General features: G+C 34.4%; 16 protein-coding genes and 1 long non-coding RNA gene across 29 annotated transcripts; 8 read left to right on the top strand and 9 right to left on the bottom strand.

Annotated features, from left to right (window-relative positions):
• Positions 30,270-34,344, top strand: LOC109721587. 2 transcript variants are annotated; one of them, XM_020249273.1, is made up of 3 exons: positions 30,270-30,766; positions 32,114-32,283; positions 34,037-34,344. In XM_020249273.1, exons 1-3 carry the CDS (start codon positions 30,499-30,501, stop codon positions 34,196-34,198), a joined length of 600 nt encoding a protein of 199 aa, XP_020104862.1. In that variant the 5' UTR covers positions 30,270-30,498; the 3' UTR covers positions 34,199-34,344. The 2 variants fall into 2 exon arrangements, with proteins under 2 accessions (XP_020104862.1, XP_020104861.1); XM_020249272.1 differs by having other exon boundaries at positions 30,271-30,766; positions 32,114-32,301.
• LOC109721588 (NADH dehydrogenase [ubiquinone] iron-sulfur protein 4, mitochondrial) lies at positions 39,055-43,456 on the bottom strand. The gene is made up of 5 exons (XM_020249274.1): positions 43,238-43,456; positions 42,253-42,341; positions 41,598-41,727; positions 39,924-39,953; positions 39,055-39,435 (listed from the first exon to the last, which is right to left on the bottom strand). The coding sequence occupies exons 1-5, from the start codon at positions 43,391-43,393 to the stop codon at positions 39,376-39,378; spliced, it is 465 nt and encodes a 154-aa protein (XP_020104863.1). The 5' UTR covers positions 43,394-43,456; the 3' UTR covers positions 39,055-39,375.
• On the top strand, positions 47,856-48,720 carry LOC109721657. The gene has a single exon (XM_020249375.1). It carries the CDS (start codon positions 47,903-47,905, stop codon positions 48,509-48,511), a length of 609 nt encoding a protein of 202 aa, XP_020104964.1. The 5' UTR covers positions 47,856-47,902; the 3' UTR covers positions 48,512-48,720.
• LOC109721762 lies at positions 49,310-52,832 on the bottom strand. Of its 3 annotated transcripts, XR_002219288.1 has the most exons (6): positions 52,190-52,832; positions 51,949-52,093; positions 51,573-51,732; positions 50,493-50,702; positions 50,201-50,286; positions 49,310-49,722 (listed from the first exon to the last, which is right to left on the bottom strand). XR_002219288.1 is itself a non-coding variant. In XM_020249536.1 (5 exons), the coding sequence occupies exons 1-5, from the start codon at positions 52,719-52,721 to the stop codon at positions 49,717-49,719; spliced, it is 1,053 nt and encodes a 350-aa protein (XP_020105125.1). In that variant the 5' UTR covers positions 52,722-52,832; the 3' UTR covers positions 49,310-49,716. The 3 variants fall into 3 exon arrangements, 2 of the variants coding, with proteins under 2 accessions (XP_020105125.1, XP_020105124.1); XM_020249536.1 differs by lacking the exon at positions 50,201-50,286; XM_020249535.1 differs by lacking the exon at positions 49,310-49,722 and having other exon boundaries at positions 50,211-50,330.
• On the top strand, positions 54,079-56,982 carry LOC109720979. The gene is made up of 4 exons (XM_020248360.1): positions 54,079-54,316; positions 55,174-55,279; positions 55,404-55,453; positions 56,664-56,982. Exons 1-3 carry the CDS (start codon positions 54,207-54,209, stop codon positions 55,416-55,418), a joined length of 231 nt encoding a protein of 76 aa, XP_020103949.1. The 5' UTR covers positions 54,079-54,206; the 3' UTR covers positions 55,419-55,453; positions 56,664-56,982.
• Positions 58,437-64,431, bottom strand: LOC109721585 (pentatricopeptide repeat-containing protein At5g67570, chloroplastic). Its single transcript, XM_020249270.1, has 9 exons — positions 63,780-64,431; positions 63,099-63,290; positions 62,866-62,947; positions 62,542-62,730; positions 62,335-62,448; positions 61,208-61,301; positions 60,977-61,134; positions 59,901-60,335; positions 58,437-59,509 (listed from the first exon to the last, which is right to left on the bottom strand). The coding sequence occupies exons 1-9, from the start codon at positions 64,382-64,384 to the stop codon at positions 58,862-58,864; spliced, it is 2,517 nt and encodes an 838-aa protein (XP_020104859.1). The 5' UTR covers positions 64,385-64,431; the 3' UTR covers positions 58,437-58,861.
• LOC109721733 (40S ribosomal protein S3a-like) lies at positions 65,642-69,727 on the top strand. Its single transcript, XM_020249496.1, has 7 exons — positions 65,642-65,789; positions 65,899-65,946; positions 66,042-66,147; positions 67,916-68,053; positions 68,145-68,330; positions 69,033-69,233; positions 69,380-69,727. Exons 1-7 carry the CDS (start codon positions 65,779-65,781, stop codon positions 69,473-69,475), a joined length of 786 nt encoding a protein of 261 aa, XP_020105085.1. The 5' UTR covers positions 65,642-65,778; the 3' UTR covers positions 69,476-69,727.
• LOC109721842 lies at positions 70,141-74,197 on the bottom strand. The gene is given in 6 exon segments (XM_020249649.1): positions 70,141-70,742; positions 70,900-71,103; positions 71,562-71,632; positions 71,725-71,872; positions 73,860-73,938; positions 73,940-74,197. Coding segments are annotated over 6 exon segments (666 nt in total). The 5' UTR covers positions 74,074-74,197; the 3' UTR covers positions 70,141-70,712.
• LOC109721447 (peptidyl-prolyl cis-trans isomerase CYP65) lies at positions 75,584-80,391 on the top strand. The gene is made up of 11 exons (XM_020249092.1): positions 75,584-75,711; positions 75,824-75,886; positions 75,988-76,091; positions 76,743-76,834; positions 76,925-77,014; positions 77,104-77,179; positions 77,274-77,650; positions 78,946-79,202; positions 79,294-79,582; positions 79,984-80,091; positions 80,185-80,391. The coding sequence occupies exons 1-11, from the start codon at positions 75,584-75,586 to the stop codon at positions 80,389-80,391; spliced, it is 1,791 nt and encodes a 596-aa protein (XP_020104681.1).
• Positions 81,527-82,088, bottom strand: LOC109721448. The gene is made up of 3 exons (XR_002219226.1): positions 82,058-82,088; positions 81,856-81,927; positions 81,527-81,613 (listed from the first exon to the last, which is right to left on the bottom strand). It is a non-coding gene; the product is annotated as an uncharacterized LOC109721448 (long non-coding RNA).
• LOC109721841 lies at positions 82,518-84,052 on the bottom strand. Its single transcript, XM_020249648.1, has 4 exons — positions 83,717-84,052; positions 83,382-83,575; positions 82,844-83,119; positions 82,518-82,711 (listed from the first exon to the last, which is right to left on the bottom strand). The coding sequence occupies exons 1-4, from the start codon at positions 83,906-83,908 to the stop codon at positions 82,645-82,647; spliced, it is 729 nt and encodes a 242-aa protein (XP_020105237.1). The 5' UTR covers positions 83,909-84,052; the 3' UTR covers positions 82,518-82,644.
• Positions 86,248-92,338, top strand: LOC109721698 (surfeit locus protein 1). 2 transcript variants are annotated; one of them, XR_002219268.1, is made up of 7 exons: positions 86,306-86,325; positions 86,430-86,527; positions 86,616-86,854; positions 88,226-88,400; positions 89,461-89,744; positions 91,505-91,636; positions 92,114-92,338. XR_002219268.1 is itself a non-coding variant. In XM_020249439.1 (6 exons), the coding sequence occupies exons 3-6, from the start codon at positions 86,616-86,618 to the stop codon at positions 91,572-91,574; spliced, it is 768 nt and encodes a 255-aa protein (XP_020105028.1). In that variant the 5' UTR covers positions 86,248-86,325; positions 86,430-86,527; the 3' UTR covers positions 91,575-91,965. The 2 variants fall into 2 exon arrangements, 1 of the variants encoding a protein (XP_020105028.1); XM_020249439.1 differs by lacking the exon at positions 92,114-92,338 and having other exon boundaries at positions 86,248-86,325; positions 91,505-91,965.
• On the top strand, positions 101,365-108,353 carry LOC109721728 (protein NPGR1). 4 transcript variants are annotated; one of them, XM_020249488.1, is made up of 6 exons: positions 101,365-101,468; positions 102,041-102,394; positions 102,478-102,733; positions 103,403-104,619; positions 104,714-104,861; positions 107,755-108,353. In XM_020249488.1, the coding sequence occupies exons 2-6, from the start codon at positions 102,197-102,199 to the stop codon at positions 108,063-108,065; spliced, it is 2,130 nt and encodes a 709-aa protein (XP_020105077.1). In that variant the 5' UTR covers positions 101,365-101,468; positions 102,041-102,196; the 3' UTR covers positions 108,066-108,353. The 4 variants fall into 4 exon arrangements, with proteins under 4 accessions (XP_020105077.1, XP_020105078.1, XP_020105079.1 ...); XM_020249489.1 differs by lacking the exon at positions 101,365-101,468 and adding an exon at positions 101,484-101,557; XM_020249490.1 differs by lacking the exon at positions 101,365-101,468 and adding an exon at positions 101,546-101,665 and having other exon boundaries at positions 102,100-102,394.
• On the top strand, positions 108,888-116,695 carry LOC109721727 (pentatricopeptide repeat-containing protein At2g16880-like). Of its 6 annotated transcripts, none has more exons than XM_020249485.1 (5): positions 108,888-111,631; positions 112,194-112,555; positions 113,682-114,068; positions 114,999-116,180; positions 116,268-116,695. In XM_020249485.1, the coding sequence occupies exon 1, from the start codon at positions 109,107-109,109 to the stop codon at positions 111,489-111,491; it is 2,385 nt and encodes a 794-aa protein (XP_020105074.1). In that variant the 5' UTR covers positions 108,888-109,106; the 3' UTR covers positions 111,492-111,631; positions 112,194-112,555; positions 113,682-114,068; positions 114,999-116,180; positions 116,268-116,695. The 6 variants fall into 6 exon arrangements, with proteins under 6 accessions (XP_020105074.1, XP_020105073.1, XP_020105072.1 ...); XM_020249484.1 differs by having other exon boundaries at positions 114,421-116,180; XM_020249483.1 differs by having other exon boundaries at positions 114,180-116,180.
• LOC109721525 (anti-sigma-I factor RsgI6-like) lies at positions 113,760-116,634 on the bottom strand. Its single transcript, XM_020249174.1, has 6 exons — positions 116,622-116,634; positions 116,237-116,512; positions 115,979-116,145; positions 115,434-115,532; positions 114,385-115,167; positions 113,760-114,110 (listed from the first exon to the last, which is right to left on the bottom strand). Exons 1-6 carry the CDS (start codon positions 116,632-116,634, stop codon positions 113,760-113,762), a joined length of 1,689 nt encoding a protein of 562 aa, XP_020104763.1.
• On the bottom strand, positions 123,295-127,865 carry LOC109721523 (anti-sigma-I factor RsgI6-like). The gene is made up of 6 exons (XM_020249173.1): positions 127,824-127,865; positions 126,342-126,549; positions 126,079-126,245; positions 125,558-125,656; positions 124,531-125,313; positions 123,295-123,645 (listed from the first exon to the last, which is right to left on the bottom strand). The coding sequence occupies exons 1-6, from the start codon at positions 127,863-127,865 to the stop codon at positions 123,295-123,297; spliced, it is 1,650 nt and encodes a 549-aa protein (XP_020104762.1).
• On the bottom strand, positions 132,557-137,589 carry LOC109720987 (adenylyl-sulfate kinase 3-like). The gene is made up of 7 exons (XM_020248366.1): positions 137,128-137,589; positions 135,058-135,192; positions 134,762-134,911; positions 134,314-134,432; positions 134,148-134,232; positions 133,964-134,010; positions 132,557-133,094 (listed from the first exon to the last, which is right to left on the bottom strand). Exons 1-7 carry the CDS (start codon positions 137,351-137,353, stop codon positions 132,996-132,998), a joined length of 861 nt encoding a protein of 286 aa, XP_020103955.1. The 5' UTR covers positions 137,354-137,589; the 3' UTR covers positions 132,557-132,995.

Genomic DNA, 140,749 nt, shown 5'->3' with positions numbered 1-140,749 from the left:
CTATGCGACGGATAAAAAACGTCGGAAAAAAAAGAAGAAAACAACGGTGAAAAAAGTGATGTTAATGGGTGTGATTTATTTTACCGATGATGAACGAAGGTAATAGCCGAAAAAAGAAGAGTAACGAATTGAGTAGGTTTGTGATAGAGTTCACATTCAACAATTAATGAAGAAGTTGTCATAATTTTAGTAGGAGAAATAATGTTATAAGTATAAATGTGTGGTGGTGGGTTGTTGATCTATATTTTTTGTAATGCGCTTGTTTTGCAATAGCCTACAAGAAGCTGTTTGGTTGCATGTTATTTAAAATACAGTATAAGTTAAAATTGCATGTATCTGCATTAGTTAAATTGAACCGCACAAAATCAAACATGCAACTACAGTGCATAAAAAAAAAAGTTAATTGCATACAGTTTTTTGCAAACACAATAAATTATAAATATATTATTACAAAATTTAACTTTCTATATTATTCTTATAAAAATATTAATATTTTTAAACATGCTGTCATTGCTGTTAGAATCCGATAGGTAAATGTATTAAATTAAAGACGTTTGTATTTGAGTTTAGGTATGGAATGATAAGCTATAGTACAGTGATAATATTTATATAGTGATTGAACGGTCGTGATTAATGGAGTGTTGTGTGAGGGGTATAATGGGAATTTCGCGGCTGCAAATCTTTTTGGTTCCCTAATTCTCGATCGTGTTTCCAAGGACGTCGCTAGCTAATGAAAACACGACACGTGGTCCCCCGACAGAGGTGTACTGCGGGCCCCACCGGGAGCGGATATCGTTACTCCGTATTTTTTAGATTATTATACGACTACTAAAGTGGGATACTCTACGTAGGATTAAGCGCGATGTTAGGATAAACAGGGCGGCGTGAGAATATCAGCCCTTACGATCTTTGGGGTTCGCCATGGTCGATGTGGGGGGACAACGCGCCTCGTCCGTCCTTTTACCCTCGCCTCGAGATCTCGTCCGTCCATTCTCCCCTCCGGAGGCCGATCAAGACTCTGACGTCGCGACTGCTGCCGTCATCGTGACGTGGCCGTCCCGCCGTTCGAAACACCCGGAGCCCACGTGGCCATCCTGCTGTCCAGCTAATCCCTCCCGATCGCGACCGTCCACGTGTCCTCTCCTCTCCTCCTTCGGACGGCCGGATCTGCGCCCGCGAGCGCTTTTTTCAATTTTTCTTTTGGGGCTTTTTTGGGGGCGTCCGTACGGTTCCGGCGCGCGAAACAGGACGGGGAAAAAAGACGCGTTTCGTGGTGCCACGTGGCGCGCGGCGATCTCTTCCCGCCACAAATCCGACCGTAACGGCGGAGGCGCGCTCCCGTTCGCGGGGAGTGGGACCCGCCTCTTCCTTTCTTTTTCCCCTTTTTTTTAAAAGACTTGCGAAATGACGAAATTGCCCCTCCAAGTCCCATCACATCGGTCCAAAAAGTGTAGGAATTATTATTAGCGTCGTAGTCAAAGAGATTCTGTAGTATGCGTATCGCCGTATCCCCTCCATGCATACTTTGTCAATAATAATAATAATAATTCTTTCAATATTTTTTTAAAAAATAAAATTTAAATATGGTTAAAATGCATAACACTATTATGAAAATACACGGTTTTTATACCTTTTTTTTTTAATTTCAATAATCTGCATTTCTTATAATTTATCCTCTTAAAATTTTAAATTAATAAATTTAGTATTTCTCCGTTAGAATTCTATCATTATTTTATTAATTTCATAATACACTAAAATTATATTGAAAAATAAGAAAAATATATTAAAATTATTTTTATCTTGTAAAACAAATATGGAGAATTTGGTCACTGCATTCTCTTCATTAATATTGTATTCTACTGAAAATACTCATGTAATTTGAATGAGTCAAACTATAGATTTTTGAACTTTAAGAGGAAACAATTAAAAAAAGACATTTACAGAAAAATTTTATATATTTTAGCCTTTAAATATTAAGAATTTTTGTTAGTGAAATACCTGATTAATAGGCTAAAATGTTTGAAAGTTGGTTATAAGGTCGAAAATTTTAAAGACAACAGATGAAAAAAATATATAGAATTTACATGGACAATAGATCATTTTGATTCGACTGTCCAAACTTTTAAAATTTTGATTTTAGTGTCTAACATGTGAATTTATTTAATTTAAATAATTTGATGGCTCTTTGAATACAAAATTTATACAAATTATTTTAATAAATTTATAATTGCGCAAATGGCATAAAATATATTAACTAAACCCCATAGAGATAAACAATATTGTATTCAAATTTTTAAGTTAAAAAGTCACTAATTGACTCAAATTAAGTAAATTAAAAGATTAGATAGTAAAAAAAAAAAGTTATAAAGATTAGATAGTCAAATCAAAAGATAGCAGGTGATAGTTTTGGTAAATTTATATATTTCAGCGTACGTATTTGAGGTAATAATACTGTTATATATTTTGATTTTTCTATTTTTTTATACAATTATAATATTTGCGTGTTATTCACGGGAGAACTATTTGATATTCAGTAAATAGATTTTCTTTTCTCAAAACTTATTAAAATGTAATCCAATGCGAGAAATCCCTAGATCATATTTATTTAATTAAATTTTAATATTTAAATATTAAAATATATAATAATTAATATTCAAATGAAATCACCGGCGTGGATAATAACTTAATATATATATATCTATTAAAATAAAACTGATTAAAATTGGTATATGTGCAGCAAACGTAAATTTGTATTACAGCTTATTAGTAATTAAATTGTTTCATAAAGATTTATGTAAAAAAGATTTGAGAAAAATCTATTAAAATAATTTAAATACATCAATAAATAAAAGAGAAATAAAATAGTGGAAGAAATTGCTTAATAAAATTAATTAATTATATATATACAGAAACAAACTATATTTCTAATATTTTATTCTAGAAATTTAAATTCTGCAATTTTGTTTTATACATTGACATTTTACGTGATTTAGGTATCCATTGGATTAGATTTCATAATGTAATTTATTAAATATACTATTAATAAAATTAATTAATTATTTTATATATACAGTTAATTAATTTTTTTATAGGGTTCAGGGTTTAAGGTTTTGGGGTTTAGAGATTTAAAAATTTAAAATTGAAGTTTAAAATTTGAAAATAATATTAGAAAATTTTACGAATTTGGAATTTGAAACATGAAATTTGGAATTTGAAACTTTCAAATTTGAAATTAAAAATTAAAAATTAAAAATTTTGATATCCAAAATTTAAAATTTAAAAATTTATATATTATATATTGTTATATTTATAGAGGAAGAGAGAAAAAGGGAGGGCCGCGGGGACATGTGTCATTCTACGGTCCCCGCAAACCCTCCTTTACTATAGTAGAAAACAGTAGCTATATGTACAATAATATTATAAGAATTGACAATTAAATAAGTTGGAGAACCCGCATTTAATACATTTCTACATTTCGGAGAGATGTAACATGTGAACTTAAATAAAATAGAAGAATATGATAAAATTAAATTAAACTGAGAGTCTATCATAAGAATTCGAGCTCAGCATTTCATTTCATGCTCTATCGTGTAAAAAATTAGTTATTTTTTAAAAAGCTTTTACACATTTTAGAAGATATTTTTAATATTACCAAATACAACAGTTATCCTAAAAATTGATAATAATTATGACTTAGTATGCGCTATTTGATTATAGGAACAAGTTATTTGATGTATTCCTGCGATATACTTTTCACAGGAAATATTTAAAATATTTGGTAAATGAGACGTGTGATTAAATGTTTAAATGATTATACAATATATCACCATCACTCTTTTTTTGAGGATAAGATAAAACGCTCTTAGAAAAAATATGCTTTCTAACAAAATTATAAAAGTTAAAATATTTTGAGGATCAAAATATGAACTCTTAATGTCTAACTTTATACAAAATTTAATAAAAAAGTATAGAATTTATCCGAATAATGGACCATTTTCAATTGGCTACTTAATTTTCAAAATTTTAGTTTTACTATCCAGTATTTCAATTTTTGATTTAATTCATTCAATGGCATTTTGACTTCAAAATTCAAATATAACGTATATCTTTATAGGTTTAGTTAGTATACTTCATACAATTTTTGCAACTTTAAATTTACTAAACTAAGTAATTTACTTAAAATTTGAAGCCAAAGTATTATTGAGTACCGACTTAACTCAAATAAATTAAAAGATTAGATAATAAAAGTAAAATTTTAAAAGTCAATTCAAAATAGTCCATTATTAAATTTGAAGTCAGAGTGCTATCGACTGATTCAAATCAAACAAATTAAAAAATTAGATAGTAAAATAAAAATTTTAAAAATTTAGATGACTAATAGTTTGAGGAGACTGTGCGGATGGACGCCATGTGACTCATCGGGTGGTTGTCTTTTCACTTCCTCTACTACTTTCTCTCTATAAACACTGTTTATAGCGCTAATTTTTTATTTTTTTTTTCTTTCCTGGGTGGCCGTTGGACAGGCCACATGGCGCCCATCCGCACTGTCAGTTTGGGGACGGTGCCCACAAAATTTTTGTCCCCTAAACCATACACCTTAATCTTTCAATAGATTGGGATGGGATTAAGTTAATCCACCCTAATTTAATTTTTAAATATAAATATAAATTTCTATTTTTTAAATTTTAAAAATTTATAAATTTTAATCTAAAAATTTATATTATTATTTTTAAATTTTAAATTTTAAATTTTATTTTTACTTATTTAAATTTTAAATTTGACATTTTACATTTAAAATTTTAAAAATGTATAATTTGCAATCTTAAAATTAATATTTATTTTTTAAAATGTTAAATTTTAAATTGTTATTTTTAATTATTTAAATTTTAAATTTAATATTTTATATTTGAAATTTTAAAAATTTATAATTTATAATCTTAAAAATTTTAATATTTTATATTTAAAATTTTAAATTTGAGATTTAAAAATATAGGGTTTAATTTTGAATTTTTAATTTTAAAAATTATCTATTTAAATTTAAAATTTTAAATATAAAATAAAAAATTTAAATTCAAATATAATAATTTGGGCAAAATTATTATTTTATATTTATAACTACCCACTAACCTTTTTATTCCACCTATTCCAACCAAACACTATTTTGTTTATATCTGAACTAAACCCAATTCTCAACCAAATAAAAAAATTTTCTAACCTTATCTTAACCCTGAACTTAACCCTATTCCTGAAATAATTAGTTTCTACTTAACTCCGAATCAAACGAAGCCTAAAACTTATTAAAATTTTCGTGAATATATTACTGAGAGGTCGCGTAAAATGTACATCCCTAATAAAAAAATATATATATAAATAAAATTTTAAGATAATTTGTTATTATTATTAAATAAGTAAACCTACGTTCCATGTTGACTATTGAGGATCTTCGAGGGACAAAGTGACAATGTCCTTTGCTTTTCTCACGCAAGAAAAAGAAGAACTTGTCTTATGCGGTTGACAAGTCAAACTGATATCCAAAAAAAATAAAAATAAAAATAAAAAATATTTATATTCGGATGACAGCTGGCTTGTCGATGTAGAGCAAATCGGCATCCTCGTGCTGTCTGTCCGCACTTATAGAACACATTTGGCCAGGCCCTCGAATAGATTCTCAAAAAAATAAATTTTTGTAAAATTAATTTCAATTTTGAGAATTAGTTTTTGTTAAAAGTTGTACAGTACTTGGTTGGGTTTATATGTAAAGTAACTTTTCACAGAAACTGTTCTGGCAAAAATTTTTTACTATTTGTAAACAATAATTTTTTTATGAATTTTATTTTAAAATACTTTACAATTTCAATTTAAATTAAAATTTTGAACCGAAATTTTAAATTTTAAGTTTGCAAAAATATCTGAATTTCGATATTTTAATTTAAAATATAATAAAATATAAAAAATAAATTATTTTAAAATTATTTTTTTAAATTTAAACTTAATTTTTCAATTTAGGATTTAAAATTTATATTTGAAACTTGAAATTAAAATTTAAAATTTGAATATTTAACATTTAAAATTAAAATTTATATTTTATAATTTAAAATTACAAATTTAAAATTTAAATTTGTAATTTTAGAAATTTGAAATTTCAATTTTGAAAATCAAAATTTATAATTTTATATTACACATTTTAAATTCTAATTTTTTTTAAAAAAATTAAATTTTATCTTAATTTTTAATTTGAAATTTAAAATTTGATTTGAACTTTAATATCTAAAATTTAAACTTTACAATTCAAAATTTAAAAGTTAAAATTTTAAATTAAAAGAATTTAAATATAAAATATAAAATATAAATTTAACCTTGTGTTTGAAATCAAAATCAGATTTCAAAATCAAAGTGTTAGTTGTTTCTAATTTTGGGGCTTGAAAACTAGAAAACTGAGTGAAGTTGTTAAACGCTCTATTAAGCCGAAAATTACTTTTGGACCTAAAATTATTTTTCAAAAGTTAGACCAAACACCTATTTAGACTAAAAATATATTTTATATTTTATATATTCTAAAGAGTTATTTAAAAAATTATTATTTATACATTTTAGAAAAAAGAAGTTATATCAATGACACTTGTATATAGATATACAAGTAGTATTTTTCTTTGTTAAATAGGATAAAATTATTTTTTTATATCTGAATTTTAGCAAATTATATTTTTGAAAGCTTAAACTTCTAGAAAATAATATTTCTATCTTTCATATTCAAAATAACTATACTATAGGTCTCGAATTTAAAATTTGATATTTGATATTCTAAATTTCTAAAAAAAAGTTATATGAACTCGTGTTCTTATTTATTTATATTAGAAAAATATTTGCTTAAACAGGGGGTGGCTATATACTTATATTTGTTGACTACAAACACTTTCTCATCTCATATTTCAATCTTATTACATAGCGAATTATGGTTCTTTTAATATTGGAAAGCAAACGACGAACAAAAATGAGATAAATGAAATGCCCATAAATTCACGGAGAACGAATGTACAGATGAATCAAATGTTTCACAAAAGTAGAAAATAAAGTAAAATAATTCAGAAATTTTGAGATCTGTAATGTTGGATTTATCAAAACTAAGCTTCGCGAACAAGTAGTGCAAATAATTTATTCATAAATCATGTGTGAAGTTTATAAATCTCCNATATATATTTATGAACTCAGCTAAAAATATAAAATAACTAAATTTCGAATTTATAACTTTAGATAGGGGCTATCAGACCCTCGATCAACTGCACTAGCTAGGTACGATCAGCGCGAGTAATTATCTTTTGGATCTACTATCTCTTCTTGTTTCGTTCATCTCCTTTTGAATAGTTACAGTTTTGTATCTACTTTTAGTGAGAGACAAAATTAATTAAATGAATTGTCATAGTACATAGCACAATCTAGAGGGACAGAGTTGACATTTAAAACACCAATACGGTTCTAAAGACAACTAATATTTCATTTATATAAATGGAGAAAATTTTTCCAGTTTGGAAAAGAAAGAAACATTTTCGTACGTGACCCACCAAAGGAAGAAGCCAAGAGAAATAAACACGAATTTTGGTACCAAACTAAATTTTAGTGATGGTTTTTGAAATATGAAAATTTAATTTGTTATTGGTCCCATCATATATATAATGAATGAAATTATTGGTGCCTCAAGTTTGATAGGTACCTCATTTTCTTCTTGATTTTTCAGTTTATTTTAATAATAGATAAAAACGTATGAATCTTAGTTAAACTATAGATTATTTGGATCTAGCTATCCAACTTTTTAAAATTTTAATTATATTATCTAATCTTTCGATTTATTTGATTTGAGTCAGTCAACAATACTTTGATTTTAAAACTTGAATGCGTGTTTTTTATCTTTACAAATTTAGTTACTATATTTTATATAATTTTTATAATTATAAGTTTATAAAAATAAGTAATTAATTTAAATTTTAGAGCCAAAGTCCTATTGACCGACTCAACTAAAATAAATTGAAAAATTAGATAATAAAATCTAAATTTTGAAAGATTCAGTAATCAAATTCAAATGATCCGTAATTTAGGTAAGACCCGGATGTTTTTATCTTAATAACATATAGATTGCCTTTTTCTCTGCATCTGAACCTTACCTTACTGCAGGAACTAGAACTCAAGTATCTCCTACAGTGGCTCAATTTTGTCATAGCAATTTAGGGATGGGCGTGACTCGAACTCAGTTATTCTCACACTGGAATTCTCTGTTGTTCATTCTAATTTATGGTATTATTTGTAGGGCAACTTGCGAAAGTCTTAGTAGTTGATATCCCAGCTCCAGAGTACGCAACTATAAAAAAAAAGTCACATATTTAAGCATTCAAATGTTTGTTAAAAGCACGACTCGATGAATCCGATGATACTTTTCAACCAGACCACCGGTTCGTAAAATGCAAATGAATAATTGTCTACAAAATAATATACATGTAAATTACAAACATGCACCTATGTTCCAAATTTAGGTTTTTATGTATAAACAACACTCCAAATTGACCATATCATCACCCTAATGTATTGGATCCAGCTTAACCTGTTGACAACAACATGATTCGGTCAAGACCATGCACTCCCCCTCAAAACATTGCGTGCGAAGGAAAGGACAAAGTTCTGAGTTGCATAGAGACAAAAAAGGAATTTTATTTATAAATAATCCTATCGATTTTTATAATTATAAAAATAATTTTTGTTAAAAAATAATTATAAAAATAGAATTCTAAATGCGGTGAATGATTCGCCGTATTCATTACTTCTCATTAGGAGTGAAAAAAGAATAAAAGCGGTGAACCATTCACCGCTTTTATAAGACCATATTTATAAATAAAAATTTAACATTTCTATTTGTAGAATAAAATTTTAGGAAAAAATTATTGTACTAAAAAACCTGACAAAAAAGTGTGTCTAAGCACACAAAATACTTTTTTTTATTTTTTGTATTTTATTTTACATGTCCACTCTTCTTTTGTATTGAAATTTTGCATGCTCATTATCTCCCCCCTGCACCCTTTTGATGCCTCTCTCTGCAAAAGAAAAAGGGTTTTGCTTTACGTCCCTCTCAACTTTGTACACAGAGCCTTCTAAGGAACCTACTACTACTACACAGAGAATTTCTAAAGTACTCAACACACTCTCACTCTTTTTATTATGGGTAAACTTCAAATACCTGCACTTGGTTTCACACTTTCTCACTTTAGTACTTTGTGGTTTAAAATGTATCAATTTAACCCCTGTGGCTTCGCACTTTCTCACTTGAATATCCTATAGTTTAAAGTGTATCAAGTTAGTACCCTGTGGTTTTATTTTTTTCTTTTTATTATCTATTTCACTATTTTTTTTTTCATTAAATCAGTGATAGAGTTAAAACTAAAGGGTACTAATGTAAATATTCGATAAACCTATGTAGGGTATCTGAAGTTTTTCGTATATAATTTAATGAAATATTAATGGAGGAAAAAAAAATCAGTGACAAAGTTAAAACAAAAGGGTACTAAAGTAAATATTAAATAAACTTATGCAGGGTATCTAAAGTTTTTTGTATATAATTTAAAGAAATATTAACAGAGGAGCTGAGACGAAAAGAAAAAAATGAAACCACAGAGTACTAAATTGATATACTTTAAACCACAGGGAACTAAAGTGAGAAAATGCAAAACCACAGGATACTAAATTGATACATTTTAAACCACAGGGTACTAAAGCGAAAAGTGCCAAACCATAAGGGTGGTATTTGAAGTTTTTTCTTTTATTATATAGAACACCTATTTGGTCCATTTGTATTGAGAATATGCAATGAGAGCTCTAATTTCCCTTTTAGAAGGGAAATGCTGTAGTAGGAGAAATTTTTGCTTGCACTTGATGTACCACCATATGTGCACCTATACTTCAAAAATAAAAGCTTATTTGTTAGATAAATATGCGTGTTACAATATTTTGATCTGTTAGAAAACAGTACTTTTATATTTTTGTATTCAACACTCTTTTTCACCTCTAAAATTGAAACTTTTTATAGGGATATGAATTAAACGAAATCCCAATTCGGAACCTCATACACTGATACTATGTTAAATTGCATGAAGCAAACATTATTTTCATGTAATTTAAGCTATCAGGCCCCGTTTGGTTCGGGGATAAAACAGGGATAACGAAAGTTATCCCACTATCCGACCAAACGGAGTGTATTTGGGCTGAAATATTTTATCCTGCTCAAACATTGCTATTCCCGACTATTTCGGAATAGTTTGTAATTTACTGTTCTACCATTTTGGTAGAATAATGCTATTCCAAAGTTTTATTAAATTATAAATTGAATTAAAATTAAATTATATAGACATAATATGTTATATATTATAATATATTATTTTTATTATAAAATCATTAATTGTAGTACTTAATTTATTACTCTAATAAATATTTAATTAGCTATTTGAGTTATTAAATTTATTATTTTAATTAATTTGCTAATTAAATAATTATTAATTAATTAATTAATTATTTGACATAACCAATATTCATATTGATTAATTAATTAATATTTTGACTAATTTAATTATCTAATTGTTATTAACTAAAGTTGTACCTATACCAGGGATAGCCTAAAATAGCTTATTTCCCGAACTAAACGATAGCTTAAAGAACAGTTTTTTAATATTTTTATATTCAACACCTACGAGTCGAATTATATATACTACTCTCTGCACGTTTGCCTTGGGATTACGTTAATGCGAAGACTTCTTTATTGCAAAACAGTGGAAGTATCAAATTGAAGTTTCTGAATATGGGTATATATGGGTATTAGAATCTCAATTCTTATTTTTTTGCAGCATATAGAAGCGCTAGAAAAGCTCTACAATGGAAGAGATCAAACTACTTCTGATCTTTAAGATCTTTAAGATGCATATGCATCATGCATGTATACAAAAAATGTAACTAAGGATGTGTGTCACAGGTAATGTGGTGCAGTTGGTGCGGGCAGCAATTTCTCTTTGTAGGAGCAGGGGCCCAGGCTGGGAATGGGGCCTGGAGAGGCATGTGAAGACTGGCGGAATGGGCAGTGTAAAAAGGACCCTCCATGCGCTGCTGCTGCTGCTTCCTGCTGCTGCTGCAGTAGATAGTAAAAGCAATTGGTTTTATAGAAAGAGGACCAAAGAAGAGACAAACCCTAATTAACAAACCCCTCTCTCTCTCTCTCTCTCTCTCTCTCTCTCTCTCTCTCCTCTACCAAATTCCTAAGCTTGATGTCTTGAATGTTACAAAAGATCAATTTAGTATGAAACAATTTAAGATTAGTTCGTCATTACGAATCTGATCGCATGCATGGTGAATATAAGATGAACCGTGGATATTAGATAAACCATGCTCATGAACCTCGTGATGTCCAAAGAAGGAGGTTAATTGCTAAGACGAATTCTAGATTATTTATTACTGGATTGATCCTTTGCGTAATATGGTATAAGAGCCTGTCCTACGTTTCTTCCATCTTAAGAGATTCTGAGTTCGATTTTCCCATCCGCAATTTTATGCTAATGCTCCAGTTTAATTCTAGTCAAGCCTCGTTTCAATTTAGTTTTGCTTAGATTGGGTTTCATTCGATTCCTATCTAGCTTAGTCCATTTTGAAATACAAATCAAAATCCTAGTCGATTCACATTTCCAACCAAGTTTATTTCTAAATGAAATAAACGAAACGAACAGCGTGCTATCTATCTCTCAAAAAAAAAAAAAAAAAAAAATACAAATCAAAATTCCGGCCTTTTAAGCCAACTTTTGATTGGGGATATTGTCAAAAGATTTAGAATTAATTTCATACAGGTCCCTACAAATATAATGAATAATAAATATATCCCTACAAAGTTCAACTTTTATATGTTATTCATATAAAAGCCCTGATATATCCTTCTAGTTTATTACCGTTATAAAACTGTTTATATTTTCAATTTTATTGTCACAAATGTATCCCTCCAAAAGGCATAACAATATAATATAAAAAGAGGAAAAATGTCAAAAACTAACCAGTGTTAAGTATTTAATCTATGGTTAATTAATTTTTTCTAACGGATTCTAACGGTAAGGATATATTTGAAAATATCGAGACTTTTGTATGGACAATATATAAAAGTTGAACTTTGTAGAAATATATTTGTCATTTACTATGCTAGTAGAGACCTGTATGAAATTAATTCAAAACTCTTTTTACTTTCTAACTCATATTAGAGTTTTGAATTAATTTTTTCTAACGGATTCTAACGGTAAGGATATATTTGAAAATATCGAGACTTTTGTATGGACAATATATAAAAGTTGAACTTTGTAGAAATATATTTGTCATTTACTATGCTAGTAGAGACCTGTATGAAATTAATTCAAAACTCTAATATGAGTTAGAAAGTAAAAAGAGTATAACTTTTAGGATAGAAGCTTTTGTGTTGTACCTTTTATCTAATTGTATACATTTAACTTTAAAATTCTGTAAATTTGAGTTTCTGGAAACTTCGTACTACATATATGTAGATCATAGTCCAAGCAATAATTTCTCCACACTCTCTCTCTCTCTCTCTCTCTCTCTCTCTCTCTCTCTCTCTCTAGATCTCTAGATCTGTGATGCTACATAATATGTTGTGGAAGAGACTTTTTGTTGTGTTATGAATTTTGAACATATGTATATGTGTTGGATCTCGATGTAGAATCATGATGCATGTGTGCTGGGTACCACACACAAACTTGTCTTGGGATCTCCATTCTCCAATATTCTTTCTTTGATCCAAGTCTGAGTTTAGATCTGCAGCATTGGCCCGAGCTCGACACCACTTTGTCCACACCTATCCTGTGATTCTTCTTAACATGGGAATTAAATAAAGAAAAAACCTTCAATTTCCCCTACTCTGTGTGATTTAGCGTATTCTTATTTTGTTATTCCGTGGTTCAAAAATATTACACTTAATTATCATGTAATTTTATTTTAGGTTAATTGCGTACAGCTTTCTGTACATATATCGAATAGCAGATATTTATGCAAATTTCAATTTTTTATTTTCATCTTTTATCCCTCCAAAAGTCCTCTCGTTTTCAAATATACCCCTACTATTAGGATCCATTAGAAAAATATAGTTAACTATTAGTAAAATACTTAATCTTAGTTAGTAAATGAGTTAAATTGATTTTTTTTATCCCTTTTATATTATTAGGTAAAATATTTTTGAGGATGACATTTCTATATAATTCTAACAGTTGGAATTTCTTGAGAGATAAATTTATAAGGATAAAAATGTCATTTCACTTAACCACTGTAAAAAAATAAACTGTGCTCTAACGGTAACAAAATCAATATCATCAGACTTTTAAAGGAATAAAGATAAAAAATTGAACTTTGTAAGAATTTATTTATCATTCGATATATTTACAGAAAACTGTATACAATTAATCCTTTTATTTTTATTTTACTATGAGGACAACTAGTTTTCGAATTCGACAACTCAGATAATAATCATTAAATTATGAGTCCGGCTACTATACTCTTATTGGTATAGTGCCCTTTATACTCTTGAATTTTTTATCGTTAGGTCTATTTTTTTGATCATTTCCACCCGTTAGATCATACTATTCAACCAACTACCTACTCAATTTTAAGGGACCGCTATCATCTTAACCGCACATCTCTTTATCCAATAATTAAAAATTTATGAATACAAAATGAGCTATACTCATAAGAGTATAGTAGCCCTAGTTTTAAATTCTTAACCAACTACGTTAGGTGCGAACGAACTACGAACGAACGGTAGTGACCGGACACTGGCGCGAACGAACTACGAACGAACGGTGGTCACCGGACACTGGCGTTGTTTTCGTAAAAACTGCTGCCACCAGGTCAAGCGTCAAGGACTTGGGGACGGTACAGCAGGCAGTCGGTACTGCTCTCGGCAAGCTTGCCTCATATAACATTTTATGAGTGGGGAAGCTAATCAAACCCCACTTTCTCCCTAAAAATTATTCGCTACACATTGCCTATTGATATATCTTATACATCGCACATCTAAAATTCTACGAGAGATCATTTGAAGTTTAGAATCTAATTATTAGATGTGTTCTATGACAATCAGAAGATCTAGGTGTTCAAAATCATGGTCTTTTAAATAACAATTTCTTATAAAACGAGACTAGCAACATAGCAGGATTCAGACTTGAAAACCTTTGTAATAATATAATTGAAAAATGTTGACGAGACAAGAATGCAATAATTAAGGGCCTTTTTGATGGTCGGGTGTAAATTTATATCCTTTTTTGGAATGTACATGCATTGTTATTTTGATATAAAAAACTTAATAAGACTAGCAGGTAAATATATAGAAGAGATAAATTTTATACCTTGTCTATAGGTTTTTAGGTGATCCTTGGACAAATGTACTACATATATAGCAGCATTGCCTTTGCAGATAACAACCGTATATCCCACACTCTATTCATCTTTAACCCCACTCCTTAATATTTAATAAAGAGTAATACGACAGAGACAGAGTGTTTAGGGGAGGTACTCTCTCTCTCTCTCTAGGTAGTGGTAGAATATATATATAGTATATATATATTATATATATATATATATATATATATATATATATAAATATATATATATATAATATCTATATATTATAATATAGAACTTTTCGACATCGTCGAATTGGCTCCGTTAAACTAATCTTGGAAGTTACTCGAAAAGTACCTAGAAAATAAATTGTATGATTTTTCAATATTCAATTTGCCTATGTGAACTAAGGCGGATTCAAATCACAGCTGAAAATAAATCTTACAAAACGTGATATATGACATTAAAATTTCTAGATCAAAAATCTTGATCTTGTTTTATTATAGCTTAAAGAATTTTCTATTCAAATTTGCACGTGATTGATATATTTGTCTTACCGTTTAAACTTGCAAACGCCTCACCACGCGCCTTTAAAATTATTGATTTGCAGTTCCTTCGATTCACTAGGGCAAAATTTTGATATCAAAAAATCATTTAAAGTTTATTTTCTAGGTATTGTCAAATACTCTAAATCAAGTTTAACGGAGCCATCCGACATTCGAAATCGCGAACTATCGAAAACGATACTGGCAAACACAAAAAGGCTCCATTGCCTTTCGAAAGCATATTGTTAGCCTCACGGCTATATATTATAATATATATTAATATATAGGAGAGAGCAGAGAGATGAGATTATCCTGGGTGAGAGACACAAGTAGCTGTCGAGAGAGAGAGAGAGTCTGCGCTACTATACTTGTATGAGTATTGGTTCCTATATACTATAAGTCTTTCGCGTCCTTAGCATTTATTTTATTGATCATTTTTATCCGTTAGATTCATACTGATTCCAACCAAACTACCACTCAACCCCTGGGTACCATATCATTCTTAAGTGCGGTTGTGTGTACTACCATCATCCTACCATAACCCATTAATCAATGGTTAAAATTTATAAGTACAAGGGTCTATACTATCAAGGAGTATAGTAGCCCGGCATATACTCTATATATATAGTATATTATTATATAGAGTCGGCTACTATTGCTATTAATAGCACGCAAGGCACTTGGATACTACAGTTTTCCGCCGTTAGATCTACCTTTGTGATCTTTCACCGTTAGTCCATACTATCAACCAACCCCCACTCAGCCTAGTGGACCCACATCATCCTAACCACACATACTGCTAGATCTCAATGGCCAAAAATCATTAGTGCACCAATGACTTAAGTGCTATTAAAATAGCATAGTAGCGTATTCTATATATGATAATATATAATATATATATATATATACTATATATATAGTATACTAGACTGGAATACTATCGAATAGCACCAAGTCTTTTGGTGCCTATTAGTTTTTTAAGCCAATTGGATTGAAAAAATGTAACGTTAGACTGATGTGGGCCCTTAGGTTGAGGTGGGTGAGTTGGTGAATAGTATAATCTAACGGTTAAAATAATCAAAGGGGTTAACTCTAACGGCGCCAGAAAACTTGATTAGCACAAGTGGTTGGTGCCCCCTATCAATAGATAGCAGCCGGCGGACTCTATAAATATATATATAATAGAGAAGAGAGAGAGAGGATGACTGGAGGGAACGCGAGAGAGAGAGAGAAGGCGAGAGAGAGAGAGAGAGAGAAGAGAGTTCAGCTGCTATACTATCGGTAGGCACGGAGGCTTACCTGCTACCAAGTTTGTTTTCGATGAATGCGGCTTCCAAATCGACGATCGGCCATTAGAGTTAATCTACACTATTAAACAGTATTTGGAAACTCTTAAATTTCAGAATTTTCGACATCTTTGGCTAGTATCAAAGGGTCTCAAAATTGATAATTTTAATGTAGATATGTATGTATTTGTAAATTAACCGGATTGTAAAAATTCAAATCAGCTTATAAATTTTTATAGAAAATTCTTTTTACTATTTAGAGTAAGCGTTCAGTACCTCTGACCTTAAATTCAAGTCTTCTATCATTATTTTTTATGAGATTTTATTTTCAGCCGTTTTATTTTTAGACTATTCAGTTGAATAGGTAAATTGATACCGAAAATTATGGAAATTAGTTTCAAATACTTTTAATAGTGTAAATCAAGTCTCCTTTGCCAATCTCTCGATTTGGAAGCGGCATCATTGAAAACAACTTTGATTAGCACGGAGAGCGTCACATGACTACCGATAGTATATAGCGAGCCTAGCTTGTATTACGTATATATATAGGCTGATAATACTTCAATAGCACAAACTATTTAGCTGCTAGTGATTTTGCCCTGCGATGTGAGAAATGGAGTGGTCTAGGATGATGTGGGGCCTAGGGCTTCTGAGTAGCGGTGTTGAATAGGTATTAATCTAAAACGGGCAAAAATAATCAAAGAATTAAATCTAAACGACGACAAAACTCGATAGCCACCAAATCCTGTAGCTATCGATAGTACCCCAGCCAGACTATAGTATAATATATTATTATATTGATATATATATATATATATAATTATATATATATATATATAGATATAGTATATATACTATATATGTCTGGCTGCCTATACTGTCGATAGCACGGGGAGGCTCCGCTGCTACCAATGTTGTTTTTTCGATGATGCGATTTTCAAATCGCAACGATCGGCTGCCGTTAGACTTGATCTACCACTATTAAAAGTATTTAGACACTTAATTTCATAATTTCGATCACTATTACCTATCACAACAAAAGTATATCTAAATTGAACGGCTAAAAAGTTAAAATTCATAAAAATGATGATAAATTATTAATCAAGATCAGATATACTGATCTTACTACTAAATAATGGAAATAGAATTTTCAATAAAATTTCATCGATTTGATTGTTTTACCCGTTAAACTTCAAGAACACCCACATCGACAATAATTGTCAATTTGAGATCGTTTGATCACTGAGTTCATAATATGTTGAAATAATTTGAAATTTGTTTCCCAAATACTTTTCAATAGTAGTAGATCAAAGTTATACGAGCGATCATCGAGTGGCAGCCGCCATCAAAATAATTGGTAGCACGGAGCCTTCCGTGCACGATAGTATAGTAGTCGGACTATATATATAATATATATATATATGATATTATATATAGAGAATAGAGCACCTGCTGTGCGCGAACTGATGTACGCGTCGCTTTATTGGCCAGAATGTGAGGGATACCGATTATGTGTTCTATTTTCTACTTTCATGATTTTATATGGATAGGGGGTCTAGTGTTATAGTTTACCATTTGATGAAGTTAGATTGCTGCGAACGCGGGTTGCGATTGGCGGGAGCAGTCAAATGAGACGGGTGTTGTACGTCGCCAGTGACGTGGATCGAACCGTGAATCGGTGCGATCGGGCGGAGTTCAGTCAGCGGGCGGTGTACTACATATTGTTGCTTTGGCTAATCAGTTCAAAGTTTTTTGTGAGAATGCGAAGATGGAGATTGTCGACAGTAACCTATTCGGGTCTACTCGAACAATGGATGTTGCGACGACAGGACGTATTTATTAGTAATGTTTGCAGATACCTGCACCTTAAAGTGGCATTCTATAAATTTTGGAGAGACTGTTTATGATGCAAGTGATACAATCTAATCGTTTCCGATGCACAAGTGCAGATCTATGCACAATGACGGATCGGTGGGATAGAGAAAGTTTATAATTACACCTTTGGTTCAGTTATATGTCAGGCCAATAAATATCTGGGAACCGCCAAAGCGAGCGCAGTGTTTCAATACCTGGATTCGAGTAGTGATGTATGGGAACAGCTGTGGTTATGACCGGATTGGTCAGTGATGTGAATTCTAGAAAGGATTTTTCAAGCATTGTAAATGGAGAACGTCGGATGATGAGTAAGGCCGTAACCCCTATCTTACGTTAGAGGGATTGTCTTCGAATCCGAAGTGAAGAGCTGCCGGTATTCTTCCTTCGGCTAGTTGATGCTGTTGAATGAGTACTGAGTCGAGTTCCGGACCTCCATTGGTAGAAGTGAAAGTGGAATATTCTGCCCGGACTTTTTGAGCGGAAGGGGGAATATTTATGGTATGGCCGTGAGACTCTTCTTATAAAGAAGCTTGCAGACATCATAGAGTGCACGGAGCTGCAGTGTGGTTGCTTATGAAGATAGAGATGAGTGACTTCATGGCAGACAATGATGGGAATGGAGCTTGACCTCTCAGTTATTGAAAAATAAATGTGTTTAAATTAAGGCAAGGGGATTGATCAATCGATAATACAGGGTCGTGGTAGCTACGCTTAGGAGGAGGGTAGATACACGAGGTTGCGTCCCGTTGGAGAGATTTGCGATTCTTCGTTTGATATCTATTAGGATAGATTTGGAATCAATTGGATCTAACAGCTTTCTCACGGGGAATTAGCGAGGGAATTGCTAGGTCAACCTGAGGTTTTGGTATCAACAAAAACCAGTTTAGTGATTTAAAATCCATTTATTGTCCTCAGCAGTAGTCGGCTATGTATTTCAGGTTTATGTAAGCATACCTACTATCGTATCATGTAAGGGCACTGTTTTATATTAAGAAAGAGATGGGATTTGTTTATCCTTACGTCGCGATATTATTGGCTGACATCATGAGTAATCAACACTAAGTGTTGTCTCTCACTTTGAATAGACATGTTGAGGAGCTATGTGCTCGGTAGTGATGTGATGTTGAACTTCTTGTTTGGTCTAAGAACTTATAAAATTCTGACTTTTAGATGGATCAGTTGTTAAATGATTGATACCATAGAGAAGAATCACATCGGTCTTAAGGCACTAAAGGTAAGAGAGATGAGTAGGTCAGTACGTGCTTCAGTTTGGACTATGTGGTATCGGGGGATCTGCTTTGTTTTGACTTGACTAAAGTTGAGCTTTGCAGAGCAACAACTTATTCATTGGCAGCAGTCTCAATGGATCGCTTCGAATTTAAGGAACGTGATTCGTTTTGTTTCAAGGGACTTAGGATTATAAGGAAATTGTGATGCTGATATGTAAGGCGTGATGATAGAGCATGGTCCGTCTCAGTATGGTTTATCTTGGAGTGATGGATTCCTTGGTGCAGTAAGAGCAAGGCTGTTGCCTTGGCTCTACTAGGAAACGCGAATCATATTGTTGAATCACATCGTTAGGAAGTTTGCTAGGAATTTTCCTAGGATGATTTGTGATTGGTCAAACTGTTATGTCTGACGATGGCTGCCTGCTATTTGAATACAATTATCATGATGGACCAATATCTGGCTATCCGATTCAATATTCCAATATATTACGCTGTGGGAGTGTTGCCGTATAAATTCAGGTGATGGGTGACCTGAAAGCGATAGCTAGGGATTTCGAACTTGGGGTTTTGTATGACGGGTTAGAGGGTTTTGATTATGGATATTTAGATGATTCGTCATAATAATGGGTGTCTTTGTAAATGTGAATTGGTAATGGATATGGACTGAAGGGGAAAATGGAGGCGAAGCAATAACTCGGATCCTAGTGAACGATCTGAGAAGATGAGAGAGAGAGTCCGAAGGGATATATTTATATAGGTTATTTGGTTCTTCTTATACTCATAAGTTTTTGGCCCTGTTGATAAGCCATAGTATATATATTAGAGTCGGCCGGCTACTAGGTCTGGATTCCAATAATCAACGAAGATTATGTTTTATGAGCTACCAAGTTTTTTCCGCGTCGTAGATGTAGCCCTTTTGATCATTTTCATCGATTAGATTATCATACTATATCAATCCAACAACTCACTCAACCCGGTTAGGAGCCACATATCCTAACCATGTAATATCTCTTTAATTCAAATGGCCAAACAACTTTGGTAGCACATGACTTTGTGCTCATAATAGCATAGTAGGCCTAATTCTATATATATATAATAATATAATATCTATATATATTATATGTTTTATTATATAAATGTCTATTTTAATATCAGTTATGTCTGATGAGTTTAGCTACTTATACTTTTTAGAGTTAAATTTGTCTTTCTTCATACTCATAATTTCGGCCCTTAGATTATTCCAGTTGATCATTTTACCCGTTAATTTTTTTTTTATAGTATTACAAACCAACATATCCACTCAACCCTAAGGGACATTATGATTACATAAAGTTGGGAAGCCAATCAGACCACCATCCTAACCCAGGCTACAATATTACTCGTATCATATCAACGGTTAAAAATTTATGAGTTGAACGGATTGTGTTATATCATAAGAGCTATAGGTTGCCCCAGCGCTATATACAGTATATATATATTTAGGGTGAGGGCTGACGTATACTCATATGAGTATAGAGCCTTAATGTACTCATAAACTAATTCGCGGTCTTACCGGTTCAGAGACTGAAAAATGTGCGCTGGTAGGGCGATGAAGAGTGTTACGGTTAGGTGATAGGGGCCCATGTTTCCTAGGAGTTGACGTGTGTGGGTGGTTGAATAGTATAATACTACACGAGTGAAAATGATTAACAGAGTAGACACAACGAAGGTAAAAAATTATGCAGTAACAAAAGACGTTCGGTTGCTATAAGAGATATAGTAGCCGGCGGCTCTATATAATTATATATATATATATATATATATATATAACTAGGTTAATAATACTATTAATAGCACAAATCATTGGTGCTACCCAAGTTTTGGCCATTGGTTAAGATGTGCGGTTAGAATGATGTGGCCCCAAGGGTTTTAATAGGCACTAGAAATGGCAACAAAAACGGTCATTTATAGCGACACTTTTCAAGATAGGTACATGTCAAAAAACTGCTGCTTAGTAAATTACGACACTTTTAAAAAGTGTTGCTATTATGTGGGGCTCGTAGGGTAATATATATGACAGTTAAAGAGTTGTCGCTATAACCTAAAAGAGTGCTTGCTATTTACAAACACTTATTTAAGCATTTAGCACCGCCGAAACATCTATCTCTGTTGGCTCGTGGCGGGTGAGGAAAGGACGAACGAAGGAAAGCTCTTTCGTCTAGAATTTTCAGTTAGATTGAGTTGTGAGAGAGAAGAAAAGATGTAATGGAGTTTTTTTTCTTTGGTTCTTTTCTGAATTTAGTAATCAGGCCCCAAATAGAGCTGGGTTTGTAGGGTTGAGTTTAGAGTTAATCTTTTATTTGTTGGTTGGATGGGCTTTATCTTTAAGATTAGTAGTATATTTTCTTAAGTTTACGGTCATAAATGAACACTGTACTCAAAAAGTGTCCCAAACATGTGTCCCTATTAACCTAATTCTGTTGTGGTGAGGTGGCTTGGTTGAAATAGTATGATCTAACGAGTGAAATGATCAAAATGCGTAGACTACCGGCAGAACACTTGTAGCACCAACTGTCTTCCGTGCCTATTATATAGCATAGTAACACTGGACTCTCTCTCTCTCTCTCTCTCTCTCTCTCTCTCTCTCTCTATATTATATATATATATATATATATATATATATATATATGCTATTATATTATCGATAGTACCAAACATTTTGTGCTATCTGAGTTTTCGCCCGTTGGATGAAAGGATGTGCGGTTAGGATGATAGTGGTCCCCTAAGGTTGAGTTGGTAGTTGGTTGAATAGTATAATCTAACGGGTGAAAATAATCAAAGAATCTAATTGCAGAAAACTCAATAATACTAAGAGTTTGATACTATTGATAGTATAGTAGCTGGACTCACTCTCTCTCTCTCTCTCTCTCTATATATATATATATATCTCTCTCTCTCTATATATATAGAGAGAGAGAGAGAGAGAGAGAGAATCCAGCTACAATGCTATCGATAGTACCAAGCACTCGATGCTACCAAGTTTTTCGCTCCTTTTGGTCATTTTCACCCATTAAATCATATTATTCAATCAACTACCTACTCAACCCTAGGGAGCCACCATAATCTTAACCGCTTATCGTTTCATCCAAGGGCCGAAAACCTAATAACACTAATGACTTAGTACTATTAATAATATTCTAGCCTAGTTCTATATATATATATATATAGAGAGAGAGAGAGAGAGAGAGAGAGAGAGAACTAGCTAAAATACTGTTAGTTTTTCAGCTCTTGGATTAAGAAATGTGTGGTTAGGATGATGTGAACTCCTTAGGATTGAGTGAGTGGTTGGTTGAATAGTATAATCTAACGGGTAAAAATAATTAAAGAGTTAAATCTAACGGGAGAAAACTCGATAGCACCAAATTCTTTGTGCTATCGATAGTATCCTATCCGGACTCTCTCTCTCTCTCTCTCTCTCTCTCTCTCTCTCTCTCTCTCTCTCTCTCTCTCTCTCTCTATATATATATATATATATATATATATATATATATATATATATATATATATATATATATAAACCCCCACACCATATCACTATCTCGTGAACCCAATTCAATGGTCCTCTCTTCCACACTCCCCTGGTGAGATCTGTTGACGCTTGTCATTTATGGTTGTACTATCCTCTCCCAATTATTAGATGGGGTTAGTTTGGATCCTGGCTATTTATTCCTAATATTATGCGAATCTTAAATGGTTCTTAAGCACGATTAAGGTTAATTAAGCTATCACAGTAGTTATGTCCTGGTGATCATATGCCTGTTTAAGTGGTTCTTCTAAAATCGCAGTTCAATAACAAGTTAACAACAAGTGGAGTAAGCAACATATTGTGCTAACTCGTAGATATATCTATCCAATGATCAAAAATCTGCACAAGTGATCGTAATTATCGGTAGTTTGTTAGTAAAGATTGTGACAAATATAATTTTAAGGCCTAAAAGCGAAACTTTTGACTCAGCTGCCCAAGAGAAAACGTAAATAATGTAACTAAAAAATAGTGCTTCAATTAGCTAATAGTATCTTTTAAATAGCATTTCATTAAACAAGCCCTAACCCACCCATCTCACATGGTTGGAGTTGAAACTTGAGCCTTCAAAATGTGTGCACTACCACAAAGCACACAGGTCAAGGTGAGATAGGGAAAAACACAAGCCAGTTGTAGTCAAAGTGTGGACTCCTTCAAAAGCACTGTTGTGCCTTGTGGGGTTGCTAAAGGAGAAAAAAAAAGCAGAAGCAGTTGAGGACTCTCTATGAGCTGGCTCATAGACTTTTTTCTTTTCTTTTCTTTTCTTTTTTCTTTTTATTTTATTTTATTTTATATTTTATATTCTGGAGGGGGATTCATTCATGTCTACTAGGGTTGGTAAATTCCTGGCTCTTTTGGCCCCAGAAGAATAAATAGTTTGTCTCCGTTGGAAGAAGAAAAAAAAAAAGAAAAAGAAAAGTTACTAGAGATTTCTGTAGTAGCAGCTTGAAACAGTTATGAGTTTCACGAGGCACATAACTTCTACATCAAATCAAATAATTGTCGCGCAATTATTAGAATTGAGTTACCGACCGTCCCTAGAGCAAGTGGCAACACTACAACAGAATTAGATTACAGCGACACATGTTTGGGACACTTTTGAGTAAGTGTCCTATTTATGCTAAAACTTTAAAAAAATATCTACTAATGCCTAAATATAAAGCCCAATCCAACCAAAAATAAAAGATTACTCTACTCAACCCACCACACCCGGTCTATTTGGCACGATTACAAACAGAAAAGAAAAAAAAAAAAGAGAAAAATCAATTACCATCTTTTCTTCTCTCTTCACTCAATCCACTGAAATTTTAGACGAAGAGCCTTTCCTGTCGTTCTCCTCCGCCACCGCAGCCAACGATATAGAGTTTCGGCGGTTGCTAAATACTTAAATAAGTGTTTGTAAATTAGCAGCACTCTTTTAGGTTATAGCGACACTCTTTAACTGTCACTATATACCTAGCGACCCCACATATAGCAACACTTTTTAAAAGTGTCGGTAATTTTAGCTAGCAGCATTTTTTTGACATGTACCTACATTTAAAAGTGTCGCTATAGACCGTTTTTGTTGTAGTGATGATGGTTGGTACCTGAGACCCAGAGTTCGAATCCTACTTGATTCACATTTTCAGCTAAGTTTATTTCTACATGAAATAAACGAAGGGGAGCCGTGCTACCTTATTTATCAAAAAAAAAAAAAAAGAATTGAGTTAGAATACTTTTGGACGTCGATATTTTAGAATTTTAGTTGAACAACAATCGAAAAATATTACTGGATCATGAATTACTAGTTCAACCGAGACTAATAAGTTCAGCATGATGTTATAAATATTTAATTATTTTTTAAATTTTATTATATTAAAAATTGTATATATGATAATATATATGTTAGTATCGTACTTAATTATGGAATACTGATTTCTCAACTAAATTAAATAAATATAAGTTTTCAAGTTTCACTTTTCACAATAAAAAATATAATTAGCAAAAATGAACCATAAATGAAATTAAAATTAGTGAAGAAAAAAATGAAAAATAGAAAAAAAAAAGAAAGAAAAAAAAAACATAGCCGATTTGTTTAAAATTGGGCTGGTTCACCCGTTTGCTGATTTAACCGAACTGCTTATTAAGTGGTCACAGTCAAACCAGCCGAACCGACCAGTTCTATCTAGATTTTAGAACACTGCTATCCAAACTAACATTTTAGGTGATGGATAATATGAACCGATGATCGACACTTTTATACATGGTCAACCTCTTAGGAATTTTCTAAAACTACATTTCGTGATTTTTCATCATTATTACTCATCGTTTAACTGGTCTGATAATCTACAAATCTTAACGTCGCCTATAAAGTGTACTTAAAACCACTTGATTACTAGGTTAATAATGTAATACTTATAAAATTTAGACGCCCTTGTCAAAAAGGACATAGAAATTCCAAGAAGTTTAAAAGCATTCCCACTCAATTCCCAATTACCCAATTATTATGTATAATATAGCAAATGCTAACTTATAGAACATAAGGGTCAAATTACATGCGGTGTTGATTTGATCAATGTTAGATATGGATCTAATTTTTTATCCAACCAGCTCTGTGATGCAGTGGATTTAGTAGGTTGAAATTTTTTTCGTAATTTACTTAGTTATGGGTTCTTATGTGTATATCAATTAAATGAGGAGAGTAATAAATATATCTTGGACTAGATTTTTTTTAAAGAGATAGGCCTTTTTTATACTCTTAATTTTGATTATATTACGCAGCATATTTCTCCCCTAGATGCATTTCTCAATTGTACGTCTTTAACATTTCACGCATAACAAATTAGAAATTCTTTTAATTTTATCCAAACAGATCATTTTATAAAACATTAAATGAAACTACGAACTTTTCCGTTTCTAATAAATAGGACTTATCAATGATTGCACGAAAGTCGATATATATACCAATTATCTTTTATATTCCACATTCAATTAGAGGAAATAGCCACTATGAATGATTTAGGTTATATGACTTAATATTTTCTTTTTTTTCCTATTTTTTTTGGCATTTTTATAGCTAGTAGATTATTGCTGTGAAATAAATGAAACTAATTTTTTTTTCCATTTTACAAGAATGGGACCATGGATGTTAATGCAAAGATGGATATTGACTTTTGGATAGTGTGCTTTTTCATTAATTTGGAGTCAAACCAGTTTATTGAATACTCCACATGGTGGAGGACAACCTTGGACTGTACCTTTGGCACCAAACATAATTGCATCAGGGCATTTTGATAGGTGAATATTTGATGCTAATAAATTACAAAGGGAGACTTGCGGTAAACAGCGAAAACAAAATGGGCTTTGTTTGAAAATGCGGGGAAATTACATTACGTGTGGTAAAAAAATACTATGAGAAAATATTTTGTTTGTTTCCGTACGTATTATTGCGCTTCGTATATCGTGATTAGTCGGTTATGATATATTTTTTACGATCTCACCATATAATGCAGAAACATATCCTTATATGTTTTTACGCCAACTCTACTTTATCTAATAGCGTTAAATAGAGCTCAATACCAGACTAAGCCTTCTATTTTATCTAATAGCGTTAAATAGAGTTCAATACCAAATTAAGCCTAAGACTCTTAAAAAAGATGCTGCTTGAGAACTTGGCCCCAAGTTTAGATAAGTTTGCCGACTAAGTTAGGGGTTTGGCCCTGCTTGCTTATAAGCGGGCCGCGCTTACGGTCCATTTGTATTCGTTTGGGAGAAAAACAAAAGCATGCGTTGCGTTATGAGAACGCAGTTTGCGGGCTAAAAAGTTTCTAATATGCTGAAATACTGATATATCATCTACAATTTACACACTAACTTATACAGTATTGACTAATACATTGATCGATACAGATATTCAAACCGCGAGATAGTTAAGGAAACTATACATTATTGTAGTTGATGAAGATGCAGCTACATTGGACCAGGCCGGGAATTAAATGGACTCCCATAAACCTTGCGCAAATTTTAAAAAGGCGGGTTCGGACTTTCGGGCAACATATTCGATATTTGCGCACTATATGGGCTTCAAACGAGTCACGGCCCAAGGTCGGCCCATTAGCAAAATAAATATTTTATTAGAAAGTTGTTATAAGGCAAAGTTATAGCCCTAATTTTTATTTATTGCTTATTTTTATATAAATGGCTTACACTCTTGTTTAGTATAAATAAATATATGCTATCTCGTCTTTTCTCTGTTATTGCCATTATATATTAATTATATATTTGTAAATTTATATAGGAATCTCACATTTGGGACATTAACCAATCAATACAATAATTCATATAGTGAAAACCAACATATAAACAATACTAGATTTGAAAACTTTGAATACCCCTAAAAGGTAAAGTGTTCTGTTGGCTGGTACTTAAGAAGAAACCCCTTACGACAAACAACCTAGTGAAGGGAGGGAGGACTGGAGACACAGCCTGTGTGCTGTGTCGGATTGAAGAAAAAACTGTGGATCATTTATTCATACAGTGTGTATTCTCCAAATTTATTTTAGTAATGGGAGTGGAGGACATTCAGGACAAGAATATGGGAGAAGATGTTATCTCTGTCTGGGATAGATGAAAGGGTGGGGTAGGTGGACAAACTACGAGACACAGACTAACAGGTTTAGTAGTCTGCTGATGGATCATCTGGAAGGTTAGTAATGATATGATTTTTAGAAAGATCCAGTTGGACACATTGTTAGCTATCCACAAGGTTAAGCAGCTTGCGAAGTTTTGGGAGCAAATTAAGCAAAATTAAGCAGAATATTAAGCGGTTGGAGGCATTTTGTTTTTTCTTTTGTAACTTTAAGCCCTCGAGGCCCACGTTGTCTCACCCCTGTAGCATAGTTTATCTTTCTAATGGATAAAATGGATATCATACTATCTTTTTCTCACAAAAAAATATATATATATAAAGATAATACTATGAGAATTTATAATAGTACTCTTTTATAGCAGTGAATGAATGTTGCTGCATCAATTTTCTTATTACTGTTGTATCAGGAATACGAGCTTTAAGTAGAGCTTCCGCCCTCATATCTAAAAAGCTTACATAAATTTTTGCTCTAATTAAAATCTCTAATAGAGAACTGTTAATTACTTTGCCTAACCTAAAATGTATCGGAGAAAATCAAACAATGATTAGTAAACTTTGTAAAACTAAATCAAATTAAGTAATAGATAATTTGAATTCGATGGAGCAAAATCGTAAAAATCCTGATTCAAATATGAGAGGTTTTTTTTGGCTTCCACACAGATAGTTTTTCCATATAAGCCAAGAGGGATCAATAAAACCTCAATGTTTTTATTTATTTTTGAGATAAAAAGGACAAGAAAAATGCTCATGAGCAAAAACATATAAAAAATTACGTCTTTTAACCATAAAAAAGAAAAAACTATTCATTATATATATAATGAACAACTATCTTTAATTATGATGTGTGCTCTCTAATTACGTACCTTTATTTCAAAACTATCAACCACTACCACTGATTACAATAGCTTAATTCTTGTTCAAAATTTAATGAATCAGAAACTGAATCCCACTTTAAGTTTTATGAATTTTAATTAACAAATTAGTAAAAATGTCAAAATCAAACAAAATATTGTAATTTTTTTAAAAAAACTAATATTAAAAAATTATAAAATTTGCTATTTCAAAAAGTTTAGGATAAATTATATATGCTTTTGGTCCTCAAACTAGTTTTATTTATTGTAAATTTTTGCATGAACTTTCTGAACTAATTTAATCATATTTTGCAATTTTATTTAGCAAACCAAGTATTAATAAGTTATTAATATAAAAGTGATATAAAAATATGAATTAGGCTGCTATACTATCGATAGCACAGAGGCTGTCAGGCTGACCTCCGTGCTGTCAAATTGTTTTCAATAATGCAGCTTCCAAATCGACGAATAGCTTCGTTAGACTTGATTTACACTATTTAAAGTATTTGAAAACTAAATTTCATAATTTTTTAATATTATTTGGTCAGTAATCAAAAAGTCTCAAAATTGATAATTTTGATGATCAATGTGATGCGTTTGCGAATTTAACTATGTAAAACAATTCAAATCCAATAAAATTTTTATAATTTTTTTTTTACTATTTAGAGTAAAATCAGTACATCTGATTTTAAATTCAAGTCTTTTATCATTATTTTTTAAAAAGATTTATCATTAATTTTTAAAAAGATTTTTATTTTCAGCCGTTTATTCTTAGACTACTTTTTTGATAGGTAAATGATATCAAAAAATTATAAATAAAAATAACTTGGTAGCACGAAGGTATCCGTGTTATTGATAGTACAGCAGTCGGACTCTAAAAATATTATTTATAAATAATGACTCAATAATAAATAGGATTAATTTCTTACAGGTCCCTGTAAATATATTGAATTACAAATATGTCTCTTAAAAGTTCAATTTTCATATGCCTATAAAAATCCTAATATTTTTAAATATGTTCCTGTCGTTAGAATCCGTTAGAAAATTTTAGTTAATCATAATTAAATGCTTAACTCTGATTAATTTATAAGATAATTTGATATTTTTGTTTTACTGTTGTGGCTTTTAGAGGTACATATTTGTAATAACAAACTTGATATTTTACTTAAATCATAAATAATTTTATAATTATAACAAATCAAAAGAACATATTAGAAAATATTAGAATTTTTGCGCTAGTAATATATAAAAATTAAAGTTCGTAGAAACTTATTTGTAGTTTATTACGTTTGCAGGGATATTAATGCATTTCACCTAATAAATAAGGGTTTTTTTTACAAATAGCCCCCTGATAAATTTTATTTGCAAAAATAGCCCCGTCCAAAAATTATTTACAAAAATGGCCCTGCCCCTGCCACGCCAGCGCCACGTCAACGCCACGCGGGCAGGGCGGGCGCAGGTGTTTAAGTTGAACACGGTGAACCATTCACCGAGTTCAATACAAAATTTTTGTATTGGACACGGTGAATGATTCACCGTGTCCAATACAAATACCCCAACAATGAGTAAGTTGGAGGTATTTGTATTAGATACGGTGAACCATTCACCGTGTCCAATTATTTGTATTGGACACGGTAAATGATTCACCGTGTCCAATACAAATATTTCGATCTTAACCATTTTATATTGGACACGGTGAATGGTTCACTGTGTTCAACATAACCATCTGGCCCAGTCCCGCCCGCGTGGCGCTGACGTGGCGCTGACGTAGCGGGGGTAGGGCCATTTTCGCAAATAAATTTTTGACAGGGCCAATTTAAAAAAAACAAATTATAAGGGGGCTATTTGTAAAAAAAGCCCAATAAATAAATCCGCACCGCACTCTCACGCCCGTATTAAACGCACTTCACGCCACCTCACCCTCCTTTCTCTCTCCCCTTCATTCCCCCTCCGCTTGTTTTCGCTCCACCACACATCGCTTAATTTGGGTTTGGGATCGTCCCTCCTCTTAGATAGAGAGAGAGAGAGAGATACGTATACATTTACGTATACACACGTAACGTACGTACAAACTAAGGTACGTAGGAGTGTAGGAGGGATCTATATATCGATAGATGGGGAATTGCCAAGCGGCGGAGGCGGCGACGGTGGTGATCGAGCACCCGGGGGGGAGGGTCGAACGATTCTATTGGTCGCTCAGCGCCTGCCACGTCATGGCCGCTAACCCCGGCCACTACGTCGCCGCCGTTATCGTCACCGCCACCACACCCCCTGCTCCTGCTGCTCCTGCTGCTGCTGCTCACCCGGTGAAGCATCTTAAGCTGCTCCGCCCCGACGATACCCTCCTCATCGGCCGCGTCTACCGCCTCGTCACCTTCGAAGGTCGGCCCCCACCATTACGAAAAAAAATTAATATTTAAGAATATATATATATATATATATATATAATAGAGAGAGAGAGAGAGAGAGAGAGAGAGAGAGAGAAGAGGCTATTATATTCTGGAAGCATGGAGGGCTTTTCATGCTTTCAGGTTATTTTGATGTTGCGACTTTCGAATCGTCGATCGGCCCGTTAAAATTGATCTAGAGTATTTGAAGTACCTAGAAAATAAATTTTACAATTTTTCGATATCATTTGCCTAGTGAACTAAGGGGCTCAAAATAACGGCTGAAAATAAAAATCTTACAAAACGTGATAATATGATATTAAAATTTTAGATCAAAAATATTGATTTGTTTTATATAGTATAAAAAATTTTTTATCAAAATTTTACGTGATTTGAATATTTCTACACCGTTAAACTTGCAAACGGCTCCACACGGCTATTTAAAATTATTGATTTTGAGTACCTTCGATCACCAAGCAGATGTTATCGAAAATTAAAATTTATTTTCTAAGTACTTCAAATATTCTAGATCAAGTTTAACGGAGCCGATTGACGATTCGAAAATCACAACATCGAAAACGACCTAAAAGCACGGAAGCTCCGTACTTCCAGAAGTATAGTAGGCTTCACTCTATATATATATATATATATATATATAGTATATATATATATATTATATATCCTATATATATATATATATATATATATATATATATATGCTTAAAAGCATCTCAATACAGCATAGCGTCATATTTAAATGCATCGGTAAATAAAGAGTCGCGGCCGTTGTGTATATATAACGCCACTTATGCCGAGCGACAGTAAAATATATTTTGACGTGCGTCAGAATTTTTAAAAATCTAAAAATTACAAATAATAGTAAAATTTATTATTTAATAAGTTGATTTGATATAATTGAGGGTTCATGTGCGATATTTTTTGAAGTGTTATTATTTGCTATATTGTAAGAACGTGTTGGATCTTGAAAATTTTTCAAGCGTCATCTAAAATGCATTCTTGTACTGAGATTTTTTTCTTTTGTCGTGCACCATTTCATCGTCTTTTTATTTTGAATTTAAATATTAAAAATATCGTTTTTTAACGACTTAAAATCTTGAAAAATACCTATTATTTCATATAATTTCGTTTGGTATTACAACCCCGCCATCCCATTTAACATTAGTTTATGTTCGAGTCTATCAACAGGTCTTAAATTTCAACGTGAGAAAGAATGTTGAATGTGAATATTAAAAATACAGTTTTTAAGTAGCTTAAGCTTTCGAAAAATAACAGTAGTTTTACATCATTTGACTAGTATAGATGAGATGGTTTTTAATGTCAGAGGTACTGAGGGAGTTTGCGTCAAAGCAGCGTGTGAAGCTGAGCCGGCTGACCGTGAAGCAGAAAGGTAACGACGACACCGCTCGGCAAATGACGAGCTGCGGTGGTATTTATGGACGGTGCAAACGCCAAGCACGAAAGACGGAGCAAGGCACAGCCCCAGCGACCATGGTATCACAGAGACTTTGGGTAAATTGCACGTTTGGTTAAACTATAATGCGGGTATTATTTAATTGATTAAATATTAATGTATTATCGTACAAATAATGCGATTCTTAATTATTGGTGCATTACAAAATTAACACACTAGTACAATGTTTTTACATTTGTTATAAATTAATATATGTAATAATCTAAATTGGGTTATAAAATTTTATTACAATAAATTTCAAATTTTGAATTAAAAATTATAATAAATTAAAATTTGAGGGCCAAACATGCAATTTACTCTACAGATTATTTAACTGTGGCTGGGTTTAATTGGTACTGTTGTTGGGCTGAATTACACTTTTGGTCCTTTCAAACTTTGTTTTTTTCATTTTTCACAGTTTCGGTTCAAAATTTTCAATTATTATAATTAAATTTCACAATGTAATTTAGTTAGTTAAATATTAATATTGTATCACTAATATAAAAGGAATATTACCGGGATATAATTGGTGATGCAATAATTAATAATTAAATACTATATTATTTTGGTTTTTAATGACATGTAATTAATATTCAATCAACTAAATTACATGCGAGATTTAATTATAATAATTTTAAAAGTTCAAGTGAGGAATTTTGATAAATTAAAATTTGAATATTAAAGTGTCGCTCGCCTCATAGTTTGCATACCAAAAGTGTAAATTATTCTTATTATTTCTTTTATGCAAATATTTTATATATTAAAATATGCTAGATAATGAATTGTTTATGTGTTGTACATCTGCGGTATTTATATAAAAATAAACAAAATTTAATATTTTCGGGTGTTGACTAGAAATATTGAAAATTAGTTTATGATTTTAAAGAAAAACAATTATTTTACATTATTACTTTGGTGTTAGAATAGAAAATTTTGAGTTCGAGTCTTACTAAGCTGCTAACTTTATTTATTAATTTTTTCAAATTCGATCTTTATAAATTATTGTAAATAAGTCTGAGAGTCAAATTTAGTTGATTAAATATTAACGAATTGTTTATATGAAAATTTATGATCGAGGATGTGCTGCATCATGTTTATATTAATGATTTCTGAATATTTATCAAATTAAATTAAATTATAAGACTTAATTATAATAATTTATAAAATTTAAGCTAAAAGTTATAGCAAAGTAAATTTTAAGGATCAAAATGTCATGTGCATGATACTTTGAGGACCAAAAGTATAATTTGCCCGTACAAAAAACTAGCAAACGACGACACCAAACAGTAGCTAAAAGCACTGTAAATTTATACTTTTGGCTACTCTTTGGTTCGGGGTTAAAAAAAAATTAGTTATTTTAGGGATAGGGTTAAGTTCAGGATTAACGTGGGGTTAGAATATTTTTGTATTTGGTTGGGGGTTGGAGTTAGTTTAGGATAGTGAAAAATAGTGTTTGGTTGGAGTAGGTGGGATAAGAAGGATAGTGAGTTATTATGAATAAAAAATAGTGTTTGGTTGGGGTTTGATGGGGTTAGCTAACTCCACCCAAAATAGACTATTCCGGATTAGGCGGGATTAGCTAACCCCACTCATTTTTTGAGATATTTGGGGATAATACGAGGGTTAAGGAATTATTCCACTCCTTAACCCCCAACCAACCAAAGGGTTGGAGGGTGGAACATTAAAAAAATAAATTTTCGGCGGTTAAAATAAATTTAAGTTATAATTTTTAACCATCACATTACCAAACAAAGTCTAAGTATAAATGTTGGTCCGATTGTATATTTGTCATAGCATGCACAAGCAGCATCCGCAACCTCCCCGACAAGCGAGGAGCCCTCGGCAGAGACGGAAGCGGAGGCGGCGGCAGTTGCGAGCGGCAGCAGCGGGGGCAGACGGCAGGCTCATCAGTGGAGGCCGGCATTGGAGAGCATTGCTGAGAGTGCCGGCAGCTGATGGTAAATCTCATCCGCGCAGCCTGGCTTGCCGACTGGAGTGCACTTTTCTCTCTTTCTGTATCTTTCTGTCTATCTTTATCTGTAATTAAAGGGAAAGGAAAAGGACCGAAATGAATGAATGGACATCTGAATGTACGAGCCGTGTCATCTTTTGTTGTGTTCAAAGGTTTTTTTTTTTTTTTTAAAAAAAATCTTGAAATCTATAAATATAAATATATTTATTTTCATACTTGGTAATGGTGTGTTTGAAAATCTTGTACGAGTGGAATATTTGTTAAAATCAAGGTATTTTACAGCTGCTGTATTATTATTATTATTATTATTATTGAGAAAAATAAAACTTTTGGTTTCATTCTTTTTTGAGTAGTGTTATAGGGAGAAGATTTTCTATAATACTTTTGATAACATGACATTATCATTATTATATTTTAAATATTAATAACTAAACGCTAAATATTATTATTAAATTGTAAGCTTTATTATTATATCTTAAATTGTAAGGTCTGATCCCTCCACATATAAGCCAGCAATCAAATCCGAAGTATTTTTTTTTTAAAAAAAAAAATAAACTTAGTTGGAAATATGAATCGACTTAGACTTTGAATTTGGGATTTCGAATTAATTATCAAATTTTTTATCACACGCTGTATATTTTTTTTTTAGAAAAAAATATTTGAATGATTTTTATGGTATTACAAAACGCAATAAAATTACTTCATTCCTATATAATTTTATAGTAAAATAAAAAGCTCACAAATCTAAAGATTCTCCAAGTAAGTTGAGGATAAAACATCTTAGCTATTCATGCTCTCTCACTCAATCTAAAAATTAGGTACCTTTTTATAAAATTCAAGAGTAATTTGGAGTGACCCAAACACCTTAAATGACACATTTTTTCAAATAAGGTTAAATTTTTTGAGCAAGTGTTATGCTACTAGGGAAAAAATAAAACTCTGAATTAAATTATGATAGCGGGTGCTGTTACTGTAATCTTTGTACTCCGTATACATAGTTGGGATAGTTTTTTTTTTTTTTTTCGCATTGTTTTCTATGGCAGGGGCATTCAAATTGATGACGATACTGTTAAATATATTTTAAAATATTTGAATCTTTTAGGTTTAAATTTTATAAGTTTTTAACATTATTTATCTAGTCTTGACGTGGTTCAAAAATTAATATTTTTTAACTAATATAACATAAATTTGACAATACTTGAACACTAATTAAATAATATCGTAAAATTATAAATTTGGCTTTTTACTAAGTTCAAATAGTTAAAATTATATTTAACATAGCTGATCGTCATGCTGTATTTTCTAAAATATTTTTATATAAATATTTTAAGATATCAATAATATCAACATCACGAATTACCTAAGTTTGAGTCACGCAAGATATGGTATAATTGCGTTTTAGCGTGGGTTTATTAGATTGGTTTTGTCGTTTTCTGCGGAGGGATTGTCAATTTGGGAATGATAGTGTAAAAGCAAAATTCTATTTTTATGTTCTAAAAAGAGAATGCATCTTACACACTCTATTTTAAAATATATACAATTTTAAATAATTTTAGTAAAAAGATTAATACGACAAGTAAAAATTAATAATTTTTTTATGAATATATAAAATATATATTTCACTTTCAAAAATATTAGTAATATTGCTTATTATAAAAAATGTCTACTTTTTTATAATATTTTCGTGCTTATGAAAATCTTAATTGTCACATTAATCTTGTTGTATGAGTTAGCTAAATAAAAGGACTTCAAAATTAAAATATAATTTGATTGTTTTTTTTTTTCCTTTAATAATGAGGTAAATTTTTTGACTGGATTTGCAGGCTTTGTACTAAATTTTGATATTTATATTCGCATCATATCGACGAGTCTATCCGAACTACTCTCACCCCTGAGCTTCAATATTTTTTAAAATGAGACATTATTAGTGTCTGTAGATTTTCAGTCCATGGATTAAGAAGCGTGCGGTTAAGATGATGGCGATTTTCTATTAGGGTTGAGTGAATAGATGGTTAAACAATATAATCTAACGAATAAAAATAATCAAAAAAAATAAATTTAATTATAAAAAATTTATAAATATTAAATATTTAGTATTTTTAAAAGCACCGTAGCCGAACACGACGAGCAGATTCTAATATTTTATATAGGTGTACAGGTAGTAGTGATGTAGTATTGCTTTTAACTCATTCCTTGTGGGGAAGATGCCAAAAGCTGATGTTGTGGATTTGAATGGCGAAATAAGTAGGATGAGATTTGATTATGACTTGATAGATAGTGTTCAGGGAGAGAGAAAGAACTTTTTTCTCTTTTTGGTCGATGCCTCTGTTGCCTTGCGTAGTTGCGTGTAGCACAGGGAAATGTAGCATCTGCTATTATTCTTTTTTAACATAATTCTTAAATTTCTCTTAATTTGTCAAATAATATTTTTAAAATTTTATTTGATCAATTAATTTTTTTCCCACCAACTCAGTGTCATATTAGACAAATTGAGTTAGAAAGTGGGAAATTATTTCTTGCCTTCAGAGTGCATGTGTCGTTCGCAAATTTTCATGAAAATTTTAAAATTATATGTGAATTATTAAAATTTTTGTTTAATTATTAGAATTATATGAATGAATGTTAGGACTTTTGGATTGTTAATAATATTATATGTGATTTATTAAAATTTTTATATATTTTAATACAATTGTATACAGAAAATAGAAATAAATGAAATAAATAATTTACCATCCATTTTAAGAAAAAGATAATAAATAATTTGCCACCCGTTTTCTAATTGCTCGTTGAGTTCGACAAAATAAGATTATTTGATCAATAAAATTTTGATATTTTTATTTAACAAATTATTATATTTTTTTTAAAATTTATTTGAAAAAAACCTTTCTGCCATTCTTTTTATTCATTCTAAAAGAGAAGTTTTTTTTTCTTAAGAAAAAGATAGTATGCTATCCGTTTTATTTATTTTTTAGAATGAATAAGCTGAAAATATAAATCAACTAGAATTTTTGAATTTGGAATCTCGAATACCAACCATCAAGTCTTTTTGTCACTTGCGCTAGGGCCGGTCGCTATATTAAAAGAGAAGTTAAAAAAAAGAAGGAAAAACTTCAAATACCATCTCTATAGTTTCACACTTTTAAATTTTAGTATCCTATGATTTAAAGTATATCAATTTGGTATCCTTTCGTTTCATTTTTCTCTTTTTATTATCCTCTATATTAATTTTTTTTTGTTAAATCAATGACAAAGTTAAAACTAAAATGTACTGAAATGAATATTCCATAAATCTAAGTGGGGTATCTGAAGTTTTTTATATATAATTTAACGAAATGTCAACAGAGGAGCTGACGAAAAAAAATAAAATAAAATCACATATTACTAAATTAATATATTTTAAACTATAGGGTACTAAAAATAAGAAAGTGCGAAACCACAAATAAATTTGAAGTTTACCCAAAAAAACAAAAAAAAAAAAAAAAAAAAAAAAAAAAAAAAAAAAAAAAAAAAACTCAGTTCAGCTCAAACAAGAAAAAAAGTAAAAAAAGAAGTAGAAAATCTATTGAAGTTGAGATTCTTTCATTCCTAGGGTGGCAGAGTCCAAGGGAAAGCTAAAGCTTGATGCACAAGGGAAAAAGGACAAGAAAAAGGACACACCAACAGAAATATCAAATATCCACAACCTAAGAGGGGATTGGGGTAAAGCCCCATTGAATGCCCTCATGAACATTGCAATGGACTCTTCTCAATTCTCATTGGCCATGTTAAAAGAAACAATCAATGCATAGTTGAGTGATTGTTATTTAAAACGACCGCATAACAGGTCAGGCGTTCGAAATTCCGTATATGCATGAATAAATAAAACAAAAGAAGATTCGAGTTCGATTTCTTAGCTAATTCAGTGAAAAGAATATTTATAGGGTAAGAGACGTAGAGAAATCTTATGGAACAAAAAAAAGAACAAAAGAACAAAAAGAAGAAAAGGCTCCATAAGAAGATAATAATAACTATTGCTTATCTTTTAACTCGGCAGAGTAGTTAATACAGTCTTAAATTGCTTTGTTTCTATCAAAATTAAAGCCAGTGCAGAAGAACTCAATCCAAAGGCCTTGTGAGTCTGAAAACTTATTTCAAATAGCCTCTAACTTTTATTTTATTAATCTGCCAAATTTTGATTTTTGTAAAAATTCCTCAATCGGTTAAACTAAAAATTTTGTTAAATTTAATAACTTTAACGGTAATTTGTCCGCAAAACACAATCATGACTACAGTTTAAAGGAATTACTGTTATATTTGATTGAAAAGATCCTAACTTCATTGGTTTGAATAACTCTACTGAAAAGAATTAATAAAAAATCTCGCGGTTTAACTTATTTTCACTTTGCCATCACGTGGCTTAAAAGATTACACTTAACTGCCCTATGGTTTAACACTTTCATTTTATCATCCCATGGTTTTAAAAAAATACACTTTAATTAATTTGTGATTATCAAAAAATTTCACTTTACTATCCTATTTGATAGTAAATTTTTAATAAAAAATAGAGATAAAATCACAAGATAATTAAATATAATTTTTTAAACCACAAGATGATAAAGTGATAATGAACTAAACCATATAAGGGTAAATTGAAGTTTATCCTTCAAAAAAAATTAAAAAGGATGACAATCCAGGCATAAAACAAGAACATTTCCATCGGGGTCATTGGAAACTCCAGTTATAAGCACAAAAATGCATACTGTAGAGAGCAAGTGTGATCCTTTCCTTAATAGAGGCACCACCTAGGAAGGTAACAGGCCAATCAGATAATGATGTTAGAAAAAATCAAATAAAATCTTAGTAATTTGAAGATTGCAAAGACGCAATTATCGTAAAAGAAATTTTTACAGAGAAGATTTTCTCAGAAGACAAAAAAATCTGCCTCCATCTTATCAGCTGGAATATGTTCATATGGCTAAACAGGAAACAGCAGCGAGGAGATGCAAAACCCTCAAATGACTACGGCGCGGAGAAGGAGCATACAAAAGAAACACTTTAGTAATTTTTATTGATGGCAAATGGGAATTTGAATTGCCAGGGATATCAAAAGGGATCGTAATGCAGGAAAAACATAAAGCACAACGACATCGCTGTGCACCGAAACAACAGAAAGAGAGAGGATCTAATCTTCCTCTATCTTTGGGGGGCCCTTCCACTTGAAATTGTCTGCATAGGCTTTCACCTGCAGTATAAGAAAGATTCAGAAGAAGATACAAACAGATAGATAGCTAGGAAGGCTTTATCAAACTTAAAAGCTAGTGAAATTCTGATGCTTGCAGTGGTAAAAGTTAAGATAACAAAGATGTTATTCTCTTCATTCGCAATGTTGAATGAAGGAAAACAAACAAAAATTTTCAGGCTCTTTTCATTTACATGTGGACATTATTATGTATTTATATCGCTATCATGATCCTTGTAACAAGAATTTTTCTTAAGCCTCTCTACAGTTTCTTATTATAAAAATAAAAATTTAATGCCGAGAAATGAAATCAGAAGAACCAGCATTGGTTAAGAGATTGAGAACAGTTGACTTGACATAGAAGCAATGTGAACGAAAGTCCAACCCAGAGAATGAAGACTAATTTCAGTAGTTTTCAACAAATTTGATCTTCTAAATTGATGGCAAATAATAACTCACAAACACAATATTCTAGAGGAAGAACTACAAACCTTCAAAAGGGGAGTATGGCGCTTCCTGACCTGCGCAAATGTCGAGGCATAGATAAGGATGCTTTGGTACTAACTTTACAGTGAGAAGTATAAAAGATCTAAACTGCATAATAGTTCTAATAACAGCACAAAGCACAGGGTGACACTCTATACACTCTTGATTCTCTAAGGATCACAACCGCATTTATAGAGATAAATCATGTGACTGCTGCTAACATAATATAAGCCAAATGCCTCCCATAATATTCAAATCAAATATTAGAGGTAATAAGAGACATGGAAGCAAGTCAGCAACACAAGTAGAGAAAAGCAAGTTTCATCACCTAGAAAAGCTCATTTTAGGTTGCACATTGCAACTAAAACATAGCTTAAAAGGTCGCCGAGTTGAATCAAAACCCAGTTGACCTGACAGGTTTGCAATTCAAGACAGGTATCAACACAGATGCGCCTAAGACTTAAAAGTTGAGCTCAATCAGCTCGGAAAATTCCCTAAAATTCAATTCAAGTCAACGATATCTCTGAAGTTTAAAATCTAGAAGTCTGGAAACTATAGCCAGCAAGACCAAACTGCAGTTTGACTATGAATAGAGTCAAACAGTTTTGAATTACACACTTGGGATTTAGGTTGTGGGGGTTTAGGTGGTTGATCAAGTTTCCAAGTTTCCAACAAAATCTCTTTTTTCTACATATCGTATTAAATTCAATGTTTAGGTATGTAAATAAGTAATTAGCTGGACCAATCACCCCAAATTAACAGAATAACAGTTTTGCAAAGATTCAACAACATCTTCATAGAAAAGCTGCAAAATTTTCATGAAATTGTGCAAACAACATACATTACAAAAATTTTGAATCTCTATATGGCTCATTCTACTCCTCTGGTCCTGGAATACAAGCTAACAGTACATCAACCTTTCTGTGTCAAATAAGATGCTAAAACCACAGGAGTACCAACCTACTGTGAAGCAGTTTCATTTTTTGCAAGAAGTTTCTAATGCCAAGATAAGATGATGTCAAGTATTTGCTATAACAACTTCTGACAGAAGAAAATACACTTCCAGGGCATATTGTGCACCCCGGGATGAAAGCAAAAGACTGTCAAATACAGCATAAGTAGAATACATGAGAATACCTGAAGAGAGTACAACACTATGGTTCTTGTAACAAAAGGCTTGTTCAGTTCAAGATCAAAAGTAAGGATCTCAGAAGAAGAAACTATCATTTCATGTGCTGTGAATGCAATGAAAAGTACTGGTGCAAAAAGCTCATGGCAGCTTCAGAAAAGGGCCAATTTGTTCTAAGATAGGACTGTCAAATTTGAAGAAGCACTAACTGCTTTTTCTAATACATCCTCCCAGCAGCTTCCCCAAAAGCAGAAGCAACACACAAGAGCCTCTCTACTTTTCTAGGCCAGAAGCTCATTTCAGCTTCCACCACACAAAGCTCCATAGCATTTCTTTGCAAAACACCTAAATGCTTTTTGAAGTAGAAAATTGTCGCCAAAGCCAGGCCAAACAAATGCTAGGCCACCACTATACGACAATGCGCATTAAACTAGCATGCAGCACTAGAAAGTTTCCTAGTCCAATCAATTTTATTCTCAAATGCATAATTGCATAAATAAATCACCTAATCAAAAAAATTAAAATAAACAAAGAGGAAAGCTATACACACCACAAAATCCCATCCATGCTTTTCAGCAAACGATTTTGCAGCTTCTTCACTATCAAAACTCAGCCCTGCATCACCTACATTAGCATACGGATCCCCAGTGGATGTCCAACCCATCAATGGATTCTCCCACCTGCATTGCACTGAGGTGTTAATATGAAACACTAATTGTACAAAGTATGGTCATCATGACATTCTGAATGTACTTTCAAGAAAGAAAGACAAATCAGGAAAAACAAGCATCAAACAGATGAGAGAATTATCGATTATTTCTTTGTCAGATTCAATTTATACATTTGAAATGAGGAGAATATTTACAGTAGATTGCCGACACAATTCAACTCACATTATCCAACAGCTTGCCTTCTACATAACCGAACTTAACAAAAGGTATTTCATAGGTCCAATCTGACAGTGCAATGACATATGATCGCCCACAACTTGCAGAATTAGATCATTTGCAAAATTGACAACCAAGCACCTCCCAATGCAAGTTAACTAATGAGATTACTAATTAGCAAATCATTTGGAAAAATTATATTTAGTTTAGAAAGCATAATGTTTGCTAGCAGTTTCAATACATTGGTTTGATGAGAACATTCCACTAGTCCCTTAAAAGAGTGTTAAAAGCAATCAACATGAAGAACAGGGCACATACTTTAGCGTTGACATAAAATTGATTTTCCACCTTCCAACTTTCCCAGAACCTTGCTGAGTTGCTGTCCTAGCCGGTGAATAGATCATGACCTACAGCCACGTGCGAATGAGTACGACAAAAAGCATTCTAACAAAAAAAAAAACAAAGAAAAAAAAAATGACAGTAGAAGAGAGGATAAAGAACTAAATCAATTCGCCCTATGAAAAAGTAAAGGCATGAAAAAGTAGGCATGTTGCATCTTTGAAGCCAATTGTTACCAAATAAATGAATCTTAGAAATCATTTTGAATGTAGATACAAGATGCACTTAACATCTCCCTACATAGAAATGGCATTACCTAAACAAACCATTAAGTTTGGTTCCCTGGAAAAAAAATCCTGAAAAATAGTTTCTGGCTGGAAAATACTTTTCCGTTTATTTTATTCACAGGAAAAACAGATTTCCAAGAAAACTTTTTTCGGATTTCATGAAAAACTTACCTTTTCATTTTCCGGATTTTTTTTATCCGGAAAACAAAAACTCTGAAAAATGGTGTTTTCCATGGAAAACTTTTTTTTCTCCCAGGAAAACAATTTTCCAGAGTTTTCCGAGAAACCAAGCACCCTCTAAGGAAGTAGATGCCCCCACAAACTTCAAATCTACATCCCAAAAGAATAATGCAAGCTAGTTTCTTAACAAATGAGTTAAATTTACATTTGATAACATTTTCTTATTTACCATAGCACTAAATTCCTCCCAGTTTTTTACATTAGTATTGAATCAAATCATAAATAAGCTAAACAGAAGCCCAAACAACTCGCAGACCAAACCTCGTCGCCGCCGCAAATGGAAACCCGAGTCGATCTCTACACTACTAAACCACATCGTTTGCGTCCTCAGTGTACTCATATCGCAAATCTACTAAGATCAACGACAAACGGGTATCGAAACTCCCCAAATCGCAACATCAAAACCCTAAATGATTCGAGGGAGAAGGGGATCGCACCTTTCGGCGGAGGTGTTCGTGGGGGATCCCGGAGACGATCCCGACCTCGCCGGAGCTGGGATCGACGAGGGCGGCGCCCGAAGAGAGCGATCGCACAGGGGAGGAGAGGGCGCGGACGAGGAGAAGCGGCGCCCTCCGTTGCAGGGAAGCGGCCATTGTTGCCCTCGACCACCACCGCGACCACGGAGAGGTGCGACTTGTTGAACTCGAGCGACGGGCCTTTTTTCTATTTAGCACCCTCAAAAAAAAAAATTTACAAATTACCCTAGCAAATTGATATTTGGCTCCTTGTCAATGTCACAAGAGTGTTACGTTGGTAATTTTAAATTAAATATGGTGATTAAATCACCGTATTTATTTTCACATTTTAGTCCTTTTTTTAATTCGGGGATAATATTTTTTTTAACTTAGGAGCAACAAAAAATATTAAAAAAAATATAAAGATTCAATCACTGTGTTCAACTTAAAAACGCTACTTAGACACTCGAATGGTAAAAAAAAAGACTATTTATACAAATATAAATTTATTAAAACTATTTGTAAAGAAATATTTTAAGAACGCTAAATATAAAAAAAAATCTCTGGAGCGACCTTAGCTCAGCACAAGTTTGAAATTAATTTTGAGTCTAAAGTTAGACGAAGCTCAGCTTGAAATTAATTTTGAGGCTAAAATTAGACGAAGCTTGGCTTTAAAATTAGTTCGAGCATGAAATTAATTTTGAGTCTAAAATTAGGCGAAATTCGGCTTGAAATTAATTCGAACAAGACGCTAACTCTGAGTCGAGCAATCTCAAGTACTAAACAAGTTATTTGAAATCTTTAATATTATATAATTTATAGTTTAATTTTTGCTAAATATTGTTTAGAACTTGACAGAAACATATGTGATAGTTCAACATACAAAATAAATATATAAAATATGATAGTATAATATTAAGAAAAGTAATTTATAATTTATTATATATAATTTTGTAACGAATATTCACTGTTATTGGCGTATTCATTTTAGACTCTCATATCTTTCTTTTTGAGAGAGAGAGAGAGAGAGAAAATTGGAAGTTTAAATTTGCTTTATCTCCTTAGAAAATGTGGCGTGACAATATTTTGGTCTTGTAGGGCGGCCTAAATTGTGCGACGATAATGATCGAATGGTCTTAAAATATATAGACATACAATTCAAATACATATTATATGTAATTATATATATAATTTAAATATTTATTATATATATTTATATAAATATTTTTAGTATGTATATATATATTTTTTTCATCTTTTATAGTCTAATTCAAGCTCAGCTTAAAATTAATTTCGAGCTCGTTGTTAATATTCAAATTCAGCTCATTTAACTACGAGTCAAGCTCGAGCAAGCCGAATTCGAGCCGAACCATTTGCCGGCCTAGCAACAATGACGAAGAGTCTTTGTGATCAATTACCTTTGGGTAAATTGCATGCTTGGTTCTTAAAACTATGAGACTAGCATTTTGTTCTCAAATTTTAATTTATTATATTTTTTTATTTTAATTTTTAAAATTATTATAACTAAGTATTAATATATTATTAAAATATATTAATACTTAGTTTTAAAACCAAGTCGGAAATTATAATAATTAAAATTTGAGAACTAAAATTTCATGCGTTGCCTAGTTTTAAAACCAAAGACGCAATATATCCGTTTATCTTTAAAAATTTTGATTTTAGTGTACAGCTTTTGACCTTTTAGGTTTTAATTTTAGTTGTTTAATTAGTTATGAAATGGTTAAAACGTATACGCACGCTATAAACTTTTAACTTATTCTAAAATTGACCTCTTAATTTTTATTTTTATTTTTTACTTGATTTACATCTCCTGTACTCAATAATTGTTTGATTTAAATTCTTTCATTAGCAATTTTGGAGATTCTATTAAAAAAAGTGCATGAAAGATGCACGTGACCAAGAATTGCTTTAGTAAAAAGATGAGGTCACCATTTAATTTTAACAAAATCTTTAAAGTTGCTATCGGAAGGAGTTAGATCAAACTGCTAGAAAGTAGAGGGGTGCAAATCAAATAAAAACAAAATTCAAATGGATTAAAGTTTTGATAATGTTTGTGCATTTTACTGTTCTGAAAATAAAAAATTTATGCGTCCGCTCCATTGGTATACATTGGTATACTGCATCTTACAATCTCATTGATTTTCTTTTTTTTATTCAAAAGATAATTAAAAAATATTATTTAGAATACGAAAAAATTTCAGAAGGGAGCTCTCTAACAACACCTTATTATGGAGTCTTCAATCTGCTGTTACTAATTTTGTCTTATCAGAAGCTTCTCAATAAGATGTCGTTGAATAGCTCACAACTAAAGTTTTTTTTTTTTTTCATATAATACTATTAAATAAAAGATAATTAAGGCAATAAAAAAATTACTTATTTGTATTTTAATGATCTGATTAAACTCTTTTTTGTTTCATTTGTTACTCATATGTAGGTAGTATATATTGTACGTAGTGTATATATATATATATATATATATTGTAGTAAATCGATTATTTTAAATTTTCTAGGGCCTTAACAAATGAACATCAAATTTAGTATGCGGAATCAAATTGAAATTACAAATGAGTTGGTGCGTTATCTTTCATTAGCTTAAATTAAAGTTAGTAATTCAAATTAGAATCAAAAGGATAAAATTTAGCCGGCTTTTTAAAATTTTAATTCTTTTCTTTGTTTTGGTAACGTATCATGGACGGGAAAAACAACGGCGTTAGATAAATTGTACTTTATTTGTGTCATGCATATATATTTACGTGACACGTACGATATACGTTTTATTTATATAGAAAAGTTAAAACAAACATAGTAGTTGATGTCAAAATTTGCTTACTAAGTATTGAATTTAGATAATAAAGATAGCGACATTAACAAATCAATTTTGATAGGAACGAAACAAATTATGGACATGCTGATGTAATTTAGGGCTTTTTGGTTCATAGAAAAAGCATAAAACGACACTTCAATAAAAATGATGTATAGCGACATCTTTAAATATCGGTGCAGGTTAAAAAAAGAGCTGCTGGCTAAATTACGGACACTTTTAAAAAATATTGCTATATGTGGGGTCGCTAGGTATATAGTGACAGTAAAAAAGTATCGATATAATCTAAAAAGAGTGCTGCTAATTTACCAGCACCTATTTAAACATTTAGCAACCGTTGAAACTCTATCTCGTTGGCTGCGGTGACGGAGGAGGATGAGAGGGAAGGGCTTTTCGTCTAAAATTTCAGTGGATTGAGTGAGGAGAGAAGAGAGATAGTAATCGATTTTTCTTTGTTTTCACTTTTCTGTTTGTAATCGGGCCGAATGGGCTGGGTGGGGTGAATTGAGTAGAGTAACGTTGGATTGAATTTTATATTTAGACATTAGTAGATTTTTTAAAAAATTTTGATATAAATGGAACACTACACAAAAGTGTCCAAAACATGTGTCCCTACAATCTAATTATGTTGTAGTGCGAAAATTTCTAAAAAACCAGAGAATTTTTTTCAAAAAATTTTACTGTTTGATTTTTTAAAAAAAATATTATTTTTTAAAAAAATAGATTTTTTTTAAAAAAAGTATTTTTGTTATCCAAAAAAAAAAAAAGTAGAAAACAAAAGTAATAAAAGTAATAATGTGGGATTTTTTCATTTTGGGACTCCAGTTTAGAACCTGGCGAGGATCTGATGTGGGACTTTTTCGTTAAGTCTAAACTCAAGATGTGACATTTTAGAGGTGGTTTCTAGCTACTACGAGTTTGGTAGGATGTGAGATTTTAAACGTGACTCATGCACATCTGGTTTAAACCTGATTACAGGTGATGTAAGATTCTAGAAATAACTTCTGCGGGTCTAGTGAGATATGAGATTTTAGATATGACTCATGCAGGTTTAATGGGATGTGAGATTTTAAAAGCGGCTCCTGTAAGTTTCAGGAGTTGGTTCCCGCCAAATTTATGGTGTAGTATTTTATCCCGTATAGTATTTAGTTCTCACACTTTTAGTTGGTATTTGGTTTTAATACTAATTGTAACAATCCGATCAGATAAAAATAATAATTTGTTGGACTCAAACCACCGACCCAAAATATTTAAATCAAGTTATTATTATTAAGATGTGCAATCTCTTATATTTTCAATCACAATTTCTTTTCCGTTCGATGTGAGATTGTAGGCGTGTTACACTTTTTTTCAAACTTTTTCTAAAAGCCAAACAACCCCTTAGCTGAGAAAATGAAACAATAAGCTTTCCAATTTGGAATCTCAATTATTAACTATTAATCCTTTAATACTTACACAAGGGACAATTCAGGATGATAATACTAATGTTGAAAGATAAAATTTGATGGTGGACCAATTCAAAGCCTCAGAATAATTTCCAAAATAACAGCTCTTTCAAACGTGATTAATAAATTTATCTGCCCAAGGTGCTCCGTGTTGACCACATGAAGTATTTAATTAATAAACTAAAAGCAGAAGCTTCTCTGAACCGCAACAAAACATGTATCCCTTTGACCATTGATTTGTACACACACGCAGAGACCATCATGTATATAAAGTACAACACCTCCACAACTCATGATAAGAACTAAGGACAAAGTCAATTCCTCTCAAGCTCGCATAAACTTGTTCAGCTGCTTCGAACCATGTTTTGTGGAACTGGTAACCTCAAACACATTGATCATGAGGATACAAACACAAGTGCAGTTCCTGTGTCGTCGTCGCCGCTGCCGCCAGTAGTGAAGGGATCCAGGAAGAAGGCCAACAAGAACCCCTACTCGACGAGAGGGCTCGACAAGTTCTCGACGGTGTTATCGGAGCTAGAGTCCAAGAAGGAGAAGATCATGTCGAAGGCCGGGTCACGGGGCGTCGCAATGGTGCGGTTCGCCTACTCGAGCTCGCACGACAGCTGGGTTCCGATCGTCGTGAGGATAAGAGATTGCAAAGAGAGGGACAAGAAGAAGGTGTCGGAGACCGTCGGTGAGGCGTCGGCGGCGATCGGAGAGGAGAAAATGGTATTGGATAAGGAGGAGGAGGGGGAGAGGGTGGTGAAGAAGAGCTTCTCTTGGGGAAGATATTATTGGCCTATGGTGGTGGTGTTGATACTGGTTTGTTTAGTGTTGTATGGAAGAGTTTTTGCTATATGTTGCACTACTGTATTGTGGTATTTGGTGCCAGGTACTATGAAGAAAAAGGACTATGGAAAGAGAGTTGTTGAGGGCAAGAAGCTGATGATGGTGGATGCAGATAAGTGAATTGTAGTTCACACTTGAAAGCAATTGTAAATAGAATGAGAAGGAAGGGTCATGAGAATAAAGATGCCTCTTTCTTTTGTTTTCTTTTGATTTTCTTGCTCATTAATTTGCTACAAGAAGATTGTCAATATGTGTAAATTTAGCTGTGCATATGTATGTATGTATGTATGTCCAAGTTGAAATTGACTGGGAATCAGGCTTTAAGATCATTAGTTCTTATATTCTTTTCTTCTCAGTTTTATTGCTCCTTTTTATTTGCTTGTGGGGATTCAATTCTACACTGTTCTAGATTCCCCCTTCTCTGAGTTCAGTTCATTTCTTTCTTTCTTTTTCTCTTTTTAAGAGAAAAGTAGTAAGCTGCTCATTTCATTTAAGTATTTTAGAAATAAATATAGTTAAAAATATAAAACAACTAGATTTTGAATTTAGAATCCCAGACACCATTCATCGATCTCTCGACTATGTGCTAGGTATAAATATAGTTAAAAATATAAAACAACTAGATTGGCCATTTGTAGCTCCATGCTTTGAAGATTTGACTGATTTGACAAGTGTGAGTACCACCCCAATAGTTTTACATTGAATAACAAATTAGAATTAGACATAAGAATTAAGCACTTTACTGTTTAATAACTGAACTTAAGTATTCTGAATTGAACACGAAGTTATCAGTACTAGCGGCTTGAATCGTTGCAGTGTTTGCTCAGCAAGTAATTGGAGCTCAACCAATTTTCGAAACACTGCTTTGAGTTGAAATATGAAAAACACATAAACTACCTGCATAAAGGGAGATCAGTAGGCCGAAATCTCTGAAACTCAATTATAAAGGCGTTCAAACGAAAATATAAACCGTTAGATGTAATTTACAATACTAAAACATAAGAAACATTTCACGGGACCGGTTGTAAGCAAATTAGAGAACGAACTTGAACAAATCATCACCCAAACTTGCAAATTTTTTATCACCATTGAGCTATTAAGATTCTAGTAACTGAAAAATTCGCAGGTTGAATCTGATCCAACATGGCACGGTATCACAAAAACTTTTTATGTAATTTAAAGGCTTTTTATGTAATTTAAAGGCCACAAACTGGCTAGATGATACAACATCTTTCTGTCTTGAGATGGCGGAGTCTCTCATGTTTCCGTATTTGGTCTTTGCAAGCCGACTTGGGCACGTGCCTAACAATTTTGTGCAATGCCCCTCAGTCCTGTATGTTATTAACACCGAAAAGAGAAAAGAAATAGCGATGAAGAGTTAGTTCATAATAAAACGGAAGCAAAAATAACAAGGAAAATGAGATGAGACGCATAACGGAAAATAAAGAATCTGTGCAGTTACTTTAGGCAATTAGTACAAGATTGCATGGGCAACAGCTAATTATTTGACATGCATGTGATCTATCCGTGAATGTTATATAAACTCGTATAAAAAGGGCCTCTTTGGCTCGTTGGAGCTTCTGGCTTCTGGAAAAGAATGTTTAAGCAAACAAAAAATAGCAAATTCTCTATATATCAGAAGAGCCACCAGTTCACCGCCCTTGTTTTTAGTAGGGTATGAATGGACGTTGTGGTTTGGTGATCAGTCCGCATCACAGTGTTCTACCAATCATGATCCTATTGCCAGGATTCACGGTGTACAGAAGCAATCATGAATCAAAAAAGCAGTCACAACTATTTCATTAATACCTTCTCCAATAGCTCTCCTTGCAGCAGAAGCAAAAGTTTCAAATTGGAGCGTCCAATCTTGGGTTTCAAAAGCTTATTTCAGCCTCCTACCTCAGCAAAAGAGCCAAATTTTATGTTCGCAAACAACTAGCTGCTTTTCAGAGTGGAAAAGTCGTTTCAGAACCTAGGCCCACAGGCACTAATTCTTGACATTAAAAAATATCACTATAACCTTTTGCACAAATAAGAAGAGCGATATGGAAGTATGCATCTATTAATAGTTTAGGTGCATGACCTGATATAGAGAACTTACTCTGAATCTTTTCCTACGTGAACCATCCGAGTCAAAATGTGTAAGCTGTGACCGATGTTCAATAGCTTCATCTCTAATACGTCCTCTCACCAGCTGTACTGAGCCACCCCTTTCTTGTCCATGATTTATAGTGGGCTTTTGTGGAACAGTTCGGAAGAAATCATCTCGGTCCCATGTCACTTCATAGTCTACCTTTAATCGTGATCCTTGCTACAAAATTAGCACAGTTTAATTTCATACTCAACTGGGAACTATAGATGCTTCTATAAGCTATAACTTGAGAACCTTCTTTACAAGCTATATTAATGAGAATGAAACTAAGCTTCTAACGCTGTTTTTATTGGTAATAACACATGTATCTCCCTCAGTTGGCTAAATGACACATTTTTGAGAGGTGAGAGTAATTTGAAGATATTTTCGAAGAACAAGGCAATACCAATTCAATCCTCAACTAGAATGGCACTGTCTCCCTCTTTAGTCAATCCAAGATTCCAAACATAAAATTGATTTTATTGTCACTAGTCATTTGTTGTGGTATAGCAGGCATTTCAAGCATGAAAGAAAATTTTATCACACTAGATTATCTCTAAACTGAACTGTGTCCAAAAAAAAAATGACAATTCACAGATTGAGAATGTTTATAGAAAGGCAGTAAGGTACATACAGCGTGAAGTCAATATCCTGAAAACATAATTGAGGCATCAATACTCCACCCAAATTAATCTTAGGAATCAATGTTGAAAATCCACACTACCAGCTAAATATTCGAAATGCCTGCAATTCAAGCATCATGTATTTTGATGATTCTCGTTTTAGGTGCAAAAGGCAGTAAAATAATATATTTCACGTAAAGAAGGTTCAATATAATCTATAGTTGGAAGCATCCAGATAGAGTATAGCGGCTTGTATGAGTATGACCATTGGACAACAAATAGTTGCTAAATTTTACGCTAGCATAAGGAGCACTAACTCGCGACATGGCAGTAGTTCTGCATTCAAAGGACCAAAAACCTGACAATTGATAAATAACTTCCATAACAGATCAGAAGAATTCAAATGCGTAAAACTCATCATAGTTACCTTCTGCAGTGATCGTCCGCATAGCACCTTCATTGCATTATAGAACTCATCATAGTTCTCGAATTGTACCCAGACCTTGCAATTAAGTCCAGATAACATCTCCCCTGTTGTTTCATCTTGGTTCTTACCTAAATCATCTTCGCCGGCAACATTGAGATTCCTAGCACGGTTACGTTGATTAAAAACACATATTAACGAACTTTGACCATCAACAACAGCATTAACAAATAACAACTTATAATTATAAGAAATAGAAGCATGAAATAATGTATCCTGTCCAATCCTTTATACGGTTCAACAGTTTTCACCAACATGTTCTGTGATAAAAAAGCAAGCAAATTATAATTAGTAAATACAGTTACTACAAAATCAATACCTTATCTTCCCCAATACCGAAAAGATGGTATGTGTAACAAGCATCGAAGCCTTGGACGACACTCGCGGCTCCGCGAACCACCGCGAGGGCACGCCCTGCACAATTATCGTATCCGGCCGCCGAGGAACGCGCCTTACCGAGCTCCCTGAGAAGCAAACCCTAGTTAAACACATCTCAACTAAGCGCCACACTAGAAAGACAACAACTTGATCGAGCAAAACTAGGGTTAGGGCAAAATTACGGCCATCGAGCAGCTGCGAGGCGTAGCAATCCTCCCACGACCTCTTCATCCGCTCGAAATCGTCGGAGGGAGGGATCTCCACCTCCATCCGGAACCTCAAGCCCTCCAGGTTCAGCTCGATCCCGCCCAATCTCTCCACCACGGAGCTCCTCCACTCCAAGAACCTCTTCCGAATCGCCTCTTCGTCCTCCTCGTCACCGTCGACATCGCTGGATCGGCGGAGGAAGGCGAGGTCGCGGACGTAGAGGGTGCCGAAGGCGACGGGGTCGCCGCGGCGGAGCTTGTGGGGGTCGGGGGCGCGGCGGAGGAGGAGATCATCGTCGGAGAGGGTGGGGAGGGAGGGGGAGCGGAGGAGGGCGAGCTTGAGCTTCCACTCGTCGAGTGGGGCGACGGATAGGTCGGCGCGGAAGAAGGTGAGAAGGAGCCTCAGACGAGGGGAGAGGGAGAGGCCGCCGCCCAGGTCTAGGGTTTCGGTCGGCGGGAGCCACCGCAACGATCTCCGGCGGGGGGCGGCGCTGGCGGCGGAGCTCATCGCCGCCGCTGTAAAAAGGATTCCGAGATTTTCGAGTTCCGAGTTTTCAGTTTTCACTTCCCCGCCCGCGACGCTATCGCCTACCGGTGTAGAGATGAGAGAAACGTAATTTCGGAGGACTTTTTTACAAAATAACCATCTAAAATTTTATAATTTGAGAAACAACCCTATCAAATTTGTGTTCGGTAAATTAACTCTCAAAACGCGATGAATCATTCTGAAAGTCTCTCTTTTAAAGACGGTGAATGATTCACCATCTTTTTCATAATTTTTTAAAAAAAAGAAAATTATGAGATTGTTAAAATTATATGTAAATTATACGAGAAATAAAAAAAATGAGGTTGTTAAGATTGTATGGAGAATATTAGAATTTTTATTTGATTGTTAGAATTATATGGATAGATTATTAAAATTTTTTTAATTATTAGGATTATATAAATATATTATTAGGATTTTTAATTTGTTAAGATTATATGTGATTTGTTGAAATATTTATGTGGCTGTTAGGATAAACAAGTGAAAAGTGGTGAATGATTTACTGTTTTTTTGAGAAATTAGGCTCTTTATGAGAGCGGTGAATCATTCACCCTCTTTAAGAGATTAGTTTTTTAAATATAATTTTGATAAGGTTATTTCGCAAATAATAAAATTTTCAAAAATTATTTTATAAAAAACTCTAATTTCGGACGATAGCTTAAAAATTGCTCCGTGAACCTAGTTCACCACGTCAGACGTGGACTCTAATATTGAAGAATATATCAATATTAGATTGCCGATATATTTAACAACATGCATAATAATAATATTGTCTGGATTTAAAAATCTGTTTTTTTTTTTTTTTTGGGAAGACTCAAACTCGTACTTTTCTCGTGCAATATCCGCTAGGATGCGGCAAAAAAAATAAAAAAATACAATAATTATGTATAAAAATAATTTTATAAAACTATTTTATATATTTTTATAATAATAGAAAAATATTTAATTAGACGTTGCATTACCGTATACGAAATAATTATTTCACTTAGAGTGCTCATTCTCTCATATAAGAAAAAGTTTATGATATATTAGTATCACACTTATACCATACTATTAATAATAAGTTAATTATATATTTTTTTAAAAAAATATAATAATAATAATATTTTTTTATTAATGATGATGGGATAGATGAATCTAAACAAAATAATTTGATTGAGTAGAGACGTCACATCTTCCTCGTATAGCATGTGCATGCTTTTTCATTGGACGGGTCCACCACGTGGCACGCCACAGAATATCCCTGGCCCAAGTCATGTCAAACCGCGTCCAACAGCGTCCGACGATAAATAGCTGTGGCTTAAAAGCGAACGTCGACGAGGACGACGAGGGGGAAGAGAGAGAGAGAGAGAGGGATGTGGGGAGAGAACTAGGGTTTAGGAAGGATCGAGAGAGAGAGAGAGAGAGAGAGAGAGAGAGAGAGGGGATTAGGGTTTACGAGGGATCGAGATGGGGGGACTCTGCTCGTGCCTCGACTCGTCGAAGGCGCAGAGGCTCGAGGAGGATCGCCTCGAATCGCAGGAGGCGCGCGCCAAAGCGGCTGAGGCCGCTCAGAAGAGGTAAGCGATTTTCGCATCTTTTGATTTTAATTCTCTCTTTACCAATCGAAAAATGAAGATTTTTGACGTTCTTATATCGATTAGCACGGCTACAATCCACGCGCGTTGGGTTTAATTGGCTCTTTTTGATGCAAAGAGGGTGTGTTTTTATTTTTTTTTGTTTTTGGTGCATTTTTTGATTTGATTCTCTTCATATGTAAACCAAGATTTTGACGTTATAATGTTCATTAGAACAGCTAGGATTCAAGTGGGTTGGGTCAAATTGGCTTATTTGATGCAAAGGGCGATGAGTTTTATGTGTACCATCTTGTTTGGAATCCTCTGAATCATTGATTTGTATCATTAAATTCCATAGTTGGAAGCATTAGTGGATTTGCATTGATACCTGATGACTTGAAATGATTTTAATAAGCGTAAAATAAATCCGAATATCTGATGGTTTGCGGTTGAATTTGCCGTGATTTGCGTTTACATGCATAAGAAAACTCTTCTACTTCTAATTACTCTATGAGCCATGTGATATAGGATAATGCAGGAAAAGGTAATGGCTTTGCACTCAAACTCACTTATTCCAAACCAAAGTTCGGCTCAATTCTCTCTACATTTTGTGCAAAACATATATCCATCTTTTCATCAAATTCTCCCTTATGAATGGGAAAAGAAGGTTTTGGGCGGGTTGGCTTCAATTAGCTCTTTTGGTTCAAAGATTGATGGGGATCCAGTTCTCTCTTATTATGAATTGGAAAAGAAGAATTTTGATGCTATAATGTTGATTAGTATAGCTATATTTTAAGTAGGTTCGGTGTAATTGACTCTTTTGATGCAAAGATTGATTGCTTTTGTCGTGATTTTTGCAGGCAAGAGCAGTTTGAGAAGTCAGCGGCGGGAAGGGCAGCTCGAGCTCAGTTGGCGGCTGCCTCGAAGCAATCGAATGCAGCGAGCGCAGGAGAGCCAGTTCTTAAGGTAATATAGATATTGGAGTTCAGAGGTATTTAGATGATTCTTGTACTAGAGAACGGATCGTCTTTGCCTTGTGTTTATTTTTATTTTTATTTTTTTGTTGAAATGGAATTTGGGTTTTTTGCAGTGGCAGATGGGGTGATCACTAGCTCATGTTTGGGGAGCATTTGTATATTTGTAAGTATTTCGATGTTGTTTGGACCAAATACAACATGAAACTGTATTTTGGTTCATTTCTGTGCTGTGAATGATATCGTCATTTGTAGCATTGTTAGATTTTTGAATATATAGTAACCTGTTCTTCTAAGTCCATGTTGCGTTAGATATACATCTACTCTCTCCTTAGATTTTCTTATTTCTCAACTTCAATTTAGGAACTTTACATTTCGTAACTTTTTTTATTTAGGAACCAGCGTAATTAAATTAGTGTTTGAGATGGGTGATGATAATAGTTTGCCAATGGGAAAGGGTTTTATGGCCTTCCTTTTTGCAACAGGATGGATACACATTAAACAATTTTCATGTTTGAAGTTTCCATTTGTAAATAGCATTGTGTCGAATGCAGAGTTTGGCTTGAAGTTTCCGTTTGTAATAGCATTGTGTCGAAAGCAGAGTTTGGCCTATTTAAACTGAAGTGAAGATCCATGCTGGTAAAGTTAGCTGCATGTCCAAATTGCTTAGAAAACTTGAAATCTGGTAACTGAGAGTCGATTACCAAGACAATAGCTGGCCTCTAATCTATCATTAGTTTTTGAGAATGAGCAGTTTGGCATGCATCTAGAAGTTATTTGTCTGCACATAATTTGTGGCCATCTTCTCATTCTTCTTTCCGTTCTTCTGAATTTTCTGGTGGATTATATAATATTTAATTAAACTTACTTAAGTAGGAGTATGTTGGTATCATTTACAGTCTCCTTAAGAGGCATTTTAACTAGGATAAAGAATTGTCAGGTGAATGCTTAGTAAAAAATGGATAATCCTTAACAGGAGCTGAAGGGAGTAAATTTTAAAATAATAAAAAAGGTGAGAGATCTCATAGGAAAAGTATCCAGCATTTAGTTGCTCAGTAATGAACCAACTGCCCTCGTAATTTAGTTTACTAGTTATGTACAATCTTAATCTTAAAGGGCATCTTGATCTTGTTATAGTCGTAAGTCTGATTTTTCATTTTCTCCACATAGATATGATCCATCTACAGGGGAAAAAAAAAACATATGGAGTCTAGGGTGATGAGTTGACATGTGAATATTTCGACTAGATAAATCCAAGAAATATAACTGAAGCATAAAACCATCAATCTAATCTAATCCTAAATCATTAAATTGAGTATGTTTTATGGTTTGACTTCAGCAAGCTAATCCTTCATCTCTCTATGTTTTTATTTCAGGCTGAAGAAAACTTGAAGTTGCTTGGATGGGTACAATATTATCAATGCACATCCTCAGCGAAAAATATTGTTATCTGCCTCTCTAGTATTTGGATGTATGAATAATGTATAGTTTGTTTGCATGGCTGTTTTCTTGTTTCTTTCCTTTTTTAATGTGGGAGACACTCTTTGTTTTTGTTCGTCAGAGTGGTCAAAAGAATCGGAGCATGTGTTGTTGTTTTGTAAATATTAAGTTATTGTGATTGTAATCCTTGAACTGTAATAAAGCCAACTCTGTTTTTTGGCTTTTATATAAATATAGGCTAGTGTATTTCACATACTTCTGCATGGTGCATATTCTCAATTCTAAAAAAAAACGAAATTCGAGTGCACTGTTGGTAGAAAATATTGTCTCAGAAGAACTTTAGCAAGAAACATGGATTTTCTCAACTAGTGGAGAAATGCAAGACACTGTAAAATTTGGAACTCTGCAAGTATGAATTCCTTTCGTTGGAAGTGTTCTTAATTCAACATCTATGTATTGCAATTGTGAGCAGTTGACCGCGATACTTGGCAATTTGAAGTTATCTCTGCTTGTTTGCTTGTGTTTGAAATTTCAGATCCCATCTTTGTTTATATTTATGTCATGGAACAGAAGCAACAAACTAGGGTGTGTGTTACCTTCAGTTACAATGTCGTTAGGCGCTTTCAATTCCAGGAAGAGCGATTCATGCCTCGCCAGTGCCTTATCCGATAACTGTTTTATAGGCTTTGCAGCGAACATCAACACACCTTCCAGTGAGGAAGAAAATTCCTACGTTCTGTAAATGATAACAGTTATCAGCAAGACATTATAACAGTATCAGCAAGAATATTATTCCTGCCTCCACGAAACAAAATCACAATCACCTGCAATACCCTGGCTGATCTTATGACTAATCAAGCAATCTCGTAAGGTAAAATGAAGTGATAAACTCACAAAGTTTCGATACGAATAGCGATAATTGCACACAGAATTATTCAACATTTGGTGGTTGCGTACGGTGTTATACATAATCTCTAAGGGGCCGTTTGGTTGGATGTAGTTACAAAAACAGTGTAGTTGGAAGTACGTGCAGTTATAAATGTTGCAATCATAACTACACCTAGTCTGTTTAGTTTTATGCACTTGCAACTGCTGCAATTACATTTCTTCTGTTTGGTAGTCTGCAATTGAGATTTGTGCTTATAAATTCTGTCAATTTTTAAATAGAAAGGTAAGATTACCTCTTCTGAGCATAAGGTAATCATGTTTTAATTATTAAATAAGACTTTTATATCTATATATAATTTATATATTATAAAATTATGTATGAATTTAATAAATTTTAAATGTAAATATATTATAAATTTAGTCAAAATAAAAATTAAGATATTATTAAACTAGCAAACTAAAAAATAAGAAACGTATAAAAAAAATTTATTGACCCTAACAGACATTACTAAATCCTATCAGATTTCATGAATATGTATTTTTGAAAAAAAAAATTAAAAATAAAAGTGTATGAAAAAAGAAAAAATCACACTTTGTTTATTTTTTTAATGGGTGAGCCGACTCCTGCTCAACTGCTACAGTTGGTATACCAACTGTTGCAGTTGGACCTTCTCGTACAGATACAACTGCAGCAGTTGGACCTAACTACACCAATCCAAACAAAAAATTAATAGATACATGAGCATACAACCAAACAGCCCCTAACTGCAACTAACTGCAGCATCCAACCATTATGAATCCTTTTTTCGCTGTGTAGCAACTTAAATAGAAACCCATCCACATTAGAAACAACGGAATTTCACAACTAGCGCGACGCTAAATGTACAATAATTTACAAATTTTTTCACTAAGGCCCCTACAATGTCAGCTTCGCAAGCAAAATTTCATCTACCGTTCAGATAACACAACTGATCACACATGAATATTTGATGTACCAGCTACCAATTTTGAAGTATAGAAACTGTGATCTGTGCTTGCTGCCATAAATCCGATTCAAATCCAATATAATGACAAAAAAAAAAGGTATCAAATTGATTCTTCTTAAAAAGATCAGACTGCTGCTTCAAGAATGGGACCAAAGAGCTCAAATTGGAGATGATACCCTGAAATGTATAACCGCAATTGAAATATACAATATCAAACAACATATTCATCACGTGGAAAATTTGAAAAAGATGATACCCAATTATTTCCATTCTACTTTTCTACTCATTGTTGATAGAAAAGCATCATCTTTCATCCTGTCTTGCTTCCACGATTCAAGAATCTCCAAAGCTGACGGCAACTCTGCATAGGGATTGCCAACATTCATAGTCAGCATGTCAAGTGCTGTATCAGTTATAGAAGCCCGTGAGTCGCAGTTTAGTAAAGAGTGCATCTCTTTGCCCTCAGCTTCAAAAGCTAAACTGATCGATTCTGTAACCATTTCTTGCAATGTGGAATTTTCCTTGCTAGAATGTATATCACTGTCCTCATCATTTAGTTTATCAGCTACAATAGAAGCGTCCTTTAACAGTCTAGTTCGGCAGATGGAATGCAATGATTTGAGAAAACTAGGGACAGGTTCTTCAGTCACAAGATTACAGCTGTGGAAATAGTTCAATAGATCTTGCATTGTAGCACTGCTGAATCGATCCTTGTTATTTTGGAAGAGGTTCGCCCACTGTGATTCATTTATTCTTAGCGATGAATGAGCCATGCTGTTTACTAGAATCACAGTTCTTTCAAAGTTGTTGTGAGCAATTGTCTGGCAAATCATTTCAGTGAACATTGATTCATGCGGGATTTCTCCTGCCTCCAGAATAGCATCGAATGCATGCTCCAGCAAATGCATCTAAATAAAAACAAACAGAATCAAAATTCTGTCACCATTCTCCTGCATAAGATGTAATCTGGAAAATAGCAGTATCAAATAAGGCTTGATCTACAGGGACACAATGTGAAGACAGTCTTGTTAGTTAAGCTTTTGAACACTATATGACCAAATATCTAAATTCAAACCCCAAAAAGATTATCAGGAAAAACTAGGTCTACAGTAATGAAACGATTTTAAGTCGGCATAACTAAAGTAAAATCACAAAATGAGAAAGGAGAAACAAGCATTAATATACTGAATGCTAATACTGCACTTTAGATGAGAATAAAACCACCAAATGTTTTCACATGGATCTGCTAAAAATATTAATACACATGGATGATAAAATAGCACACTAAAGCTAGTTTACCTTGCCAGCTCGGGATGCTTCAACCAGCAACCCTGCAATTTTCTTCTGATCTGGTTGATAACCTGAGAGTGCCATCTCCTTGTACACATACTCAAAATATTCCCATTGGTGGGCAGAAGCAGACACATCAAGCATGGTACTGTACGTATATTCATCTGGCTTAAGTAATGAACCATCATCACTATAGATCCCAAAACCGGAGAACGTGGCCTTTGTGGATTCAAACAGTTCTTTTGCTTCTGCAAACATGTCGGAACGGCTGCAAACTTTCAGCATGGCATTTATGGTTCCAATATTAGGAGTACAGTAATCCTTCATTCGTTCAAATATCGAGATGCAGTCATTGAGATGTCCACCATCCAATGAAGCCAATATCATACCAGTAAATGCTACCTCCAGTGGCTTAGCGAAAGAAAGGTTTTTCAGTTTCTCAACCTGCAGTAGGCCTTTGTGAGCATCTGCTGTACGCTGTGAATAATAATATGTAGGTAATATAGATGCAGAGAGCAAGTAGGCAGATAATCCAACAAAACTCTAACATGCCAGCATATGTAGGGTCAAGAAAATAATTCAGATCACCCTTTTTATTGTGAGCATTGTTCCTTCCTTTTGTTAGCTATCAGACATTATAAGCTACTTTGCATGCAAAAATATAATTGTAAGTTGGGAAAGCACTAAACTACCATAGAGATATTACAGTTAATTATCAATAAAGACACATGGGCCCATCAGCACATGCAATATGCAGAAGATATAGAGAATATTAGGTAGTGAGAACTCCTGCCTTCATTCCTAGATTATGAAAGATTATGCTCTCCAAATAAACTTTCTCTGTTAGCAAACATTTTAAATTTAACTATAAATCATAAAGATAAAAATTTGAAGTAACAGCAAAGGGGAATGCATGACAAAGCACCAAGGATATTCCCTAAGCAACAACATGGAGTAATTTATTACTATGCTCAGGCCAGTAATCCTGCAGTGAAGCATACCCAAATATAGAACAAAAAAAACATATATGCCGGTGTTCAGTTCATATTCACTGTATCCAGAGCATTTTCATTTTGATGACATACCTCCAGCATGGCATCTTGCCACCTTCCATTGTTGCAAAGGCAACATGCCAATTCATAATATGTACTTGCTACTCCAACTACTCCTCTTTGTTCCATATCTCTGACTGCTTTAACTGCTTCATCCACTTTACCTTCTTGCCAAAAGGCTCTCACTAAAACTGTATATTTGTTCAAAATTAATTAGGAAGTCAGATTATAGTGTGTAATCACTAAAACGAATAGCAATAATACCTTTGTAAGTTAATGCTTTTGGCGTTAATCCACCTTTTTGCATTTTCTCAAAGAATCTATGAACAAATTCATATTTCCCAGCATTCAGCATCACCTTCAAAAACAGCTCCTCTAAGACTTGAAATAGAAAAATGTTTTAACGAATAGATAAAACTAAAGAATAGATAAAATTACCAAGTAATCAGGGACAATAATATGATGCAATATTTACTGAATGCAACCCTCTTAGATGACATTCTCTAAGTTTTTTTTCAAGATAATCCTAACAAGCAAAGAAAAAATTAGCAAACAGACAATGCTATAATATGAGAAAATCAAAGAACAAGAAAAATTTTGGAGGACCTGGTTAATCATGCATAAGAGCCTTTTCGTACAGAAGTCGATAGGTCGTATATTGTCTTTAATGAGCTTATATAGTCAGCCTTTTGTGGTTTGATGATTAATTTGGCACCAGCCACTTTGATACAAGCCAGCTGGTAGGGTAAGTAGAGGTTGCTATTTGCGAGTGAACTGATTATGTTCCAAGTTCCAACAAAGTACTATAATCCTTCATAGTGACACGGGTTAGGAGCATCACAGAACATCTTTCATTTGCGGTCAATGATTCATTTTAGATAAATAGAACAAAGAGGGGTATTATGTAAGAAACAGATATATGAGAAGAAAAGAAGGGAATAAACGCCCACAACCAGCACTCCTAATTCTTGATAATTGTCCCACTAAACATGCATGATTTTTCAGATTCCCCTCCAGGAACTTCCCTCTACTAGGTTATTGCTTTATTAAGATGGGGTACTAATTTTGTATGAACTGAACAGTTTCCGACAACTATTAACTACAGCACTGTTCATCAATGAAGTATATATCCAAGAAGTACAAGAAAAATAAAAAATAATCCACTTGTAAATCAATATTGTGTATGTTACTTTCACCTCTTTCAACTAAAGTAAATCACTAGTATGGTCCTGGCTTTGAATGATGATACCAGCAAAAAGTCTAAAAAGGTCATAATGTTCTCACAGCAAGGTTGAAGATCTAGATGCTGTAAAGAAGAAATTTAAGCAATTTTGATGATCTAAAGTTCTAGTCAAAGTGAATGAGCATTATGAACACTACTAACAACTTACTTCCATGGCCAATCCGTAACTTGCTCCAGTAGGTTTCAAGCCACTGAATCTCATCTGCTGAAACACCCAAAATACTCCTTTCCATTGATGAGATGGAATACAAGCATTTAAAACCTACCAAGAATTGTTACAATTATCAACCATGTGTTCTTGTAATTTAACAAATTACATCTTGAAGAATTGCAAAATACAAGAGGATATATTCACCGCATTGTATATAATCACATCCGGCTCCAAGCTTGGATCCCAGTTTCGTTTCATATTCCTAATCTTTTTCAAAGGCTTCTGCCTCATATACTCAATGACTTTGATTAACTCATTTAGAAGACCTGCCTGACCGAGTGTGACGGCAATACTATGGTATACAGCCATATCAGGATATATCTGACCATCTTCCTGTATATCAAGTTTAATCATAATCAAAATTCAAAGCATAAATAACAAGCTATGTCAAGTTTTTCTGGGATCATCAACAGATTAATAAAGAAGTTATTACCACTACCTAATCATCCGGATAATAAAATTACTTACCCGCATCATATTGAAAATACGAAGAGCTTCAGTAGGCCTCCTTGCCTTCCCTAGAACTGCTAAAAGCTTTGTATAAACAAACCTACGTAAGGGACAACCCAAATCAGTCATTCCATTCAAATGTATTCAGAATTATAATTCCAATAAATTAGTATTTGCAAAAAAAGACAAGAGAAGTCGATTATAACCAACAGTACCTCACAAGACGTATCAATGTCAATTAAGAAATTTACCTGCTTTTCCGATGCTTGTAATCTTTCTCATTATAAATCCATTCAACAACAGATAGGGCTTGCCTCCAACTCCCAAGAGTTCCAAGTCTCGCAATTATCTTCAGTACATACATCTCGATAAAGAGTAAGCCGGATTGTCTCATCAACCTCGGAAACTTCCAATCATGCAAATCAAGATCAGTTTCGCTGAGCCTGCAATCAAATAAACTTCACTTCTCAAAAGTCTTGCATTTCAATAATGTTTTGAAGAGCACAAATTGCAGAAATGTAAGGACCGAGGTCATTCAGCTTTGCTCTGCAACAGTAAGCCAATAAATTGAATATTTCACAAGAGAATTTAATCCAGCAAGTCCAACTCAATTCAAAATTCCTCCTTGAGGGGATGGGTTTCATGAAGAAGTATAAGAGTAGCTACCAATTCATCTTATTTAAGCTTTCGTAGTCACAAAATTTTCGTGACTGCAAGATCAAAACAATTATAAAAAAGCTTCAAACTAAATAAAATGCAGGAAATTACAAGATAACTTTACAAACTGAGAATAACAAGGATTATAGAAAAACAATATTCAAACTTCTCTAAACTACTAAATTATGAGAATCAAAGTTTAACTTTCTTTATGAATTCAAAATTTATATGTTGTAGCGAAACTATACTAATTCTAATTCCACAGAAGCTCGCACCTTTTCGCTAGCAATTCGATCTTTTCATCATCTCCCAACTGGTTTTGCTTCGAACAATCCCGTTTCCTCCCTTGCCCCGCCTCGACGCCTTCGTTCAGTTCTACATCATCATCCAGAAGCCACCGGAACCGCTCCCCGTTCCTCTCCGCAAGCATCTCCCTCAACTCCACCAAGTGCTCTCCTTTAAGCCTCCCCCCTCCATCCCCATCCCCATCACCCAAAACCCCTCTCAAATCGACACCCCCCAACCCCTCCCACGGCATCCCGGCGAGCGGCGGCGCCACCTCGCCCCGCCGCCGCAGCTCCTCCCTCACCGCACGGTACTCGGTGGCGATGGCGCGGAACCGGGCCTCATCCTCCAATTCCTCCCTCTGGGACTCGGAGAGGGGAGGGGATTCGTCTCGTACGGCACGCTTCTTCGATCGGCGGAGGGATTTTTGCGCCTCCTTCTTGTGGAGGGCGTGGAGGATCTTGGGAGTGGGGACGACGCCCTTGCGGACGAGGCGCTTCCTTAGGGTTTCGGTGGAGGGCGCGGAAGGGTTTCGCTCGGCTCGGGGGAGGAGAGGGGAGAGGGGCAGGGGAGGTGTCGAAGGAGAAAGCGCCATGGCGGAGGCCGAGAGAGTGTGGAGAACGGAGTGTATGTTTACGTCCAAACAACAATGGCGCAGGAGAAATTTCACAAATAAGCACTATATATATGCACTATTGCATAAATAGTCCTTTTTAAGTGAGATATTTATTAAATTTTAAGAATGCTTTTAATTAATTGTAAAATATCGATGTTTATTATTATTTAGACTAAATTACAGTAAAGCCCCTTGTCAAAATTCACTTCTTTACTTTTCCTTATCTACTTCTAAAAATTTATATTTTGACCCCTCAAAAATTAAAAAATGTTCACAAAAGGGTACAGTATTAATTGTGATAAAAAAATGACAAAAATGCTCTCATCTTCTTCGTTTTCTTCCTAACTCTTCTTCATCTGTAACCCTTTCTCTTCTCTTTTCTGCACCTCTCTTAACTTCAACTCCAACTATGCTTGGTCCATTTGCTTCCCCTTCTACTTGTGCAATCCCGTAGCTCTTCGGTTTAGCAACGGCGGGGCGCAAGGTTGGGGTAGGCGCAGACCGAGAAGTAGGCGACGATGAGGTGGCAAACAAAAAACCCTAACGACGAGGGCCAAAGTGAATATTTTTTAATTTTAAGGGAGCAAAATATAGATTTTTTAAATTCGGAGAGGGTAAGTGAAAAAATAAATTTTGACCGGAAAATTTCTATAATTTAGCCTATTATTTACGACAAATATGAATATATTATAATGTGTTAAATTTTGGAGGTCACATGTGCATTGAGAATTGACAAGGCCTAGAGGGTCTGATGTGTATCTCCAAACAAATAATTTATATCTACATTGTTTAGAAATAGTTGATATTTATTTATGTATTTTATATTATTATCATATTTTTTTTTATATGAAATATAAACTCGTAGTTTATCACACAAAGACCGTAGTTTAATTCAATCCAAAACTTAATTTAGACTAAATTATATAGTTTTATTTAATTCGTTATTTATTGTGAGATTATATAAGGTATAATTCTGCTAAATAATATCTACACTAGACTAGATTGGATTAAATTAATTTAGATTTTTAAAAAACCTCACGTAAATATAATTATTATTAAGGATATAGGTGCAAATTACAGCTTTCGAAGAAAACGTTTAAAATACCTGAATTTTGAGGGGCATATGTGAAAACATGTCGTAAACTTCCCTCTGCTACTCCACTGCTTGTACCCATCCCAAATCTACCCCGTTCATTCCATCAGGGAACTTCTCAACCGTCCGATCTACTATCTCTTCGACCGCGCCAATCTATAAAACCCTAGCGTCCTAAGGCGAGGGTTTCTCCGCCCATCGTCTTCTTCCTCTCTCGCGCGCGGCGAAACCCTAGTGGAGGCGGAGCAAGCATCAGAAACCCTAGAGCTCCACCTCAACCATGGCGGTCGGGTTAGCTTCTTCTCCCGTTTTCGCCATTGCTTTCTCTATCTTTCTAGTTCGTCTTCGATCTTTTGATGCCATTTTACTTATCGATCTCTTCGTCTCCGATCCGTTTCAGGAAGAACAAGAGGATCTCGAAGGGCAAAAAGGGAGGAAAGAAGAAGACGTAGGCTATCTACTTGATCTCTCTCGCTTTATTTTTGTCATCGTTTTCTCTTTTTGTTGGTGTTTTCTTATTCGGATCCGTGTAATTTGTTGCAGGGTCGATCCCTTCTCGAAGAAGGATTGGTACGATATCAAGGCCCCTTCGGTGTTCAACGTGAGGAATGTGGGGAAAACCCTAGTCTCGAGGACTCAGGGTACCAAGGTTGCGTTTTGTTCCTTTCCCAGTTTCCTTTTTTCTCTATTTAAAATTTAAATTTATCTTTCGAGCTCTTCGTGGATGTAGAAAGATTTAGATCCTTTGTTTGCTGTTACCTCTGTAAATCGATTAAAGTGAATAATTTTGTAAAAAATTTGCTGTGGGCTAACTATTTTGCTTTACTAAATGATTGAAATGGCGAATGTTCTTTGGAAGTTATGAATATCGCAGCGATGCATATTAGAGAAGATGTATCAGGTTCCCCATCACTTGCCATGATATGTATATGCTTTCTGTTGGTGGATCTTCCTCTGATCCCATAAGTGTTATTTTGACTCCCTTCATCAATATCTTTGTATCCCTCCTTTTCAACTGATATGTATGCATACTTGTTTGTGCACATATCAAGATCAATGTTTGAAAAGGCGCGAGGCGCAAAAAGTCACAAACTCTTCTGGAGCCTAGGCGCGAGGCGCACTGCGAGGCGCGCGCCTCAAAAAGATGAGGCGCACAGTAATTTAATTTGATATTCTACATTAAAAAAACTCCAAAATAACTATACAAAACTAAAATAACTATAAAAAATTAAAGAAAACATATGCATATAGGTTCTCAAGTTAAAAAACATATATTTCGACTTTCAACTTAAAAGTGATTGTGGTGCCAATGTTTACATTTGGCCTCAAGAAGGAGAAGAGGGCGGTAAAATGAGAGAGTGGTAGGAGGAGAGGGCGATAGATTGATTTCATTAGGGTTTTTTTAGGTTTCTTTTAGATTCTTTTACTAATCTTATCGGGCTAAAACATAAAATTTATATCCGAAACCCAATAACCCAAAAACTTTAATCCAAAATCCAAAAAATATTAAATATGCCGAGGCGCGCGCCTTATGTGCGCCTCGCGCCTCGCCTGAGGCGCACGCCTCAGCAATAGCGCCTCGCCTCGCTATTGCTGAGGCGCGGAGGCCCGCGCCTCGCGCCTAGGCGCTGAGACGCGCGCCTCAGCCGCGCCTTTTCAAACACCGATCAAGATTAAAGTTAACGTTGCGGAACAAAGTTCTGATACTCATACGCCAGGTCGGCTTATGATGTCCAATGTTTTCGGATAAATCTAAGTGATTAGGTCTTCCTGCTTACTTAATGGAGAAGATTTCACATCAGGGAAAGGCAGTGGTACCCAGGATGAAAACTCAAGTTTCCGTTGAGATTGTTGGCTGTAAATTATAGCATGATCTTTCGGGCCTGCTCTCTATCCTGTTTACTGTTTTAAAACTGCTTTTTTTTCTTCCTTTTGCATAGTTTAAATTTAGTTGAGGTGAAATATAGGTTTTGTATTACCTCAATTCTTTCACATGTGATATTGAATTGCCCCTAAAAGATGCTGAATTTTGAGGGTTTAAAAACTTATCAAGATGACCTAAAGTCTGAATTTGTCTTCTTTTTTTTTTGGTGCTTGCAGCTTACCAAGATATGTCAAATGGGTAAATGTTGAGAGAGTTGAATTTTGTTCTGCATATATTTCTATTAAAATATATATCCACAAGTAGTTTCGAAGAAATAGTTATAAATTGCATGTATGTCTCTACTTTCCTCAGGTGTATTTGGCTTTAGCATCTTTATAACTGTTTCTCAATGAGTTGCCATGTTTTCTGTGTATTATCCTTATTTTTTTGTTTGCTAGTAATCAACATATGTTCTTGCATCTTATCTTAGAACTTGTCTATTTTCTTGTAGCAATTTTCAAAGTTAATAACTTTCCCCCTTTAAAAATATTAGATTGCCTCTGAGGGTCTCAAGCACAGAGTTTTCGAGATTTCCTTAGCTGACCTTCAGAATGATGAAGACCAGGCTTACAGAAAGATCCGCCTTCGCGCAGAGGATGTGCAAGGCAAGAATGTCCTCACAAATTTCTGGGTATGTGCCTAGATTTCCAATTGTCCGCTAGTTATCCATCACTTCTTCCCTCCCCTCAAAACATTCCCCAACTGTTTTCAACCCTTTTCAGGGCATGGATTTTACCACCGACAAGCTTAGATCTTTGGTGAGGAAGTGGCAGACTTTGATTGAGGCACATGTGGATGTCAAAACTACTGATAATTACGCTCTTCGTATGTTCTGCATCGCCTTTACCAAGAGACGCCCGAATCAGGTTAAGCGCACCTGCTATGCACAAAGCAGCCAGATTAGACAGGTACATGTTCAATCTTTTTTATTTTGCATAGGTTTGTAATCTGTATCTACAGACCATAGTTAGTTAATTCGGATTCGGCAAAAATTCGATGCAGATATAATTTGAATAAAATTCGTATCTCAATCTTTAAATTTATTGAAAAATACGGCTTTAAAAACGGATTCGCCAATTATTCGGATATGCGATTTATACGAAAATTATACGTTCACCAATTAAAAATTCAGGATAAAAAATTCGGCTATTAAACTAAGCTTTTTTCTCTAAATTTATGTTACTAGCATACATAGTTATAAATTCTTAAAAATATAAAAATAGGCATTTACAAAATAAAGTTAATTAAGTAAAAAAAGCAATAGCAAATTTTATTGTCATCTCCATAGTCCATCCTCATCTTTTCCATGATCCATATATTCCGGAAGTTCATGAAGTTTTTCAATAATTCGCGAATAATTCGGCAAATAATTCGGTAATAATTTGGAAAGGAATTTTATTTAAAAATTGCGTGCGTTTTTTTGGTCAAATAGTTCGGCATAAGCGAATTATTTGCGAATAATAAATCTAACCCAAAAATTTGCGTTTTATTTTGAATATTTGGGAATAAATTGTATACGGACCCTTTTATTCGGATTTTCAATAATTTGTGAATTAACTAACTATGCTACAGACCACTTATGAGTTCTTTGCATCTTATCTACTCTGTAGATTCGCCGCAAGATGAGAGAGATTATGGTCAACCAAGCTACATCATGCGATCTTAAGGACCTGGTACAGAAATTCATCCCCGAGGTCATTGGAAAGGAGATTGAGAAAGCCACAAGCAGCATCTTCCCTCTCCAGAATGTGTTCATCCGCAAGGTCAAAATCCTGAAAGCCCCCAAGTTTGATTTGGGAAAGCTTATGGAGGTAATACTTTTTAATCCGTTACAACTACAAAATTAATCAACCTGTACTTATTATTCCACTCTGGTTATTAGGCAATTATGCCCTAACATAATTATAAAGAGATCCATCTATGCTCTTCCTTTATGTGGCTTTATCGTAATGTTTAGGTCCATGGGGACTACAAAGAGGATCTTGGTGTTAAAGTGGATAGGCCTGCTGAAGATGTTCCGGCGGAGGGTGAGCAAGAAATTGTCGGAGCATAAACGAGAACAGCAAATTGTCATAATTTTCCAAGAATAGATCTTTATTAGGTTAGAAGATTATGCCACTTTGATAGTGGATGGTCTGGGCTCTTAAGCAGTTTTGCTAAATCAATTAGTCACTTCTGTTTAATTTTGTGTTGTTTATTCGCAACTGCTCATCTCTTTTGTTTGAGACCAATGATAGATGCTCCCGGGTTTGTAAAACGGTATCAGTACATTTAAGTTGAATTTTTTAGCTCTGCAATTTTTATTTCTTTCAGTTCTGGAATTTTTATTTCTTGCAGTCCCTAATTGCGCTGCGCGGTAAGATTTTTACTGATTGGTTCCTTTGTAAAAGTGTTGCTGATCAAAAGCGTAGCATAGTTTGGAGTGCCTTTAAAATGTTTTTGCTATTTTGAGGTATGAAAAGAGGGTTTTCAAGTTACGTCGAAATAATATTTCATCTCTTGAAAAAAAAGTGAGGAATTATTACATTTATTTGGACTAATGGTATGTTCAAAAAATATTTATATTTCATGAATAACTCGTCCAATCTAGGGTTTCATATAGTTCCTAGCCCTGCACAAAGAGAAACAAAGATGTCGACCAACATCAGTCATTAGATCTTCTGGAAGAGCTATCTTTTAGACCAGGACAAGCAGATAAATCATCTAATAAATCAAGGATAAGGGCATCTGATTCCTACTCTTTTAACTTCATAAAATGCAAGTTTGAGATTAACAAAATGACATGCCAGATAAATATTCTTTCAGCACCAGATATATCATCGTTACATTGATAAAATAGAGTTTCATTGATAAAATACAGCTCTTTGCATTTTGCAAACATGCAAAAGCTAAACTCCAACAGATTACTCCAGATGATTCCTTGGACATGAGAGGAGTGTGACCATTTTGTTAAAGCCGCTAGCCGCAATGGCATTCTACTATAAGCTGTTTCCTCAACACCTTCAAATGGTTTTCCCAGATGCCAAAGGTAGAGTTACTGCAAAGCCTGAATGGAACATTAGACAAAAAACTAAAAAGGAGGCGAAACACAAGCTGAACCCACTTATGTGACAGGCATGCAATTTTTTTTTTTTTTTTTTTTTTTTGAGAGAAAAGACAGGCATGCAAATTTAATAGACAATGTAAATAGTTTCCAATAACCATGCTTCACACCAAAAGATCTGGAGAAGAATGTTGTGAATGTTTTTTGTACCCAAATACATCGCAGCGACAACTTACTACTATTCCAATTAGCCTCCTTGCTGCGCGGAAGTTTTGTCCTGCCAAAAATGACTCAATTTACCACTTTTCCAAGCAAGTCAGTCTACTCGTTAAAAACAGGACATAATGAGAATGTTTACTGATTAAATCGTTCAATGATCAATTGATCGGGAGAAGTTAAAATACCAATGAAAAATAAACCATCTATAAAATTACCCTCATTTCTCTGGCAATTGAAGGAAGCCATTTCTCTCCCCTGATCCTTCTTAGTTCTTGAACTCTTTCTTCCTCTCTCTTTGCTGCTGCCTTCACTGCGGCTTCCTTAGCTTCAAATCTAGCCAAAGACTTTCGAGATGCTTCTCGTGCAGAAGCAATCACATCATTGCCATCTATGGCAACTGATTGAAGTTGCCGTCTAAACTGCAACCAGGATTGCAGTGGATAGGATTAACAATACAATAGTTTGAAGACCACAACAGTTAAGTATAGTTGAGAAGAGTATCAAATGAACGGCCTGTTTGGCTTGGCTGAAGCCTTTGCAGGCCTGCGTGTGGCTTAGGCTGAAGCCTTTGCAGGCCTGCGTTTGGCTTAGGTTGAAGCCTTTGCAGGCCTGCTGTTTCAGTAGACCTGCAACTGCTATTCAAAGAAGCGCTAATAGCTATTTTACTAAGATATCCTCTATAGCTTCTCACAACTGCAAAAGTAGAAGCTTTAAATTAGAAGTTTTTCTTTTAGGATCCAAAAGCCTACTTTTAGCTTCCTGCCGTAGCACAAGCTCCAGACTACTTAAGCCAAATGCCTAATTTCTGGAGATTTCTACGATCTGGAGAGGAGAAACTGTTGTAGAAGTTGAGTCAAATAAGCACGTAGAAGCAAACCTTCTTTGATTTCTCATCGATCTCCTCTCCAGGTAGAATTCTTGGCTTCTTATCTGGTCGAGGATATGAATCTAGGAGAAACAGAGTAAGCTTGTATTCAATTTTCAAACCAGGATAGAGTTTGCTTTTGCATGTAACGATGAAAAAACAGCGGAGGACATACCTACAGTATCCAAGGTTATTCCAGGCGGTGCTTTTCTAAAAAGTTTAATCCCGCCCACATCAGATTGAGCAGCGTCACCCAAGTGTGAGCCATGAGTTCTGACTATTTCAATATTATTTTCCAAGAGATCATCCAAAAGCTTTTTTGCCTGGATAGTAGTTAATCAAGTAGAGGGCATAAGATGACGCAAGATATCATTAAATATCTTCACCAGAACATACGGATTAGTAAAATACTGGGAATAAATCTTATCAATTTCGCCCATGAGTTTTTAACTTTTGTAATGATAATGCAATAAAACAAGGAATTACTCTCTTTGAATCACATGTGAAGGCATAACAAATAAACTTCCCTCTAAGCCAAAGATGCGCATAACAAATAGACTTCCCCGTGAGCCAAAGATGCTTACACTATTCCTAACACATTAGATGTGCGAAAAAGCTACACCCGCCATTTAAGCCCATATATTAACAAAAGGAACATATGAGATAGGGGCGATTAGCTAAAGCAATAACTACCTATCTCCCTACCATTTCAGCATCTGACGATGTTGAATTTGATCATTGTTAAAACAACGAGGTGATGCTTGTATCACCATAAGATCACGTTCAGTGTAAGCTACTGTTACGGACAAGCATAGACGCGCAGCATTTTCATATAAGAGTGGGGCACATAAAAGTAAAACACTAAAAATGCTTCAGAATGGCTGGAGTAAATGGTAATTGCCCAGATTGTTCGGCGGGGATAAGCTCTTGTTCACGTTACGGCAAGCATGAACATTACAGACAGCTCATTACATATGCAGCTCTTACAAGAAGTTGGCAAGAACGAAATCAAGTATTAAAGACAGCTTATTCCCATTCTTTGCTTCCAGTTAAGAACTGCTAGCAAATTCAGCTTTGGCTTAATTACACTTCACTATCTCGAACTCTAGAGGTGCTTTCACTTTCTATGCTGCAATTCTCTTGTCAAACTCTCCACTGAGCTTTTGTCAAGACTTTCCCCAGCTGTTTCCTATAAAATAGATCTTTTGGTATGCCTCTTACATAAATACACTTGACATGATTTACCGCCTAATATCCACCATGCATGTGAGTGCTACTCAAAAGATCGATCTGGTAGAAAAAAAACCTACGAATAGTGAGCGCACGGATTCCCATCTGATATCTACCACTCACACACACACACACACACACACACGCACACACTAAAATGATCGATATGACAGAAAAAAGAGTTTAGGAATAGTCTTAACAATCCTACTCAGATATGGTGGATATTAGGTGGACCATAACAGGAGGTAGCGGAAGAGACGGCAAGTAAGTGTTACTAAAATCATAAAATGATTGATATGACGGAAAAAAGAGTTTAGGAATGGTCTTAACAATCCTGCTCACATATGGTGGATATCAGGTGGACCATATCATGAGGTAGCGGAAGATATGGAAGAATACTAGACAAGAATACAAATTATAAAAATGGCGCAAGTGGGAATTGTGTAGCCAGATCCAAATTATTCATAGTTCAAATAAGTTCCATACATTTTTACCTTAACACATCTTTTCTTTGAAGTTTTATATTAGACGAAAAAGAATATTAAAAAGACTAGTGTGGCATAAAAATTTGATGGGGACGGTATCCAATGTGAGACTGCCACATTCATCATCAGCATGCTTTCAGATCCATGCCGGTTCATGTGAATCTCTGATAAGCAGGGGACATAAGATTTACACAGTATTTTTTTTAGCTAAATTATAGAAAACTTTCTTATAAATATTCGTTTTTTCACTTTTTCTTGTTAACTTTCTAAAACCTATATTTTATCCTCTCAACATTTTAAGGTGTTATATTTAGTCTCCTCCGTCAGCATTCTATTACTGCTTTGTCCATTTCTTATAATTTATACTAAAAATATCTTTCAAAATAAGAAAATATATTTAAATATTTTATTTATAGAAGAAATAAGAAAAATTTCATCATTTTACCCTTCCCATTAACGCTGTGCTTCTTTGAAACATTTCTGAAATTTTAAAATAACAAAATATGGGTCGTTTAAAGTCATAAAGAAAAAATGAAAAAACGGAGGGAGTTTTAGCATTGGCCATAGAGAAGAGGAAAGGGGTGGGTGGTACCACCTTGATCTGGTAGAGCTTGAGGCCGGGGGTTTTGGGCTTCTCGTCGTCGGAAGCAGCGCCGCGCTTCGATCCGGCAGCCGCTGAAGTCTGCGGCGGCGACGGACTCGATGGCCGCCCTCCACTCCGCGTCGCCGTCTTCCTCTCCACTGCTGCTGCTGCTGCTGCTGATGCCGCCGCTCTTCGCGCAGCCGCCGCCGCCGCCGCTCCCGGCCATTCCCCGCCTCGCTCTTCACAGTAAGCAGCGGTTCAAGCAGGTCCGACGACGAGCCCGACTTTGGCTCGACCCCGTGGGATACACGATTAAGAGAAATTAGGTGAAAAATGTGTGGAGAAAAAATTTAAAATGCACCTATTATATTATAATAGCTGATGTAATTATTTTTAATTTATTATTTTTTTTTTAAATTCATCTATCATAATTATTATGATTATAAAAAGTATATTACATTCTTTTTTATAAAAAAATGTGTAATTGACTTGTTATTGATGATATAGTGTGAGAGTTATACATTAAAATTCTTTCACCCATGCAGCTTTTTAAAAATATACTTTTTAAAATTTTGTATGGTTAAAATACAAAAAGTTCTTTCTGTAAATATTTAATTTTTTACTTTTTTTTCCTAACTTTTATTTTATTTTTTAAAAAATTAATAAATATTTTGAGAAGATACGACATTAATAAAGATGACGAAATGACAAATTTATCCATACTTATTTTATAAAAAAATAATTTTTAATATGTTTTTATCATTTTTAGAATATTTTTGGTGTCAATTATAAAAAAAAAAATGAACGAAACAGTAGCAAAATCCTGATGAAGAAAGACTAAATGTATCAATCTAAAATTTTAAGAGAGAGTAAACTATAAATTTTTGTAAGTCAGGAGGAAAAAAGTAAAAAAATAAATATTTATAGTGAATTTTTTTTACATTTTAGCAATTTATTATTCATTATTTATTTATTTATTATTATTATTATTGGTGACAGATGATAATCCCTGTTTACCGTCTAATTTTTATTATTTGAGATTTTATATTCAATCAAATAATTTTTAAAATTTTATGGCTTAATAAACTATCTGAAATTAGTTAATTATGTTTCTTTGCCATAAAATAGTTTAAATTATTGAATCTGATAAAATAGTTATCAATAAATTTGGTAAAATTTTTTATTTGTTTGGCTAAAATGCACTTTGATACCAAAAAAATAATTGACCTTTAATTTATTATACATTTTCAATTTAATATCTAATTTTTTAATAGGAAAAAATTGCTACAATTCGTTGATTGGAAGAGACTAATATATGGAATATAATCGAGAATTAATAGTTGTGTAGCGTAGAAGAGTCAAATAAATTGATTTTAAAAGTTTAAAGATCTTCAAATTTGGCTTAAAATTTGACAGGTAATGGTGCAATTTACTGATTTTATTTGGAGATGAAGTACGGTTCGGTTCGGCTCGGCTCAGGTCGGATCAAATTGGGCCGGCAATTTGAACCGAAATCGTAGCACTTGAACCGGCCTAAACGGCGACCGACCCAAATGACCCGGACATTATTATGCGGACTAAAAACCTATAATCATCTTCTCTGCGGACGAAATTCCCGATCGAGGATCGTGGAAACCCTAGGATAGAGATTCGGGGACGAAGCCGAAAAAGAGCGAAAAACCCTAGCGCTCGATCTCCTCCTCTCCTCCAATCGCGCATCCCGAACGAAATCAGAGATGGGGAAGAAGCAGCACAGCAAGGATCGGATGTTCATCACGAAGACGGAGTGGGCGACGGAGTGGGGCGGCGCCAAGTCGAAGGAGACATCCACCCCCTTCAAACGCTTGCCCTTCTACTGTTGCTCGTAATCCCGTCTCCCTAGGAACCCTAATTCACCATCCTCTTCCCAAATTGTTGCGATTATTCTCACATTTGATCCCTTTTCTCTCCTTTCTCATCGATTTCAATGTTCTCAGGCTCACCTTTACTCCGTTTGTGGATCCCGCGTGCACGGGGGATGGGAGCGTGTTCGATGTGATGTGAGTTTTCTAACCTAATTTGGTTCTGTGTGTTTGTTTAGTTTTATTTTGGAAAAAGAAGAAAAAAAGAGCTAATCTTTGAGTTTGGGTTTTTGTTGCAGGAATATTATTCCTTATATTAAGAAATTCGGGAAGAATCCAGTAACCGGAGCTCCTCTTAAGGAGGAAGATCTCATTCCTCTCACATTTCATAAGAATGCTGATGGTAAATATGCTTTCGATTTGAAGTATTTGATGCTATTTGTCTTTTTGTTTATTCAGCTGAACTGTTTGTTAATCTTAGATAGTTTAGAAAGGAAAAAATTTAAGGTACAATGTTAAGTAGTCTTAGTTATATAAGTTTTTTATATACTTTTGGTTGTACTTTTGCTCTTATTCAATTCAAACAGGTAAATATTGTGGCCAAAGTGGCCGCAAAGGTGAATCTGTTCTATAGAGTTACCTATTTTTAATCATTAGAATGGTTGATTGCAGCTTCTGTGAGAGTCACCACTAACAGCAAAACTCATTCTTGTCCAATTTAAATAAGCTGATCTGAGAGCATTTTCCTTTGGTAAGTTGATATTCATTGTGTACTAAAAGTATGTCACTTTTGTTGTTACAGACGAGCGTAGTAGTTTCGAACAACCTTTAATCTTAAGGAAGTCGCCATTCATATCACCATCAACGCCATTCCAATTAAGCCAGAACTCAAAATCTGGCAGATCTTATACTATTTGATGCATTAGAAACTTTCGTCTTAAATTTTTCATCTGCAGAAATGTTCAATTTGTGTTCCCTTTGGTGGCATGCTGTCTGGTGTTTGTCTGCCTAATGAATTTATGATAATGGTTTTTTTTCCCTTTACCTTTTACAGGGGAGTACCATTGTCCTGTTTTGAACAAAGTTTTTACAGAGTTTACGCACATAGTTGCTGTGAAAACTACGGGAAATGTGTTCTGTTATGAGGTACTTCTGTGCCAGAAAACTAAATCTTATAAAAGATTGTTGTAGCATTTTTTATCAAAAGGGTGTAACTGTATTGTTTTACTGGTGCAGGCGATTAAAGAACTAAACCTGAAAACCAAAAATTGGAAAGAGCTGCTGACAGATGAGCCTTTCACGAAAGATGACTTGATAACTATTCAGGTAAGTAATTAAAAGAATCTCTTTACCTTTTGCTATTATTCCATTTGATTGGCTGGCATTTACCTTTTTGTCTTCTTGTACTCTTGCAGAATCCAAATGCTCTTGATAGCAAAGTTCTTGTGGAGTTTGATCATGTTAAAAATAGTCTAAAACTTGATGATGAAGGTCTTGTTTTTATTTTTCCCTCCTTAATACTTGTATGATTTTGAAGCTGTTATGAAAGAACTACAGGATACTAACTGTTTTGCTCCTTTTTTAGATCTAAAGAAAATGCAAGAAGATCCTTCCTATAATATCAATTTAACTGGTGATATCAAGCAAATGCTGAAGGAGCTTGGAACTGAGAAGGGTAAGCTAGCTGCACTGCATGGTGGAGGTGGGAGCAAAGCACAGAATGAAAGGGCAGCTGCCCTTACTGCTATTTTGGCGGCAAGATCACGTGTGAAGGAGGATTCTAAATCTAATGAAGATGGAGAGTCCAAACCTGCTCAGAAAGCTTTCAGTATTGTAGATGCTGCTTCTGCTTCTGTCCATGGAAGGAGCGCAGCTGCTGCAAAAGCAGCTTCTGGTGATAAGACTGCTGCTCGGATTGCTATGCACATGGCCGGAGAAAGAACCCCTGTGAATGCGAAACTCGTATGTTGTTGTTCCATTACCTTTTTTTTTTTTGTGGGAAATTTATTGTATACCCTCCCAAAAAAAACACAGATACCCTTATAAAAATTGAAATATCATAAGCAATCCTTTGAATGAGAGAAACTTTCCAAAATAACCTTTCAAGCCAATTCTCTGTTAGATTTCAGATAAACGGTAAGTAAATCCCAATTTTTTCCCTATCATTATTATCCTCACAAATGCTTCATTGGTTCTAAATCACCTATAATTTCATAAATGCCCTTTTAAAGTTTTATAAAACGACTCCTTAAAAAGCTTTTGTAAATTTAAAAATATACTAATCCAAAGAGATTAAACTACAATGAATATAAAATCTAAACTAATCTGAACTGACCAGCCTAAAAAATTCTTCAAAATATGTACAACTTCTTAAATTAAGTTTAAACAGTTTATAATTCAACACTAACCAAAATAAACTTGCTTGATCCAAACTGAATTATTTGAACTAGTGTTAGTTTTTGTACTTTATCATCCAGTGTTTCAAAAGGCTTCACTTTAGCTAAAACTTAAAAGGGTGAAAATTGCATAAGTTTCACTTTCTTTCAATAGAAAACTTAACAATTTACTTGTTTGTGTTTTTTATGTTATTTTTTCATAAAATTCTATTGTCAAATAGGATAGAAAAGTGTTATATTTTACAAACCACAGAAGAATAAAGTGACATATTTTATTAACCACACAGTAGTATTCACCACTCTATAATTTGAAGTTCACCACCTTGTGGTTTGTAAAATATAACATTTTGGTACTTTATTTGATGATAGCAAACTTATGGTGAAAAAAAAAACTATGAAGTCGCAAAATGAAACTTTTCAGTAAGGGTGGCAAAGTGCAAATGTACTAAACAACAGAGTGGATAATTTATAAATATTTTAACAATATTTAAATTAAAGACTGCTGCGTTTATCTGAACTTACTATTAGTGTTGGGCAATTCTGAAATTCTAGTTGTTCTAAATGTCATCACATTAAAGTGTTTTTCTAAAAAATTTTAAAACTGACGGTAAATTGGACATTTCTACTATTATGATAACCTATCTAGAATAGACGTTACGCGAAGAGATGGTTAATGGTGAAGGCATATTTGAAAGATAGTAAGCATTTGAAGGGGTTTTCGTGATATAACCAAATTTGTAGGGGTATTAACGATATTTTTAATGTTTAGAGGTTGCATGAATGAAATTAACCCTATTTTATTTTCTATGTATTCATCTACTATTTTGTGCTACAATCTCATGGAAATTGGGCACTTTTCAGGTAAAAAGCCAATACACCACTGGCGCAGCTTCACGCTCTTTTACTTCTACCGCTTATGATCCTGTGACGAAAAATGACTTTGAGTACATCAAGGTTGAAAAGAATCCAAAAAAGAAAGGATATGTTCAGTTGCATACAACCCATGGGGACTTGAATATAGAGCTTCACTGTGATATCACTCCAAGGGCGTGTGAAAACTTCATCACACATTGTGAAAATGGTTACTATAATGGTGTAATATTCCATCGCAGTATTAGGTATGGTTATATCTAATTGTAGCTACTTATTCTCTCTTCTTCTGCTTCTTTCCTGTCTCCTCGTAAACCTTAAAAGGTTTATTTTTGGTAGGAATTTCATGATTCAAGGTGGTGATCCAACTGGTACTGGAAAAGGTGGCCAGTCCATTTGGGGTAAGCCTTTTAAGGATGAGCCAAATTCAAAATTGGTCCACTCAGGAAGAGGTGTTGTTAGCATGGCAAACAGCGGGCCCCATACCAATGGTTCCCAGTTCTTCATTCTATACAAGTCGGCAAATCATCTGAATTTTAAACATACGGTATTTGGCATGGTTGTGGGTGGTTTAACCACCCTTTCAGCGATGGAGAAGGTTCCTGTTGATGATGATGATCGGCCATTGGTAAGTATCGCTGCCTTTTTCTTATTTTTCTTTTTGTTTTTGTGTGTGTAATTTCCCTTCTATGCTTTCGCCGAAGATTCTGTTATTATCCCTTGGTTATGTTCTCCTGGAGTTTATAATTTTCTTTCTCTATGATTGTAGTCCCCCAAGGATGGTCTTAAATTTGATATTATGGGTCATTTGCTAACTCTACATTTTTGGTGTTATGTTTGACCAAGCGAATACTTACTGTGTGTTTAGTATTTTTTTCTTTTTCAAGCAATATGAGTTTGTAGACTGACCAAGAATGACCGTACAATATTGCATTTATCAGCTGTCCTCTGATGTCAAATCGTCCTCTGATTTTGTGATAAGGTATCTTTCTCTAAGTTTTGTTATTGATTTGTCTTTTTCTTTTCTAGGAGGAGATAAAGATTATAAATGCCACCGTCTTTGTGAATCCTTATGCGGAACCAGATGAAGAGGAAGAGAAGGCAGCTGAGGAGAAGAAAGCTGTTGATGATAACAATGTAATTACCGTCTTGCCTTATTTCATCTTTAGCACATGAATTGATTTTTCTTGTGTAATTAAGATGTTTTAACTGGAAATTTTCCTATTTCAGGACAAGATAGGTTCATGGTATAGCAACCCAGGAACAGGTGTCGCTGGTTCCGCTAGTGTAGGCCGTGGAGTGGGCAAATATCTCAAGGCCCGGACAGCTGGAAATGATGGCGTGGCCGGAAATGGCAAAGCATCAGATTATGACTCGACCAAGAAGAGGAAAGCGGATGTTTCAGGTGTTGAGTATAAAAACTTCTCTGGATGGTAAAAAGAGATCCTAATTTATCATGAGTTGGAAACTGAAATGGCATTTCGTGTTGTGTTTAAGTCTCATTCCAAGGAAGATGAAAAAAATAATTGGAAGAAAACAAAACAAATTAAGATCTCATTGCATGAGAATGTTCGGCTGTCTCCTCCTGTCATGAAATTCTTTTGCCAGCCAAGCAACCTCTAATATCACCAAACTGATTGAGAGAGTGATCATTGTCGACCACAGAAGCAAGATGGAATCCTTCAGAGGCACACAATGATGGCGGAGTATATCGTCAAAGGCGTCCTTTAAGAATGAGCAGTGCATCAGCTTTTCTACGTCTGCGAGAGCACCTACAATGCTCTGAGTTGAGTAAGTGTAGGAAGAGAGCATAGCATAAGAGCCTGTTGAAAGAAGATGCTTGTTGATCTCCAGTGCCTGTAAAAACCACTTGTTCACAATCTTCTATCCCTCAAGGAATTAATTCAGAAAAGGAGAAACCTTAGATACCCTCTTGTGGTCGAGCCCAGTTTCACTGTATAGCTAAAAAGTTTGCTGTTGCAGTTTTGCATACTGAAAATGCTGTTAAAATCAAGCACATGATGATCACATGGCTGATTAAACCACTGTAGTTTAATCAATAAATCATGTTTTCTAGTGTTTTCATGAACCGTCTGACGATAATATGCTCGATTTTAGCGTCATTCGGTGACATTCTACTAAGCACTCAACATAGTACTCTCACAAGGTGGTTAAATGATACAGTTTTCTTCGTACTGTTATGGTATAATCTTGATGCGTAAATTGTGTGCGCTTACCATTGACATGTCATTGATGGTTATGCTTCGATTAGAACATGTCGTTGGATCATATCTATAGTTTGGTGCGCCAAGAAAAGGATTGCATATCAATGGAAATCGTCGTCCTTCATGTTGCTCTCGTGCATCAGCTATTTCGATCAAGCTACTCATATTTGAGTTCAACTGCAAAAAACCCCCAAATATGAGAATCAGGTGAGTTCTTTAGTACTTAATATGAGTTAAAAATAGAGAAATGGAGAGAGTATACCATTTATGATATGATATTTACCTGGATTATGAAGTTGTGGATGTTAAAACCGATTTTCGCTATGATGCAATCTGCGGTTGAGCTGTTGGGACAAGGTAGTATTGAGTTAAGAATGCTGCTGCTTGGATCCCTCATGTACTGGTCAAGCTCTAAACAAGTATCTTCAATACATCTGCAATATATAGTTTTTGTTTATTATAATTTAGCTTATATTAAGTTTCCGAAAATAATCAATTGCATTATAGCCTCCCTGATCAATGATCAAGTTAATTTTGCATTATTCTACGTCTAATGTTGTCTCATTTTCTGTTTTGCAATCTAGTTATGTTTGATGAATGTGAACTGTTAAATGCTTGAGAATTTTCACTTGCATTAATTAATGTTGATTATTTCAAAATGAGATTAGTTACTTACGTGCGGAGAAAGAAATGGAAGCCGCATAGGATCCAACAGGCACTAGTTAAAAGCCAACATATAATAATAATTCTGCGAAGAAGAAAACAAGCAGAGATGGATTAATAGCTCATTAATTGGAAACTAAAATTTGATCAATTTAGAAGAGAGAGAGAGAGTAAAATTGTGTAAGGTATGGTTATAAAGCTAGCTTAATAATTACATGATTAATCCTGAGCGCGACCGCATTAAGATTGCAGCTGCACAAAATCAAACAATCATCTTACCAAATATATCAAAAAAAAGGAAGAGAGAATACCAACATTAAACAAGATAAGTATGATTTTTATCTAAATGGAGGACAAAAGAATCTAAATGTTGGATTGCTTTTAGAGAGATATAGGCGTTTGTATAACTTACAATTGCCTGGTCTATATAAATTTTATGGGAACGAGAACATAGAGAAAATTCACAGAGATTCAAATATTAAAGCTATATTTCAGAAGCAAACAGAGCCTTTTACTTCTACATCATTTTCGGCAATGGAATATCTAAATAGACAATCGACACCGTTAAATACAATATATTAATTTGAAGTTTTGAACGTTGCAGAAACCGTATTTAGCAATTAATGTCCAAAGATTATAAAATTTTATTTCATACCATGTCCAAATTAAGCCAAATTATGTCTAACGGTGCCGATTGTTCTGATGCCTTATCACCTCACGAAAGTAAACAAACCTCGTTTTACTTCAAGAAATATTCTAACTTCATATGCACGTATACATGTCTTGCGACCATATTCTACCATCACTTGCCTACTTTAGCAATGAAAAGCACCAACGTGAGACATACAATCCCCAAAGTTGCACCATACCTGCCAAAAAAAAAAAGAAAACAAACAAAATAAAAACAATTAAACTCTCTTCTACGAGAAACTTTTAAATTCAAATTGAACTTCAAATGGCAAAAAGTAAAAATTCTAAGCCAAAAAATATATGTGTATTACGTGAGCCCAAGAACAGCATCAACTAAGGCACCAGCCTCACGCATGGTCTTGCGGATGGCAGCCAATTCTGCTCTGAGCTTCAGCGCGGCTTCGCCCAGCAGTGCACAAAATCCTGCATCGTAGGATTGTAGAAGCGTTCGGACCTCCTCCACGGTGCGTAGAACTCTGCGTATGGCGTGGCACGAAGCTCTAGCTGCGTCCAACAGCGCTTTCTCTGGCTTCTTCGCTTTTCTGTGGAACTTATGCACGGCAACGAGAGCTACTCCTGACGCCACTCTTCAAAACGAGGGAAATTTTAAGAGATAAGCGAGTGTACATACTTGTGCTGGTTGCTGTAATGAAATAGCTTCTCTAATCTAAGAAGCAGCAGTCAGTTATTTGTACATGCAGCATCGCATGCATTACGAAAGCTAGGCTACAAGAAGAGATTTAGGAAGAAGTTGTTAGTGCTTTTTTTAATAGCTCTTCTTAAATGGCGTTCTTGTGGAAAATATGAAGTATGCGTAATGGATTGGAAGGAGGAGAAAGGGAAACTCACGAGGCGAGCAAGGTGAAAAGGAGAATGGCAATGAGTGGCAAGAGATGCCAATAGTTTCGACGGGTCTCGGCATTCGAAACCAAAGAACCTACGAAACTCTTCTTCCAAACTGGCGAAGTGGCAAGAAGTACTACGCCTCCTAGCATCCAAAACCCCGCCATTGCGAATCCATGTACACCGGTAAATACCGCTGACTAACAAAGAAAAGGGAAATTCTATATTAACACGATATAGTTGATCGACCATTTTCATATATGCATAAAGAATATGAGAGGCACGTCGTGTATAAGAACTCAAGAATATACATCAAGGAGAAGAATCATCTATTTATTTACCCCCCAGTAATGCTTGCTTCTGATGTCATAGCCCCCGTTGTAGATCTTGAAGCGATTTAGAGGGTCCAGCCTCTGAAAATGACGAATCTCGTGAAGTTTTGTTTGAGATGAGCTACAACAACAAGGCATTTGAGAAGAGGAGAGCAAGAAGAAGAGGACAAGTGATGATGGATAATGGTGCAATTTAACCATGTTTTTCCCTACTTAATTTGTATCTTCTAACTCCTAGCTTTTTGCATCACTTAAACTAAAACCAAGCTTGATTCTTAATTTAAAGAGGATTAGAGAGAGAGAGAGAGAGAGAGAGAGAGAGAGAGAGGATATTAAGGCAATGTTTTCTAACTTCCGTAGTAGAGTACGGATAGTTTGTGGCTCTCAACTGTTGGGAGGGAGCTGAGATTTTGGGTCATGGTTTGACCTCATTGAGAGGTTGATTATTTCCTATTGACCAGGGTTTAATTTGTATGGATGGGGATTATATAATGTGTACGGTTAGTCAAGGTGGATTCATTTGGATTAATTGGTAGAGTTTTATCTTATTTACTCGTAAATATGAATATTCTATATGATATTACTTCTATATATTATTAATGTGTTGACAAATTTATATGACATATAAAAGTGTGTGTATAAGTCAATTAAATAGCTCCACATTATAAGTGTCAGCACATCAATAATATATAAAAATAATATTATATTTTAATTTAATCATTGTTTAGATTTGTGAATTTTTTGAAACTTTAAAAATTTATGTGTTGTTAATCTCTCAAAAGAGAAAATGATGATAATGGTAATAATTATTATTATTATAATAATGACTTGTTGCACTTGCACCATGTGATCATTGTTGCCAATATTACTAATATTTCAGAAACCAATTATATGGTTTTCTTTTTATATTATTATAAAGTTATGGAAATGCAAAAAAAAAAAAAAAAATACTGCATTCCTTTCGTAAGCCAAATTCATATTAATAAACAAGAATATATTATGTTTTAATAAATATCTCATATCTGATCTATATAAATTAATAAAACAGTCATCTCTGAATAACATAAAATAAAAATGAGTCAATAAAATTTTATCATGTGATAAATATTTTACCACGATCTCTACGGCACAATAATAATTTTATCATTGAAAATAAAAACTTAATGCTTCCTTTTTTTTTTGTAGTTTTCATATTGGGTTAGTAGTTAGTACTACTATTTAGCAAATTTTTCACGAAAAAAATGTTTTCCAGGAAAATTTAATGAAAAATTGGTCGATGCTTACTAAAATTAAGTTTTTAGAATTTGTTTAAACCTGAATAAACGGGTGTCTGATATAAAAGCAGCAAAATATAAAATTTCTACCAAAAATTTAAGTGTCATGGTATAAGGTTGTGTCGAAAACTTGTCAGTGCGGTACGTGCCGGGTCATACCGTTGCGTGTCAATCACAAAAAATACATTTGTATTGATAAATGATGATATGAAATATTTATTGTCTTCAGCAACGAAATTTTTTAATTGCTTATTATGTATTTTTATCAAATCTTTTAAACTCCATTCAACAAATTGATAACTAATATAAAAAAAAAGAAGGTTTTGAGATATGCCATCGGCAAGTGGGATGTATCGTACGGATATCTTATTGACACAATAAAGCACAATAAATACAGTCCGTACCGATAGATACTTAAATCCTTTATTTCTACCATATGAAAAAGCACATAGTTTCAAAGCTAAAATTTTAATTTACATCTTGCTTTTAAACAAAATTTATTTTGATGATTTTAATAGCAAATCCATTTATCTTATCCCAAACCTGTTCCAAAAGGAGTGTTAATAAAGCTACAAAATTGCCAACAAAAAAAAAAAAATGTATATGAAAAAACTATACGATTGTATTTGCACTGCATGAATATATACATATACATTTTTCTAAAAATCCACTTAGGAAAAATGCTAAAATATAGAAAATTCTACTGTAAATATTTATTTTTTAATTTTAAAAAATATTATATATTATTTTCTCAAAATTTTAAGATTGAAGTAATTAGCCCACTTTCGTTAAAGTTCTGCCACTATTTTGTCGATTTTTTTATAATTTATATAAAAAATATTTTAAAAATAACAGTAATATATTATAATTTTTTTTATAAAATAAGTAAAAATAATTTGATTGTCCTTTTTATTAATAGACAATCTTCTGAAAGTTTAAAAATTAAATATAATTTTTTGAAAGTAAAAAAAAAAAAAAGAAAAAAAAAAGGGTATTTAATGAGATTTTATGTATTTTAGCCTCTTAAAAAAAAGGGGGAGTTTAAAGTGTTAAAAGGGTCAAACGCCATGGGAGCACGGAGAGCTCAAGAGGATACATAGAGCATGCCTCAGCTTAAAGAAGCGTCCCAATGGCCTTCTTCTTCCTGCTCTCCAAAACCCTAAAACCCCACAAACTCCTCCCCCCCATTCCTCGCCGCTCCCCTCTCTTCCCCTCTTTTTCCCCCTTCTCCACTTCTCTCCCATCACCATCACCTCCTCCTCCTCCTCCTCCTCCTCCTCCTCCTCCTCCTCCGCCACCANGCCTCCTCCTCCGCCACTGCGGCATCTCCATCTCCGTCGCAAGGTTCGCTTCTCTATCCGTTTATCTCTTCTACTTGGACCATTTCGGTGCCCTAGTCTCTCACGTGTGTGTGTGGGTGGGTGGGTGGGTGTGGGTGTGGATCACAGAGAAAGAAAGGGGAATATGGTCGAAACTGTTTCTTTTCCTCCCCGGCGCCATCACTTTTGGCCTTGGGACGTGGCAACTCTTCAGGAGGCAGGAGAAGGTAACCTGTTTGATGAAATGCCTCATACAGTGTTGAGACGGGATCTTTGCTCTAATCGGGATTAGGTTTGCTGGGTTTTGTTCTCCAGATGGAGATGTTGGATTACAGGAAGAAGAGATTGGAGATGGAACCCATAATGTGGAATGAGGGGCCTTCGACAGGCGAGGATTTGGCTTCCTTGGAGTTCAGGAGGGTTGTTTGCGAGGGTTATTTCGACGAGAGCAAGTCGATATATGTCGGGCCGCGTTCTCGGAGCATTTCGGGAGTGACAGAGAATGGGTATTATGTCATTACTCCATTGGTTCCGAGAGCAACTGGGCATGGCAGGTAACTTATGGGATGGAAAATTGATATCCTTTGCTTCTGGATGAATGGATGTTGTTGAAACTTCTTTCTAATTTTTGTAATTGTTCGCCTTTTTATTCATTTAGCAAGTTGTCTTGGAGGCATTATGAAAGGATATAGCTGCTTATGTTGTTGAAGTGTGTTGTTATACTTACGGCTAAATTTTACCAGCGTCTAGGATGCAAACAATGGCTTTATTTAATTGTTAGGTTTGCACAGGCATGATTCACAAGATAAGAAAGAAATCTAACCATTGAATTGCATGGTTTATAAATAATTGTAGAATTAAGTCGTTAGAATTGCATTACTTGGTGGAATTATTCACGTTATATTCAATAGGAATCGTTCAGTACCCTACATTGTGGTGAACTTGTAGTCACTGGATCGCTTGACTATAAAATCTATTAGTTGATTTGATGTTAATTAATTTGCATAACCAAATATTGGGGAAAAGAAAAGCAATACATGGCTACTTTTTAATCCATCATATGTTACAAAGGGAATGTCTTAACTTCCAACATTGTAACCCTGCACAAACTGTGCTCTACTTGTGGTTTTTTGCCCCCAGTTTTCTAATGGGTCGTAAGAATAGCATATTGGAAAAGCTCAATGAAAGCAAAATCCTTCTGTTACGATTATGGCAAAAAACTCTGTACTCAGGCATTTAGAAACATGGAAGAGGGATGAGTATAAATGGTTTAGGAAGGTTACCAACCTATCGAGGATTTGTGCAGCAACCCATCCTTGATGCGATTTTTCTGTAAAGTTTGTAACTATATGCAGCAATACATAGGAAAGCTGTATATAACCTTAGTTTGTGCTCATAACCTGGAATAACATAGCAAGGTTGTATATACCTTAATTGGTTCCCAAGAAGCCAACATTTTCTTTCATCAAGTAAGTGTTTCCTGAGATGGATCAGAGTTGTTACATGTGATGGATCTAAAGGTTAGCCTTTATTCTATTTGGACCCTGAAACAGAAGTTTCTGCTTCTGCTGCTGCACACTGCCATTGGAGAGTTTGTAATGAATAAGCTTGTGGCTTTGAGTGGCTTTACTGATGTCTCAGGCAAACTTCTCTAGAATGTCTGGTCGGACCAAACAGGCTCTAAGCACTGCCTTCTTAAAGTGGTTAATGCGATTACTGTGTTCTGTCCCTTCTGAATTAAACTTGATTCTAAACATCAATAAATTATATTAGGTAGATCAAACACCGCAAACAGGGTACTACTACTAGATCATTCCACTTATCGCATGTATTAAGTACGACTTTTTGTCTTTCGTCAATGAGTTATTTCATGGCCTAACCTATTTCCTTTTTCCAGTATAATCTTTTACTTAATATTTTGTCAGTTTGCAGACACCCGTCCTTGTTAACAGAGGATGGGTTCCTAGAGGCTGGCGTGACAAGAATATAAAAGATTCAGAGAATCTTGAGAAAGCTTTAGAATCAAAAGAAGCTGACATCACGCCAAATGGGGAAGGTGCCTGGTGGAGATTTTGGTCTAAGAAGCCTACAGTTTCGAAGGTTATAATTGATTATTTGTTATTTACCTTTCATTTAGTAGGGTTTTTATTTTTATTTTTTCAGTCTTTATTAAACTGCTGGTAACTTTGTAATCTGATGTAGTTACCCTGGTAGTTCTATGTGCATCAAAATGTTTGGATACTCTATATTATCTGAAACTGAGTTGAAACACGTTACAAGCCATTTTGTGCCTGTATACTCTATTTAGATGGAAAATCTTGAATATATCTAGAGACGGAGCTTAAGAGAGGAGTTGTGGAGAGGCAAAATTGCAGAACATGGTCAAAAGCTAAGTAATGATATATCATCTAGGAGGTTTAGAAGCAAATCAAACCATAGCCAAAGGTGTGATTCAATTGATTAGAAACTCTAAGAGAGGAGTGTAGGAATTTGAGGATAGGCAAATGGAGTTGCATGTGTTGATTTTTTTTTTCTTTCTATTCCTTTTCTTGATTATCTATTAAACCCTGTTAATTTTACACTCTTCTTTGTTACGCGCAAAATACAAAAATAGTTTTTAAATTAAATTACATTGTAGGAAAAGACATGCCTGCTTGGCATTTGTCCCTTTTGTGGAGCAGTATATAAAAGTAGCTCCTTCCATTTTTCTGTTTATGTTTTGTTGTATTGTGCTATCTTCCCTTGCAGTCCAGTTTTGAGAAATACTGATAATATATATTTTGAAATTATTTCGGGATACTAATTGATTGCCAGATCTGTGACTTTTCATGCCAACTTCTCCCTCTCATTGACTCTTCTTCCTTGCCTTTCTGGCCATATGGAGATTTCAGTAAATTTGGGTGGTCATGCAACAGTCTAACATCTAGAAACCCTTTCCTAAATTGCTTAGTTTTATCTTTTCTTTTTTATGATGTCAACTTTCTTTTGCCTGTATATTCCTATATTCAGACTTATTAGAGCAAATCATACTCTTTGTTCTGTTTGATGCAGTTGCTTAGTGTGTTATAAGGAGTTTAGACTTTCCTTTTAATTAATGCAAGCACTCGAAAGCTTACTTTAATTTACTTATGTTTGTCAAATGGCATTTTTGGGCTTGTAGGCTGAAGAGCCTATTACTCCTACTGTAAAAGTTTTAGGCGTTATCCGAGGAAGTGAAAAGCCAAGCATATTTGTTCCAGCAAATGATCCCAGTACTGGCCAGTGGTTTTATGTTGATGCTCCCATGATTGCATCTACCTGTGGTCTTCCAGAGAATACTGTTTATATAGAAGACATTAACGAGGATGCCAATGCCACGAATCCTTATCCTGTTCCAAAAGACGTGAACACCTTAATTCGTCATTCAGTCATGCCACAGGACCACCTCAATTATACACTAACGTGGTATGTTGTTCCCTTAATTGGTTTTATGAATTTGTTTCTGACTTCACTTGGTCATGCATCTCATTTTTCAGTTTATACATTTGATAAATTTATAAAAACTCAATTTTGCCTTATCAGGTAGCCGTGTAGTTTTCTTTGTAACTTAACTGTAGCATATCTGATGACTTTATTCTTTTCTTTGTCAACTATATAGAGTGCATTTTTTAGAGAAGCTTACTCTATCGGTTCAACTAGAATGATAAAGCTGTTGTCTGTTTTGTAGTTTTTTTTGGTAAGGTCTTTATGTGGTCTTCCAGCTGGGAGACCGTACTGTAGTAACAAATGTGTTTTTATCTTTGATAGATTGATAATCTTGTTTTGCAATATCTTTTAAAAGATGGGATTTGTTATTAAATAATCATGTATAATTTCTGATTATTCTTGTTCTAACTGGATAATTTGGTTATCAACTTAGTTTGTGGACAGAAAAACTTGTTTAATATCAACATGTTGACTATTGGATCTATAGCGCATGTGGAATTTTGTCTTTTGCAAAGGTAAAGGCTTGTCAAGGTGAGAAGTGGTAAGTTCGGTTTGAATATGCAAATATGTATAAGTGATGTTTTGATCACTTTAAATGCCTTTGTGACCAGGAAAAATCCCACTATTAAAATATATACTTCTTTCTTTGTCATTGTAGCAAGGGATAACTCAATAGTGAAATAGTATGCATTTGAAGGAGGTTTCTTCATTTGTCAGAACAATGTGAAGCTAAGATCTAGAGTTGTTATTGTATTGGTTATCTTTGGCCTTTGAAGACTTTAGGACATGTTACAAGAAAACTCTGTTAGGAATGTAAGAGGAGCCATATTTGTTTCCTCTATTCTTTTATGTGTTATGTGAGCGTAGAGGAGAATCCTGTGAATCTGTGTTATCTAGGAGAATTCTGTGAATCTGTGTTATCTAAAGTTACTCAATAGTATGACATGCATAGCACCTTACCTAATGGTAAAATATTGATCCACTTCACTTCCCTGGAGTTCTCCCTTCCCACTGGCATGATCCCTGCATAATGGGTTGACTACTAGTAAATCCTTGGATTAAACTTGGATTAAACTGGATATTGGAAAAGAATCGTAAGTCAGCTGGAAAATAATTGATGTCGCAAAAACTGTTGCGAATAAAATCAGACAGTTAGTTGTGTGCAGTGGCAGTTGGGCCGTGTGAGGGACTTCTGGACTCTGCCATAAGGATGTGGAGCAAATGGGTTGAGAAGGATAGATTGGTAACATTGGTTGTGTCATCTAGCTGATTGCCACTTGAAACAGACTCCCTCTAATTTAATGCGACCAATAGATTTGTATACAACCGTCCTCAGGCTGTGGGGTAAGGTCCACAAAGGTTTTGTATACTGCCTCAAGGATGTGGAGGTCGTGGTATCTGTTTCATCGATGGGGAATGCCTTTATTATCTAGCCCCATGCTATTTGAATAGGATAACTGTGCAAGCAATGTTTTGAAAACAAATTGAGGATAATCTTTGTTTCACCTAGGAATGGTAGGATAGAACTTCATTTTTCGTTCCATGTGCCGGTATGCATATTTTATAGTTATGGTAATTTCTTACTCTCGTCCTAGTTTCTTGAGTAGCATCCTATTACGTAAAAGTCTTTTGTTCCAAATATTGATCATGAAACTTTAGCATGTACAATTGTAATCGTACGCTTGTAAATCATTCACTGTATTTTAAATTGATCAAGTTAGGTTATTTGTCATCATCAGGTACTCTCTCTCAGCTGCTGTGACTTTCATGGCTGTCAAGCGAATAAAGGCAAAGAAGATTCGCCTATAGCAGGAATTACAGGACAAAAAAAAAAGAAAAAAAAATTCTCTGCAACTGTGCTTATGTGAAGTGTAAGCTGCCCCAGTTTTCCAAGTATGAGTTTTCATTATCCGAAAGAATAAAAAGAAGAAAAAACCTCTAAGATAATTTTGCAACTACTTGATCTATACATGATTTACTTTCAACTTGCAACCTCGGTACCATTCTCAATCAGCTGTTGTCTCACCTTTTTAATTCTTTCTCACGAACATTAATTGATTTCTCACATACAAATTTATGACATTTGAAGAAAATCAGAAAACATTGTAACTGAAACTGGCTTTCCATTTGCTGTATGGAAAGGCAAGTTGCTGAATGTTCAGTTGGGAATGTTAAACTTGGTTCTCTTCTGTAGTTAAAAGTTCATGCCTTAAGAGTGGATTGACAACTTACAAGAGTATCAAAATCCATAGTTACTATCATCAGTTATCTAATAGCTTGACAAATTCCAAGTGAAACTTTATTACTGATTTATGCCTCATGACCGATTCATAAAATTGTGGACACAGATTGGTTGAAGTATCCAGGAATTATGGTGGTACTCTCACTAGGGGAGGGGGCTTAAATTTTTTAAAATTCGCACACTATGACCTTCTATAACCTTCTATATTGACATTGTTCAAGTTGTTGTATAGATTTGCTAACACTTCAAATTTTGTAGAAAACCGTTGTATGGAATATGAAGGGAAAAAAAAAAAAACTTTATTGGGAAGCTCTACAAAGGGCCCCTAATTTACAGCCATGGGCTAGTTTTGTTTTTCTCTTGAAGTTTGAATTGTTTTTTTTTTTTTTGAGTTTGAATATTAGAACGCATCTAGTGAATTTTTTAACTAGCCATTGTTGGAAAGCTTTCAACTAGAATTTTATCCAATATAAAGCATGTTTTGAGTCTCTTTAGCAAATGCTCTTCTTATGAATTATTAATATGTTAGTGTATATGCAGAGTCCAAAAATGTGGTGGTACATAGATTCGCTGACATAATAAAAGCCAAACAAAAGAGAATATAAATGTTACTTGATCACTGAAAATTAGAGTACTCTCACCCATTTGGAAGTTAGAAGACATAATTTTTAGATTTTAAATATTATAAAAATGATGAATATCATTAGTGTGAAAATAGAAGTTTGGTTAAATTACAGAAAATTTTTCTGCCAATATTATTTTTTTACTTTTTCTCTTCATATATTTTACCTTTTTATAAAATAAAAAAAATATTCATTTCGGATCCCTATCTATATTTTTATTATTATATATTTTTTTATACTCAAAATATCCTATATCTGTCCTTATAGTGGCGCCGCCTCCCTTCTCACTAAGGACGTCCTTGGTCGTGTCGCCTCGCCCTCTTCCGTCGCCTCACCCTCGCCCTCGCCCTCGCCCATCCCTTCATTCCGCAGCTACATTCATGCCCTCGCCCACCCTCCATCCGCACCCACCCCACCGACCTTATCCCCACCGTCACCAAATGGAGGGGCGGCAGAAGTGCAGGAGGAGCAGAGAGAGCAGGTCGAGCAAGTAGGAGCAAGCGACGTCGGAGCTGGGCCCAAAGAAGGAGTGAAGGACGAAGAAGAGGAAGAAGGATGAAGCAAGATTAGAAAGGAGACGAAAAGAAAGAGGATAATTTGATCATTTCGTTGTTACAATTATTGCCTTACATCCAGTAAATATTTTTTATTTTTTAAAGGAATTAAATAAAAATTTTTAAAAACTAGAAATTAAAAAAAAAAAAAACGGATGTGGGTAGAAATAATTTACATATAATTTAAGCTTAGTTTGGTATTGAGGTCTATCTAACGTTATTAGATAAAATGGAGTAGAGGAAAAAGTATATAGTTATATGCTTCTGCGTTCTCCGGTGGGACCGCAGAAAATATATCGCAACCAACTCATCGCGATATGCGAAACGTAATATTAAGTACGAAAATAAACAGAGTATTTTTTCATCATCGTTTCTCACCGCACGTAATGCAATTTTTTCGCAATTCCAAAACGAAGCCTTAGCCTAGTAGTTAGAGATGTCAACGGGTCGGATTCGGGGCGGATTTTTAAAAACCCGAACCCGAACCCGACTCCAAACCCGAGACCCGAACCGGACGGATTTTAAAAATTCATATCCAAACCCGAACCCGATCAAAAATCCGAAACCCGAATCCGAACCCGAACCTGAAAATTTGAACCCGAAACAATTATTTCTTTTTTCAATATTTCAAAATATATTATATTAAATTTAAATTTTTAAAATACAAATTCAAATATAACATCAAATTTATATATATATATTATATATAATACAAAATAAATTTGAGTTCGGTTTGGGTCGGGTCGGGTACAATCAAAATCCATATCCGTCGGATTTTTATTTTTTATATTCATATTTATCGGATATATTCGTTTTATTCGGATTCGAATTCGGATAAAATTTTGGGATCTATAACCATTGACATCCCTACTGGTAGTAGTCCATAGTTTTTAGGTGCGAAAAGGTGGATATAACATTACTTGAACTGAAAAAGCCTGACCGGTAGGAAGAAAATTTTTTGACCGACTGTGGGAGGAGGAAGTTCTTTTTTAGCTTCGACAAAATTATTTCGATTCCGTACTTTCGATTTCAATTGGATGCCGTGCAAGGTCACGTTCTTTCGGTGACGAGATTTTTAATTTGTGCTATCGGCAGTGACAGTGCCCCGTCAGCCTCGCCTTTAAACGGGCTCTCTGATTCCCCAAAAAATCTAGAATGCCGATATATTACTGACATGACATGATGTTGTGAACTAATAAAAATATTTTTTTTGAATAATTGACACGTTTCATTATAGTTTATAAATTTTTTTATTATAAATTTTTTTACAAATAGATAGATATAATTGACTTACTTTTTTAATTTTTATTAATTAATTCGTAAATTATTCGTAAATTATTAAAAAATCAAATTAAACGATTCTTTTACGAATTTTTTTTTTTAAAGAAAATTATTCGCGAATTTTTGGACCAGCCGAATAATTCATAAATTATTCACAAATTATTAAAAATCTAAATAAAAAACTTATAATTTTTATGTTTAAATATAGATCATCTTATATTTTATATTTTATACCGAAACTATTTTTTAAGCTGAATTTTTAACGAATTTAAAAATTAGAAAATAAATTTTATGCGTATTATATCTGTACCACATTTTTGCCGAATCCGAATTAACTAACTATGCTTCCAACTAGCTGTCAGTTTTTCTATATTTTGTTTCTTTATTTTTTTTTACTGGTTTGGTAAAATTATATGTAACTTGACCGACTATTCAATTTTTAAAAAATTTATTTTTATTATATAATCCTTTAATTTATTTGATATGAATTTAAATTTTAGACTGATTATTTACTCTGAGAATTTATAGTTACTAGAATTACATAAAATATATTAATTAATAATGTAAAGTTAAATGACGTATTTAAAATTTGGAGTAAGTATACTGTTGATCGAGTAAACTCAAATAAATTGAAACATCGAATAGAAAAATTAAAATTTTGAAAGATTGGATAGTAGATTCAAAATGGACCATGGTTTAGGTAAATGTTGTATATTTTTAAACAAGTCTTAATTATATTTTATTACACTATACTTTAGCATTATTTTTATTTATTTTATCAGTATCTACAATATATTTTAGATTTATTGTTATTTTTAATTCTAGCTGATACTATTTTATTTTCTCATATCTCTAAATTATTTTTTTTTCTCGACAATCTCTATACCACTATTAACAAATCTAACATTTTAGATAAAATTTAGAGACTTTATTAAGCGGTACTAGTTAAATAGTAAAAAAAATAAAATAAAACTCTATGATATACTCGTTAAATCTATATTTTTAATTATCTTTTGTTATTTTTATATATTTTATTATTTTATGTCAAAATGAATGAAATATATGCTTTGCTATTTTTAACAGATTTTATATAAAATTATAAATCTATTAGTTATAGTGTAGGAATTGAAAAGAAAAAAGAAAAAATTGGAATGATGCTTCAAAAAGTAAAGCTTTGGAAGTGGAAAGAATTTATAAAGTATAATATAGTATAATTTAATTAAGCCTTTAAACAATATTTTAAAATATATTTAATATGTAAAGATTTAATTTTGAAACTTATGCAATAGAATTTAGATGGGTAATTTATGGAATGTGCTTAATAAAATAAGAAAAAACTTCAAATACCATCTCTGTAATTTTGTCTTTTTTTACTTTAGTACCCTGTGCTTTAAAATGTATCAATTTAGTATCATGTGGTTTCGTACTTTCTCACTTTAGTACCTTGTGGTTCAAAGCATATCAATTTAGTATCATGTGGCTTCATTTTTCTCTCTTCATCGGCTCCTCTGTTAATATTTCATTAAATTATATACAAAAAACTTTAGTATCCCACCTAAGTTTATCGAATATTTATTTTAGTACCTTTTAGTTTTAACTTTGTCACTGATTTTTTTTTTCCTCCGTTAATATTTTGTTAAATTATATACAAAAAATTTTAGATATCCTACCTAGATTTATCAAATATTCACTTTAGTACCATTTAATTTTAACTTTGCCACTAATTTAACAAAAAAAATTAGTAAAATGGATAAAAAAAAAAAATGAAACCACAGTACCCGAACCCGAACCCGACCCGAATCCGAATTTATTTTGTATTATATATAATATATATATAAAAATTTGATGTTATATTTGAATTTGTATTTTAAAATTTTAAATTTAATATAATATATTTTGAAATATTGAAAAATGAAATAATTGTTTCGGGTTCAAATTTTCGGGTTCGGGTTCGGGTTCGGGTTTCGGATTTTTGGTCGGGTTCGGGTTTGGATATGGATTTTTAAAATCCGTCGGGTTCGGATTCGGGTTCGGGTCTCGGGTTTGGAGTCGGGTTCGGGTTCGGGTTTTTAAAAATCCGCCCCGAATCCGACCCGTTGACATCTCTAAACTTGATACACTTTAAATCACAGAATGCTAAAGTGAGAAAGTGCGAAACCATAGGAGCTAACTTGGTACACTTTAATCCATAAAGTACTAAAGTGAAAAAAATGTGAAACCATAAGGGGTTATTTGAAGTTTATCCATAAAATAACCCAAAAGCCAAGTGAGGGGCAGCAGTTTTGAACAAAGGTTTTAAAAATATTGATATGTCTAATCACTTTCCTCAATTTAAAAAGAGAAAGAAATTAAAAAAAAAGAAAAAATAAAAAAAAAAAGAAAAAAGTGTCTCACCATACACCTTCTCTCATAAAGAAACCACTCACTAGTCAAACCAAGTTTGAATGCCTTTGACTTGGAAATCATTCCAACATCCCTACACAATGATGTATAATTTCCCTCCATTTCATGAGAATTTTTTTTACTACACATTGGGTATGTTTACATTGCATAATAATTTAAAGGCTTTTTCCGCTTAAAAAATTTATTAATTTGTATTTTTATAAAAATCGATTTTTTTTTTTAAGATTTACATTGAGTTTTTTAAAAACTAATGAAAATATTTGTGTGTTTTGAACTCTCAAATCTTTTACCCCTTTGCTCCCTCCTCACATATCTACGTCGCTGATGATGGCAGCCTCGAGAGTAGGGATACAAACGGGACGGATCCTGGGGCGAGAGAATTCTCTCACCTTTTGCTTCATTTTTTATTGGGACGAGGCAGATTCGGGACGAATTATTTTTTATTTTTGGCTCTCACTTATCGTCTCATTCGGGACGGATTAGAACAGAAGCGAATTTTTGAAGAATTTTTGACGGGTCAAAACTGATTGAAGGAAGAAAAAAATCTTTCGCCTTTCACTAGATTTACTTGACGAATCAAGATGAATTAAGAACAAATTATATTTTTTTTATATTTAATTCTCATTTACCGTCCCATTCGAAATGGATAAGAGCAGGCGCTCCACCAACCCAGATCCATTTGCATGCTCGAGAGCTCATCCCACCTCCACTAACTGCTCCGTCGAGTGCGCCTCGTGGTGTTCAGAGAGGGGTGGGCCGGAGTGGGCACGTGCCAACTCCTTATTAGTCCAAATTTTATGAAAATGTAGTCCCTACACCCCGTGTATGTATATATTTGATGCACCATCATTTATTACATATCAATTCCTTTTTGTTGAGCTACTTAACTTTTCTAAAATATTAATACATTTTTTTACTACTATTACTTTATTAAACTAAGCAAACTACTATACAATTCATGTTCATCTTGTGTTTCTTATCTGTCACCGTTCCTGCCTCACAAGTGAAAGAAAGATGATAAACTTGACCAGTTTGTCGTCATGGTTGTTCATAGTTTCATCGGAGATGAAGACCGAGGTGATTTAGAAGGAAGGTGACGATCGCTAGTCGAGAATGCTTTCGAAATTTGTTCGCAAGCATTGCCGATGACAGCAAGGTGGTGGCAGTAGTAAAAGAAAAAAATTTGATGAACAATGCAATGTTGTACTATTTAAACATATATTATACTATTTGACAAAAAAGTTGTATTAATTTATAGTTTATTTTACGTATCAAATAATACAACTTTCTTATTAAATACAAATAGTGCAATTTTTAATAAAATAGTGCAACAACATATCGCTCACCTGATGTTCTTTCTCACTACCATAGCCATCCTGCTTCCGTGGTCACGCTCAACTCGCTCACGAACTTGTTTTGGTAGTATCCTCAACCAGCGATCGTCGCCTCCTCCTCTGCAAACTCTGTCTCTAGCAACGCTCCGACCGGTGCCACCCCCGTTCCTCCCACGATGATCTTGTCCGAGAACACCAAGAACGGCCACAGCAACGAGGAATCAAGCTTAATCATCGTCCTCTGAGAGGAAGTAGGAGGAGAAAGAGAGAAAGTAGAGAGAAAATAGGAGAATTTCGATCAAAAAAATCAGATTGAATCTGAAACAAATAAAAAAAAACTAATCCACATTTCAAAAAATACAAAACTAATATTTTTTTAAATACAAAATGGCCTAATTTAAACTTAAAATATAAGCTGATATACATATAAAAATTAGGTAAATTATATATTTTGAAAGCCTATTAGCTAGACATTAGTAATCTCAGAAATAAAATCAACAATATAGAAATAAATACTTTTTAGGTAATATAAAAAATGTTCAACTTTTTAAAATTTGTAAAAATAATTTTAAAAAAATATTATAAAAAAATAATAAAATAATTTTAAATTTTAAATTCTCTTCTATTGTATATTTAGGGAGTGGTGTAGTTGTACATCCAATGGAGGCAATAATTTCTCCCTCATTGTACACCCATAATGTCCTAATTAGAGAAATCCTATGATAATGTAATAAAATACAAAACTTTTCATGCCAAAAAAAATATTAAGAAAAAATTAGGGAAAACTTCAAAACACTCCCCTGTGGTTCGCACTTTTTTATTTTAGTACCCTGTGGTTTAAAGTGTATCAAGTTAGTACCCTATAGTTTATCACTTTATCACTTTAGTACTATGTGGTTTAAAGTGTATCAAGTTAGTACTCTGTGGTTTTATTTTTGCATCAAGTTAGTACCTTGTGATTTTATTTTTGTATCAAGTTAGTACCCTGTGGTTTTTAAACCACAGGATACTAAAGTGATAAAGTGCGAAACCACAGGGTACTAACTTGATACACTTTAAACCAAAGAGTACTAAAGTGAAAAAGTGCAAAACCACATGGAACAAACTTGATACACTTTAAACCCAGGGTACTAAAGTGAGAAAAAATGAAACCACATGGGGGTATTTGAAGTTTTCCCAAAAAATTACTATATGCAGGCTTATACTCTTTTCACCCCCACAAAATAATTATAATATCACAAATGTTTCTTCAATTTTCAAAAATATTTAGAAATATCCTAACAAGTAAACTTTTGTTTAAATTGCACTAAACGGTGGCAAATATTCTAATGTATTATTATTCTACCGCCCCTCTTTAAACTTTCAAAAAAATTATAAAATTTGAAACAAAAAAGTTTATGAATCTCTTTCAGATTGGTCTATAAGTGAGGGGTTTTTCATATATTTTTACCAAAAATAAAAAAAACCCTAACAATCCACCTCCACTTATTTAATTCCCAAAAAATACAGAGGAATTTGTATTAGAAAAAGAAAAATTAAACATACCAAACTGATCTAAATTATAGATCATTTTGAGTTTGCTATTTAAATTTTCTAAAATTTTATTTTTACTATCCAATTCAATTTATTTGAATTGAGATTGTCAACAACACTTTGACTTTCAAATTTAAGTTAATTATTTATTTTAACGAATTTATAATTGTAAAAATTATATAAAATATACTAATTAAATATATAAAGATAAACAATATATTTAAATTTTGAAGTCAAGCTGCTCTTAGCCGACTCAAATCAAATAAAATGAAAGATTATCCAATAAAATTAAAATTTTAGTAGGTTGGACAGCAGAGTCAAAATGATTCATAGTTAAGATAAATTCGGTACATTTGTAACAAAAAAAGGGTTAACTTCAAATACCACCCATGTGGTTTCGCACTTTTTCACTTTGTACCACATAATTTAAAGTGTATCAATTTAGTACCTTGTGATTTTATTCTTTCTTTTCGTCAGCTTCCCCGTTAACTTTTCGTTAAATCATATACAAAACATTTCAAATACCTCACCTCTAGTTTATCGAACATTCACTTTAGTACCCTTTAGTTTTAATTTTATCACTGATTTAATAAAAAAATATAGTGGAGAGAGAATAACAAAAAGAGAAGGGTAAACTTCAAATACCACCCCTGTGGTTTCGTACTTTCTCACTTTAGTACCCTGTGGTTTAAAGTATATCAATTTAGTGCTTTGTGGTTTTATTTTTCTATTTTCGTCAGCTTCTTCGTTAATATTTCGTTAAAGTAAATACAAAAAACTTCAGATACCACGCCTACGTTTTTTAAATATTCACTTTAAAAATAAAATCACAGAACACTAAATTAATACACTTTAAACCACATGGTACTAAAGTGAGAAAGTACGAAACCATAAGGGTGGTATTTGAAGTTTTTCTTAAAAAAAAAAAATTATAGAGTACGAAAGTGATACACTTTAAATCACATATTATTAAAGTAAAAAAAGTAAGAAATTATAAAAATGATATTTAAAGTTTACGAAAAAAAAAGCTATTTAATCATTTTACATTAATTAATTAGTGGGGAAACTTCAAATACCCCCTTGTGGTTTCGCACTGTCTCACTTTAGTATCCTGTGGTTTCTAGTGTATCAAGTTAGTACCATGTGGTTTCGCACTTTCTCACTTTAGTATCCTGTGGTTTCAAGTGTATCAAGTAAGTATCCTGTGATTTTATTTTTGTATCAAGTTAGTATCCTGTGGTTTCAATTTTCTCTTTTTATTATCCATTTCGGAGCATATAATTTAACGAAATACTAAACCACATGGTACTAAAGTGAGAAAGTATGAAACCATAGGGTACTAATTTAATACACTTGAAACCACAAGGTACTAAAGTGAGAAAGTGCGAAATCATAGGGTACTAATTTGATATACTTGAAATCACATAATATTAAAATAAGAAAGTGCAAAACGAAAAAATATTAACTTAATACGCTTGGAATTGTAAAGTATTAAACTGAAAAAGTACGAAACCACGTGGGGTATTTGAACTTTTCCCTTAATTATTTGATCAATCCTAGAGGAAATACTACAGAAGAGTTTCGCCTGTAACTTTTTTTCTTTTTCTTTTTCCTGCTCGTCAATATCTGTCCCGTAGCTTTTGTTGGTGTTTTGTGTTCTTCTTTGTGTCACTTCGTTGTCATAGTCTCGTCAAGTTGTCTCGTCAAATTGCCTCGTCAAATTGCTTTCGACGGTAAAAAAAATTTTAATTTATTTTGGACATTTGCGAATTTCCATAACTGGTTCTTGTTCTCTCCGTTTTTTTAAAAAAAATGAAAAATGGTGTGTTTTGTGTTCTTTCGTTGTTTACACGATTTATACTCTGTAAATGGGGCTAAACATGTTGTGTACATTGGTTTCCTCGAAGTTTCTTGTGGTTTTCTCAAATTGGTACTTCGAAATGTTGGATTATATGCTCGATTTAGGCTTTTAATTTGTTGTTTTATTTTGCTTGAGTAATTGGAATTGTTTTTGATTCCTTTTATATTAAGCAATTAGTTTTGCTTTTGGACTTAAACTTGTACATAAGATGTGGATTTGCATTGGTTTCCTCTTCTTGTGGTTTTCTCAATTGGGTTCTTCGAAATGTTGGATCATATGCTCGATTTAGGCTTTTATTTTTATTTTTTTAGTTTGTTTTGCTAGATTAATTGGAAATATTTTTGATTCCTTTTATATCAAACTTTTTTTTTTTTTACAATTAGGTTTACGTTGGTATATATTAAGATGTTTCATTTCTAATTTAGAAACTTTATTTCTGCTCAGGTTATTGATCCAGTAATGTGTTCAGATCCTTTGATCTGTTAAAAATGGGATTTTTTCAGGAAAATACCCAAAGAATTTGGAAAACCAAGATATACCCAATGCTGCTTACTACTTGATGCTACAGGGGAAAGAAGAAGAGAGTTGTATCTGTAAACCATGTTGTGCACTTGTAGTGGAGAGCATTTTCAATTTGAGGACAAACCCCGGTCGCCGGAGTCCCTCGCGACGAGGGACTTCTCTGTAAGTTGCCTCTCGTCGTCGAGGACTGGAGATCGGGAATCGAAGTTTGATGATAATAGCGAAGTAGACGATGTTGAATCTGCGCTAAGAGAAACCATATCATTGAATTATGAGGTCCTTTTCTCTTAAACTAATTTTTTGCGCAAGTTGGCATTAATTCTTATTATTGATTTTGTATGAAAACTTTCGTACAATAGGAAGCCAGGGCGTTATTGGGCCGGTTGGAGTATCAGCGGGGAAATTTTAACGCAGCATTGCAAGTGTTTGAGGGTATTGATATTCGAGGTTTGAGGCCTAGGATGATTAAAGCTATCTCAGAGAGATTTAGGCGTAAGGGTCGTGCCAAGGGGGGGGATTTGCAGTCGAGTTTAATGTCAATGCATTCGGTTAGTTTGCTTCTTGAAGCGATATTGCTTAAATCGAAGTCCTTGGAAGGGCTCGGTCGAGTGAAAGGTTCGGAAATTTTGTGTTCTTTGGTTGCAATGTTTCTTAACATTTGGCACTAGGATTATTTTTTTTAACTAAACATTGTTTAGACAGTAGGAATTTCACTTGATTTAATCTGCTAGTGTTGGTTTCTCGTGCTGTTGCGTCAAATTTTCAAATCTTGGTTGGTGAAATTAAGCGCACAAGCACGGCGCAGATGCTATATGGTGCTTCTTGTGTACCTTTGGAGAATGTGTTATGATATTTGTTAATGCTGTTAAACCCACCTGGTTGATTTACTTGGTCTTCGTTGCATGGTGAATGTTTCGAACAATGGAGTATGACTTACGGATAAAATTTTCTTCTTTGCTCTTGCATTTTCCTAATCAATGCCTTATATTAATGTTCAAACACTTTGTTATCAATTTTAACACTATTGCTGAACATTGCTTGTTATTTGTTTAGTAGGTGTTTATTTTCGCTGCTTACAGCAACAATTTGTCAAAATTGTCTTTGTTATGAATGTTTCACTTGTAATTGACATGATTAGTTAGTTTGCTAGTATTTTGACAAATACCTAGAAAAAGTATGATCAGTCAATCATTTGATGGCATTCCGAAGTTATACTACCTCTGAAGAGCATTGTCACATACTTGTCCTGATGTTTGTATTTGATCCATCTGTTATTGCTAGCAGATGCTGCAGTGGAGTGTAAAATTATTCTAGACATTGTTGAATCTGCATGGCCTCATGGTGTACCCAATGGCATTGAAGATGAGTGCAAACTGATAGAAATGTTCCACAAAGCTCTTGAATTACTTCCCAATCTATGGATACAGGCTGGTTGTCTTGAAGAAGCTGTTCTAGCTTATCGCAGAGCTCTTATTAGACCTTGGAATTTAGACTTTACAAAGTGGGCCAGCTTGCAAAAAGACTTAGCTGTTATTTTATTATATAGCGGCAGTGAAATAACTCTACCTGCAGAATGTCGGCAAGTTTCGGGATTTATAACTCCTTCCAATAACGTGGAGGAGGCAATTCTGCTGTTGCTTATACTCATGAGAAAGCTAGCGTTTCAAGAAATAAGTTGGGATCCTGATATCATGAGCCATCTAACTTTTGCACTTTCATTATCTGGACAATTTGAACTCTTGGCGAGTCATGTAGAACAGCTATTGCCAGGCACTTATAGTAGAGCTGAGAGATGGTATATACTTGCACTTTGTTATAGTGCTGCAGGTATGGATGAGGATGCATTAAACATTTTAAAGAAAGTTGTCGGACATTGTCAGAAAGAGCACAAACCTCATATTCCATCACTTCTTTTGGGAGCAAAGTTATGCTGCAAAGTTCCATTATACGCACTTGAAGGTATAAAATTTGCAACCAAAGCGATTGACTCCGTAAAGAATCAAGAAAAACATTTAGTTGGTGTTGCAAGTCACTTACTTGGGGCTTGTTATGGATGTTGTTCCAAATCTTCTATCTCTGATTCCGAAAGGCTAAAGTTACGAGATAATGCATTAAAGTTGCTAAACAATGCTGCTAAAATTGAAAAGTATGACCCTGAGGTAATATATAGCCTAGGAAGGGAGAGTTTAATGCAACGAAACCTTAATGCGGCAGTAGAAAATGCAACCAAATATCTGGATATGGTAGATGGAAGCTCCGTTATTGGCTGGAAGCTATTAGCTCTTGTTATATCAGCACAACAGAACTTAAAAGAAGCTGAAGCAATAGTCGAACTTGCAATAGATGAGACTGAAAAAGCAGGTCAGTTGAACTTTTTCCGACTAAAAGCACTTCTTCAGGATGCTCAAGGGCAATCTAAGAGTGCAATAGACACTTATAGGATTTCGCTTGCCATCATTCAAGCGCAAAAAGAGCTTCAGATATGGCACCCTAAGTATGAGGTATACTTGTCTTTTTAACTATAATGGAAAATAAGCTAATGTTTCTCAGTGCATCTCGATATTTCTTGTTTTAACTGAAGCATTATTTTGACAGGTTGAAGAGAGCAGAAACTTAGAGATGGAAATATGGCTGGACTTGGCATCTATTTACACTAAGCTTGGCTCATGGGCTGATTCAAAAAAGTGCTTAGAGAAAGCTAAGTCTATTAATTCTTCCTTCCCCAAGATATGGCACATTACAGGTAAATATTATGCAAAATAGACGTTGCTGACACAATTTAGGTTTCTACTATTTTTTGGAGATATGTTTATTGTTGTTTATAAGGACTATACATTTGATCGTTTCATATGCCTTTTTTATTTATCTTCTCTCTATATGCTTCAGGACAACTATGCACATTCCATGATATGAAATGAGGCGGTATACTATGCTCTGAGGAGCACGGAGGCCTCCGTGTTCGTAAGTCGTTTTAGATGATGGAACTTCTGAATTGATGATTAGTTCCATTAAACTTGATCTAGAGTATTTGAAGTATCTAGCAAATAAGTTTTGTAATTTTTCAATATCATTTGCCCAGCGATTGGACCGGTTCAAAATCAACAAGTTTAGTGGTTGATGTGAGCCTTTTTCAATTTAACAGTGTAGAAATATCTAAATTAGATGAAGTTTTAATAGAAAGTTCTGTATACTATCTACGGCGAGATCAGTACCTCCGATTTAAAATTTTAGTAGTGTATCATCACTTTTTGTGAGATGTTTATTTTTAGCTATTGATTTTGAGCCTATTAAATCACTAGGAAAATTATATTGGAAAATCACAAAACTTGTTTTCTATATTACTCTAGATCAAGTATAATTGAGCCAATCGTCGATTCGAAAGTCTCATCATCGAAAACGACTTAGGGCACAACATCCTAGCTTGATATGAAATTGTGTATTTATTATCAAAGATTTTACAAAGATTCTAGATATTGCATGGTCGTTTCTCTTATAGGTGTAAAAAGGTTACTTGATTTGGAAAGATGCGTTAGTGGTGGAATGACAGAGCCCAAACAAAATTAAGGTAGGATGAGTAACTCAAAGCAATGCTCTGCAGGTGGTTGCACTATGCGGGCAAGCAATGCATCATAATCTCAAAATTGATAGGCAGGTAGGTGTCACGCACATTTTTTGTCAATATTTAGTCCATTTGGACGTAATTTAGATTGGATGATGGATAAGTACGACAAAACTCAACAAGATTATAGTTTCAAGTAAGCTACTGTAAGAAATGACTATGTCAAATAAGGAGGTAATGGTTTATCCGAAATAGAAATGAGAAATATTCACAGCATCAAACCACAATGTCTGGGTGCTTAGGTAACATACTTGTGTGCCTATTTTGCTTATATTTATGTATTATGTGTTTCTCATGAGAGAGACGATTATATACCCAACATGCTATCGAAATTCGGATGGCCTGCACCTAGGATCTTCATGAAGCAGCTAGGATTGTGCGTTGGCCAGTTTGGTTTGGTTTATAGAGTTTTATATTAACATTTTTAATAGAACCGGATGGAGGTGGGTTAGCAGGGACGAACTGTAACAAACGGAACCTAAGTAATTCCGCTCTGTTGGTTTCTTTATTTGGTTTGCATAGAAACTCCACCCAGGCTAGTAAGTTCAACCTATTATCTGACTTTTTAATTATGATTAATCTTTTTAGTTATAGCCTAAATCTTTTATTTGATGATAGCAGTGGCTTAGTACTGCAATGTTTGATCATTGTCTGGCGACTAATATGCACTATAGCTTCAGTGTGCCTTTTGTTTGGTTCTTATTTTGTAAAACTGACCCCCATACTAATAAAACCAAACTGAATCACCCGAAATTGCTTTGATTTGGTTTGGCAATTCGGTTTGGATTGAGCAACATTCATATCTATGAGTAGACAAGGGGTGATATACACTCAAATTCTTGATATGATTGAATATTTGCTCGCATAGACTGCCTTTGGTAAAATTGCTTTGCACAATATGCAGGAGAAGAGGTCAGGAAAATGGTTAATAAGCTAATGCTATAAGGTTGGTAGCAATGATTGACAAGTTGAGACGAAAACTTGTCAAACTAAAAGATTGGAGGTCTACAGACCAATGCAGTATTAAATGCAAAAGGTGTTTAAATCAAATGATTCCAGCAAAAGAGAATATGATAATAGAAAGAGGATAGTTCAAAAATTATCTTGATCGCTAGTTGTGAATAGATCGGTATGCTCTGCGATATGAAAAATATTTTGAAGATGGTGAAACTAGGAAATGTTATGGTGTCTGATTTCTAAAAGGCCTACGAAGTACTCGAAAATAGTTTTTTACATCAGTTGACAAGCCGAGTTATTCAGTGGGATCCTTAGTAATGACGGAATGTTTGATCTTCTATACTCATAGGTGTCACTAAGACATGGCTATGAGAGGTAAAGAAGAACGAAGAAAGCATTAAATGAGAATCATATGATGTTTCTACTTTCTGATGGATAGAAGTATGCACGCTTTTGGAGGAGATATTTACATGCATGAATGTTAGAGTTCCTATCATTTTGCTACTCTAATTTTGGGCTTCAGGTTTTAGTTTTAGCTATGAAGCTATATCTTCCAAATGTATTGAACATAAGCTCTTCTGAAATTCAGTTAATTATATAGCAAGTAGAGTACATTTATTCTTGGTAAATGTTCACAATCTGTGTAATTGCATCTTTTCTCTACGATTCTTATAAAGGCTGGATAAGACAGTTTTGTTTCTGTAATTTTTCATGCTATGCTATTTGTATATTGTCTCGGTGTACTTTTATGTTTCTCTACTGGGTTTAAACCTCCGAACATTAACCACAATTGATGGCTGTATCGTAGAAGTTAGTTGCTGAAGGTAAAGCCTTTAACATGAAGCAATTTTTGAGTAGCCACTGTTTGATAACTTTGCGGCTTAATCATGCCGTAATAGGTAAATATCTGTTACATGCGTACTTCTCAGAAACTCCTTTGCAAAAGTCAGTGGGAAATTATACTATGTTCTATTCTCCTTCGCTATTAGTATCACAAATTTTCTGAGTCCTCAGTCATCACGTCTCACACACCCTCTTATCTAATGCTTGATATTTTCAGGCTTGCTATTGGAAGCACAATCAATGCATGAAGAGGCACTCGCTGCTTTCTCAGTCGCACTCTCAATCCAACCGAACTTTGTGCCGAGCATGGTTTCCATGGCGGAAATTCTAAGGATGCTTGGAGGTGAATCCCTGCCGATTGCGAGAAGTTTCTTGATGAACGCCATTCGTCTGGACCCCACAAATCATGAGGCATGGTTGAATCTCGGCATCATCTCAAAAATGGAAGGATCGCTGCATCAAGCTGCAGATTGTTTCCAGGCAGCATACGAGCTCAGGCAATCATCCCCGGTGCACAATTTTGAGTGATCGCTATCCAGTCATGTAAAACTATTCCTGAAAAAAAAAGGACAAAGAAACTCACGAATTATGCTTGTAGAAATAGAAACATAAAAAGTTACATGTGCTTTTTCATCTCAAGGCGGTTTCCAAATATATTTGTTCAAAATTAGATGTCTATTCCTTTGGTTAGTAATCGGAAAGGTACCTCAAATAGTTTCTGCAGATCCTTGCTTCTGCCGTCGTAATGTCTAAGTATATCAACTCTGCTCATCTGTTATCACTCTTCCACTCATTATTGATGTTTGATTACTATGAGATGGCCCTTTTGTGTGCTTAAAGCTGCAGACAAAACCATATTATTTGTCAAGTTAGTGTGATTATTTTCTTGCTTTTCGTGTGGTTGGCTGGAACTTCCTATTAAGGGTCTTTTGCAGTACCAATCTGAGTCCTCAGTGTGAGCAAGTGAAACAGGCAGAAGATTTAATTGCTGATAGAAGTCATTTTATTGTTGAAATGATTGCGAATTACATGTTCGTTAAGTTAAATCAGATCAAATTTTTACTGCAAGTGAAAAGTTTTGCTCTAATAATGATGATCATCATGTTTTTGACTTTCAGGTTCTGTTAAAGTTAGGATTCTTGTACAAGAAGGAAAACTTAACAGAACCTGAAAGTCAAGTTTTATCAAATATATACGTCCCTTTTGCCACAGCATTTTGGGGTGGAATTGTTTGCACATTTAAGTTGGTTTGAGAGACATAAATGGTCTTATTGATTCCAAATTTCCAATAAATTACATTATGCACATACGAGTTTACAATTTAAATTGAGGTTATGGTAGAAGCTATAAACTTTTTTGAGGGCTAACATTGTTAGAATTTGTAAGTGAAATGTACAGTGACCATCTCTTTCGGGCCCCTTAAGTTCTTAACAGCTCTTTAGCTCGCTCGTCTGCTTCTCTCCCACCCGCTTCTTTACTTCCTCGCCTCCATGGCCGCCGCTCTCCTCCCTCCTCCCTCCCCGGCACCCTAACCCTAACCCTAACCCTAGCTCCTCCGTCCCCCCATTAATGGCGGCCACTCCCTCTCCCTCTCCCTCTCCCTCTCCTGCGCCGCCATCGCCGGAGGAGGCGGAGCTCGTCGCCGCGGTGTCCTCGGCGCTGCTCGCGGCGCAATCCCCTTCGTCCCCGCCGCTGAACCAGGTGCTATCCCCCTTCCTCCCCCGCCTCTCCCTCTCTCCCTCCCTCCTCCCTTCCATCGTCTCCCTCGCCGCCTCCTCCCCCTCCCTCTCCAACCCCTCCCCGCTCCTCCGCTTCTTCCGCCTCCTCTGCCTCCCCTCCGACCCCTCCTCCGTCTCCCTCCCCTCCCTCCTCCACCTCCTCCCCACTCTCCTCCGCCTCCGCCGCTTCTCCGACGCCCGCTCCCTCCTCCTCTCCTTCGTCCCCCTCGACCGCCGCCGTCTCCTCCACCGCCACCTCCTCCACCCCCATTCCCCTCCCTCCCGATCCCTCCTCGACATCGCGGTCTCCGCCTACGCCGCCCTCGGCCTCCCCCACCTCGCCGCCCAGCTCTTCCACTCCATGCGCCGTCGACGCCTCCGCCCCTCGCTCCTCACCTCCAACACCCTCCTCGCCGCCCTCGCCCGCTCCCCTGCCGCCGCATCCTCCCCCGCCGCCCCGCTCGCCGTCTACGCCGACATGCTCGCTCTCGGCGTCACCCCCACCATCCGCACCTTCAACATCCTCGCCAAGGTCCACTGCTCCCGCGGCCGCTTCGCCGACGCCCTCGCCCTCCTCCCCGCCATGGCCGGCTTCGGCTGCTCCCCCGACGCCGTCACCTTCAACACCATCCTCGACGGGTACTGCCGCCGCGGCATGCTACGCGAGGCCCGCGCCCTCCTCGCCGACATGAAGGCCCGCGGCGTCCCCCCCAATCGCGCCACCTACAACACCCTCGTCGCCGCCTACTCCCGCCTCGGGTGGCTGAAGGAGGCCACCAGGGCGCTCGACCTCATGACGACGTCGGGGTTCGTCCCCGACGTGTGGACCTACAACGTGTTCGTCGCGGGGCTCTGCCGCGAGGGCCGCATTGAGGAGGCCTTCCGCATGAAGGGCGAGATGGAGAAGCTCGGTACAGCGCCCCCCGACGTCGTCACCTACAACACGCTGCTGGATGCGTGCTTCGAGTGGCGGAGCAGCTGCGACGCGTCCAAGGTGCTCGACGAAATGTGTGAGAGAGGGGTTCGCCCCAACTTGGTCACCCACAACATCATGGTGAAAGGGCTCTGCAAGGAAGGGAAATTGGACGAAGCTTTTGATTCTCTGAGGAAGATGGAGGAGGAAGGGGTCTCCCCTGATCTCATCACCTACAATACTTTGATTAGTGCATACTCGAAAGCAGGGAATGTGAGCAAAGCTTTCAGCTTGATGGATGAGATGGTAGGGAGAGGTCTCAAGATGGATACTTTCACTCTCAATGTTGTGCTCTTCAACCTATGTAAGGAGAAAAGGTTTGATGAGGCTTGCGAGCTTCTAAGAAGCCCGCCGAAGAGAGGGTTTGTGCCTGATGAGGTTAGTTATGGGACAGTGATTTCCGCGTACTTCAAGGATGAGAACCCTAATGAGGCAATGAAGCTTTGGGAAGAAATGAACGAGAGGAAGATAAGGCCGGGGATTTCGACTTACAATTCGGTAATTAGTGGGCTTTGCAAAACGGGAAAGACAGAGGAGGCGATTCAGAAGTTGAATGAGCTTATGGATGGAGGGCTGGTGCCTGATGAGACCACGTATAATACTATTATTCATGGGTATTGTAGGGAAGGGGACTTGGAGAAAGCTTTCCAGTTTCATAACAAGATGGTGGAGAATTCCTTCAAGCCCAATGTTATTACCTGCAACATTCTCATGAATGGGCTTTGTAATGGTGGCAAGGTCGAAAAGGCGTTGAAGCTATTTGAGTCGTGGGTGTCAAAAGGGAAGAAGGTGGATGTTATAACCTACAATACTATCATCAAAGGATTATGCAAAGAGGGAAAGATTGATGATGCATTGCGTATGTTTGCTGATATGGAGGAGAAGGGATTACATCCTGATGCTTTTACTTATAATGTTGTCTTGTGTGCTCTCTCTGAGGCTGGAAGGTCAGAAGAAGCACAGAATATGCTAACAAAGTTGGTTGAAACTGGAAAATTACCTGAAAAGTTTGTCTTTCCGGAAACAGAAAGAGATCAAGAAGGGGTGAAAGATACAAATGCTGAGGTAGATTCAAAAGATGGCATCTCTGCTAGCTATACGGAGCGTATTAATGAGCTCTGCAGTAGCGGACACTTCAAAGAAGCTAAACTTGTTCTGGAAGAAATGATGCAGAAGGGTTTGCCTATCAATAGTTCTGCATACATTACTTTGATGGATGGGTTTATCAAGAGGCAGAAAAGGATGACAAAAGGACCTGGATAGAAATGTTTCAATACCTTGTTCCTCCTTGGTTGGTTCTATGGACTCTGAGGAAAATGGCTTCTCAATCGTGAATAGTGAAATTTTCAGATACCTCGATTGCAAGAGGAGCTGAGATGAAGTATATTCATGTACAACTTGAGGTGCGTACCCCTATATATCTTGCATGAGTCTGCTTTTATCCTTTCTTGTATGTTACATAATTTCGTCATTAGCTCTCTATGTGACGCTTGTAATTGTTATTATTTCACATGGAGCTTCTTATAAACCTTCATGTTTACTGATTGGGCTGGCAATTGTTCTGCATTAGGGCACTAAAACTAGTGTAGATATAGTAGTGTAGGGATCTCTCGTGTTTGCAGAAAATGCTTAAATGTATGCTGTTGCATATCCTTGTATAGGAAAATCTGCTTACCAGTATGCTATGTAGTGTACACTTTTAGCATATCAAAAACTGATTTCTTCCAAATATACATCTCTAAAACTGATGGTCTGCTGGGTACATATTCATTCTGCAAACGTAAACTGTAGCACAGACGGTGAAATTGTCTCTATAGTGTTAAACTACAGCAGTGTCCTGGTTCAACTTATTGATTTTGATCAACTTCTTGTTTCTAAATTTGAACCTTCCTTTTTGCTTATACTTAGCAATCTCTATAACATAGGATTGTTTAATTTGCTGATGGCTCTTCAATTCATTTTCAGATATTGTATTCTCAAGAAGTTATATGCTTCTGGTTTACAGTCCATTTTTGTGACAGAATGATTTGAACTCTGGTGGTTTTTGATGGAGTTTGTGCATCAAGATAGTGGATTGCGGAACAACTAAATCTACCAGCTGTCAAATGCTTTTGGGCTCTGACTTGTTGATAGATGGTTTATCAAATCTGCTCATTGTTGTTTAGCATTTGCAGATGTGTCACACCTTTGAGCAATTTTGCTTGAAACGCATGAGAAATTTTGGGGTATTTATTCTTGACATACTTGTCTCACAGTTGGTCGAGCAATCAAATAAGTCATATCTAGTTTTGTACAGTTGTTCAGCACAGCTGCATGGATTTTCTGCGGTAACTTGTTGTACCTCTGGCATATCTTTGTCTTTGAATTACATGTTCATTCCTTATGTAAGGTTGGATAGAAGTGTTGCACCTCACCTTTGCTTATTGAAATTTATTCTTTCTTATTCCTGCTTGCTTGCTTCATTTATTTTGTATTTTAGTTGGATTAATATGCAAAAGATATCTTCTGATACTCAATTATGAATTAAATGGTCAACCTTATTTTTCTTGGTGAATTTTTTCCTCAAGAAGGTACATCTTCCCATTACAAATTTGTTGAGTCCTGTTCATCAACTTAATTTAGGAGGAAACTCTACTTCTACTGAAAATAGTGTCATACATGAGAATGATGCTGACTAATGGCACAGATGAAAGATAAATACTACTTTTCATTGATCACAAGTTTAAAGCATGAGGGCTTAGTGAACATGTATAAGTCGATTCGCTTTGCATGTTAGGATGAAGTTGATTCTAATTGCTGGAGCAATGACGTTTCATGAATACTTTGGAAATCAGGTGGCTTATTTGAGGGTGTTATAATGTAGAATCTCATAATGTGGAACTCATAGAAAGCATGGAATTGGCTTGTTGAAAGGTTCAAGTTTTGGTGGTACCAGAAACTCTTCCTCATTGAAGTGCCATCCACTTCTAATCCAATATCTTTTCTTTAGTCATTAAATTTGGAGCTTATTTCGTAGTACTTCTCTAGTTTCTCCCTTGCTTCTTTACCAAGCTTGTGATTTATGGCAATAATTATTTGATTTCACTATTTGTGTAACATACGCAAAATCACATTAAGGATCTCATGATCCTTTATATGTATTGAAATTCAATGGAGAAATGTAGGTGTGAAACAACTGTTATTCTCTGAAAGTTTAAACTACTTGGGAACCGGTGTTTTAATATTCTATATTCAACTTCTCCTCAAATTTGGGCCTGAGGCTTTTTAATACACACAAGTTGTGGACTTAAATTAAATTGGAAGAAACTAAATGAGACTAACAGAACCTCCTCTGATACGACGTGAAATAATTATCGTTCAATAAAATCTTAAACTACTAGAGAACATGGCTTTAAAATTATACATTCAACAGTAAGTTTTGCCGTATATTTTCTTTATTACTTTCTATTGCAGAATAGGAAACAAATTATGACAAATGAGAATAGAAGGGCTTAAGCACAGTACAGTCAGCAGTCTCTGGAGCTGTGAAGCTTAAATGCTTATTTCTTGGATCTGGATCATATATTCATACCGAGTTCCAGAATCCACTTTCAAGCTCTGCAATGAGGAATTCACAGATGGATGGCTGATGATAATGTCATAGTCTCCATGGAAGAGTTGGGTTTCAAAGTAACCATTTTTATCTGTCGAGCCTACTGCTTGTCTAGTCTTCCACTCAGCAATTAGCTTGTCAACTACATTTCCAGCGGGCGTGTTCTTGAAGTTGGAGTCCGTCAAGCACATCTTGTCACACGGTCCTGGATGCCAGCCCGTCCACATTACGATCCCTTGGACAGCCGGGTGAGCGTAAGCTTCTCTCAAGATTTCTTCCAAATATTTTGGCTGTATTGAGTTTCATTATGGAGTTTTGTATAATATCAATAACAAATTTGAAGTCTTACCATTTCTCAGGCAAAAATTTTATGGTCACTCTACTATAGATGATTTGGAAACTGGTCCTAACTTCTTATTTGTGGTTGGCGGTTCTTAAAACTGTTAAAATTCTGATGAATTTTCTGAAATAAACTTGTTTGTTAAGGTGATTCAAATTCACAAAACAAATATTCAGATACATTGATACTAATGACTCTTTTTCGGCAACTACTTATGCGCATACCTGATTTGTATCGTTTGCGCAATCCACCTCTGTAAGCCAAATGGGCACCTTTGCATTTGCAAGAACATCAAGAGCCGATCTCATAAAAGGAATATCCGGTACGCCGAAGTGGCTCTCCAGCCCTATCGCCATGTTCGCACTATTGCCAGGATATGACTGTATCTCCCTTAGCTTCTGAAGGTAGTTACTTGGGCTCGCAACCCAATCTTGAGGCACCTCAAGTGTATTATACTCATTCAAGAACATCATTGTATTGGCATCGAGCTTATGAGCTTCTTGGTAAAAAACCTTTGATGCATCTGTTCCGAGTTTATCTTCAAAGTATGAGAAATGGAGGTTCTCATTTACTACATCCCAAGCAATGACCTGGCCTTTGTATCTCGACATAATTGAGTTGATTCTATTCCACGTGGCGCTCCAGAGCTGTGTTTTGTTGAGAGAGTTCACCCATCCCATTTGGTATTTTGGGTCATCCCAGAAGATGTTGTGCGCTCTGACCAGAATGTTGTGTTTTTTAGTGAAGGCGAGCATGGCATCGGCTTTAGAGTAGTCCTCTTTACCTGGCATGTACTCTGTGTCATACCACTTCATCTCATTCTCGAATGTGGTTACAGTGAAGCGAGAGGCGAAGTAGTTCTGGTATGCTGCATTGTTGATGATGTTCTCATTGGTAGATGAGCCGAAGGGAAATCCCGATCTGGTTTGTTGGATCGAGATGTTTGCTCCAGGTATGGTGTTTCCTTTGGCATCTATGGCTTGAAATCTCACCGTCTTCTTGCGAACCTTCATGTGTTATTTTGAGTTTTTTTATTTTACTTGTTTTCATTTGCATTGAAAGAAAAGATTTAGAAGGGTTGGATATGGTTATTGTGTTGGCAAAATGATATTAATCGAGCAGGAATTGTTACTAACAAGCAGGTACATTGAACCTGATTATTGTTCTTTATAGTTAGACCTGCTCAATTTCAATGCACCTGCTTTATTCATGACAATTACTTCTTTGTTAATGTTAATGCGTTTATTAAGTTGTTTCAGGCCGTAGAAATTACCTTATTGATGCTCTCTTCTTGGTGAGCTCTCCACTGCTCTTCGGTAAATGGTTGCAAGGAGACACTGTCCACCCATATGTCTACTGTTGTGTTTTTGCTCTGCAGTAGTGTAGACGACATCTATTCATTAGTAGTTGTTTTCACAAAAAATGTTTTGTTTCTGTGGAAAACTTGATCAGCTGAAATTGCAGTTGCTTGCTATTTTTCTTCTTTTTTCTTTTTAATACTTTGTTAATATAGGGGAAAACTTCACAAAGCGCGCTATGCTATAGCTCAGTTACAGTTTGCTACCATGTAGTTCAAAGTGTAGCTGTTGCCTAGGGACCTAATGCTACTTTATCATGCATGTAGCACTTTATCATCTATGGTGCATTAAAAATTACACTTTGTTAAAACCTTTAATGATGGGATGGGTCCTTATGGAAAACTATAGCAAAAACCGGGGAAAAAAATGCTTCACTTTGAACCATACTGTAGCAGAGCACAAATACGCTATTCTGTTGAGGCGCTTTGTGAAGTTTTCCCTTAATCTAAAGATTGCTCACCTCGAAATATAGTTCTGCTGGTCCTGCAGTCTTTACAGTGAGCCCTCCTTTCAGCATGGACCAGCAACCTGATTTGGCTTCGACCAAGCCGGCGTGAACAAATCCATCGCTGGTCGTCTTAAATACAGCTCCGACGACTGCATTTCCTTTGTTTATCTGTACCCAAGCTAGAGCACAACGCAAATACAGCATCACGGCAAATGTGAGCTCAAATACATAACACTCCCAAATGAAATTGAGTGGTCGTTTAAGTATCACCAGAGAGAGTGTAGAGTTTCTCTTTGTGCAGGTATACTTTCTGGGAGACACTCTGATAAGGTTTTCTTCTGCTGTGGACAATTGCAAATCTGTTGCCGCTTGCGGAGGCCCTCGTAGCATCTGTTGAAAAGCCGAAGTTTGACCATCCTCTCAGGCCGGCGTTAAACTCGGGATTGCGGATGATCCCCCCGCCATACTGCGGTTTCAGTGGCTCAGCTAAGCACTGGGTATGGTAAAAAGAGTTGTTAGTGTGGAAGATGGTAGTTTGGTATCGTCCTGTATAGAATGTGAGGGGTACAACTTAATTATGCCAAAATGCTGTAGTGCTTCTTAATTGTGTAATGATAATTTGGAGTTGATGCAAACTATGGAGATAGGAATGTACTTAGGCTTGACATTTATCAATGGAGATCATAAAAATTCAATGTCCAGGGAAATAACAAATTCCAAGGGAATAAATTATATTAAATGTTAATGGAATTCACAGAAGTGCGCTTTCATACGCACACGCGTGCTTGCAAATCTGTATATGGAGTCGAAGATAGGTTTTTTTTTTTTTTTTTGGCGGAAAAAGTAGCCTGTTTAGAAATGCATGCGCTATATTGAAAATGTAAATTAAGGTTTCATATATCACATTAAACTTTTTGCTACTCATGTAGGGATGAGCGGTCAGTTTAAGATAATTGATTTTCGTTTTGGTTTTGCTCAAATATATATGTTGACCAAGCAGAGCTTATAATTAAACTAATATGTACTGGAAACTGAATAATTAGTTAAAAGAAAAATGCCTGGTTTGGCTTGACTTTGTTTTGCAGTTCATAAAAAATTGCAGACTTTGACTAAGCGTTGCTTCTTCAATTAACATTGCATTTGTTAATCAGAAAGATAATGTAATATCATAAAATTAGCTATTCACTATTCATGATTAAGTTAACTAAGTGCTGCTTTTAGAGCCAAAATGTGTATTCCTCACTCCAACAACAACAATAGTAGCACAAGAATCTACGGTGAAAACAACAATAACAAAAGTAATACAAAAACTAGCTTATCTGACGCAAGCGGCAAAAGACTTGATAATTAATATTTAAGATTTTAAGTTTAAATCCCAATTGCTTTATATTTTTAGCTACATTTATTTTAAAAAAGAAGAATATATAAAATGGATAGCATATTATCTTTCTTTCTAAAAAAACAAAAAAAATAATACTAGCACAAGAAAAGGAAAAAAAATTAGGGAAAACTTCAAAAACCCCCCCTGTGGTTTCGTGCATTCTCACTTTGCTACCCTGTGGTTTAAAACGTATCAATTTGCCCCCCCGTGGTTTCGTTTTTATCTTTTTATTATCAATTTTATTTATTTTTTTTTAAAATCAGTGACAAAGTTAAAATTAAAGGATACTAAAGTGACTATTCGATAAATATAGATAGTTATCTGAAGTTTTTTGTATATAATTTAACGAAATATTAACGAAAAAGCTTCCGAAAAGATAAAAATGAAACCACAGGGGGGTAAATTGATACGTTTTAAACCACAGGGTAGCAAAGTGAGAATGCACGAAACCACATGGGGGGTTTTTGAAGTTTTCCCAAAAAATTATAAAAGAAGTGCTGAGCACTCACAACCCTCTGTGAGAGAGAGAGAGAGAGAGAGAGAGAGTTTCTCAAAAACACTTGCCTCGATGCTTGCTGAATAATCATAAGATAACGATTGCACCACCCATCCTGGACAAGCAAAATAGATAAAAAAGAAAGTAATTATAATATATCCAAGTAGTACCGACAGTCCCTAGAGCAAGTGGCAAAAGGCTTGGTGGTTGGTATCCAAAATTTTAAGTTGGAATCCAAGTTGATTCACATTTCTAGCTAAATTTATTTCGAAATAAAACAAAGCGGATAACGTGCTATCTATCTCTCAAAAAAAAAAAAAAAAATCCAAGTAGTAACTTTAGTACACTTTCTAAGACCAAGCAAATGTACGCACGCATTCATTTTTCGAATGCATATCTTACATTAGAACCGTCCAAGTGCCATTTTTTCACATTAATTTTATTACTACCTTCTTTTAATACTAGAAATCGATGAGAAGCTATCTAAACCCTAAAATAAAAGATTGTAAAATACATATCTTAATAATAGATGCGCAAGTTGCATTTTTCTCCCATAACACACTGTAAATAAGAGGTTACTCTATCTTTAACTCAATCATATATCAAGAGAAATTCCATTTGTTACTTCAAACTAACATGTATAGTTTAACTCAATTGGCAGAATCTGCTATAGCAAATTTCACATTTCATGCATAGGCCTTATCTTTTCTAATCTTTTATATGAAATAGTATATAATATTGTGAATGCAAAATATATATATAAATCATAAGATAGAGTTTACACCTTTCAAAAGAGCGCAAAATAACAAGAAAAGCACCACTTTCACCACGAAAGCCTTCATTTCTCTTGCTGAGAGAGAGATTCAAGGAAGAGAAAAACTCATGAAAACAAGTTGTAAGGGCCAATGTGGAAATAGGAACGTACACATGCAACATATATATACATATATATAAATGGCAAATTTTTGTTAGATATTAGGATGTGTATATTTTTCCATCACAACTTAATTGGAAAGAAGATCCAATTTCGAAAAACATTTGGAAACAAGATAATTTCATACGTTTTGGTTCCATATATATATTACTCACCATATATATGTGGAAATATACTATGAACTAATATAGTAATTAGCTTGCAATTTGCCTATTTTGTTATGTGACCGGATACAGCCACCAAAGGGATTTATAATCCAGCAATTTATAAGTTACGATTTGTTTTTCTTTTTCTTTTTGAGAATCTTGTTAAGGAGAGATTTTGGTACTTAATGTGCTTTAATGTACCTCTTATCTTTTTATTTCCCTAAACAGGTATTAATTATTTTTTTTTGAGGATTAATTAATTAACTGACAATTTAACCTCAAGCTCATGAATCATGATAAAAAAAATTATAGTACTTCCTGCCTCCAGAATCTAGAGTCTAAACTCGTTTGGTATTTAGGCTCATTTAACGTTGTTACGCAAAGTGTATCCAGCGGAGTGAAAATATATGGAAACATGCTTTTTCATTTTCTGATGGTACTGCACAAAAAATATCGGAACTAACTGATCACGATATGCGCAATGTGATATTATGTATGGAAACAAGCTGAATAATTTTTCATCGTATTTTTTCACCGCACGTAACATAATCTCTGCAATCCCAAATGGAGGCTCTATACTGTATGCAATGCAATATCTCTACAATTCCAAGTATAGCCTCTGTTGGGTGTTGTCGAGGGCAAGTGTCTACTTATGTGTGTTTTCTTGGCATCTTTGTAATAGCTTGATGTATAATAATATGCAGCCGTGGACACAAATAATGGAATTGGAGGGAAGAATAAATGATTATAATATTATATATATGCTTCTCATATTGCAGTTGTCATTAAAATTTTATAGTATTATTATACAAGAAAAGATTGGAACTATTTTTGGATTATTTTTGACCTTCCAAAGTTTAAAGTTACGTGCTTTTTTCTTTTTTTTTTGATTAAACAGGGATGTATCCTATTTTAGAGAAGATACATCGACGAAGGGGCAGCAGGCCGAAGGGAGTAAAGAACAAAATTCGTCCCTAGTTGGCTAATACCGCGAAGGAGTGGCAGTACACAGGTAGGAAAGAAAACGAAAATGACACAAGAGGAGAAAATCACACAGGAAACGACAACACACAGTTAATTAAGTAGCACGGCTTTTGAATGCGCACTCCACATGAACAAGAACTTTATTGCTCATTTAAATAGCTTTTTAGAATAGTTTCTTAGCCAACTATTTAGAAAAGGTTTGGATCTTAATTTGCTAAATTAATTTACAAAGCAACTCTAGTTTCAAAATTCCAGAAAAAAAAGAAAACTAAAATTTGAAGTTTCTGTTTACTGGGCCGGAATGTTGTCGTAGGGGTTTTAATGAAAAAGTTGTTATATATATATACTTTCTTTTGACGGCCCCATTCGAGTCATATATAGCCTTTTCTATACACACCATGCATGCATGCCTGTCGTACGTATTTACGTGTAATCAAATATTCTCTCTCTCTCTTTCTCTCTCTCTCTCTCTCTCTCTCTTTGGAGGTTTGGCCTTGATTTTAAAAAGTAATTTTAGAACAAAAATTTAATTATTTTAATAGAGCATTTGATATTATTGTTTCAAATTTGGTTTCTAATTTCTAGAATCAGTTTTCTGAAAAGCAGCTAAAACCTATTTTTAAAAATCTGTCTATGATTTTGGGATCAAATTTTAAAATTTAATATTGGTTTTTGATTTAAATTGTAAATTTAAATTCAATTTCACTCTTAAATTTTAAATTTTATGTTTGAATTTCAAATTTCAAAATTTTAAATATTAAATATTAAATTTTAAATTTTGATATTAAATTTCAAATTTCAAATCTCAAATTTTAAAATTTAAATTTTAAATTTTAAATTTTAAATTTTAAATTTCAAAATTTTAAATTTTAGATAATATTTAAGTTTAAAATTTAAAATTTAAAATTTAAAATTTTTGTTTTGAAATTTAAAATCTTAAAACTTTAAATTTCCAATCATAAGTCTTATTTTTCAAATTAAAAAATTAAAATTTTAAAATTCAATATTTAAGTTTTTTTTAAAATTTTGTTTTTGAAATTTTATTATAAATTTTAAATTTCAAATTTTCAAATTTAGATTGAAATTTGAAATTTTCAATTTTCATTTGGAACTTAAAATTTAAATTTAGATTTAAAACTATAAACTTTAAATTTTTAAATTTCAAATTAATATTTTAAATTAAAATATCAAAATTTAATTTTTTTTTCAAATTTAAAATTTAAAATTTAGATTTAAATTCAAGTGTTAAATTAGTTTAAAATAAAATTTAACCAAAAAAAATATTATTTGTAAATAGTAAATTTTTTTTGCNACTATAAACTTTAAATTTTTAAATTTCAAATTAATATTTTAAATTAAAATATCAAAATTTAATTTTTTTTTCAAATTTAAAATTTAAAATTTAGATTTAAATTCAAGTGTTAAATTAGTTTAAAATAAAATTTAACCAAAAAAAATATTATTTGTAAATAGTAAATTTTTTTTGCAAATAGCTTTATAAAATTAATTAATTCAGAAAAATTGTTTTCCATCTAAATTCAGTCAAACATTCTTAATTAAGTTTTAAACCAAAATTAATTTTTCCAATCAAAATCAATTTTATAGAAATTACTTCTCCAACATCTAGGCCGAACAGGCACTCTCTCTCTAACTCTCGCTCATCTGAATTTTATGTGACCTAAGCTTATTTAAGAGATGGATCTTCAGTACCCTAAAATTAAATTTGTCTCTTGAATAGATTATCAGGAAATATGATCGTGATAGATTAGGCAAAAGTTAATTGATTTTGCTCAGATAATATTTTGAAATATATATATATATATATATATATATATATATATATATATATATTTCAACAAAAAGNATATATGTCTTACAATATTAAGTGTGAGCACTCCACTAGAGATGAAAATGGAACAAAAAGGAAAGAAAAGAATTTGGTGGGAACAGTCCTAACTTAAAACTATTTTATCTATCTTATCGTTCATACTGCTTTGAGATTCGCACTGTTCAAGTGATAGTGGTGGATGAAACAGTCTCACGTTGAGACTTGTCCTCACAAGCAAAATGGGCCCAAAACTATATGTTTTCAAAATCTAAGTTTTACCAGATATTTACAATTTTTTATTAGTCATTTAATCGGATTCGATGCTTATTCAGATACTTTTGTATATACAAAGATGGTTGAAAATTTCTATCCGAATACGCATAATATATTTTCCATTCTTTTTAGATGCCTGTATCATACCAATCTATCATGCGAAGTGAAGGAATTAAAAATAAGAAAAAAAAATATATATATATATATACTTGGTATTATGTTTTGGATAGAATTATAGATATAAAAAATATTTGCGAAAAGTGGATCCATAATTCCATATCCACACAAACAGAATATGATTTCTAAAACAAAATATGTTTAATTTATTCATATATATATGTGCTTGTATTAAACTTATGATCAGAACTAGCAAACGAATTACTTTTGCGAACAAAATATGAGTCAAATTTTCTACCAAGAATTCTTTACTTTTCTAAATCTGCTCTTTGAACAATCACCAATTAATGTTGTCTGATGCCCCACGCGCAAGTTACTGTACATAATAGAGATATTGAGACGGGTTGGGTCAAGGGGTGACAACACAATCAGAGAGATAAAAGATCTATTTTTAAGATTCCACATTGACCTAATGAAATCCGGTGGAGATGGAATGCGAGATTGTGTTTTGCCGTTAAATCAGCGTATAAGTTGCTCGGGACGTTCGTCTACTGTAAGTTTAGGTGTGAAATAACTATCATTCTCTGAAAATTTAAACCGTCTGGAAATCGGTGTTTTAATATTTTATATTCAACACTTTCTTTCAAATTTAGGCTTGAGGCTTTTTAATACGCATAAAATGTGGACTTCAATTAAATTGGAGAAAACTAAATGAAACTAATAGAATCCTCTGCTCTGATACTATGCAAAATTATTATTGTTTGCTAAAAATTTAAACTACCATATGAATTGGGCTGAAATGCTTTTAATAGCACCAAAGCATTGGTGCTATTTGATTTTTGGCTCCCTTGGCTGATAGTAGTCTATTTTGGTTGAGTGAATGATTGGTTAAATCGTATGATCTAACGATAGAAATGGCCAAAGAGGTAAATCTAACGGTGAAAATTTTGAAAGCATCAGGTGCTCGATGCTACGCCGGACTCCTCCCAGAGAATAGCGTTTTAAAATTATATACATTCAACAGTAGGTTTTGCCATGTATTTTCTTCATTACTTTCCATTGTAAAATAGGAAACAAATCATGCGAAATGAGAATATATATATAGAGAGAGAGAGAGCTTAATTAAGCAGAGTACAATCAGCAAGCAGTACTGTCTGGAATTGTGAAGCTCAAATGCTTAATTCTTGGATCCGGATCATAAATTCATACCGAGTTCCAGAATCCACTTTCAAACTGTGCAGTGAGGAGTTCACGGATGGATGGCTGAGGAGAATGTCATAGTCTCCGTGGAAGAGTTGGGTTTCAAAGTAGCCGTTTTTATCTGTCGAGCCTACTGCTCGTCCAGTCTTCCACTCAGCAATTAGCTTGTCGACAACATTGCCGGCGGGGGTGTTCTTGAAGTTGGAGTCCGTCAGGCACATCTTCTCGCACGGTCCTGGACGCCAGCCCGTCCACATTACGATCCCTTGGACGGCCGGGTGAGCGTAAGCTTCTCTCAAGATTGCTTCCAAATATGTTGGCTGCATCGGAATTTCATTGTGGAAATTTGTATAATATCAATCACAACTTTGAAGTATTACCAGTTCTTAGGTAAATATTTTAGGGTTAATTTCATGCAGATTCCTGTAAAAATATCTAATAGCAAAAATATTTTTACGAAATTAAGTTACTAAATTTATTTCTTTGAAAATTTTTTAATTTGCAAATATATTTCTCTAAAAATTCTAGTTCGTTCATATATATATCCCTGTCGTCTCATTCACTGTTAGTTTTTTAACGGTGAGTGTGTAAAATGACTATTTTACTCTTATAATTTTTATTTATAAAAACCTATCTTTCTTTCCCTCACTTTCCTCGTCTTCGCCGTGGCACGTGCGGAGCGATCGAGGTCTTCGCCTTCGATATGGCCACTGCAGCAAGTCTTGCCGTTGCCACAGATAAAGAGAAGAGGATGAGAAAGATGGCGAAACTTAATATTGAAATACAAATTATATATATAAGAGATAAAAATATCTTTTTACTTCTTTGCTAAAGCGTGCATGCTTACCTTTTTAAACTCATGGTTACCTAATATTTACAGATGAAAAGACTTTTAAAGGGATGAATTTGATAACTTAAGTTTTGTAAAAATATATTAGTTATTTAATGCCTTTATAGGGAGCCATATGCAATTAACTCGAAATTTTATGGACACTACTGTAGGTGATTTGGAAACAGGTCCCTAAACTTTTTATTTTTGGTTGACGTACGGTTGTTAAAGTACTGTTAAATTCTGATGAATTTTCCGAAATAAGCATGTTTGTTAAGGGGATTCAAATTCACAAAACCAATATTCGGAGACCTCGATTACTATGACTCTTTTTTCGACAACTACTTATGTGCATCAAGGACGTGTCCAGATATACCTGATCTGTGTCGTTTGCAGCATCCACCTCCGTAAGCCAAATGGGCACCTTTGCATTTGCAAGAACATCAAGAGCCGATCTCACAAAAGGAATGTTCGGTACGCCGAAGTGGCTCTCGAGCCCTATCGCCATGTTCGCGCGATTGCCAGGATATGACTGTATCTCCCTCAGCTTCTGAAGGTACTTACTTGGGCTCGCAAACTGATCTCCAGGCCATTCGAGCGTATTAAACTCATTCAGGAACATCATCGTGTCGGCGTCGAGCTCATGAGCTTCTTGGTAAAAGACATTTGATGCATCTCTTCCGAGTTTATCTTCAAAGAATGAGAAATGGAGGTTCTCATTTACTACGTCCCAAGCAATGACCTGGCCCTTGTATCTCGACATTACTGAGTTGATTCTTTTCGACGTAGCGTACCAGAGCTGTGTTCCGTTGAGAGAGTGCACCCACGGCATCTGGATTTTTGCGTTATCCCAGAAGATGTTGTGCGCTCTGACCGGAATGTTGTGCTTTTTAGCGAAGGCGAGCATGGCGTCGGCTTTCGAGTAGTCCTCTTTGCCCGGCGCGTGCTCTGTTGCATACCACTTCATCTCGTTCTCGAATGTGGTTACGGTGAAGCGGGAGGCGAAGTAGTTCTGGTATGCTGTATTGTTGATGATGTTCTCGTTGGTGGATGAGCCGAAGGGAAATCCCGGTCTGGTTTGTTGGATCGCGATGTTCGCTCCAGGTATGGTGTTTCCTTTGGCATCTATGGCTTGAATTCTCACCGTCTTCTTGCGAACCTTCATCGGTTATTTCGAGTTCTTTTATTTTACTTGTTTTCTTTTGCATTGAGAGAAAAGATTTAGAAGGGTTGATAATGGTTGGCAAAATGATATTAATCGAGCAGGAATTGTTACTAACAAGCAGGTACATTGTTTTCATAGTTAGATCTGCCCAATTTCAATGCACCTGCTTTATTCATGACTATTACTTCTTTGTTAATGTTAATGCGTTTATTAAGTTGTTTCGGGTCGTAGAAATTACCTTATTGATGCTCTCTTCTTGGTGAGCTCTCCACTGCTCTTCGGTAAACGGTTGCAAGGAGACACTGTCCACCCATATTTCTACTGTTATATTTTTGTTCTGCAGTAATGTAGGCGACATCTATTCATAAATAGTTGTTTTCACAAAAATATTTTCTGTTTCTATGTGGTAAACTTGATCAGCTGAAATAAAAACAGTTGCTTGCTATTTTTCTTCTTTTAAGTTCTTATCACAAAGCCCGCCATGATATAGCTCATTTACCGTTTGCTACTATGTAGTTCAAAGTGTAGCTCGTTGCCTAGGGACCTAATGCTACGTTATCATGCATTTAGCACTTTATCATCTATGGTCCATAAGAAATTACACTTTTCTACAACTCTTAATGATGTGATGAGTTCGTAATGGAAAACTAGGGGGGAAATTAAAAATGCTGTACTTTGAACCATGCTGTAGCAGAGCGCAAATGCGCGATGCCGTTGAGGCGCATTTTGAAGTTTTCTCCTAATCTAAAGATTGCTCACCTCGAAATATAGGTCTGCCGGTCCTGAAGTCTTTACAGTCAGCCCTCCTTTCAGCATGGACCAGCAACCCGACTTGGCTTCGACCAAACCGGCGTGAACAAAGCCGTCTCCTGCCGTCTTAAACACAGCTCCGACGACTGCGCTTCCTTCGTCGATACGTACCCAAGCTGGAGCACAATGCAAAAAACAGCATCGCGGCAAATGCGTGTGAGCTCAAATACAGAACACTCCCGAATGAAATTGAGTGGCCTTTTGAGTATCACCAGAGAGTGTGTAGAGCTTCTCTTTGTGCAGGTACACTTTCTGGGAGACGCTCTGATAAGGTTTTCTCCTGCTGCGCACGACCGCGAACGTTTTGCCGCTTGCGGAGGCCCTCGTAGCGTCCGCTGAAAGGCCGGAGTTTGACCATCCTCTCAGGCCGGCGTTAATGATCCCCCCGCCGTACTGCGGTTTCGGTGGCTCAGCCAAGCACTGCTTATGGTTATTAAAAAGAGTTGTGAGCGGAAGCGTTAGAAGATGGTAGTTTGGTATCATCCTGTATATAATGTGAGGGGAACAACTTTGTTATTTATACCAAAATGCTGTAATGTTTGTTACTTGTGTAAAAGTGATAGTTTGGAGAAGATGCAAACCATGGAGATGGGAATGTACTTAGGTTTGACATTCAATAAATTGAGATCATAGAAGTCAATAAGAAATGTCCAAGGAAATAACAAAGACATTTGTAGATGGAGATCATGAAAACCAATAAGAAATATCTAAGGAAATAACACATTCACACACATACTTGTCAATTCAAATGTGCAGTTGAATTTTTTTCTTTTTTTTAGAGAGAAAGATAGTAGGTTATTCACTTCGCTTTTTTTTAGAAATAATTTTAGTTGGAAATGTAAAACAAGTAGGTTTCGAACTTAGGCCTCGGGTATTAACTATCAACTTTTTTGTTACTTACCGACCGTCTCTAGAGCAAGTGGCAAAAGGCTTGGTGGTTGGTACCCGAGACCCAAATTCGAATCTTAGTTGATTCACATTTCCAGCTAAATTTATTTCTAAATGAAATAAACGAAACGGGTAGCATGCTACCTATCCCTCAAATAAAAAAAAAAAAAAAAGTTTTTTGTTACTTGCGTTAGGGAGGGACGGCCAGTCAAAGATAACTAATTTTCGGTTTGATCCAGCTTAGAAATATGTGTTGACCAAGCAGAACTTAATATAATTAAACTAAAAGGTACTGGAAACTTAAAAGAGAATTGCCTGGTTTGGCTTGACTTGTTTTGCAGTTCATCAAAGATTGCAGACTTTGACTAAGAGTTATTTCTTCAGTTAACATTGCATTTGTTAATCAGGAAGATAATGTAATATCATACAATTAACTGTTCATCAAGTTAACTAAGTGCTGCTTTTAGAGCCAAAATGGGTGCTCCTCGATCCTACAACAACAACAACAACAACAACAATAGTAGCACAAGAATGAGCGTCTCTAACGTAGGAGCTAGGCAAAAGGTTTGATTGTTGGTATTCAAAATTTCACGTTCAAAAGCTCAGTTGTTTTGCATTTTTAACTATATTTATTTCAAAAGAAAACAAAGCAGGTAACAAGTCATCTTTTTCTCCCAAAAGAAAAATAAAATTATAAATAGTAGTACAAGAAAAAGAAAAAAACATACAAAAAGTGGTTAACACTTGCAAACTTGGTGTGTGTGAGAGGGAGAGAGAGAGAGAGAGTTTCATTGAATGAAACTTGCCTCGATGCTTGCTGAATAATCATAAGATAGAGAATGCATCATCCATCCTAAAAAAGCAAAATAGATAAAAAAAAAAATGTGATTTTATTCAACTAATATATTCAAGTAGTTAATTTCATACACATTACGACCAAGCAAATATACAAACGCATTCACTTTTCGATGCATATCTTACAATACCACTATGCAAGTGCCATTTTTTCACACTACGTACGTTTATCACTCCCTTCTTTTAATACTAAAAATTATAAGACATTGTCTAGCTATATCATAGAATGAAAGATTCTAAAATATATATATTCATCAGTAGATGCGCAAGTTGTGATTTTCTTTCATAACACACTTTAAATAAGAGATTACTCTATCTTCAACTGAGTCATTAAAGAGAAATTTCATTTGTTACCTCAAACCAACATTTATAATTTAACTCAATCGGTAGAATCTGCGATAGCAAATTTTACACTTCATGCATAAGTCTTATCTTTCGTAATCTTTTATATGACATAGTATTTGATGTGAATGCAAAATATATGTAAATCGTAAGTTAGAGTTTAAACCTTCCATGATAGTGCAACATAACAAGAGAAGCAACAGTTTCTCCATGAAAACCTTCACTTCTCTTTGCTGAGAGAGAAAGATTCAAAGAAGAGAAAACTCATGAGAACAAGGGTGGAAAGAAGATCCAATTTTGAAAAAAACTTTTGGAAACAAGATATATTATTTTATTCGTTTTTGTTCCAAATATTACTCACCATGTATAGAAATACTCTAATAAAGTAATTAACTTGCAATTTGCCTCTTTTGTTAAGTGACCAAATGGATACAGCCACTAAAGGGATTTATAGTCCAGCATTAATTTAAGTTGTGGGGTGCTTTTCTTTTCCCTTTTTCGAGAAAGAAATCTATATGGGAATCTTGTTAAGAAGAAATCTTGGTAATTAATGTGCTTTAATGTATCTCCTTTCTTTTTTTTTTCCTTAAACAAGTATTAATTAAAACTTTGTTTTGAGGTTTAAATTAATTAACAGACCATTAAACCTCAAGTTCATGAATCATGATAAAAAATATTAATAGCACTACGTAGCTGCAGCGTCCAGAGTCTAGAGTCTAGACTCGTTCGGTACTTAGGCTCATTTGACGTTGTTAGGCAAAATGGATCAACTTACGGCAAAAACATATGGAGACATGCTTCTTCTCTTTTCGATGGTGCTACAGAAAAAAAATATCATAATTAACTAATCGCGATATGTGCAATTTGATATTATATATGGAAAAGCTGCATATTTTTCTATCGTATATATGTTTTCATTGTACGTAACACAATATATATCTCTGCAATTCTAAATGGAGCTTCTACACTACATATAACGCAATATCTCTGCAATACTAAATGGAACCTTCTCTGCAATCCCACATGGAGCCTCCATTGGGTGTTGTTTAGGGCAAGTGTATGCTTGCACGTGTCTTCTTGGCATCTTTGTAACAACTTGATAATAACATGCAGTCAAAGCAGGAAAAATAATGGAGTTGATTATATGCTTCTCATATCAAAATTTTATAGCATTATACGTGAAAATTAAAATTGGAACTATTTTGAATTTCTTCTTTTTCGCATTCCAAAGTTTAAAAATACATATTTTCACTATAAGTGTTAGATATGTCTCGAATTCTAGTACCGCAAGGTTTTCTATTCCTATTCTATTTTGATTATCTCATTAAGTTAAGTTTAGATTATACCTAATTTTATTGAGATATTTCTAATCTTGGTGGGTTTGTATTCCTAATCGTTTTAGGATTTAACCACTATTATAAATATACCATTTTTGCTATTGATTTAGTGCGGAAGATGAGAGAGAGAATATGGGTGCATTTTTTGGGATTAGGGTTTTGTGAGAGAAGCATATTTTGTACACCACTTTGATTATAATGAAGATCTCCGCTCCGTCTTCGCCCGTGGATGTAGGCCGTTGGCCGAATCACGTAAATATTGTGTGCTTTATTTTTCTTCTCTCTTTCTTGGCTCTCTTTTGATATTTTCATATCTGACGAACTAGATCTTTTCAGTTTTAGTTCTAACAATAAGGAATAGAAGCAGTTTTTAGTTACAGTGGAGGCTATATAAACCGCTTCTACATATTGTAGATGCGGTTTCTACAACCACATCTAGACCGCCGGCATAGATAGTGTATCTACAATGTAGAGGCGTTTAAGTGACCATCGGGGAGCTTAGAGGTGGTATATAGAACCACCCAATATTTATGCATAATTATTTTTTGATATTTTTAATTAATGATATAATAATTATATGAAAACAATTGAAATAGTCTCAACAAATTTTAACCTATAGAGGTGGTTTGAACCGCCTATATAAATATTAATTTATAAAGACGGTTTAAACTATCTCTACAAATATTAGTTAATACACCTTTACAAAAATTGTTATGCAGAGACAATAGGTAGAGACGGTTTCAACTACCTCTACTGTACAAATATAGTAAACAAATTATATTAATACTTATTTTTTATGCATTTATGAAAAAAAATATAAATTTATTGATAATCATATTATCTTAAATATTAACACAAATCAAATAATACATATCTCACTAAAAAAACAAAATACTAAAAAGGATAATTGAACATTCAATCAAAATATAATAACAACACAAGAATTAGAACAATTCTCAACAAAAAAAAACAAATTAATTCTTTAACATGTGATCCAAAATATAATCTCATTCAATATATATCTAATAGTAGCAACACATTAAACAAAAGAAAGTTAAATAGTTGAGTTTCCAATAGTTTATAGAAATTTAAATTATTTGATAGTTTTCTTCACTTGTAGGCTCATAATTTATACATTCGATGAGTGATCGGTGGTTCGAGAGAATGCGTCAATCGGATTAATATTACCACCCACAACATACAAAGTATCAAAATATATAAAAATTGCTAATTATATTAAAATACAAACTTATCAAATATATTATTAGTAATAATTTGCTATCAAATTCGTATAAGTGAGAATTGAGAACTCCGATCTAATAGTAATGCTTCTAGGTGGTCCATTTCCACTCGCATGTAAATATAATTGAGAAGTTCACTCATTTTATTTTTTATATGTTCTAATTTTCCTTAAAGCCTTTTTGCCTCCTATATATGATTGGCCCCCACTTGATTCGCTCATTGTAGGCAAATTCATATGTCTCATACTATAATATAATCTTAGCATAGATCAAGTCTAAGCCTTTCACACGTCTATTGTACTTAGAACCCATATATAATATCAAGAAAAGTTTCTTCCATCAGCTTGTTTGTATCAGATTGAGAAAGTTTAATATATTTTTGACGAGCTGTATTCTATTAAGCATTTCAGACAAAAAAAAATATTAATATTTCACAAATCATATGAATATTAAATATAATGATGCAAAAGAAAATTATAATTATCAAACTATTATCTGCATCTTGATTTGTGAAATTTCCATTATTTTATTTATGGGTCACTTTCCAAAAAAGCTAGTTGACCACGTTCTTTGTCAAGAATAATTAACTTTCTATAATCATAAATAATAATTTATAAATGAAAGAGAGATATAAAATATTATATAAAATAAAATAAACTCCTAAAAGAAAAACTAAAATTTGAAGCTTCTATTTAATAGGGAAGAAATTATAAAGTTATCGTAGAGATCGACTTAATTTAATGAAAAGGTTGTTATACTTTCTTTTGATGGCTCCATTCGAGTAATAATAATTCATTAGAAACTCAAGCAAAACGAAACATGCAGCTATGGCCTTTCCCATGCACACTCGTGATGCATGGTGGCACGTAGTACCTACGTGTCCGCGTAGAGAAGCTCTTGCTGAATATATCAGATCGCTTTTCCACTATACACACCATGCATGCATTTGCCTGCCGTATTTACGTATAAGCAAATTAAGCTCTCTCTCTCGCGCTCTCGCTGATATGATTTTTTATGTGAACTGAGCTTATTTAAGAGATGGATTTCAAGTACCCCTAAAATTTGTCTCTTGAATAGAGTATCAAAATTATGATCTTGATAGATTTAGGCAAAGTTGATTGATGTACTGCTCATATAATATTTTGTATATATGTCTTACAATATTAAGTAAAAGCACTTCCACAAAGGGTAAAAATGAGGGGAAAAAAAAAAAAGAAGAAATTGGTAGGGACAGTCCCCATGTGATCTGTTCTAACTCTATCGTTCATGCTGCTTTGAGATTTGCAGTGTGCAAGTGATAACGGTGGATGAAACAATCTCACATTGGAGGCTGTCGTGACAAGCAAAATGAGCCCAAAAAAATATATGCTTTTAGAATCTAAGTTTTACTAGATATTTACAATTTGTTACTAGTCAGATTCGATCCTTACACAGATACTTTTGTATATATAAATATTGTTGAAATTTTCTATCCCATTCTTTTCGATGTCTCTATCATACCAATATATATACCATGCCAATCTATGATTTGTTAGCACAGTGAAGGAATTAAAATAACAAAAGCATATAGTTTGTTATTACGTTTTGGATAGAATTATAGATATATGAAATATTTGCGACATGTGAATCCATAATTCCATATCCACACGAACAGAATATGATTTCTAAAACCAAATATGTTTAATTTATTCATATATATGCATGCATTAAACTTATGATCAGAACTAGCAGTGAATTATTTTTGCGAACAAAATATGAGTCAAATTTTCTACCAAGAATTCTTTACTTTTCTAATTCTGCTATTTGAACAATCAGCAATTAATGTTGTCTAATGCCCCGTACACATGTCACTGTACATAACAGAAATACACCCTTCTAGCCTTAGGGGATGAGGGAGGATAAAAAGGAAAAAAAGAAAAAAAAAAAAGAAGAAAAAAAAGACGAAGAAAACAGAAGCAGCATACTTGAAATGCATAACCGCATTAGGAATGGACCAAAAAAAAAAATGATGATATGAACAAGATGCTGACTATGTATGTATTATACATGTACAATGTATAAATGCACAGGAAAACAGTGACGCTATATTGCAGCTTTAGGCGCCCACAGTGCAGTTTCATTCGTATTATACTTCAAAAATCGGCATCTGAAAACATTTTCCAGCGAGCAGCCTGCAAGAGCTGTGAATACAGCTAAAGTCCATCTACCCCAGCAAAAATCCCTTCTCTCGAAGGTACGATATCACTTGCTCGGCCATACATTTCGGTGTAGGGCACTTCCCGTCTTTCAATTGTATAACTATCTGCGGAATCCCAATCAGATTTTCTGAGTCTTACCAATGGCAACAGGAAAAGGTAGGACAGCATACATGCATGAATATATGAAGGCCAAAAAGACTATTACTGTGGTCCAATGAAGAGTTACGACCACTTATCAACAAGGTTGATTGATTAATATCCATCAATTTTCTGTTACGATGGTCCAGGATTATTGTACCTCCATTGTTTGAATAAATTGCAGAATCCAACATTTCATGTTTCACTTATGATCCTTTCGCAGGATCATAAACAAGAGTAAAGTTGAAAAAGGAACACCTTGTCAGAGTATTCAGCTAAATGCAGCTTGAGGCAAAGTCAACTTAGATGCATTCACACATTTCAAACTGACAGACGCTTATCAAGTGTATTTTGATAAGTCTACACCTTGGCTGTTAACTATTTGGTTAATCCTTCAGGCAAACATGGCACCAAAGAAGCAGCACTAAGCCATCTCATTTCTTTGCGTGCTCGACTCCTAGAACTAAGTACACCTGAAATGTGTAGATTTCTCCGCATTTATTGAAAAAGATTTCCATGGTTTAAAAGCTTGTACTAAGATTTGCCCATTAGATACTGTTCAATTATACATCACTAAATCTGACAGTCTTTTCGTTGATAGATGTTAATCTAGCTGGTATGATCATCCACCTAGCATATTATTTACAGATCACAGTTAACATGAACCCCAAACAGAAGTTAAACCTGCAGCAAAACTCGTTGATATTTGACAAGAAGATGAATACTACTTCCGAATAGTTTAACAGAGATGTCTATATTTATATAGTACAGCCATGCTGAACCGAATTTATTTACTTTCCAACATTTGGTATCTATCAGAGCTGTCTATATTTACCTCACAGTCCAAGGGTGGCTCATACGGATCATCTATTCCAGTAAAACCTGCATATCAAAATACGCTAATAAGTTGAAATTTATATTAAGTTCCAAGATGAAAATTATTTTTAAGTAATGGTAATAGGGAAACAAATCCGTGCACCTGAAGTAAGAAAGTGGTTGAATGTTAAACTGGAAAATACCTTTGATCTTTCCTGCACGTGCAAGCTTGTATAATCCTTTTGGATCCCTTGCTTCACAAACTTCTAATGGAACATTCATGAAGACCTGCAATACTACCGCCTTATTAAACAACTCATAATAGAAAAGTAAACTAACATTTTGAATTCAAAAAGATTGAGCAATTACTTCGACAAATGTGGATTCTGGAAGTAGAGCACGACAGGCATCTCGATCTCTTCTGTATGGCGATATCAAACTAGCTATGCATATAACACCAGCATCTGCAAAGAGGTTTGCTACTTCCCCTACAAAAAGACAGGTAATCAAGAAGTGATGAAAACATAATCTAGTTTAAATACTTGTCCATAAGAATTCCATTATAAATAGTTCACAGTAAAGTGGGTTGAATATTGGAAGATGAGAAACTTCTAAAATAAGCTGAAGCAATGCAAAAGCTAGTCTCTTGGAGCAACAAGCTGAAGCAATGCAAAAGCTAGTCTCTTAGAGCAACAAGCTGAAGCAAAATCAACAAAATGGCCATAAAATATCTGATTACCCCAGCAATTGTTTATTCTGAATGTATCTGTCTGTGTTCATGATAGCAAAGAAATGACTCAATTCTAAATAAACTCACCAACTCTGCGTATATTTTCTGCACGATCCTCTGCTTTGAAACTAAGATCCCGGTTAAGGCCGTGTCTAAGATTGTCACCATCAAGGATATAAGTCAGATGCCCTCTGCAGTGTAGCTCTCTACTCAAAGCACAAGCAAGAGTGCTTTTTCCTGAAACAAGAAAACATGGTCATTTCATTAAAGAGGAGACTCTGATTCACATTACAAATCCCTTTCACCCAGAGCACCAATATAAAAGTGAAACCGAAAATGCTTCATTATAGAATGATAAAGAGAGCAAACAGAAAATTACAGACCTGAACCACTGAGGCCTGTGATCCAAATTACACAACCCTTTTGCTTCAGTAACATTTGTCTTTCGAGTTTTCCAATTGGACAATCATGCCATAAAATGTTTGTCGATTTTCCGACAGTCACAACATTCTCCATTCCTAACAAAATCAAAAGCATGTGAAGAAACATTACAGCAAAAGAGTGAAAACAGATTGCTTCCATTGGTAATAATGAACAACAAAATGGTATATTATCTGGTGATGCAACTGTAAAACCAAGCTTTATCATATTAGTCCGATTGTATCACATGTTCATTGATTCAACATAAGTGGAAGAGCTACCAAAATGGATTCTATGCAAATCATCAAGAGTAACATGCATTATTCAGTGAAATTTTCTCTTCTGTTCGACATTATGTGGAAGTCAAGAAATTATTATGCAAGGAACCACCAAGTAAAAAATATGTGAAGCTCAAAGAGTCAGACTGTTGATTCTTCATTGAGATTAACTGCAGGCAACTGAACTTGCCTCCAGAAATGAAAAATAAAATGCTCTGGATGATGGCTGATCAAAATAATTTTGAACTAGAAATAGTCAACTACCATAGCTATCAATTGCAAATTATATTAAAAAAATATTAAGCAGATGGAACTTCATCATGAATGAAGGACAACAGTATGACAATAGTTGTATGCTGTTGAGAATTTACTCCTAGAAACAAGATGTAGAAGCAGGGCCAAACAGGCACATATTCCAGTTAAGAGGATTTCTATTGTTGTACAACATTTCTGTTTTCCATATTCTACCAATTAGGAGCCCTCAATAGCTACTCTTCATATGACAATGACTTGTATGGTCCCACAAGGCCACAATGCTTCTTTTATCTCATCATTGCCAACCATCCTAGACATCAAGGTCCCAGTTGTAGAATTTGGTTTCTGACTTGCAACCAACTAACGAAGTACTTCTATAAAAGATTACTCACAATAAGATGTTGAAACATTCTTTCATATTAGAATTTACATGTACTGAGTCACAGATTAACCAAAAAATTCCATCAGAACAAGAAAGCCAAAAATCTCAAAAGAATTTCCTTACCTTGTTATCTCATTCTTTTTCTTCTTTTTTTTTTTATCTTGGGCACTTTTTAAGTGCCTTGGATTGACAAATTTTCAATATATTGTTGCCCTATCACTGGGAGATAAATGGGCCCACCAGCATGGTATGCTTCTTTTCAAACAAATATCTTTCGCCAACATTCCCAACATCAAAGGTCCCACCATCCCACAAATGGTCTTTTCTTATAACCAATAACTATAGAAAGCAAATTTAGGACTCGGATCAACATATGCTTTCTGGGCAGTGGAAATTTATTTCTAGATTATCGATAAAACTAAAAATTCTCTTGAATTAATCTTCCAAGAGAGGTTTGCAGGCATTTTGGCTGCGTAATTCCAGCAATAGAGCTAGTTTTAATATTAACAGGTCAATTCCTTGAACATGATCGGTCCGAATTTCACCATATATAATAATCTCGTTTGCCCCTATAAAAATGGATTTGGTGTAATTACTTTCAATTCTAGATTCTGTTTAAATTCAGTTCATCTGAATCATGAAATCAATTACCAGAATACGATGATATAAATTTCAATTCTAGATTCTGTTTAAATTCAGTTCATCTGAATCATGAAATCAATTACCAGAATACGATGATATAAAGACTACCCCGAGCAAATTTTCAAATAGAGGGGCCCCTCTACTTTTTTTTTCTTTAAATTAAAATGCCCGATTCATCTAATTGCTATAGCTTTAATCAAAGCAATCGCGTCAATTAAAATGATAATAATTAAAAAGAAAAACGATTTTCAAAGGGCCTAATTCACAGTGGCTAATAGTTGTGGAGGTTTCCTTGTAGTACTTTTACCCTGAATAACGACAAGATCGTCGACATTAACCTCTTCCCGCAAGATTCTTGTGAGATTACACCATCAGATCCATGGAATGGAAAAAAAAAAAAAAGAAAAAAAAGAAAAAAAAAAAAGAAACACACCAAAACACAAAAAGGTTTTAAACAGATCAAGAAAACAATATACCTGATCCGGACGAACTCCCAAGGGTCGGATCCACCGCCCCCTGCCTCCGACCCCTAAACCCCGCCCGCGCCTCGTCGTCCCCGTCCAATGCCGCAGCCGTAATCGGCCGCGGCGCCCTCGATCTCGCCCCAGGGAGTCCAAACCCTAATTTCGTCGTCGTCGTAGTCGCGAGCGCGACGAAGCTCCGCAGCGGCGGCGGCGGCGGCGGAGGCGCGAGCGCGAACATTTCCCTCCCTCAGGAGGCGGTGGCGACGAAGAGAGAGGAGGAGGAGGCGATGGGGCGAGTCATTGGATCGATCGATGAGGGTATATTTAAGGAGGAGGAGAGAGGAGGGGCGAAGCGAGGGTTTCGGAGGGGGACGGTGTTCGCGGGGTTTTGGTTCTCTGTATATACATATATATATATAGATATATATATATATATATAGAGAGAGAGAGAGAGAGAGAGAGAGAGAGACGAAGAGGAAGGAGAGATGTCGCGGGAAGGAGAAGGTGGGTGACCGCCGAGTCACTAATAAAAACCACGAACAACTGCAGAAAGAATTCCCTGCACCCGGTGTACCCGTACATGCTGTGCACCGTGCCAAATATTTGGCTAGCAATTAATATCTTGAAGGGTAAATTGCTTGTTTGGTACTCAAACAATGAGCGGGTGACATTTTAGTCAAGGATTCAGGTGCCGCCCATGCCGTACGTGCCGTACCATGTCGGCCCGAGCCTTCCGTTTTCATTACAGACATCCATTTTTTCTTCGTAAAATATTTTGTCAAAAATTATCGCACCGCGAAACTTTCGGTGAATTAAGGGAACAAAAATCGATCTCCTAAACAAATTTTGATCAGATATTTTTAAAAAGAATAAAAGAACAAAATATAGATATAATATCTAGAATATATGACTTTCTCACAATACCGGCAATATTTATATCAATATTGTCAAATAAATCTTGTATCTGCAGATGACAATACGCCATATGATCAAGCGTGACGATCTATGTCGAATTAAGCAGTCATCTCTATAAAAAGATATAAATTTAAATAATTATTGTACTTGTGAATTTTATTATTGTATTTTAATTTCTATTCTATATCAGGTATAGTTGTATTTTATTTATAAAAAGTTTACATGCATATTAATTGATGAGTATAGTAAGGTATATGTAATAAATATTCATAATTATTTATTTAAATCTTTCAAAATAACATTATAAAAGTTTATTAGAACCAAAAAAACTGAAATAAATCCGTACTAAAGCATGCCAGTAGTAGGTCACGCGTATCTATCGGCACGCAAGCGTGTCACGTGTCGGCACGTAAGCGTGCCTGTACCGTACCATGCTAGGAACATAACGGTACGCCCCCGTGCCACGGCACTTTAAACTTTGATTTTAGTCCTCAAATTTTAAATTATTTTAATTTTTGGCTAGAATCTTCAGAATTATTATAATCAAATTTCACAATAAAATTTAGTTGATTATATATTAACGCATCGCTGATTTAAATGAGACGATAATTTTAATTATTGGCATTTTATCAATTACAACACCATCGTATTGCTTCTACGTTAGTGATATATTAATATTTTGTTAACTAATTCAGGCCATATAACTTGATTGTAATAATTCTGAAAGTTCATGATAAAAATACAGTAAATTAAAATTTGAGAACTAAAATGTCATCAATCATAGGTTGAGGACCAAATTTGTAATTTCATGAGGACCAAAATTTTCAATTTTTAAAGTCATTAAATTTAAATTAGATTTTAATTTTAATAACTAGTTTTAGAAAACGGTATATATAATAAAATATATAAAGTTCAGCACATAGTAATTTCTTTGGCTAAAAAAGAAAAATTATTGCACGGATGTAATCTAACTAATTACTCAAAACCCGATCCACAATGTTTATTCATGCAATCTTTATAATCTTGTAAATACTAAGATGAGGTTCACAACCTACAAAAGTTTTTTGAAATCTATTAGTCCTAAAATAAAAAATCTTAGAAGAACTTTTATTTATGATATAAGAAGTTTTAAAAAGTTATGATTATTCATATGTACAGTTGGCAATCCAACTAGTTATTCGTGAGACAGCTCATGTTAAGTTGGAAATGAGTTCGAGATCGATCGTTTGTTTAATAAACGAGCTAAATATAAGTTGAATTTTTCGATTTGAAATCTTAACAATTTAAAATTTTAACGAGCCGAGCATAAGCTGGGATTTGCTCATCAAATTCAATTCGATATAGTTATATTACAAAGTTTTACTATTTTGAATTTTAAAACAATCCAAGTGTAAAGAAAATCTATACTTTGTGAATTGTAATTATTAGATTAAGAATTTTGATTTTTCTTAAGTCGAAATGTAAGACTGACAATCAAATTTGTTGTTTGTGAGCTAGCTTGTGTTTAGTTTGTTAATAACAAAATCGAGTACAAGTTGAATTTTTCAGTTTGGTATTTTAATGAGCCAGTTTATGTTTAGTTTGTTTAATAAATAAGCTAACACTAGTCTGCTCCGGCTCGCTTGTGTTCAGCTCGTTGGCAGCCGCGGCAGCCCTAAAATAGTGTACCACATCGAACAGCTAAAAACGATCCCTTATAAAAGCTCAACAATCTACATTGTATTACCGATCGTCCCTAGAGCAAGTGGCAAAGGGTTTGGTGGTTGATACCCGAGGTCCCAAGTTTGAATCCTAGTTGATTCACATTTTCAGCTAAGTTTATTTCTAAATGAAATAAACGAAGCGGGCAGCGTGCTACTTATCTCTTAAAAAAAAAAAAAAAAAAAAAAAAAAAAAAAAAAAAAAAAAAAAACCAATCTACATTGTATTATTTTAAGTGGCAGGTTCAGTCCATGGTGGACCTGGTCCGGGCAATAAGATCTCCCAGTGGCCATCGAATAGCTGCATGTGCCATCTCACCCCTCCAAACTATGCGACTAATTATTTAAATCCCACTGGCCGGGAAAATTATGCAAGTTTGAAACTCGTGTTCCATAATAATCTTGATTGGATACATACATTGGGAATGTGGTGTCCACGTGTCAGTGAGAATGTGTGAGTTTCCACTCCGATTAATTATTTAGGTGGTGGGTGTTTGCTCTTGCAGATAATATTTCAGAAAATAATTTTTTAGTTGAGAAAAATTTTACGTTCAGATAGTTTCTAAAAAAAAATAATTTTTTAAAAGTTTTTTTTTTTTTCAAATTTTATGAACAAATTATATTTTTGTTTTTCGAATTTGTAATCCAGAAATAAAAAACGGGACTAACGGAAAGTAACAGGATGCGGGCCGTGACGGGCCGACCTGTGGCCAAGGCCTGCACGGCCTGTTTGGTAAATGTTTTATAGATCTAGTTTGATATTGTGATGACTACGAGCACTCATTTTCATTCTTTTGAAAGACTCAAGAAGAATCTCAAAAGCACTTACCTGATCTTCCTCCGATGCTATAAAATTACCGTGTGAACTGCTGTGAAAAAGCATGTATTAGATTGCTCCTCAGATGATGGTTCCCGCTGGATTTTATTGCATTGGAGGGAAGATTGGAAAGGCTTTCAAATATTTTGAGACCTTTCGAAGTATAAAAATGGATATTTTGACACACCGCAACCCCAAACTA

Source organism: Ananas comosus, linkage group 15 (genome assembly GCF_001540865.1).
Source record: "Ananas comosus cultivar F153 linkage group 15, ASM154086v1, whole genome shotgun sequence".
Taxonomy (NCBI): Eukaryota; Viridiplantae; Streptophyta; class Magnoliopsida; order Poales; family Bromeliaceae; genus Ananas; species Ananas comosus.
This window is presented reverse-complemented; position numbering and strand designations above follow the sequence as displayed.

Excerpts from the sequence above, each read along its gene's own strand:
- LOC109721727 (XM_020249486.1), top strand. The coding sequence starts at position 109,107 with ATGGCGGCCACTCCCTCTCCCTCTCCCTCTCCCTCTCCTGCGCCGCCA.
- LOC109721447 (XM_020249092.1), top strand. The coding sequence starts at position 75,584 with ATGGGGAAGAAGCAGCACAGCAAGGATCGGATGTTCATCACGAAGACG. Across the intron at positions 76,835-76,924 it reads GAAATGTGTTCTGTTATGAG|GCGATTAAAGAACTAAACCT; the intron begins GTACTTCTGTGC and ends TTACTGGTGCAG. Across the intron at positions 77,651-78,945 it reads CCCCTGTGAATGCGAAACTC|GTAAAAAGCCAATACACCAC; the intron begins GTATGTTGTTGT and ends GGCACTTTTCAG.
- LOC109721588 (XM_020249274.1), bottom strand. The coding sequence starts at position 43,393 with ATGGCCGCTTCCCTGCAACGGAGGGCGCCGCTTCTCCTCGTCCGCGCC. Across the intron at positions 42,342-43,237 it reads ACGAACACCTCCGCCGAAAG|GTCATGATCTATTCACCGGC; the intron begins GTGCGATCCCCT and ends ACGTGGCTGTAG. Across the intron at positions 39,436-39,923 it reads GCCATACTCCCCTTTTGAAG|GTGAAAGCCTATGCAGACAA; the intron begins GTTTGTAGTTCT and ends CTTATACTGCAG.
- LOC109721733 (XM_020249496.1), top strand. Across the intron at positions 66,148-67,915 it reads CGAGGACTCAGGGTACCAAG|ATTGCCTCTGAGGGTCTCAA; the intron begins GTTGCGTTTTGT and ends TAAAAATATTAG. Across the intron at positions 68,054-68,144 it reads ATGTCCTCACAAATTTCTGG|GGCATGGATTTTACCACCGA; the intron begins GTATGTGCCTAG and ends AACCCTTTTCAG.
- LOC109720979 (XM_020248360.1), top strand. The coding sequence starts at position 54,207 with ATGGGGGGACTCTGCTCGTGCCTCGACTCGTCGAAGGCGCAGAGGCTC. Across the intron at positions 54,317-55,173 it reads GCTGAGGCCGCTCAGAAGAG|GCAAGAGCAGTTTGAGAAGT; the intron begins GTAAGCGATTTT and ends TGATTTTTGCAG.
- LOC109721762 (XM_020249535.1), bottom strand. The coding sequence starts at position 52,721 with ATGAGCTCCGCCGCCAGCGCCGCCCCCCGCCGGAGATCGTTGCGGTGG. Across the intron at positions 51,733-51,948 it reads TCGGTATTGGGGAAGATAAG|GAATCTCAATGTTGCCGGCG; the intron begins GTATTGATTTTG and ends TAACCGTGCTAG. Across the intron at positions 50,703-51,572 it reads GCGGACGATCACTGCAGAAG|CAAGGATCACGATTAAAGGT; the intron begins GTAACTATGATG and ends CTAATTTTGTAG.
- LOC109721525 (XM_020249174.1), bottom strand. Across the intron at positions 116,146-116,236 it reads GAAACTCTACACTCTCTCTG|CTTGGGTACAGATAAACAAA; the intron begins GTGATACTTAAA and ends GTTGTGCTCTAG. Across the intron at positions 115,533-115,978 it reads CAGCAGAACTATATTTCGAG|AGCAAAAACACAACAGTAGA; the intron begins GTGAGCAATCTT and ends ACACTACTGCAG.
- LOC109720987 (XM_020248366.1), bottom strand. The coding sequence starts at position 137,353 with ATGTTCGCGCTCGCGCCTCCGCCGCCGCCGCCGCCGCTGCGGAGCTTC. Across the intron at positions 134,912-135,057 it reads CACAGGCCTCAGTGGTTCAG|GAAAAAGCACTCTTGCTTGT; the intron begins GTCTGTAATTTT and ends TTCTTGTTTCAG. Across the intron at positions 133,095-133,963 it reads AGCCACCCTTGGACTGTGAG|ATAGTTATACAATTGAAAGA; the intron begins GTAAATATAGAC and ends GGGATTCCGCAG.
- LOC109721587 (XM_020249272.1), top strand. The coding sequence starts at position 30,499 with ATGGGGAATTGCCAAGCGGCGGAGGCGGCGACGGTGGTGATCGAGCAC. Across the intron at positions 30,767-32,113 it reads CCGCCTCGTCACCTTCGAAG|AGGTACTGAGGGAGTTTGCG; the intron begins GTCGGCCCCCAC and ends TTTTAATGTCAG. Across the intron at positions 32,302-34,036 it reads TGGTATCACAGAGACTTTGG|CATGCACAAGCAGCATCCGC; the intron begins GTAAATTGCACG and ends TATTTGTCATAG.
- LOC109721585 (XM_020249270.1), bottom strand. The coding sequence starts at position 64,384 with ATGGCGCTTTCTCCTTCGACACCTCCCCTGCCCCTCTCCCCTCTCCTC. Across the intron at positions 63,291-63,779 it reads ATCGAATTGCTAGCGAAAAG|GCTCAGCGAAACTGATCTTG; the intron begins GTGCGAGCTTCT and ends ATTTGATTGCAG. Across the intron at positions 62,731-62,865 it reads GTATTTTCAATATGATGCGG|GAAGATGGTCAGATATATCC; the intron begins GTAAGTAATTTT and ends CTTGATATACAG.
- LOC109721657 (XM_020249375.1), top strand. The coding sequence starts at position 47,903 with ATGTTTTGTGGAACTGGTAACCTCAAACACATTGATCATGAGGATACA.
- LOC109721841 (XM_020249648.1), bottom strand. The coding sequence starts at position 83,908 with ATGGTTAAATTGCACCATTATCCATCATCACTTGTCCTCTTCTTCTTG. Across the intron at positions 83,120-83,381 it reads CTTTTCACCTTGCTCGCCTC|AGTGGCGTCAGGAGTAGCTC; the intron begins GTGAGTTTCCCT and ends CTCGTTTTGAAG. Across the intron at positions 82,712-82,843 it reads GATGCTGTTCTTGGGCTCAC|GTATGGTGCAACTTTGGGGA; the intron begins GTAATACACATA and ends TTTTTTTGGCAG.
- LOC109721523 (XM_020249173.1), bottom strand. The coding sequence starts at position 127,865 with ATGATGCATTCTCTATCTTATGATTATTCAGCAAGCATCGAG. Across the intron at positions 126,550-127,823 it reads ATTATTCAGCAAGCATCGAG|TGCTTGGCTGAGCCACCGAA; the intron begins GCAAGTTTCATT and ends AACCATAAGCAG. Across the intron at positions 125,657-126,078 it reads CGGCAGACCTATATTTCGAG|AACAAAAATATAACAGTAGA; the intron begins GTGAGCAATCTT and ends ACATTACTGCAG.
- LOC109721698 (XM_020249439.1), top strand. The coding sequence starts at position 86,616 with ATGGAGATGTTGGATTACAGGAAGAAGAGATTGGAGATGGAACCCATA. Across the intron at positions 88,401-89,460 it reads AGAAGCCTACAGTTTCGAAG|GCTGAAGAGCCTATTACTCC; the intron begins GTTATAATTGAT and ends TTGGGCTTGTAG. Across the intron at positions 89,745-91,504 it reads CTCAATTATACACTAACGTG|GTACTCTCTCTCAGCTGCTG; the intron begins GTATGTTGTTCC and ends TGTCATCATCAG.
- LOC109721728 (XM_020249488.1), top strand. The coding sequence starts at position 102,197 with ATGTTGTGCACTTGTAGTGGAGAGCATTTTCAATTTGAGGACAAACCC. Across the intron at positions 102,734-103,402 it reads AGGGCTCGGTCGAGTGAAAG|ATGCTGCAGTGGAGTGTAAA; the intron begins GTTCGGAAATTT and ends TATTGCTAGCAG. Across the intron at positions 104,620-104,713 it reads TATGGCACCCTAAGTATGAG|GTTGAAGAGAGCAGAAACTT; the intron begins GTATACTTGTCT and ends TTATTTTGACAG.